Raw genomic sequence first — 139,322 nt, forward strand, 5'->3', positions numbered from 1 at the left:
GCTCAGTTTCAGTTACTACTTGTAGTAGAATGGGACTTTAAAACAACGAAGAAGAAGTCCGATCTGCAACTAACGACCACTTTCACTGTCAGTTCATCCATGAAATATCTTTTAGCTTTTTAGTACTTTATTCATCAATTTATAAAACACAAGAAGTTGCTCAGAAAGGCCGACTGAGATGTTCATTCCCCCATCAAAGTAAAGTCATTTGACACGTTCTTTCGAGGCGGACGTGTTCACTGCCTTGCTCAAAGACACTCCTCTTATTTTCATCTCGTCTCCTCTTTTCACTCCTCCTCCACTTCTTTTGTCTTTCCATCCATCACCTGTACCCTCGTCTCTGCTGCTCTTGTCTGTATCTACTTCATGCGACAGTCTGTTGGCCGCCTGCCACGTCTCTGACAAAAAGGAGGCATATGTTGTGACAGCCTGATGTGATTGTGCGTCACTCGTCGCACACTTTTATTCCATCCATGTTTTTGTGTGTGTTTACTTTTTCTCCACGGAGTCCCCACCCCTGTTTGATTGCATGCTTGCATATGTGTCATGAGTGTGTGTGTATATATGTGTGTGTGTGCTCTGGCCCCATAATTACATTCCATTACACTTCACCTTTCTCCTGAAACATTCCATACAATCTCTTTGCCTTCCAGGCTTCCTCCAAGGCCTTGTGCAGAGTGTGTGTGTGTGTTTTAATGTGCATAGCCTGCCTGTCACATCATGACATCCTATCAGACTGTCTTCTCTCCCGCTGTGTGAGATATCAAAAAAAAAAGTTCCCAAACACCACAGAGCAGAAAATGTGTTTACAGGCTGCTCGGTCAGTAAAAAACAACAACATGGACCTATTTTTGTGTCTTTGCTTGTGTATGTAACACACCAAACAGGGAACCTAGTGTCAGATTAATTCTAGCCAATTGAGCTGTTCAACTCAAACCCCTATTATTAGGTTGTTGTACAATTTTTAGCCACTGGTTTGTTGTTTGTTCCTGTCAGGAACCATTTCCTCTGACTCTCTATGTTTGAGCATGCATGTGTGTGTTGGCGATTAACACTGGGACCATAATGATAGCCTGTTGCAGAGTGAAAACTGTAACTGTGTGTGTGTGTGTGTGTGTGTGTGTGTGTGTGTGTGTGTGTGTTCACAGGAGAACAAGTGTCTGTGTGAGCCTCTCTGGACAAATTGGGCTGACAGTTAAGTGGTTAAGCATCTGTGTGTGAACTGGAAAAGAGGGGGCGAGTGTGTGTGTGTGTGTGTTTGCTTAACTAGGTCAGCCAATGGCTTGTGAAAGTCATCCAGGTGTCCTGAGCCACCGCCGCCCACAAAGCAGACAGACAGAAAGAGAGTGGAGTGAAGGAGAGAGGCAGAAAATAATCCTGCAGCAAAGATCTATCTATCGGATTTAGTAAAAAAAATAAATAAATCTATAGCTGATGAACATAATCAGGAAGAAAAAAAATCCAGAATATGATCAACTGTGGTCCTCTGAAGACACACTGAACTGTACGTAATGTATTAATCCTGTTTTATGGACATTCAGTTAAAAAAAAAAAACAATAACTGATAAATCCAGAACATCCGTAAATTCATTCATTCATTCATTTTCTGTCGCTACATAGGCCACGCTAACGTTAGCACCGACAGCTGTTTATACACAAATCTAGAAGGAAACTGCCAATAACACCAACGTTAACTCGTATAAATGAATCAATGGGATCATCCAAAGTGTCCAACTCTGTTATCGTGCAAGAAGTTTCATGAGAACTTTGAAGAAACCGCGAGGAAATTATTCTGCATTGAACTGTGATTCATCTGAATCGTTGTGTTTGTGAGTGTTTTAGAGATCTGGATACTTTTTCTTCGGTCTTTAGGGAGTCGAGCACTTTTGAGGAGCAGCATGTTTACTTGGATGATACCGTAAACACATTACGTCCATAAGTCATTAATTTTGTATCGCGATCGAAGCGAAGATGATCTTCACTTCTTTCTCACAGAATCTCAGAGAGTCCACCAGAAATATTTTCATCTCGTATTCTTAACACTCCTTAATTTGTTTTGGCATCTTTCTGGTATGCGAGTCCATCGTTGGATATAGTGTCATCTTACAGCCAAGCAAAGCAAAATCTGACACACAAACCTCAGTAATCTGCTTTTGATCTCCATAAAGAAACCACAGGAGTCTCCCTAAAAACAGCCAGACCGAATCCGTAATGACTTCCTGTGACGGCATTCATGAAAAGTTCATTAAATATCACATTCCTTCTCTTTTCTTGGATGATAATTAAAATTTATTTCGCAACCCAGTTAAATAATAACATATTCATCAAGTGTTGTGTTGCATAAGATGCAGATGCACTCCCATTTTGGAAAAGTAAAAAAAAAAAAACAAACAAAAAATTAAAATATCAAACATAAAACATTTGGTACTGATGTACTGGACTGAAAGAGAGTAAACGGGCGAGATACATAGAGTGAAAGAGAATGAGAGAGAGAGAGAGGATCATTTCCTGTCTTACGCTGCGAGCCACTGTGGTGTTTGTGGGCAAACAGACAAGGAGAGAGTGACAACAGCAGCAACAAACAACAATCACAACCTTCATTTCCTCTGCAGGAGGAAGTGAAACTGGAGCAGGAGCTGACTGGAGACGGAGAACTGAGATGTCACACATCATCTCTCTCTCTCTCTCTCTCTCCCTTTATTAACACTCTTTTCTAAGCCAACGTGTTATATTGTGTACGTACAGCAGTGAGTTTTTTCCTCTCCCTAAATAAGACTGATATTTGAATGCTACATGTTTTTCTTTTCTGACTTTACGAGTTAACTGGGTTCACTAGAAGGGATATTGAAAGCTGTACTGTGTTTTCAAACATGCTGGAAGTGTCATTTGAACTTTGGCAAATGAAGGATGCTTTACTCAGCAAACAACCAGAACTGGGACTCGGCTGTTAATTCATAAATGTTAAGTGTAATTAAATCCAAAGTGCTGTTTGCGTTCTTGGCAGACACTTATGGCGGTCCGTCTGTGTCCACAGGGTGATCCTCTCCCTTCGTCGCTGGTCGACCTGGTGAGGAACTCCCCCATCTCCTCTGTGGACGACCTGAAGCTGCTGCTGCAGCAGGAGACCGATGCAATAGGTATCAACAACTACCACACACACACACACACACACACACACACAAATAACACAGACACAGAGGAGGTGTGTATGTGTGTGTGTGTGTCTAGAGGCCTGAGGAGACAGGAATGCAGTAAGAGAGAGTATCAGCATAAATGCCAAGCACCATGTTAAGGCAATATTTACCCGAGACTGCCGCAAGACTGATGAACCAGCTTGATGTGTGTTTGTGTATGAGAGAGAGAGAGAGAGAGAGAGAGAGAGAGAGAGATAGATAGACAGAGAGTAGCTGTGACCTTGGTGTGTGTGTGTCTCACAGTGTGTCTGACACACACACACAAACAGAGTAAAACTTCCAGCACAAGGTCAGTGCATTGTTCTGCTGCTCTGGATTCCTCTCCAGGTTATGAAATATGGATGTGTGTGTGTTTGTGACAAAAACAGACCCCCCCCCCCCCAATCCCATCCCATCCCGTCCCCAACCCCCAAAAACAAACTCAGACATTTGCGCTTGTGGCTCGACGGGTAATTACAAAATTCATTATGATCTTATCCTCCTGAGAATCCAAGTCACACATACATATGTTAATAGATGATCCTCTGATCAGCATAACGCACAAATAACATGGTGACATAAGAGAGGCCAGATTCAGGAAGCAGCACGAGGAAATGACTCAAAGTTTATCATTTTTAAACTGAAGCCTGAGCTTTTGGGGCTTTTTACAGACTCAACACAACATTTTTTTTTTTTTTTTTCATGAAAATAATATCTGTGTTCAGACTTATTTTTTAACTTTATATTTTTAGACAGAGTAGCATTCTCCAACTGAAATGTCTCAGTAACTGCCGTGAACTTTGTTGAAGCTACTTAAGATGAAGAGGGGAAAAAAGCTTCCAAAATAAATATACATAAAAAATAGTCATTTAGTCAAACGACTGAATACCTGCACAGACAAATTATGTTTCCCATCTGGCTCGTAGTTGAACATGACCAGTGTTACACCTGGTTGGTATGTTAGCAGCGTTAGCACGTTAGCTTCCTCCGACTGGACAGGATTAGATCAACGAGCATCAATTCATAAAAGAGGAAGAACATTTAGATGCAGATAAGTTCACAATAAGGAAATCCTCTTTCTGCAGACAGATAATAAGAGTGAACACGCAGCTACATAACATCTTATACATCTGTGCATCACATGCACACACACAGTGACCAAAAGCAATCCACACCAGGGTTATTATTAGGACCAGGACGCTGCTAAGAGTATGAAATGACGACATTTGAAAACACACACACACACACACACACACACTCTCACAGATCCACACAGGAGTTATATTTAACAACTCATATCTCTCCTCAACATTATTCTTGACATCAGCAAGACGAATTGAGGCAGAAAATAGCCTAATTGTTTTAGTGGGAGGAGAGAAAAAATGGCTTCCTTTGTGCAGTGAACAATGAGCTCGGCTGAAAACTCCTCGAACAGCCTCGTATGTTTTACAGCTTTCTGTTGTCGCTCGTAAAAGTGCTGGTTCTATTTTTTTTTTTTCTGAAAAGCTGACTTTACGAAACGTCTAATTCTGGTTTCGTGACAAGCTCTCCCTTCATTTCTCCCCCCTGCTTCCCCATGTTTTTCTGTAGAAGAGGAAGAAGATGAGCATGATATTCCCACGAATCACAGCCACAGCCGATACTCCAGAAGTCTTGGTAGGTTTCCACATCTATTTGTGCCCATTCCGGTCTATTTGTGTCTTTTTCTTCCATCTGCCTTTCATCTCTCTCTCTCTCTCTCTCTTTTTTTTATTCCCTTCCTGCCAACAACCCAATCTTATCTGTCCTCCCTCTCCTCCTCCAACAGTGGAGGCACAACCTGCACAGCAGGCAGTCTGTAAAGTTCGCACGGAGGTGATGGAGGTGACGAGGTCCATGGTGGACCGCCGCAACGCCAACTTCATGCTGTGGCCGCCGTGTGTGGAGGTGCAGAGGTGTTCGGGCTGCTGCAACACGAGGTTCATGAAGTGTGTGCCCACCGTCACCTCCAGCAGATACCTGCAGGTACGCAGCACCGGCAGTTCATCACTTCCTCACCATCAGATTCTCCTGCCAACTACCAAATGGTGGCCAAAAAAAAAAAAAAGAGATGCTTTATTCATGATCTTCTGGGCAATAAAGAAATATTACGATATATTGACTTATATAATGATTTTATATAGTTCCTCTTTCCAAATAAAAGGATTACTCCACAAATGCACGTGTTTGCTTTCTTGCGAAGTGAGCACTTTCACATCACTAGAACGAGCAGCCAGTTAGCTTTAGCTTTAATCCCAAAACAAGGAGAATCAGCGAGCCCGGCTCCGTCCAAGACAACATTTCAAATCCACTTAACAGCAACTCTGATTATCAGGATATCTCATTTGTTAGCGCACCTGGCCGATAAAGCACAGCTCCCACTCCAAACTCGGAGATTGCTGTGTTGATTAAACAAACAAGATTTAAAAGTGCACAATTTTGAGCTTTTCAGGTGCTACGAACAAACTTACTGCACTCAAACTTTCTGCTTCAAGCGATGTGGTTTCTGTGGAAATTGAACTGCAGAATTCAATTCTATACATGACGTGACTGTGAGCAGGAACACCAACAGCAGTAAATTATCTGATATAGGCAGGTTTTGGCATAGACACCACATTTCACAGACTTATTAGCTTGTCTGGAAACGTCGACAGCCAATCCGATGTCTCCTCTGCCTGTTTCATAACGTGCCTCTCGCCTCACATAGACAGCCACAGTATTTGAAGTTTGAAAGTGTCCTGGAGTTGAGCTTCGCTCAGGTGCTGATGTTTTTTTGTTCTCTTCCTCCTTTCTAGTTGCTAAAGATCCAGTACATTAACAAGCAAGCCAGCTACGAAAACGCAATTATCTCAGTGGAGGATCACGTCAGCTGCCGGTGCCAGCCTGCCTCTTCCTCATCCCTTCCCCATCAGAGCAACCCCAACCCCCTTGCACCTCCACCACAGCAGCCTCCCCCATCCTCCCACCATCCTCTGCCCCTTCCCCGATCCGTTCACCCAGCTCCGCCCAAGACTCACGCCTCCAAGGCCGACCTCCATCGGCATGATGACCTGAAGCACAACCAGCAGCACTACAGCACGTCGGAGGAGCGTGAGCCCGTGGCGAGACAATGGCAGCAGGGCAGCTACACCCAGCTGGTGCACTGGACGCAGCCGAGGGTGCACCAGCCAATCATCGGCGTGCTGGGGTCCGTCAGCAACAGGCCGTCAGAGGCGAGGGCCGAGCACAGCGTATTGGGAGGTACGCATCAGGTCGGGCACGGGAGCGGGTCTGATGGGAGCAGGGAGGAAGGCGGCGTGCACCCAGCACACAGCAGCGGTGAAATGCATCATCCTGATCACGCACAAAGGCAGCACCACCACAGACAGCAGCATCCCCACCGTCACCAAGCACACCATCCACAGCAGTACAGCCACGGAGGGGCGGAAGACGAGGAGCTGAGGGCTCAGTATCGACTCAATGCCCCCCAGTCAGACAGCGCCTCCCCGCCCGCCAGCCCAACCCAGCCGTCCAAATCTGAGCAAAACCCCACCCCTCCTCCAACGACCAATCAGAAAGACTCAGTGACCAGACAGAAAATTACAGAGGTCACACGTCACAAACAGACTGAGACTGAAACTGTCAGTCAGAAAGAAGGAAACGAGAGGGAGGAAAGTGGCTTGGCCAACCACGGGAAGGAAAAAGACTCTAATCTGACCCGAGGAGACGGTCATTTAACGGAGGAGGGGAGGAGACAGAAACTCCTGGAGATGGTACAGGGGGAACCAGATAGAAAGAGCCACCTTCATCCTCATCATCCGCAGCAAAGACCAAAGCCGACAGCATTTAAAACAGGTACTGATCAACCCAAGAGCGGCGTCCAGAGGTTAATTAACTCTGGCGTCTGTCATGCATGCTAACAGCTAACTGCAGCCAGTCTTTTCACTTTCCGACAGTGACTCGTAGCCTCCAATGTGCCCTGAAGACGCAGATGTGCTCATTATATAACCACTTTTCTTGGAAACGTTACAATGGCTGAAGCTTTTCATTTCATTTCATTTCATTTGAACATTCAAAATAATTATCCTTTGTATTCATCTGAAAAGTCTTAACAGAAATGTGAGTAAAACAACCACAGACTAAAAAAGGCCAAAGGTATAGTTGTAGAAACTGGGCCTGTCTTTGTTCAGTACATATGCACTGACATTAGAGGAGCAGAATCTGCAGAAGCCAGAAGGAGGAGTTTGGAAAAATGTGGAAAATGTGGCGCATACTGATACAGGCTGGAGGACTTGTATTACAATTGCTGCCCTTGTTAGATGCAGTGTGGGACAGATTTATGGGGGGGGACCACTATTTCTAAAAACTACACTCCAGCAGTCATGTGTGTGTTTGTAATTTTAGCATTGAATTTATGACAGAAATCCGCATGAGAGCTTTCCAAGCCCGGAAGCAGCTCGCTGTACATGTATGACTAAACACGGAGGCCACATGTGTCCTGCTATTCTTCCTCAAACCCCTGAGAGCTCTGCAGCGATTCCCACCACTTCGTGTTCGACTCAAACCTGCAGGCGGTCACAGGCTTTTGTTACGCAGACTTCAAGGTTATCAGGTGCCCTTCAGAGCCACGACAGGAGCTCCACGCCCTGTTTGTTCTTCTCCGGGGCTGTTTGCCGCCACGACCAAGATGAAACCGTTAATGTTATTCGTCAGTTCCCTGTTTTGTTTGTTCAAAGTATTTGCTTCTTTTTTTTTGGGGGGGGGGGGTTGTTTTTAGCTGTTGGTCCTTCGGTCACAGTGCTGATTTGGTACAAAAACTTTGAAGCACTGACGTTAGCGGTTTTTCCTGATTTTAGCCAACAGAAAGCATCCTTGTGACTGTTACTGTTCACTTTTCATAGTTGTATAACACATCATGTCACACTATCCCGCTGTTGTTCTTAGCTGTTTGAACAGATGCCCTTTGCTGAGGCCAACTTCAACTTATTTATTCTTTTCAGTGAATGTCAATGAGGAAAGATGTGAGCTGTGTTAAAGACACACACATTTTGTGCTGATATATTCTCTACCATCTTTTTGTCTCTGCCAGCCGTCTTTACTGTGGCTCCCGTCTCAGCCTCCGCACGTCGGGCCCCCTTCCGTCCAGCCTCGCCTCGACGCAGGAGGAAACACCGCAAACGCATCAGCAAAGCAGCCATCAGAGCCATGATCATGTAGAGATGCAGGTAAAGGGGAAAGAGCGAGATCATCAAGTATTTGTGAGACTTTGGATCTCAATCAAGCTGCATATAGTGAAATAAAAATGAGGACACACCAACCCTTTTCCTGTTTGTCTTTCAGGTATTGGCAGAACAAACCAAAATACTTTTGGTCAGACACTTTGCTCCAGAGTGGGGAGGAGCAGAGGATTCTTGAATGAGTGAATGCTGAGGAATCAACGGAGGTGATGGAAACTGCTGCCGTTTTTTCGACAGACAGCGTCAAAGAGAGTTACCTTTCAGACTCCAGAGCTGCCGCAGAGCGTCCAGCTTCATGGATTTGACAGAAGTGCAATCTTACGAACTGCTAGGACTCGAAGACACTAACACTGGATTTCATTTGTGTGAACCACAAATCCCATTAACGTGGATGGACGGAAGCTCGTCAGATGCCTAAAGCTAGACTGGCGGTCTGGTTCTTACGGTTGGCGGCCATTGATTGGCTACTTTAACATTTTGGGCTTCTGGCTCAACTACTGATTGGTCACCCAGACTAAGACTTGGACTAAGAAGTTGCTGTTTTGGGGCCTAATGTGGAGCTCAAGTTGAAACTGGAGACGTGCAGAACTGGATTTCTACACTGGGATGTTAACTGGAAACTAGAGAGAGCAGCTCAGGCCTCAATGCCAAACATTACTGTTATTCTACCATGTCTGAATCTAACCTTATCTAACACTGGAGTAGCCAAACACTGATCATACCACACTGACTTTAGAGAAGTGCTCTGCCGTGTACTGTAGCTTGATGTACTGGAAAAATATCGATAACCTGCTCATTTTTGTACTTCTGCCAGATCAAAATGGAATAACAACCAAATGCCTGCCTAGATAACATGCTATGAATATCCACATTAAAGCAAGTCTTAATGACCTGGCTTCTAGAGATTGCTGTGAGCCAGTTATAGCCAACACTGTATGTATAAATGCTTTTAGAAAACGATATCTGGGGGGGGAAAGAAAAACTTTATTTCTTAACTTATTTAAAAAAAAAAAAAAAGGAGGGTATGAAATCCTCTAACTCAAGTGTAATTATTGTTGCAAACATGTTTCAGATTATTATTATTGGTTGTACAACTGTTACGGTTATGAATGTTATTTTTAATATAAAATAAAAATGTCCAACAAATTACAGGCCACTTTAAGTCGTCTCCTTTTCTGTTCCCCATTTTTGTGTTTCTGAGCGTGTGCATTTCAAAGACAACTGTGTGTTTGTCCGTGCACACGCACTCATACGGCGTATCAGTCTGCTAACATTTGGCCCCTACGACTGCAGGTCCTGCAGCTCTGTCACGCAAGGCAAGGTAGGGGTCACCAGAAACACCCGGTCGCTATAGCAACTCGCAGACGGACACGTCAACAGAGGAGTATCGTATGTTGAAAGAGAGACGGGGGGGGGGGGGCAGAAGGGGGAGGAGGGGGGGTGTCAGTCCAGGAATGGGCAGAAGATGAACGGCAGAGGGCCCGGTTAGAGGCCAAGTGAGATGAAACATCACAGCTCAGTGAGAAGAGCAGAAAGGCAGCAGGGACAGTAAAATGTTAAATAAAAAGGAATTTAGCTGCATAAAATGTATGAAGATAGAGAAAATAAGCAGAGAGCAAGACAGAGCTGTCATTATTATAAAAAAAAAGGGAGGGAGCCGGGGTTTCCCCTGCAGAGCTAATTCGGTCAGCAGATTCTTCTGTTTCAGAACGATGAGTCAGCGTGTACTTCACCAGGCCTCCAGGTATGTAAACACACATAAACACACAAATTAAACCTGTGTGATGGCACATTAAGGGAAGCCAGAGTTCAAATACGAATGGAGAAAAAAAAAGGAATCCTTTCCCCAGCTGTCATACCAACAGCAGCTCATCTGCTGCTGTCGGTGATCACGTCAAATATCTGTCGCACTAAAACGACTAAATGTCACTAAGTAAGGGATGCATTTTCCTCAAACAGGTCATTCTGCATCATGAGCACATTTCTACACTTTATTTTTTATTTATTTTTTTTTTTGGCTATGCTACACGCTAAAAGCAAACAACACAAGCTGTCAGAATACACCCAGCCAACGATGCAGCCATGTTCTCCGGGAAGACGCCGATTGGCGTTTCTCCTCCCGTCCTGAGATGCTCTTTGAATAGATTGAGAAAATTCTCCCAGCAAATTTTGCAGACTAAACACTTTTAACATCAACTGGACAGAATCAAAAAACACGCTGTCATCAAGATAAAAATGTGGGGTTTTTTTTTTCTTAGTTCCTCTAAAATGGACTGTTTTTTTAAGGTTTCCATCAAACTGAAGAATAACCTGATTCTTTATTCTTCTAATGTTCTTCTTGGGCTTACATCACGTCGTTCCTTCATTTTCTTTTCGCCCATCCTGTCTCACCTTTCTCTTCTCTTCTGCTGTAAGTCATGACCTGGTGGTTCGGTCCAGCAGCCAACAGCCATGTAGGTGTGAGTCTGTGTGGTGTAATCAACCAACGAGGGTGAGCCAAAGTTCAGCCGGGTCACAGGGGCCAGACAGACTTTGTGTGTTCGCGCTCACGGCGGTGGGCATGTGCACATGGCCGCCTGCCATACCTGCAGTGTCCCTCTGGCGAGTGTGTGCGACTTTATCCGTGTGTTGTGAAACAAATGGAGAGTGTGTCTCCTGGCACGGTGTCCCCGTGTGAGTGGCTTAATGAGCTGGTAGCTGGCAGCCAATCACGGGCCACCGGCAGCCTCCGAGGTCACACCGAGGTGTTGTGTGTAAACAGTGTGGCCGGCCCGCCTACATCTGACACACACCTGACAAGATGCGCACACACAGTCGGAGGCGAGGTCACGGCAGCGTTAGCAGATAAACACATACATGCATATATGCAGACAAGTTGCACACACAGACACACACCTTCCTGACTCACTGCTGGGTGTGCTTATATTTACATGTATGTGAGATCTCGTCCCTTTCCCCTGAAGACAGACATGACTGTATTCCTGAGAAAATGACCAGCTATGCTGACAGAAGCTGGTCGGCGAACATACGCTGCAAAACATGAACACACACACACACACACACACACTGTCGTTATTGCATTTTGCCAAACATCTGACACATCGCCGTAAAACACGAATAACGACCAGCAGCGGTTTGAACATTCGAGCGAAAACAATCGAGCAGAGCGAGACGTCTCATCATTGCTGCCGTGGTTTTCACACGAGAAAACCAGAGTGTGTGCAGTTTGCACGAAGAAAAGCCAATAAGACCATTACACCGAAAATGTCCTTCATATGTTGCCTAGATAAATTCTCCTCTGACATGAGTGATGAGCTCGGGAAATAAAGTCACAGTTTGGTGAATGTAGGAATCACGACCTGCCGGAAAGTCGTCAGAAATAAGCTGTGGGCGGCTTCTGGACACTGCTCTCCTACAATGTGTAAAGACAGGAAGGCCTCAGTTAGTGTTTAGTAACTGGTTTCTTCTCTATTCTCCAGTCGGCCCAGTCAGGGAACACTTAATCTCCTCCACATCAGCCGGACAGTCGCTTAAATACCTCCAAATATGAGCCGGTTTGTCCGACTGAACAGAGGAATAGGTGCTGGAAAAATATCTGATGCCTGTTTTTGTTCATTCGTTTCTGACATTTTGCGACTGAAAGAAAATCTCTGAACTCAGATTGAATTCATTTGTTGGACAGACTCGTCCTGCGGTTAGTGACTTTGGCTCAGTCTGCCTCTTATTGTGACAGACTGAGTCAATATTATCTGTCTGTCCCGATGGGGAAGTGAATCTCCCTCACTCCGTTTGTTTCACTCCCTGGAGGAAACCCAGATGACCACCCCACCCCGCCGACAACACACACACACAGTCTCCATCTTCCACAATAGTGTTGTCATGTGGTGAGAGTGTGTTTGTAAGGGCTGGGCTGGTAGTTTGGTCTCCCTCTTGTTTGCTGTGGGGGTGTTGTGGCTCCATGTGCGGCCTTCTCCACCCGCCCACGCTTTGTCCTCAATCCACCCTCTGTCTCAGGACGCAATTTATTCCAAACACTCATTCTCAAGTTTAACTTTCCAACGCCAAGATAATTAGAAAACACGCCCTGGAGCTGGAGGTGGAGGGGATCCCCCCCCCCTTAACTTTCATCTGGAGCATTTGCCTTCGACTTGTATTAGATGCACTTGCGACTTTTGAGCCAAATGAAAGATAAGTCTCAAGTCCTTTCAACAGATAGTCACATTTTCTCTCAATTTAGGTGTAAAGCTATGAAAGTGTTATCTCACACTGTCATATGCTGTTCTTTGAGTGTTGTGGGTCAGGCCGTAGACCCTCCAGGTATTCAGAGAATGAGGTCAAGTAAGTAAAGGCTCACTGAGGTCAAGTCAAATTCAATAGTCCAGTCCGTGGCTTTAAGGCTCAAGTCTTAATCTAACCATGTCCAACACAAACTCCTGACCAGCTCCTGACACTTGGTCTCTTTGTGAGCCGTCTTCGGCCCAGCCTACCTCATTATATACTGTAATGTCATGGAACGGCTTCAGCAAGACCTCGGATTGTGGCAATAAAGTCACACACCACTGGGGGTACAAAAAACAACAACAAAAAGCCTCATACGAAGCCAGAGGCCAATTTGATTATGCCTTAGAAATGATAAGAGTTCAAAGTCTTAGTTGGGACCTTTTGAACAAAGTCTGAACCCCGTCTCCCCTGGAGAAGTAAAGACCGCCCTCAGTTACCTCACTTTCCAAAAATGTCCAAACGTAAATGATCAGATCCTCCCAAAGATTGTATAAACGAGTACAAAAGCACACAAAGAACTTAATTCTCATGCTCCATATTTGTCATCATTCAGCTTCCACACACAATAGCTTGGTAGTCACATCTTCCTGCACAATTTCCTGTTATTATCTTACAGGGAGCTGAAGTCATAATTTCTGGATCGTATGTGTGTGTGTGAGAGAGACAAAAATCAATAGAGAGGAAGATCGTTTTTCTCCCACGTTCAACTGTCGCACTCGAAATCAATTTGGTCTCCCACAACGAGAACTTTCTCCGCACACCGTTAGTGACATCGAAAGCACTCAAGAGTTTTCTTTCATTGTGAAAGGTGTCCGTTTTTTTTTTTTTTTTGTTTTTTTTTTTGCCTCTGGGTGAATTAACTTTCCTGCACAGGGGAGCTCAGTTGACGGGTTGTTGACCACCTCCTCATGCTTTATCTGAAAATACCTGAAGAGTTTATTCCCCCTGGGACCCCTTAGTTATTCATTAACACAGATTTTTATGGTTTTTTTTTAGTCCCTGACTGAAACAAAGGAGTGTGGGCTGGAGCCAGCAGGTCCTCAGGACAGCGTGGAGTATTTTAAGAACAAGGTTTATTTGTCTCGGGGGCTCTTGGTTACGGTAACTAGGTATTATCTCATTTCCAGATATCCAGTGAGGTTTACAGAAGTGAAACAAGAAGTGTACGCTCATCCATTGAAAGTGCTCAGATCTGGTCCCCCCCCCCCCCCCCATCATCCCCTCCCCTCATATATTCCTGCAGTTTTTCATCACGCTGCTCTGCACTTGCCCTTCACATGAAAACAGAAGGGAATAGAAAGAGGAACGCTTCTTTCCTTATAACCAGGACTATATTTGTCTCTGGTTTCTGGGGGGATGTGGTGTAATGTGGTACCCGTGTTGCAACATTTTGCAAGTGATCATATCCCCAAAACACACACACACACACACACTTTCCTGAAGGTCTGCTGTCCGAAAATCTCACCGCTGACAACTCTTTGGTGGTGAAACTCCAAAAATAACCTCAAATCATGGTGATATCACCGTGGTGCCCAGTTTATATAGACCTTTGTTCTATTTTTACCAGATCGTATTTTCAATAATATCAAAATAAAACTGAGCAATGCCATCGACAAAGCACGAGTTCAATTCAATTTGATATATATAATATGATATATATATATATTCAATATGATATTTGTTTGGTTGAGTGGCGTCATCACATTGTCCATTAAATTTATTATTTTAAAAAAAATACTAATTCATATAAATTGTCAGTAAACACAACTGGACAGCTGAGACTGTATTCCTCTGCTGTGTTTTTTATGATATCTGTGAAATCTGTCAGTCAGTCCTGCGACAACAAACACCTGGAATCATCATATATCCACAATGTCTTTCATGCTTTCAGATATAAACTGCTCTGTTCCCGCTCTGACTGCAAACAATTGTCTTCTAGAAACGAGTGTGTTTTCAGCTTTGCACAGCAGTTTGAGGCTATTTCCTGTTTCGACACGAACAGGTTTATTGTGCACATTGTTTTTGTGTTTCTGATCTCATGGAGCAGACTGCACGGAGTTTTAAGACCTGCTTCAGTCCGGCACCGGTGCCGAGCCTTACAAGGTTCACGTCGGGCTGCTTTCTACTGCAGCACGCTGTATATATTCAACGCAACGTCATGGAAATGTAGTCAAACCCTTAAAGCAGTGTAGTTACTCCTCTCTCAAAGGCTGGACATGTTCTATATCCATATAATAATCAGCTCCTCCACCGTGTGAGCTGGAGCTGAATGGAAACAAAATATGGGGGAAATGTTCCTGAAAAAAAAAAAAAAAAAAACTGCGCTATTACAGCACAACAGCGGATTTGTGCCCATGGTCATAGAAGATGTTCGACAATTTTGTATGGGTGTAATGAGCACATGTCCACACACGTCATTACACATTACCTTCAACACTGCTTCATTTTCTTTCACCTCCTCATCGCTCACTCCTCAGTCTGTTTTCAGACCTGCCTACTGCTCAGCGCTCTCACTCTCTAATGACCCTGATCTCTCTCTCTCTCTCTCTCTCTGTCACTCTCTAATCCGCTGTTGTCCTCACTGGCCCAGTGGTTATTATGCTGTTGCCCTGTCATACCCTTCCCTTATAGGACGTGTGTGCGCATGTGGTGTCCTATTTTCTCCGTGTGCTTCCCGTTCGATTAAGGAGTGTTCACTGCTGACTCACATTTAGTCGGTTAAACAACTACGCAATTACACACCATGAAGCATATTGCACCAAACATCCAGAAAGACTCTGCAGCTTTAAATATAAACCAAACACGCTACATGTCACTGCAAACGTGTTGTGTTAAAAGTAGTAAACTGTATTTGATTATGTGTCTCTGTGCATGTTTGTGTCAATGTGTGTATCTGCTGCATGTTGTTTGTGGCCTGTGTACTGCATTTGCAAGTGTGTGCATGCTTGTGTTTGTGTGCATGTGTGTGTTTGTGTATGTGCGTGTGCCTGCATATCATCAACATGAAGTCAACGTGCTGGAAACTTTGACAGTGGGAGGTGTGTCGCAGCCTTGGAGGCCTGATGTGAGCAGCCAGGTGTATCTGTTAGTACACATGCCCAGTGCACGAACACACAACAGACACACACACTGGGACGAAGACTGGAATTTAGCTAATGAATGGTAAACCAGAAATGATCAACGAATCTCAATCAGAATATTTTATATATTCCATGTTACATGTTAAGGTACCGGATGACAGTCAGCACTCTGAGTCTGAGGCCACGGACCTCCACTGACTCAAGATGTCTGAAATGAGTCCCGAAGGTTATTACAGGGAGAGTAAGGTGTGTTGGAGGTGCTGGTTGAAGTGATTGAGGCATCTAGTTAGGAGAACAAAGTATTCTCGGCATGTCTGAATAGGAGGAGGGCTCAGAATTCACTGGACGGATTATATATCTTATCTTGCCTTAAAAAAAAAAAGCCTCTGGATCCCCGCGGAGGTGATAACGATGTTACGCTGTGCAGGCACATCTGGACTACTGGACTACTATACCTGAGCTGCCACAACCTCAACCTGACCTCACATAGGTGGCAAAAAAGGACATAAAGAGAAATGAATATAAATGTATTAAATAAAAAGGCAGATTGAATTTTCTGCACAGAGGCCAATTAAAAAAAAAAAAAAAAAAAAACCAAAACTAAATTCAGCATCAGTTGAATGGAGCCAGTTTCTGATCCTGACAAATGTCTCACTTCAAAACAGACGAGCAGCCATTCACCACTTCACTGGACTTATCAGCCCTTCTCTGTCTCTTCAGTCGTTATCGCTCCGTCTCACTCCGACGCTGACAGCTGAAAAATACGACGGCAAGCTTTCCACAAAGTCACAAGTCAACAATCAGCATCCTCTCTTTCTTCTCACCCCCTCCAGTAGTACCAACCCCCCCCCCCCCAGAACACCCCCCGTCTGTTTCTGTGCAAGCTGACAATGGCATTTTCTGTGAGCAAGTGACTAAGACTCAAAGAATGTGAGTCTGTGTGTGCCGCCCTCCGTACTGTCACAGGCTGTCAGGACCAGAGAGGCAGCGACGGAGGGATGAGTCTGACAAAGTGACAGCAGGACTGTATCTCTGTCTCCCATTGTGGCCCAGCTGGGGTCAAGAACCTGGTGTGACTGTCAGGAAGGAGAGACAGAGGGAGACAAAGAAAGCCTACTTTGAATACCCAAGTGTGTGTGTGTGTGTGTGTGTGTGTGTGTGTGTGTGAGCGAGAGCGAGCACAGCAACAAGGACACTTCAAGATATCAGGCACCCTGATTCTTTTCTTTTACAATAAGTAATCTTCCCAAGCGTGTGGCCTCCACTTTCCAAAGACATCATTTATATTTTCAATGTTGCTGCAGAATGGAAAAAGAAGCCGTCTGAATTAGTGTAAGTTCTCTCTGAGTTCCTCTGCAGACGACCGGCACGCTAACACTGGTGGTGCTCATCCTACGGAGAAAAATCAAAGCCCCTCACAGACTGTTGTCCTGTTGGACATCCAAAGAACACGACGCATTTTTCTGTCGACTAAATGAATATCAAACAGACAAGAACATTTTCTGAATGTTTTAGCTCTGTTATGGTCCCCACCCACCATATATACAGCAGATACATTTCTCTGCTGATCTTGTTTCCTTGTAGAAGGGGATGGATTTCTTCAAATTTATTTTCGGCAAGTGCGTGCTAATTGGACTTCACTGCCTCTTTGAGCGAATAGCTGCACATCTACAGTCTGTTTTCACAGAGTGGGCGCGTATTTCAGTCTGCACGGGCACACTTCGTTTCGCATCAGTGTTTTCCAGCTCCTGTGACAGGAAGTGCTACCTTAGCAACATGTGGAAAAACAGAGGAAGTACAAATTGCATGCCGTGAATTCCAACGTTTTCTTACAGCAGTGATGGAGCGAGAGCCCCGAGACAGAGAGCGAGAGAGAGAACAATGAGGAGCACACAGTTTGGCCAAAAAGACAGACAAACGCTCAAACTGGACGGCTGGAGTCACACAGATGGTTGGACATGCACAAAAGGTCAATTATGAAGCTGTGGAAAGAAAAGACAATTATGGTGGTTACGGGTGAATACACACATATCTCCAGAAACAGTTGCAGCAGGAATGCCATCGTGCTCATAAAACTGAGACAAAAATGTTTAAAACCTCAAACTGAGGAAAAAAAAAAAAAAAAAAAAAAAAAAAAAAAACTTTCCACTGGAATTTCGACATAATCACCATTTCTTGACGGCGTCTCTAAGCCCTTGGGCGAAAAAAGATAAATTTCATAGAAGACTGTCAGAGACGTTGATTAAGGACGTTCTCCACGCTGGTAGATTTGTAAGAAAAGTAAGGAATTTGCTTTGTCCTTCTGGGTGTAATAGATGTAACTTTTCATCCGCTGACAGGCTGCAGTAAGAGTCCAGGAACTTTGCCCGGCTGGTCAACTTGAGTGATGAGAGCACTTACGTTAAAGTCCTCCATTTGTCCCCGCTCCATTTGCTGTGGCAGACATAGCGTGCTCTTTGGCGTTAATGCTGCTACATACGCAGAGAAACGACCACGAATCATTGTTCATATTCTGCAAAAATCCAGAACATCTTTTTTCCAAATGACCTTTTTCCACAACGTCCATACAGCGAAGTGTGGTATCCCAACATGGTGCCACTTAAAACACTTAGCATATCCACCTCTGCTGCACTATGAATCTTTTTGCTTCGGACTTTGACAGAAAAAAATATATTTGCTTAGACAATCCAACATCTTTGTTCTCCTGGAGTCTGAAAGTGCGAAAGCCAAGACGTCCTAAAAATTCTCCGCTTCTAAAAGGTCCAGAAAGGTGTGACTCAGGGATCAGAAATGGGCACGCAGTGATACCGCCCCATCGCTTCGACCTCTAAGTGCCTCTGATTCAACTGATATAAGATCTGATGAAGTTATCTTATATACAGTGAATTCTCAGCGTGCATCAGAAGAGCATCATGGGAATAAGTAGCGAGCGTCGATTCAGATGCAAGAAGGATTTAAAAGTGTTAATTTACTTGTATTACAATGGCGGCCTCGGGCTAAAATAATCAACATTGTCAGTGTTTGAGAGCTGCCAAAGGTGATCAGAGCAAATCACCACATGGATTACTGACGCTGCGTCGGCCTTTAATCTCCCACGATCACCATATTTATGTTACAGAGTATTTAATCTCCACTTTCACTGGACGAGCTTCTTCCCTCCAGCCGTGAGAGTTTGGCTTTTCTCAGATCATTTCATTTTCAGCACAAGAAAAAGGTGCAGCCGTCGAAGTGCATTTATTTCGACGCACACAAACAAAGAGGGCGTGTTAAGGGATCTCATTTGTGTCGACACGCGCTGCTACATTTCTGACCACTCCTAAATGTCTTTGTTGCATTTTCACCTGCATTTTTAGCAGCCGGCAGTGATCAGATCCTTCAGGACAGATTTCAGCAGCAGGTCTGAACAGTGTTCAGTTCGCAGTTTAGCTGCTGACACATCTGCTCCACTTCTCCTCCCCTCTGTGCTCCTCCTCCTCCTGCGTCGCCTCCCACCTCTCCCTCCATCGCTCCTTCTCTCCTCGTCTCCGGATCACGTTGGTCCAGACACAGGCTGCTCTGCGGTCTTATCCTTCCTCTGCGTCCCTCTTTAACTTTCTCCTCTTTTCCTTCGTCCCCACCTGTTTTCTCCTTCCAGCTCTGATGACTCCATCTTTCTCCCTTGAGTTGCCTCTCCCTCCTTCTCCATCTCATCTCTCCTTGCATCTCCACCCTTTTCTGCACAGAACGGCCAAAACTGTGCAGACACTGAACCGATTGTTAAATTTCTAAAAACTAGAATGATGCACATTAGCACGTTAGATTAGACAAAAAAAAAAAATTGTTTTCTTGAAGTCCAATTTTAGATGGAAACATAATTTTATCTTTGAGGACTAGATGATGACGGACTGATAAGCTAAAGGGAAAACCAATTTTGATTTGGGTCATAACGTGCTGCCGAGATGCAGCTATGCTGACTGGCATTGATTGAAAATGTCTCTGAAATCAACCTGAGGGTGAAGATATTCCCCGGAAAAAAGATCAAAAATCTCCCCTGAGGTGAGATCTGGTGAACCGTGCCAACGTCCCCTTGTGGCGGACGGTGAACAACCTTGTGTTGATTTGTTGTGGCAGCTCCGTTTAAGAAAACAAGTGGACCAAAACCACGAGAGAACAGACTGTGTTGGGGAGGGGGGCTGAAAAAAAAAGGCACAAGCACTCTATTTGCTGACGTCTTCCCATAGATCTAAATTTCACCGATCATACTGAAACAGCCGAGTTCACCACTTCGGCCTTGCCACGGCTCACTGCTTCGACCATCCAGTGGTCTGCTGGGAGAGAAGCTGCATCTCTTATTTGGACCACTCATTTATTCAGTTTTGTTTTCTTCCTTGTGTCTCCACATCCACTGATGATGTTTCTTTGGTTTGTCCGAGGACTGGCCGAGGCGTCGGCAGACCTTTTCCCCTCTCTGACCTGCATTTCTCGGCCTTAACTTTCCTCTCTCTTTACCTCCGTCAGTATCTCCCTCCTTTTGTGCCATTTAATCCCTGTGACGTGCACCTTTCTGCTCGGCCTGCTCTCTGCACGAACGCCCCTCTCCGTCCTGACAGTGTGATCCATGGGGGCATTAGCTTTCCATTATCTGTCCATCCCATAATCGTTTCCCTCACCTCGCCCGGCGTCTCTGGAGAATATTAATCAGCTCACAGACAACTCTAATCACTGCTCTGGGGCTATAACGGGAGCTGCAGTCCATCAGGCACAAACCACGCACTCACACGTTTGCACACATGCAAGAGCAGTATTCCAATTATTCTGTAACTCTCTCTCAGCACATTATGTTTGCATAAATCATAAAATAAAACACTTTAGATACGGCTGTTTTAAAAACTGATATACAAAGGCATGTGCAATTTGTCAAGTAAACCTCCCACCTTCACACAAGACGCAGCCGGCCTGTGATGTGCAGCATAAATCACACAGACAAACATTTGTAGTGCCACCGTGTGACCTTTGAGATGCTGAAGAGAACTTAATGGGCACAGCAGCTATCAATTCCCAAACAGCTGTCGTCTCAGGCTCTCAACTCCGCTTTAAGGGTTTACTAAAGAGAAAAGCAAACATCTCTCAGCGACAAGTGGTGAGCATCCCTCTGAGCGATCGGTAGATTAGAGGAGGGGGCTGAGATTCATCTAAGAGGCGGCAGAGTGGGTGCTTTGCGTTTGTTCTAACCTGCTGAGTGGGAGAGTCGATGGTTGGGTCGGCATTTATGGATCCTTCTTAAACTTTTCTCTGCTTCTGAATGGAGGGAGTGTCACAAGCTGCACAGGTTGTAAAAGCCTTTCTGATGAATTGCTGATTTTAGGCTACGTCCAAAAAAAAAACTTGACTTGACTTGATGAAACAGCAAGTCAAGGGATGTTTATTCTCCATGTGACTCCAGGAGCATGGCATCACTGTTTTACTGCAGTTTTATGGCCTTTATTAGTTTGATTTTACCGTGCCAGGATCTCCACCCCACCGGGCAGCTCAGCTATGGGACGAGGCAAGGAGAGTCTGCAGATTCGGATGAGAGGTTTAATGGTATGAGGCGAGAACTGCGGACTGAAGTTTTATGGATTTGAAAAAAGACAAAAGGTGATAAAGAGGACAAAAGTTGTTGGTTGATCTGGGGGAACAGGAGGACTGTTAACGTGGCTATGTCAGCTATGTGACCCAGGAATCTACGCTCATCTGAAGGCTGAACCGGGAGCACAGAAATGCTCATCGATACGACAACTGCAGTGGCAGTTTTCCTCCCCTGCACGGGCCTCGCTCAAATAGTTATTTATTTATTTGAAACATTTCACACTAAATAGCTGAATCCAGATATGCTGTCAGTTTACCACAATTATTCCATGAAGACACGGAGCCAATTTTATCCCATAAATCCTTCTGCAGCACATTACTGAGGCACATTTTAATCCAAATGGCAGAAGGAGAAGAGGGCAAAAGATGAAAGAATAGAGTGTTTTTCCCCTCAACAGACTCCTTTTCTTTGCAGAATGATCTTGATTATGAATGGCTGCCCTGAGGAGGATAACAGGAGGAGGAGGAGGAGGAGAAAAGGGAGGGATGAAAGGAGGAGACGGGAGGAAGATCAGAGGCTGAGGAATGTTCGCCATGGGGGTGCACGAGGGCTAAACGAGAACGGAGCTATGAACGTCCACATGCATGAGCTTGCACATATGTAGCCATAAATGTACATAAAAGGGGGGTGATGAATTATAACACACGTGCATGCAACTGTGCAAACAACCAACATCCACAGATGTAAAAAAAAAAAAAAACAACAACAACACACAAACAGTCCAAAGTGCGACATGTGCAGAGAATTAATTGTCCTCTTGAAACAGGCTAAGAGAGGTGGAGGACGAGTTAGGGAGGAGGGGAGGGGGATGTTATGGAAAGATAAGGGATGAGGGGTTACATGAGGAAGTATGTGTGTGTGTGTGTGTGCGCAGATAGGCTATAAATCCCGTGGAGGACTGCAGCAGACACAGCTGTTTCACATCCGTCCAGATGTCAGCGGCGAAAGACAGACAGAGCAACATACAGAGGCAGAGCGACATGCACAGGCCTATACTGTACACATCAAAGACTGCCGAGCAACACCCCTGCTACACAAACCCACACAGACACACACCACAGATGGCGTTAGGACTCATCAGGAGCATCGGAAAACACTTTGAACTCAGCAAACGGGCTCTTCATCCTCACTGCAGTTAAATGTTAAAGACACAATCACAGGCTATAACATACAGTAACTGCTGACGGAGACTGCTGGATTCGTGCTCGTGCTGCAGCGTCACAAAAAAACACACGTCTGCAAGTCCAAATGGTGCTCATTCGGTTTTACACACTGAAGCTGACGCTGTCTTCATCGTCCTTTACGGGGACATTTGTCTGCAGCCTGGCTGCACCGAGACACACATCGTGCCAAGCATGAGCTGCAGGATGGGGGTGATGTGAGAGTTCGTTCATCAAAGTCAAAGTGCAAAAGTCAAGTCAGCAGTCTGTGTAAATAAATGAGCTCTTTAACAGCAGGAGCAAATAAGTTTTCTATCAGACACCTTAAACAGCGGCCCGGCCCGAGCTTGGCTTTTCCCCGTTACTAAGCACTTTCACTCCGACCTCTAACTGTATGGATTTTCTCTTACGTCACTTTTTTCCTGATAGTCATAATTACTAATGTCTTTAACTTTCGCATTAACTGACCCAATTACACTGATGTATTCCAAATTAAAAAAATAAAATCCAACCAATCAAGAAAAAGAAAAAAAAAAGGACTAAAGAAATCAAAGATGGCACCCACCTGATTTTTTTCCAGGCAGATCGTTCCGGAGCTGTCGGCCTCTTTCGTTTTCGGTCTCTGAAACAAAATAAATAAGAATCATTCGTCACAGTGGAACATTAAAGAAACTTCTTCAAAACTAAGCCGCCGTCAGTGGACATTAAAAGAGCGCACTTCCCGAAGAACAAAAGTTTCTTTGGCCTTTCTTTGTTCCAACAAATATCAGAACTACATCAGCACTGATACGGAGCTCTCTGGTTTATGCTTTGGAGTACATTTTCATTTAAATAAAATTTTCTTGGGCATTTTGTCTTTAATAATCAGCAGGGACTGCAAGTGTTCGGCATATTTAACAGGTTTCAACAACAGGAAACATCCGATAAACACCAGGTGTTTCACAAAAAACTACTTTACAGACGTTTTTTGGCAGTTTTTCTCAGTTAAACTTTTATGAGTGACTTTCATGGTCTGCTGATTCGGAAACAAAGCTCTGTTGTGTTTTATGATGGGTACTGGAACAAGCCCATCTGCTCCAAAGAAGCTTAACAGCTCTGTTTCCACTGATCCTCAACCATCTCTCATCTGCACTTCAGGGTGCATTTTGAAAGAGTTGATACCTTTGTGCCTACAGAAAATAAAATCCACAGCACTGATATTCACACGTAGAAATACGCCCTCATACTTATTACTTCTCATGTGTTGGCACGACGGCCTTGATGAGGATTATCTGCCTGAGCATTTGTCAACACAGCTTCATAAAGTCCCTCAGCAGGCAGGAATGTCTTAAGATGAAGTCAATCAGGCAAAGACGCAGCCAATTAAAATTGTAGGTAAGTCATCATGGAAGGAATTTACACAATATACATGCATCGTGCAAAGAGACTCGACGAAGCTCACAGCCTTCATGCGCAGCAGCTGACAGTTGGAGGCATCACAGCCGATGTCAAATCATCAGCTGCTCTGTGGGGGCAAAGCGTCACTATTATTTCCTCTGTAAAAACACCTGAGAGGTGTAGTGGAAAACATGCAGTTCAAAACTACAATTTTGACTTATCCCGGAAGTTTTCGCAGCTTCTGCATCCTTCTGCGGAAATAAACGTCGTTTGGATGCAGCGCTTTTATCCAGCTGTGTTGTTCGTGAGGCTGCAGTGAAGGAAAGCAGCAGGGGGAGTGATCGATTGGCCCATGAGCAGCTCTCGGCGGGAGGCGTCAGCAGCCTGGCTGCCTCGCCACCATTTCGTCTGGGTGCACCTGCAGAGAGTCGGCTTGAACAGGTCACATTGATTTTAGGAGGCATTTCTGTTTCACTGGTTTCCTGTTTCATATTTCTCCCGTAAACTCAAGTTCTGTGCTACGTTTCTTCGCAGCGGTAGGCCGAGTGGGCAGATCGAACACTCATGAAAAGGTTGAAAGATGTATTGATGTGATGAAAAGATTCAAGAATTCCTACGAATCAGTATCTGAGAAGCCTGTGTGTATGGAAAATGAAACCTGTACCTGCAGGACCTTCATGCCGCTGCTGGTGGAAGTGAAAGACGATCTTTCTGCCATAAAGTCAGGTTGTTGATAGGGGATGAATGCACTTTGGATAACTGCTATTCTTCACACAACCTCAGGGCATCGCGAAGGAGTTTCCCTCTTCAGGATGTTTTGAAAGTGAAAGCGGAGACTTTTTCTGTCTATAGGGGCTCACACACACATTAACATATCTGTCGCCTCTTAAAGTGGAAATTTAAAAGTTGGTGCCAACGCAGCTGCAGTCTGATGGTTGGAGGAAAAGACACAACACAAAACAAACAAAAGCAACAAGCGGAGAGTTTTCTCATTGAAACAGGTGACAGCTTAAAGAGCTTCTGCTTCTGTCAAAGACAGGAAACAGTCAAAACTCCGTATTGTCGAGTGCTCTAAGACACCCGGGGGGGCACTTCAGATACTGACAGCAATTTAGACTTCTGACTGCATTTTACCATCTTCAGACAACTATTAAAATACAACATTTGAAAGGAGAAGTCCCACAGATACGTCAGATCAACGTCTGGCTGTGTCCACTTCTGCAGTGTCAGAAATAAAGAACAAATAAAAAGGCATTTTTTAGAAATGGTGCACGGATTGAGAAGAAAGGTAACAACAAAAATATGTTGTTTGTCTGAGCCTTTTAGGAAAACCTGCTGTATGAGCACTCACTGATCTTGGCGTCCTTCATAGCTGTGACAGAGCTCTGTTGAAAAGCGCTTCGGTTTGGGCTTGGTCACATCACTGTCGGCCAAGAGAAAGCCCGATCTTTCCCAAAACTCTGCCAAAAAAACTTGGCAGAGTTTTGGGAAAGATCAGGATTCCTCACTTCACTAAGGTTAAGGAACATCTGTCTTTTCAGCAGACGCCACTTGTGTGACTGTGGACTATCAGACCGATCGCATCTCACTCCTTCCTCCAAAGTTCCCGATGAACAGGAGTCGGAAGTCCTTTGACCGTCGTACTGCTTTGTCACAGTTAAAGTAAGTCTGCGTAGGTTTGTGGATTTTCGGAGATGGATCCAAACCCCAAGCTTACAACAACAGATCCACAGTGCTGGGAAGAGCCTGCACATAACTTCTGACACCCAGTCTGGCAGTGAGCAGACAAACGGAGTGAAAGCACGCCAATGTGGCACCGAAGGCAAAAAACAACTGTTATCATGGAAACTGTAAAAGTAGCTCCATCACATTAATGCTGTAGAGTCAGAACATATGCTGACGATAAGATTATTTCCACCAACACGTTTTAATCTCCACTTGGCTGAAAGGTGACTTAGTTTTAGTTTGATTTTAACCATCAACAAGTTTCAAATCTAACAAACAAAGCTGATGGCAATAAGGAGACAAAAAAAATGATGCCGCCACGCTTGACTACAGGCAGAAACTGGCATAAAATATTTCTAGTTTCATGAACGCATGTTTACATCTAATATCTGAAAAAGTAACACAGCCTGCTCCATGGAGATTTTTTTTCTGTTCATTCATTCATTCATCTTCTGCCGGGTATCTGGTGGCCCATCCATCGCAGGGCCGATTCTTTTCTGTTTTGAAACATATTAAATAATAATAACAATAATTGTTTGCTGTTATTAGGTTTCTATTATGTGAAACTCAGCCGAGGAAGTGGCTGCATCAGATAAGTTCGCCGTATTACAGGATTAGTGTTGTCTACGGCCGTTTGCACACCAAAGAGCTCCATCATAACCTGATAAAAGAGGCTGTGGATTCAGCTGTGTCACTGCCAGCCAAACCACAGAAACCGACTCAAACACACCTCGGTCGGGGGGCGCAGATACTCAACCGCCCCCAAACAACACTGAAGGTGTGAGTCCCTCAGTAGTTTATCCACACAAGGCCCATCAAGGGCAGCAGCTCTTTGTACGGGCAAACCCTAATTACAGTTTGGACCGTCATGAAAAAGCTTCCGCTCTGACATTAAATACAAAGTCAGTGAAGTACAAAGGCTTTCATTTTTTCCCCCTTTGTTTCAGATGCCAGCACAGCAGAAGGAGCGGAGGACTCGAGGAGGAAACGGCGGAAAGATAACGGGATTTAGAAAGGGCCGGCTGAAAAAGAGAATCGGACGGAGACAATGGCGGAGACAAAAAGGGCACAACGAGACAAGAAGACAGACAAGAATAGACAAAGAAAAAAAAAAGAAAGAGAAAATAGAAGCGTGATAAGAATGATGGATTTAGAGAGAGAGAGCTCCACGTACACATCAGACAGGGTGGAAATGCCATTAAGTTTGGATGTGGACAAGGAGATGAAACAGATCGGAAAAATGAAACACAAAGTTAATCTGCAAACGTCCTCCCCACAGGAAAGGGCTCGTACGAGCGTGCCAATCTTTCCTGATTGTTTTCTCTTCTCTGTCACTTTAAGATAACAATGGCTGACATGCACACACCCATGTGTGTGTGAGTGTGTGTGATTTTTCTGGGGAGGTCAGTCCAATGACAGCGATGGTCCACGATGATGATAACAGGTTATTCTTATTCATGTGTCTGTTCCTGTTTGTCACGCTGGTGGTGAATGTGTTTGTGTGTCCTCCGCTACCTTTGCACTTAGCATCCAAACGTTTTGTCTCCAAAAGTGGACGTCAGAAGGATCTGATGTGTCTCATTGTTGAGCTTTAACTGACATTTTCCTTCCCATCTCTAATCAATAAATATGACTTGACTGAGTCAATGCCGCCGAATTACAGAAAACAAAAGTTCTTGCAGAGAAAATATTTACGACTAAATATTAGGTAACAAGTGATTGAGCGGCTGTTTTGTCATCTCCTTCAAAAACATCTCGATATTTAGTTTGATAAATATTAAATTCCAGTCTGATAACAGACGTTTTGGACAGATAACTGTCTCCTGGTCAGAGTTTGGCATCGTAGAAGAGTGCCAACATGGAAAAACATGGAAAAGCATTTATATTCACTTCATGTGATGACTTGATCAACTGATTTGAAGTTATTTCAGCCTCCTCATCACACACACACACTCTGTTTTTAACTCTTAACTTGCTCCAGGGCTTTATGGAGTCGGCACAGTTTTAGCATTAGCAGCTGCTTATCGGTTGTGCCAAAAGCTTCAGCTGCTCTGAGCAGCTTTACCTCTTCAGGAGTAAAGTCAAAGATGGTCTTTGTGGGTTTCTCTCCACAGCTGAAAATGAGAAGCTGTTCATGTGAACGGTGACCGATGTACAAATATCTCCCTTTCATAGCTTTAAGTTCTCCACCTCAGTCAAATTCTTACATTCACCAAAACAGATTGACAACAGCAGCCGTCAAATGAGTCCAAACAAACAAAAGTTGTGTTCATCTGATTCGAATTTCGATTCACTTTCATTCATGTTGTGAAAATTTGGCCTAAAATAACTCAACTGTCTTTTCAGCACAAAGAGCAAAATATTCTGCACAAACTCCAGTCAAGGTCAACGAAAGGTGGAAAACGTTCAACACCTCATCCAAATAAAAGCAGCTGACTTCAACGTCTTTGGTCAAAACGATGGGGAAAAGGCAGGAAACTGACAATATCAACTTCATTTTTTTGTTTATTAAAAACTTTAGCAGCAGAAGATTGGGAAAAGCTACACAATGATGGAAGTGGTTCAAGTATTTTTCCAGGATTTTCTCATCAGGAGTTGATCTTTGATCTTTTCATAAAAATCCCCAACACACACACACATTTGCAGAAAATAAACAATCTGCCGGTCCAACTATAATCCAGGAAAACACATTTGTTACTGTAAATCTCCTGACGTGGCCTCTTTTGGCTGCTGTCATGCACATCAAAAGTCCCTCTGTTGCTTTTTCAACCCTCGCACTATTTTATTTTTCTCCACCCACCTGTCTCAACCTCTTACCAACCTTTTATATCTAAGAGAGACCGAGATTTAAGATCCATGTAAATAAAAAAACCAACCACACACACACACACACCGCTGACACCGACACACATACGCAGGATCCTCACACCAACATCTCAGGCCAAGTTCTTGACAACAGACTCCCAGCAGTCTCTGCCTCCTCCACAGCTCCATAATTGACCTTCTGTGTGTGTCTGGCCATCTGTGTGACTCCAGTCGTCCCGTTTGAACATTTTCACTGCGAGTAGCTGCTCACTAGTCGGGCTCGACTTGTTTTCCTTGCACTCTCTTTCTCCTCCGCCCATCCATTCAAACCCTTCAGGCCTAAATGGATATGACAGTATCGATCAGTTTCTCCCTTTAAAAAAAAAAAAAAAAAAAATCTTTTCTCCTCCTCCCCATCTCGTCTGATGGAAATTTACACTGCAGTATCGTGTCAGTTTAAGCCGTCGAGCTCGTGTCACATTCATGTCACATCAGTCACATTTATTGTGGCATTCAAAAGTCAAAGAGGAAGAAGTGTGCGAAGAATTACTGTTACTTTGCTGCAGGCCCGACATTAGGAGCAGTAATGAAGCGTCCCAGAAACACAAATGAGGCAGCACAAAGAGCGGCGAGGGCTAATTTTGTTTTCTTTCCTTAGAATCTAATTTGCAGGATGCTGCTGCTGATGATGATGATGGTCCTGATGCTGATGACCTTGGTGATGATGAGTACGTCGCTGAAGGTGATGCACTGTGTCTCTGCAGCACACAATCATCTGACCTCTTCGAACACAGGCGGATCAACAGCTCCGCTCTGTGGCCGGAGAGAAAAGGATGCTGTGATTTTCATTAAAGCTAAAACCAGCTCATGTACAGACCGTCGGGGTCTGACATCATTTTAATAACTTCCAACAAGGTTTTGTTTAAATATGAGGAAAAAAAAAAAAAGGAGTTTTGTTTCTGGCACTTAGTCAATTTTATCAAATCCAGTTTGGGGCCCTTTCTTTTATCTTTTAGTTAAGTTAGTTTTAAATATATACATTTCTATTTATTTTGGCTTGTGTCTCTTTTCTCAGTGATTTTCATGATAGAAGTAAATCTCTGAGTCGTCTTCTTTTGGAGATGCAACAAAAAGAAAGCTGCCTTGATTTAAAAGCATTAATGACACTGATACTCTGAACCTGCCTTTGTTTCAATCAACTGCGTAACTTGACTGTCCCCCCGATTCTGATAAATTATTGATGTTCATAAAGAGATGATTAAATTTAAAATTAGTTGAGCTCGAGGCTGTTTTTAAATTTTCATCCTGAGCGGTGGTTTCAGATGGATTCATCTCAGCTCTGATCAGCTCATCCGTTTAAAGAAATCAATTAATTTGTATAATTTGAATAACTGAAGTGGGACATTCACTTATGGAAGAATAATTTGGTCTTTATGCTCCATCAGTTGATTCCAGTTAACCCCTTTTTTCACCCCTCTGATTGGTGGATTCATGATAATTGACTGTCTATAGGTCTGCTAGTTTTTTTGTTTTTTTTATTTCATGTAATTTAACGTTTTAAACATCAAATTAACAAAGATGTCAATATTGATGATGAGCACTGAGCAGCACGTTGTTTAAGGCAGACCGACAGCGCCTCCCTGTGTCATAAGATAGAAATGTCCCTGAGAGGAGGGGGGATCATGATTGCATGAGTTTATCTGTGAAAATAATCCAACAATTAGGATGGAAGAATAAAAAATAAATAGTCAGTGATGTGGCGGGTTTGTTATACTGGTCTGGTACTGTTGTAATATCACTTTGTGTGTGTGTGTCATCTGTATGACAGATAAATGAGGATGAGGAGGGTGAATGTCTGCTGACTGGAACAGACCCAGATGAAGATGGATTGAACTCATCACCAAAGACGAGGAGCAGACAGCCCGTTTCATCCGTCAACACAGCAGCATGTGTGTGTCTGTGTGTGTGTGTATGCGTGGTCCACACTGTACGTCTCCAAAACTGAAAACTGATAAACACACACACACACACACAACAACATCAGCGTATTTGTCTTTGTTTGTGTCAGTCATTCATCACTGTCGTCCACAAACACACAACAATCTGCCGCTCAGCTGCAACGTGTGAAGTCTGACTCAGGAAGGTCACTGCGGCAATTAACAGCTCAACAATTACAGTGATGACACAGCTGCACCCCGTGTAGGTCGGGGGGGGGCTGCAGTGATGACTGAGGCGCCTTCTTATTGAGGTGAAAGATAAAGCTCCCTTCTTCTCTCCATCAGGATCTTTGATACGTTCCAACATGAGAAGGTTAATCAGGAGGAGGCGTCTCGGCCTGCCTGTCGTTTTGGCCCCTCAGCCCTTTACCAGCCGCCCGGAGCCTCTGCAGGGAAGGTGAACTGAGTCTCCTCTGTTGTGCCGCTCTACCTGTTTACTGAGCTGCGACGGCCCACTCTGTCACCGAGCCGTCCTCAGGTCGAGGCCTCCGACATCGTCGGGGTTATTTTTCCTCAAAGCTCCTGAACGACAGAGGGCACGACACAATTTTATTCGGAGGGCGAGAGCTAACCTGTTTGTTTAATCCTTCATCTTGGCGACGGAGTTGCAAAGAGGAAATGATGTCGGAGTACACATTTATCAGGCTGAAACACTTCCTACTTATGTGTAAAAAGAAGTACAGTCCATAGCAGGTACGCGTCCTGCTACTGCCAACTGTCCCATAATGCAAAGCTTTGTGTTTTAGATTTAATATAAAGCAACGTTTTGACTATAGACTCAATTAGTGTCTGCATGTCAGGGCTAGTGAATGATGGTTAAAAGAATATATTATATAATACATAAACCAAAAAAAAAAAAGAAAAAAGGCACAAAAATATTTCCCTCTGGCACCATGATTTCTTTTTCTGAAACCATGTGCTACAGCAGGTTTGTCGCCATGTGAATAAAAGTGAAATCAAACTATGATACAGGGGAACAACGGCATCCATGAACACTGCACTGAAATTGGAGTGATTTCTCAAACATGTCCTTTAAGTAGCACAACAGATGGACAATCATCATCATATACACCTTTAAAAGCAAATATAAAAATGTTCAGCAAATGTTCTGCTCATCTTCTATGAAAAGGCAGAGAAAAATAAAAATAAAACTCCACAACTCAAAGTAACGGCGGGGTTTACCTTATCAGGAAACTTTAAATGGCTATCCTCCTCACTGCACAGCCCTTCCAAAAGCAATTTGGATCGTAGAATAATGTGATTTTGAAAAAGCAATCTCCCGAGACCAACTGCAATGAAAAACAGCCGCAGCCGGAGCAGTAACTTATCATGATGTGATTTAACTACCCCTCGTGCTATTCTGAGTGGCTTCCTACGGTTAATGGAAAACTGTTATACCAGCAAGTGAAGATTTAAAATAGGAGAGGAGGTGAAAGTCGGGGCAGGAGGAGGAGGAGGAGGGGAAAAAACAAATAACATCCAACCACATGTTGGTAAATTTAGTCCCTGAGCAGAACACTCAGGAAGAAATGCGACTGCCTGCGTGCTGTGAACAGCAGAATCTACAGCAGAAGCCCCTCTCGACTTATTCATGCAGCTCGGACTCTGAGAGAAGAGTGCAGGCACTCCAGAGCAGACGAACTTTGAAAGTCTAAGAGAGAAAAGTGGATGACAGCCGACAGACAGTGAAATAAAAACGACATTATCAGAGATCTGGTCTTTTTTTTTTTTCCTACACCGATGAGATGACGGCGGGCTCACATGTTCTCCTGTACGGCATGAGATGTGTGTGTGTGTGGGAACAATGATTTATCTCAAAATGCACGCGCTGCCAGACAACACCTGATGTATTATTGTGTAAACTCTCATTTGCAGAGCCTTTAAAACATGAGGTGTGTCTCTGTGCAGAGAAATGAGGCTGCTCACATCCTCCATCCTTTTTCCTGCTACTCTGACCTACAAAACTCACAATTCGGAGACATCAATGCATTAAACTGAACCTTCATGAAAAATGAAATTTAATGCCACTAAATCTGTGCTCCTTAAACATGCGCCTCAGCTTTCAGTGACTTAACGGTGCAGGGTCTGATTTCACCGGCCGGCGTGACTCCGGCCTTAATGGCATTAATTAGTTGTACAACAGGCAATCGTGGCAGCAGACAAATGTTGATAGTTACATTTGGAGCAAAGGTCGACCGGAGAACATGTTAGAGGTAAAGTCTCCCCACAGGAAGGTAATGAAGCATCGTCTCTTTGAATTCACCCATCAACAACAACACTTAAGAGTTTGTACTTCTTAGCTTGTGAAGAGGAGAGAACAGAAGGTGGGAAGTTGACAGGCAGCTTAATGTTTCTGTTGTTGTTACACACTTACAGCTGTAGCTCGGGGGGGGCAAAGGTACCGCTGGAGAACAGGGAAGGCTTTGGTCGATCCAGAAAGAGTCAGCAGAGAGATGGGCTGGTGTGGACAGGCGGGGGTCAGGGGTCAAGCCCAGTCAGACCAGAGGAGAGAGCTGGAGGAGCAGACTGACCTGGTGATGAGCTCCAGGTGAGCACAACAGGTGGGAATGATTGAGGCGTTCAGGGTGAGTGGGAAATTCCAAAACAGCAGCAGACTGTGACAATCACTAGAAACCAATTAGCTAATTACCTTAACTGGAAACTGCGAGTTGAGGTTTGACAAAACCGACTAACTCACCAATCTGTGCTTTTACCAAGGACTCTGTCCGCCGTGTCTAATTCAGAGTGGTGACCGATAATAACTGTGAGTTACACCAACAAAGCATCAGTTTGTGAGGTTTCACATGTTCATTGCTGATATGCAGTGAAAAAAAAAAAAAAAAATCATCTTATGACCTAATTCTTATAGTTTTGGCTTCATCATCATAAACAGTCGAAACAACATCTCACATTCCCCGAGGCAGTGAAAGTGTGTCACCCCACGCTGTCACAAAGACTCATGTAATCATGCAAGTTTGATTTAATTATGAGGAAAGAAACTGAGACGCTTTGTGTAAATGGCCCGGTCGTTCCCTGAGAAACACCAGAACAGCAGCTGATCTGAAGTCTCAGCAGGTCCAGGCCGGAGCAGCGACTGAAAGCAATCACAGGATTACGGCTGCAGTGTTTTTTTCACTCCAGCGCTGGCAACGTGAACGCAGACAAACAGAACCATCTCTGTTTTAAACCGTGAAAGAGCCGATAGATGTGATTGAAAACAGTTATCAGAAACAAACAAGGACACGTCCCCCTTCATCCATTTGATTCTCCCTGTACTGATGAGATTTACTCTTAGATAAAAAACAAAAAGTGTGTCCTTTATTTCTGTGTGTGGCGTCTGTGAATTACATTGGGGTTTAAAACATCAAGAGGCAGGGATGGTGCTAAACAAGATCAGATCTCAGGCAAAAAATAAATAAATAAATAGAGAAAGAATCCCATTAACACCAGCAGCTGTCCGGGGAGCACATCTGTAAATTAACTGTGTGGGAAAAATAACAGTTGCTTTGGACTCCGGTCTGATTTCTGCCTTTAAAAGGCAATAAAAATCTCTCTTCTCACTTTAAAGTGGCACGAAAAGATGCAAATTTACTTCCATATGCAATCCGTCACACAATCATCAGCCATAATTTCTCTCACAATGCTGACTCCAAGGTAAAAAACAAACACACAAACACCACAACACTCAAAAAGATGAGCGTGTTTACGCTTAAGTGTGGATGAGTATCAGTCACCACTGGTGCAATACGCAGCTTTTAGGGATGCTTTACTTCCCGTGTGCCTGGGAGAGGTTGTTAAAAAGGGAATGAGGGGAATAACTTTGCATTACAGATGAGGAAAAACCATCCTGCCAGCAGAGGCAATATCCGAATTTCCTGAGGCGAGTGTGAGTGAAATGCAAACACAACGGACGAAATGCGAATGAAAGGAGGATACGGTACACAAAAATGACATTTTCATAATCAGACACAGTCTGATTTCAAGGAAAGTTTCAGCTGTAGCTCCTATTTGTCGCAAAAACAACAACAAAAACAAACCAAAAAAAAAAACAAAAAAAAAAAACAAATAAATAATAAAACAGTAAGTGGAAATTTTGTTTCCAGTTCAGCCTTGTTATTTATAAGAAGGTGCTGAGAAAAATTCAGCAAGAAGCAGTTTGATTCTTGAAAAACATGTTGATAATGAGCTTCATATTTATAGAGATGGTGTGTGAGCGGAGAAACTCTCCTTAATTTGTGAATTCTCAACACTGTGAAAAAGTAAGAGCCACTCTCAACACCTCCAGAGTCCCCGAGGTTTTAACTGCAACCTCCTGCCTGTTTTCTCCATTTTAAGTTGTGACAGACCAGGAAAAATGAGAAATGTCCTTGAGCACCACTGAATCCCCGAAGGTGGTGTCTTCAAATTGCATGTTTTGTCAGAGCAACAGGCAGAAAAAGCTGCAAAGTCCTCACACTGGAGAGGAGACGGCCACAGCCGGCAGGTCTCGGTGCATTTTAATCACTGTTGCTGGATTATTTGTAATTGCGTGTTTACTGATGTTTCACTTGAGATGTGTAATTGTTGTGTTCACCTTCAGCTGAGGCTCCCACGCTAACGCCCGCCTGCTCCACTGTGCCACAGCAGCCGACTGAAACAACTTCCAGCAAGAAAGAAATGAGAGCACGTGAAAAGTGAAGGTGCGGTTAAATTAGTTTATTATTAAGTGAAAATGTGTGGACCTGTTCACCGACACGGCAGTGATGACAAGGAATGACACAAAAGAACTGGCTCCCTCAGGCCTCGGTGTTGTACACAGAGTAATCGGAGGCCATGGTCACGTGCAGCTCCCAGGGAAACTGATTGACGGGTCTCTTCACTTTGCCCTGCTGACCTCTGCTCTCCTTGATCATCAGCTGGATGTCCTCGTCATCCAGGATCCGAATGAGGTCGCCTTTGGGGTCGCGGTAGTTCAGGGCGATGTCGTCCTCCTTGAAGACGTTTCTAGGGGAGACAGACAGGGACGGAAAGCTTTTCACTTTTATTCCTCTGAAACTGCAGCGATCAGACTCAAATTTGAGCTAAAGCTAAATAAATTCATATAAAATAAAGTCTTTGTTTCCTTTGTGGGGAAACATTAATGTTCAATAATTATTATTCTATTACGACTCTGCGTGGTTCTTATGCTTCTGAAGAACAAACTTCTTTTTGCTCTTTAATGTTGAAACCAACAATAGAGGGAAGTCCTCCACCTCATCTCCAGTGAAGAAGAACGCCACCACGTCGCTTTTATTGATATATTACAATTTAATTAAAACATTTCCTGCGAGAATAATTACCAAGAAAAACATAAACTGGATGAAAGGAAATGGGTAATAATAATAAGCGCAGACGGGAAGTTTGACAACCGCACGCCTTTTATGTTTCACCGGAACAGTACTAACATTTAATACCGGTAATTAGTTAAAGAGGAAAAAACAAAAACTGAGTAAAGAGACTGCTCCAGTTTTTATGAGTTTTTCTATGGGCCTCCTGGAGGCACAACATGATTGAATTTTACATCTGATGAAGGACAAGCACTGAAGGATTCAGTCACTTCAGACAACAAACGAACATGTGCAGACTTCCACACACACAGATCTAAATGAACACATAAAGATGATATTTCAATGCAGACAGCTGTATAATGGGGATTTACTGACATGACAACAATATATGATAACACACAACACACACTCTGTTATAAGACTGTTTGTCAGGAAACATGGCAGAGTCTCTTTATCACAGCGAGTGTGATGAAACGTCAGAGCGTAATAATGTTAATGAGAAAATGTGTTGATGATAATGACAAGACACAAATTGAGTTGTAATCACTTTCTACCTGACAGTTTATCACATGAAGTGATTTTATTGTCTGCTCATTTATAGCTGAAATGTGTATTTTTTATTTATGATCTCCGGTTGAGCAGGTAGTTCAGAAGCGTCTGCAGCGGCTTCACCCTTTCCTCCTCTACCTCCCCCCCCCGGATCTCTTCTTACCCCCCACTATTAGCAGTGTGCTGCCATATTAAAACCCAGGACCAGGGCCTCATCCATCTTACTCTGGGGAACAATAGGCCTGAACGCAGAAAAACAATAATGAGCAGATAAGCGGCGGAAATGAAATGATAATGAATGGGGAGGGCTAATCATCACAGAGCTCATGATGCATAATGTGTAGGTGGTGCAGTGGGGGGGGGGGGGGGGGGGGGGGGGGGGGGGGAGGGGGGGGGGGGCGTCAGATGTCCCACAGGTGGTGATGACTGGTTCTGCACAGATATGCTGCCCCCTGCTGGCTTAGTGGGCCTCCGCTCATCCACACACAGAACACACGCTGGATGATTCCCGAACAGAAACCAAAACAGCACTGGACTGAAGAGCTTTCTGCCCCGTTCAGGAGCTGCTTCCTGTCTGCGTTCATCATGCAGTTGGCGGCAGCAGGATGCTATCCCTGCAGGCTAGCTTCACTTTCAGTCATTGCAGCGATCATTTTGTCTTTTTCAACAGTATTTCAAAAGTCTGAGCTGCAAAGCTGCGTTCTGTCTGATGACCATCAGGCGGCGGCGGCGGCTCTACTGGCTGTCTGCTGCACCTGATTGGGAAAATGACTTCTCATTCGATTGAGCTTCTCAGTAATGGGTTTATGGTCTCAGTCTGTTGAGAGTGCACATCAGGGCGGAGGTACTGTGTGACTGACAGGCAGAGACCAGAACAGCTCAGAGACACCTTCTCCTCCAAATGTACCAGAGGAGAAAAGCACATATGTTGACATTTACTTTTGAATCATTCTGTCTTTTGATACGAACACCTGTAGCAGCAAATGGGATGCTTGTAAATGTTCCCCGGAGGCAGTCAGGATCTTGGTAAAACCTCATTTTCTTTTTATACCCCTTCATTCTGACCCTCCCTACTGTAAATGTGTTTAAAGGTATTTTAAACTTGCAGCTGTTTAAATTAATGTTCACTCATTGTTTCATTGTTTTATGTACTGAACCTGTGTGTGCCGTCCTGGCCAGGACTCCCTGGAAGAAGTGATCTTGTATCTCAATGGGACACTTCCAGGATAAATAAAGGCTAAATAAATAGAATAAAAAATTTACTTTCTTGGTTGCTTGATGTGCGTTTTGGATATTTGTGGGATTTTTGTATTTCACAGTAGAAGAAAGAGCAGCGGACCAGAGTTAATGTTCTAACAGAACTTTGCGTGCTCTTTCGGTTTCTACATCTCTTCTGCACTTCCTCCTTAAATGCCATCTCAGCCAACGGCAGCGCAGGCATTTCTGAAAAGTGCATCATGTTTAGAGCATTACTGCTCCACGACGCTTTGAGTTGGAGACTTTCTTTAGTCATTGAGGTTTGAGTTTTTGTTGATAAAATGAGCAACATTTTGATGCTTACATTTTATTCTCTTGTTTTATGAGCCATGATCCTCTATTACACTGACACTGTCTTCATTTAAAAAAATAAAAATGGTGACATTTTTAAAAAGAAAAAACAAAAATGTATGAAAAAATTGAAAATAACGAGGCAAAGAACGGTCAAACAAACAAAAGCTTTGCAAAGCAGAGGTTAAAGGTCAACGGTCCACAATCGGCAGGGAAGTAGGGAACTGAGGCTTATATGAGATTTATAATGTGAAAATGGGAACATGCAAAATGTTCCACTGGCTTCACTCTGAACTCTCATCAAATATATCAGCTGCTTTCTATTATCGCCTTTTTTTGGAAGGAGTGGTAATTCATTCACAAGCGTGAGGTTGCGTACAATCATTTACCGGTCTACAACGGTCCAATCCTAACCCCGCAAAAAAAAAAAAAAAAAAATTAAATAAATAAATACTCTCACATTTCCCCACCTGAGTGTAACTGCAATACATGTTGATTTAAAATGTCCATCACCTTTGTTTCAGCTTGAGCAGTAAAACAGAAGTGAACAGAGCTGAGAAAAGCAGCCAGCTGTAACATTTATGACACAAAGATGGACCTACTTCATACGAGACAGCAAGTCTTTGTACGTCGGCTCAATGGTGAGGGCCTCTTGGACGCACACATCTCTGCGGGAAAAAAAGCATCATCACCAAATTGAAAATGTTTTGTCATTTGAAAGGCTGACAGACTGAAAGATTCACACTTAGGTACAGCTACCGGATATGTCAGAAGAGATTTAACTCTTACCGTCGATGAAAGGTTTGTTTTCATCACATTCAGAAAACAAACAAACAAACACCTGATTGAAACCTCTCAGAACTTTAAACTCGCTCTAAACACCATTCACAAAATCCCATTTCCACAGCCGAATGGAGGTGGAGTGATTTTATTAAGCTGCACATTAGCCCCGTTACCTTGGACTTCATTTTCTCCACGATCACAATGGAAGTGTCTTAATCCACAACTGAGCATTCACTCTGATGATGAACATCTTCTTGTATTATGAGGAAAGTTTGAAAATAGAGAGGCGGATGAACTCATTAGGAAAATGTTAACTGATCTTGTAAATCAAGTGAGAAGTCAGGCCATATTCCCATAAACTTCAACACAATCAGACTGATGCTCATGCAAGTTTTAGCCACTTTAGTATCAGTTTGACTTTTCAGACTCGGAGTAAACGGTTACACAGTCTATTGTTGGAATATCAAATTCCCTCACACACACACAGTTCCAGCCGCACAGACCTGGTGTCGACCCCAGAGGGGGTGAGGAAGTAGCAGCGCAGACAGCTGTAGGTGTGTCCTCCACCTTCACCTTCTGAGTCGCTCTCTGGGAGGGGCTTTATTATCTTCACAAAGGATTCTGGGAAAATGCCCGTCTGATTGTTCACTGTGCCCTGAAGGAAAGGCGAGAGAGGGGTGGAGCAGGATAAGTAGTTAGAGCCTCTGAGGGCGAAGCCGTTTGAAAGCGGCGCGGAGGTGCATTTTGAGATGAGCTTTCCTGACTAATTAGCCTATTCATAACACGCCACTGATGTTACAAGCACACGCTGCAACCATACAGAGGTTTTACTACACCCCAGGCGTCAGAGGGTGTTAAGTCTGCAAAAAACACACGCAGAGACGACTTTATAAAGCATCAGGCGCTCTCACACATTCACAGCAGAACCAGGCAGTCTTCTTCCTGAGCTGAAATGTATCATTTAGCTGACAGTACAATGACGAGAACATCCCTTTGGTCCTGAGATGTTGTATATTCATCAGTCAACTCAGTCAAGCGTTGCTTAATTTGTGTGAAATCATAAATTTCAAGCAGTTAAAGTACCACATCCGGCAACTCAAAGGCACCCGTTTAAAGATTAACGTGAAATATACTGCAAATAAACCGGCCGGAAACTACTTCTGATGAAGGTAGATTCATGGAATCCTTTTGTTTCAGGCCCACACTGTAGTACTGCTCATTTGGAGCAGAAGAACTGCATCAATAACTCTGTTCATATATATTTACAGTGGAAGTACCTCAACAGGTCAAAACAGGAAGTCCAAGTCAAAGTCAGTGGAAGAGGGGCCGGATCTGCATCGTTTCCCTTCATCCTCTCTCTTCACCGCCCAGTCGGTCAGAATCAGTGCCGGCAAACAGTAACACCAGATCCACCTGGGCCCAGGTGAGCTGAACCATACATTTCCAGTTTGTTTAACATCGCTGTGGTTTAGTAATGTTATGTCAAATCTTTATCTGTATTTCAACGTTGCTCACTTATTCTGGGAATCCCGAAGTCGCTCTTCCTCGGTTATAACAACCTTATGACAAGTTTTGAAGTGTTGCATTAACCTCAACCGAACCAGAAAAAGATGTTGAAAAAGTACTGGGGTGGACGAGATGAATTCAAAAGAACAACAACGAAGCCTTTGCAGTGTTGAATGAGAATAAATAGATTGTTAGCCTTCTCTGTTACGCTTTTTGGGATCTCTGCACGAAGCAGGGGGCAGGAGAAGTTCACCCTCCTCCTCCGTCAGCGTTGATCTCTCTCTCTCTCTCTCTAGCACCACATCAGCTCTCTCTCCCACTCACCCACTCACGGCTTCTCTCTCACACTCCATCTCGACACCTCGCACATTTCCTGACCTTTCTTTAAGTGCCCTGTGACAAAGCACAATTTCTATGACAACTAGTTGCGCCGTTGTTCCGCTGCTGCATTTCGTGTTGTGCAGCTAATTAAAACGACCCACATCCCCTTTTTGGCTGGCGGCGGCTCACATGTGACACTTGCAGTGTGCAATCAGGACATTTTGTTCATGAAGTAATTGTTCCTGTAAAGGAAACTGGAGCAGGGCGCCTCCAATCACAGCAGTTAAGGCAGTTTGTGGTCACTGTACTGTTCTGCTGCCACAATGTTTTTGTTGTTGTTTTTTTGTTTTTTTTAAGTTTGTACATTCTGTAATTAACTTTTTGGCTGCCGCAACTTGTGAAGGTACAGTTTGTGTATTGTCCTCTGCCAGTTTGGCATTTGGCAAGATGAAGACACATCATGAAAAAGATATATATATATTGATGTATTTAAATCAAGCTAACTGGAAGCATTCACTCCTTCAGGTATGTTTACACGACAACATCATCATCTGGCGTTTACATCTGCTTTTTAGCTGCAGGACATCGATGTTCCTGTCTCACCTCTGAGGCGGCAGACAGGGTCAAGGTCAGAGGCCTGCAGGCCGAACTCAGAAAATCATTTCCGTCACGCTAAAAATAGTGACTTTCACTGGTCTTGTTTTCAGGGTTTCGCCATCGACCGTGGGACTGAACTTTCCATGTTTCTGTTTGTGTTGTGCTCATTGTGACTAACCCTGTTTGGTTTAACAGGGAAGTTCTATTCTCCTATACACTGATGCAACCATTCAAGAGAGAACAAAGAAGCCTATAAGACTTCCAGAAGTCCGGATATGCAGGCGACATCTGAGAGCTGACCCACAGATGTGCACGTGGGATGCTACAGCAGGTGTGCACGGTCCCTGCGGTCTCTGGTGCTGAGGTTGTCCACATACAAATGGATGGAAGGTTCAAGTTCGGTCTGTTCTCTGCTTCCCTCCATCTTCTCATCTCTCTCCCTCTCCCTTTGCCTCTCCCTCCTTCGTGATCCATTTCTCCGTTTTGCCACTTCACTCTTTTCCTCCATCACTCTCCCCCCTCCCACCATCCCCACCTTCTCTCTTCCTCACTCCATTTTTTTAATCTCTTGTGTCTCACCCTCCTGCTCCACCACCTTTTCCTCCCATCCCTGCCTTTCCTCCCTCTCACTCCCAATCCATCTCTGATCTCTCTCTCTCCCTCCCTCTCCCACTCTCACTCTCTCTCTCACTCTCTCTCTCTCTCTCTCTCCGCTCTTACCTCCAGCCAGTCGGCGTTGACTCGTCGCAGCAGGAAGATCACCTCTCCCCTCTTCAGGTTCAGCTCCGCCTTGCTGTTGCCGCGAAAGTCAAACATCGCCTGGGACGCACAAAGGAAAAGCACACAGACAGAAGTGAGTGAGAGGAAAAAGGAAAGAGAGGAGAGAGACGGACAGACTCAACACAGAGACAGAAGAGACAGTGAGAGCACACAGGTAAGACTTAACACACGTTGTGGAATATGTAAGTGACGGAAATAAAGACCAAAAGAAGGGATGCTTGAAAGAACAAGAAAGAGGATAAAGATTTTGGAGCAAAGAGGACAATCGATTCAGGAGTCCAGTTTGGACTGTAAGGAGACGTTTGAGTGTGTGTGAGAGAACGAAAGGAAAGAAAGCAAGGAAATGGGGAAAGAAGGGATGGTAGAGAAGGATTATTTTGTATTTCACATAAAGTTCTGCAGCTGTTGTGTGTGCGATTGCGTAAAGGTGACACTTGGTGCATATGTAAATGCATCAAATTTGAATAATTAAACAGATTCTCTTTAGAAATGAATGAAAAAAGGGACATAAGTGAAGGTCAAAGGTCCAGGGCGTCTCTTTAATGGAGAAAAATGTCCTAAATATACTCAACCAACAGAGAACAGATTTGGAGCCAGATGATTTAAATGGTGGAAACAGTTGATCTAAATCAGTTGGATCATGTGTAAAACATATCGCATGCTGTGTGTGCTGGTGCTATCCTCAGCATTTGTGAATCTACTGTAAGTGTGTTCGTGTGTGGGTGAGTGTGTGTGGGATGAAGTAAAAATCATGTACAAGCCAGTTTGCAAAAGTGATACAGACCAAGGAGACGCCCCACTGCAATGCATGTGTGTGTGTGATGCCATCCTGGCTGGCATCTGTGTGTGTGTGTTTTTTTTTTTTTTTTTTTTAAAGCCAGAGTTGAATTTGAATTTTAGTTGGAGCTCAGTAGAGCCATTATCGATGTTTCAAACCTATTTCTGGTCCTCTAGAGAGATTCCTCAAACAGACAGATGATGAAGTAGCCTATTACAGACGCACACACACACACAAACGGGTGTTTTTGAAGGCACAATCACCTCCACACACACAGCTACACACAGCTACACACGAACAACAATAGTATTTTCATTGTGTTGTGCAGCGTCAATAAACCAAATCTGACTTGCACATGTGGTACCAAAAACAAACATATGCGCACACCCACTCACTCACACACACACACACACACACACACACACACACAAGTTTGTGTTATCAACACCTACTGGAGAGAAAAGAAGCACTAGCTTCATATCAAATTACAGCAAAAGACAGGAAAGTAAGAGATAGGAAGACTGAAAGAGGAACTGTGAAACCAAACAGAGATGGACGAGCGGTTAAAGCAGTGGGAGGGAGGTGAAGAAGAGGGGGAGGACGGGGGGGAGGAGGAGGAGGAGGAGGAGGAGGAGACAAGAGGAGTGAAAGTTAAACAGAGTCGCAGGAGTAAAGCAGGCTGATAGATCACCGCTGTCTTCACGTGGTAGTTTCACAGCGAGCAGCTCTTGTGTGATAATCCTCACAGGACAGTGAGTGAGCGCGATGGAGAAAAAGACTGAAATTTAAAGCAACAACTCTTAAAGCGGCACTCATGAATGATTTAGCTATTTTATGATGTGAGAGTGATGTGAAGTGTGAGTTTTTGTCTCAGCAGCATGAAACTTTGCTCAGACCTCCTTAGTCCACAGAGGATGAACCTGAGGATGAATTGTGCTACCATGAATATGAAGTCTGTGGTTTACGGAGGAAGCTACAACAGTTACTGGATTGACTGAGATAAAGAGCTTTAAATATCCCCTCAGATTTAAATGTCATCTCTTCAGTCATCGGCTGATCTTGCCTCTAGCTGCGCCGTCAGGTCAAAACTTTGGTTAATAATCTCAAACCTGCAAAATTAATCACTGTTCCAGGTCACATTTAGTGCTAATTATCCAATGTGCCCGTGCGCGACACGTACAAGGTGAGCATGCTAAACATTAAACCTGCTAAAACCTGTGCTAAATGCTAAATCTGTTTAGCATTAGCGTGTTAGCAGTGTGCAGTTAGCAGTCAAGAGTTTTTTCATATTGACCATGACCTTTGACCCTTGTGCACCAAAATGTCGTGCTCATTTGTCCTACTGAACACTTCAACCAATTAAAAAAAAAAAAAAAAAACACAAAAAACTAAACATGGAGTCTGACGCTGCCTCCAGACTGACCTCTGCTTCTGCACCTATCGACTAGAACTCATCATTTCGCCTTTTTATGCTCCTTCTCAGCCACTGCGATCCTCCGAGTGGTCTCATCTAGCACTGATAACCGTGCACGCAATGCAACAGTTCCCATCTGCAGAGGAACAAGTTTCTGGATGCAACCAAAGCAGGCACGTCCTTCTTTAGCTTCAAGAAACGCTTCAAAAATCATCTCTGCCACAAGCAACTCCTCTAACACACCAAACTAGCGCTTAGCATACACCATTTTTGATTTGATCTCCTTATTAAATAGATGTACTGTATTATTTTAGCCTCCAGCAGTTAAGCATCAGCGTTGTGCCTTCTCTTTGATTTCCTTATCTTTGGATAAAAGACAAATGTATAAATGCAAAATGTGCATCAATTCAATTGCTGTCACTGACATCAGAAATGTTGACAATGTTAAGGATTGTACCTTTAAAGTGTACGATGAAGCGTGAACGAGGAATCAATGACTGCATGTACAAGTGTGTGTGTGTGTCCAAAAATATGAGACAGAGGCTGATGACAGATTAATGAAGCTGGGGAGTGAGGGAGCTGGCTGGATTAACAATCCATTGAGATTACCCCGACCCAGAGGAAACGCACACACACACACACACACACACACTTTGACTTCAAGGCTGTTATTTCTTGTGCATTATTCCAGACGCTGTTTTGTTGTGGCGTTGACCTGCCACTGGCTGTAGTTTATAGATGATGTGAAAATGCGTTTGCGGGGGTGAACTTTTGTCTCTCATGACAAAGCATCCCCCCCCCCCCAGCCCTCCTTTCATCTCCCCTCCATCACTGTTCCACGTCTTTATCCCTTCTCTACTGTCTTCTTCCAATTTGTTCTTGTGTCCCCATAAATAATAACATTTTAAACACCTCACCTCTGGAGGCAATGCTCCGGCCGGCTGTATGAATCTATGAATCATTTAAAATCACAGGAAGTAAAACCGCCACCACTGATGAATTCATAGAAGTCCGTCATAAAAGACTTACTGTGAGACAAATGCCCCAAAATCAGTGAGGCTGAGTTTAATCGTTCATATCAGAGGTGCCTTTAAACAGGGTACATTTTCATTTTTGACATTGCTTCATCGTTAGTATCAGCAGATATTCTGCAGGCTGGAGCCTGAAGTAACACTCTACCAGAAGGTGACAACACAGTCCAACCGGGCCGCGGCTAGCTGGTTAGAAGGAAAACAAGTGATAAGGACTAAAGTCGGATACTGAACTCACCCAGTTTCCTCTTGACCTTTAAGGACGCAGCTTCTAATGCTGACATCATGCCGCAATAGAAAAACTTTGAAATAGTTTCTTTCAGACTCAAAGATTGAGGCTATTACAACGTGGCAGCCTCAGTGAGGTTTTTGTAATCTGAACAAACAGACTGTCTCCTCCATGCAGGATCCAGGGCAGGCCCTTGGGTGATCAGTGATTCGATGGTCTCTAAATGTAGCTGCACAGCCCTTGGGTTCATCCAGCCACAGGAGCAATCATCTGGCACAATTAGACCCCCCCCTCCCGACCCAACCCCGCCTTAATGAGCTGAGCTTGTTAAACCTTCAGCTCGTCAGTCTGGCGATGGGGAGGAGGAGATGAGAATTGAACTTTTTTTCCTCTCTCCCTGATGTTTAATAAAAGCGTATCTTTTTAAGTAGATGGCCCACTTCCTGAAAGGCCTGGAGTGAAGGATCATGGGAGAATATGGGTGTATATTTATAGAAGAATCAGCAGAGGTTGTGGGGATGTTTGGCCATTAGCGAATCCCACGTCCTTCATAAATTTAATTACTTGATTTCCAAACCTGCCTTCAGGTTGTTCATGGATGTTTTGCAGGTTATAACACTTGGATTACAACTGCATAATTAAAACCACGTAAATGTACGTTTTTTTTGGCATTTTTACTCATCCAGCATGTGTGGTGAAGCAGTATTTTCCGTTGCGTTTGGAAAAAGCCTGGCAGCCTGACAAAGTGCTCAGTTTTGTTCTCCAGCACTGTAACTCCTGCAGATAATATCTGCCTCTAATGCTGCTGGATGCTCCACTTCCTTTTCACTTTCCTGCTAAGTGTGTCTCTGTGCTGCTCAGTGATGGGCAGGTTTAATGGGTTCAAACTGAAAACACCTGTCTGCTGCTGCTGCTGCTGGAAAATGGACTGAAGACTGAACCTTATAACCAATGAGCTGTGAGACAAAATTAGATTCCAAAACTTATGAGTGAAAACTTGTTTAGCGTACCTTGTGGAGTTTGTTTAAATCCACTACTAAACTGAAAGAGCTACCTAGCTACATTATGTATTTCTTCACCTTAAGCTTCATGTTCATCATTCAAACTTTGTGTGGAAAGACATCTATGGATAAATTCTTCTGTATCGGCCCTCTTCAGTCTGCGATAATTTCGTCATCAGGGCTCACGTTCATTATACAGCGAACATCTGAATTGTATGATCATATTTGTTCCTTGTGAGAAGATGTACCTGCATATCCAGATAGAGCTTTATCAGAAACAGGATCTAATTTCTGCTTTAATGGCTCTCACTGGGAGAAGATGAGGAGCCGGGATTCAGCGGATCACAACCTTCTTGATTTTTAATTTTTGTAATTCTGTCGGTTTTTGTGGCGTCATCGCTTCATCTCTCTAACATCCTCTCTGCCTCTTTTCTCTCCTTGAGCTGTTTCCTGCTTCTTTAGTCTTTCTCTCCGCAGTTTTTCACGCCAGGCAAACTTGTGTATCATTAGGCTCATGTTAACCAGGAGCAGCCTGTTCAATTGACCTCGGTTGAAGCTCAAAGCGCCACAGCCGACAATTACTCAGAGCGCCGTGCGGGGCTAAGCCTGAGCTAATACTAAGTGGAGTGGAATCAAGTGTTATGGCGAAACGCTTGCACCAGCTCTACTGTGACAAATGCCTTGGCTCTCCTCTTATCCGTCAGGGTCAGAGCAGCCATTGATCATTGTTTGGACAGAGTTTAACAGCCACTTTGCTTGTGCTGGAGAAACACAGCGCAGGTCATACACAAACACGGACAAAATCACAGAGGAGAGGAGCGCTTTTTTTTTTTTGCCAGAGAGAAAGAGCTAAAATAAACGTTGAGTAGGCTGGCAGCTTCGTGAGTAGAGTACACCAATGTTTTACTTTTGTGTGGGAGAGAGGGGAGGCAGAGAAAGAGTAAAATGGACTCTGTCGATAAAAGACCACTGGAGTGTGCAGCAAGCGATACACCACGTTCGCTTGCAGCTTACTACCCTGTTTTGCAGTGCAAGGGTAGAAAAAACTAAACACTTTTGAGGGCAAATTGTTCAAGAGCTGCAGAAACACACACACACATCACCTGGAGACTTATGCTCACTTTACAGCCACTTAGGAACCTGTGCAAAGTCAAATCACACACACACACACACACACACAGACACACACAGCCATTTCTGCTAAACTGAATCCTGAACACCACACTTCCCTACAGAGTGGAAAAGAAAAGCTGCCAATACAGAATAAATTAGACTTCCATTTTAAATTAACTAGTTCTTTACTTTCTCAGTCTTTCTGAATATAACCAAACAAACACATCCCCTGACTTCCAGACTTTAGAAAAATGTGCTGACACATCGTTAAAACTGCAGCGAAAACTGAGAGATTTTGTGATTTCATTTTCACTGTTTCAGATTCTACATCCTTCCGTTTTTTCTTCACTTCCTGTTGTATTAATTGGTAAATCTAATTTCCTTTGTGTTATTATCCAGCCTGTCACTCACACGTGATGGTGCCATCAGAGGCTATTCAGTGGCATGAAAGCGAGAGGAACCGAGAATCAAACCTGCCACGTTCTGAGTCATGGACAATCCAATACTGACACAGAGCTGAAGAGTGAAAACACCTTTTCCTTCCTTGCTTGTTCTTTGCTCAGCCTACAATGAGGAAAACTCTGCAGCGCCACACAAAAAACTGTTTTTCTCTTGGTTACGAAGTGTGGTGTGTGAATGGAGTAGAGATGAGCGCAGATGTGAGGGAGCAGAAGGAGCGAGGGGAGAGAGGGATGAGAGATGGTCACAACCTTGAAAAGACAGAGTGGGAGGGGAGAGAAAAGGAAACAAGGACAAACTTAAGGGGTTGTTTCAGGGACAGAAAGGGAGGCAGATAAAGAAATTATAAAAGCGGGAACTTTTGATGAGGTCAATGGGCTCACCAGCAGGAGGGAGGAGAAAAAACATGGCACAAAATGTGATGCATGAAGCTGTCATAGTGGTTAGTGTATTTTATTTTTAATTTTGGGTGTTTTAGTGTGTGTGTGTGTTGTTTTTGTGAGACCAGCAAAGAAATGTTGCATTGTGGGTGATTCAGTGTAAAGATGTGTCAATGTGTGTCACAGGATTAGAGGGTATTTTCTGGTTGCTGTTGGTGGTGACCAGGACGTTGTTATCGTGTGGGTGTCGACAGCGACAATAACTAACAAATAATACACATACCTCTGCCCTGGGGGAGGAGAAAAGGTCCATCTTTGGCTTGACCGTTTTCCTACAAGACAAACAGGGACAGAGACAGTTCTTTAATGTCAGTGAAGCATGTGTGAGGGATTGATTAACACTTCAAGTAACACGAGTTGATTGAAAATGTAAACTTCTCATCTATAATTTTCTCCATAAATTATATCTCCTATCAGAGCTAATATAACAGCTATTATTTTACAGATACTTTACACATACTATTTATATAATATTATGAACTTTAATCATTTTAAAGAATAAAAACTATGCACATAAATAATTTTTAGAGCGCGTAGAAAACAAAACTAAATTACATCCAGGATTTCAAAGTCACATGGAAGCTCTTGTTTAAAAAAAGCTCATGATTGAAAAACCCAGTGTGGTTTAATGTAATATTGTGTCCTATGAGACACAACTGGTTTCTGAGAAAATCAGATATGTAGCAACATTTGAAAGAGGAAACAGGAAAGTTCCTTGTATGGTGCTGAATGCTTAAAAAAAAAAAGCTGTTCATATGTCCAGATAAAAAGGAAGTAATGAGATTGTACTTTTGCATCATTTCCTCTGAAGAGAGTCCCATTTTACTACATCTCCTGTAACTTAACCAAAAGGGCATGAACCAATCAGACGTCGTTGAGTCTGTTGTGAATGAGGAAGAAGCCATAAAAAGTCTCTGTTATTTTCACTTCCATAGCTTCCTCGCTCCTTAGCTCCATCCTGTCATGACGCGGCGGCGAGGTGTAAGGGGAAGACAGGAGCAGTCCAAGCAGAACCTTTTTGCCCAACTGGGGCTTCATAACTCGGGACAGCCTGACTTTGATTCGACATAAAATATATTTGTTTTCGCATCACCTGTCACTGGGCTAGAAGATAAATGAGTTGGGTTTTATCTCCTGGCCTTACCGTGACAAACACCTCTGATGTCCTGTCTGCACACGTGTCTCAAAGATCCATCCATCAATGCATGAGTGCATCAGCGGGGTAAAGACATGTATTACACTACATACAGAAGACATCAGCCAAATGTTCTCATTGATTTTGTTTAACTTGCATTACCTACTTGAAGAGTATTGGGTATAAAATATGGCATGGCAGGTTGGTTTTATTGAACTCTATCATCTTATTTAAATCTTATTTATCTATGCTTGGCAGGGGCATTCACTCAGGTCACATTATGAGCTGGCACCTTCATGCCAACGCAATTTGCTGCAGCAGGACCTTTCACCACTTTTTATGTTATTGCAGTTTGATGCTTTAGAAAATCTAATCCTCATAGATGCGTTTGATTCAGCTGATTAGCTCTCCGCTAGAATATTTATTCCCCCTCAAAGAGCAGAGCCTTTTCCAAACATAATCTGTTTGCTTTATTATCCCTGGCATTAAAATACTTGATTAAAGTGCCTCAGCAGTTACGTGCTACCAGCTCGCTGACCCATCAGAGGAGCAGTTAACTGCTTTAAAACCCTCTTATATATGATGGATGCTGATCAATGTCTTGGACGTGAGCTGCAGGGTGCAGGATGGGAGAATCTGGGTGAGTGGGAGCAAAATGGCACAGATAAACGTTCTTTCATTTGCCTCTTGGCTTGAGCTTAGGGTTCATGAATAACAGTTAGGAAGTTGTACAAAGACAGGCGACAGGGAGCTCATGAAAAACTAAAGCACATGTGTGTATTGATTACCTGTATTTTAATTCATTCATTCATTTTCCGGGTCACAGTGGGTGCTGGAGCAAATCCCAGCTCACAGTGAGCGAGGGGCGGGGTCACCCTGGACAGGTCACCTGTCCATCACAGGGCCAACACACAGAGACAGACAGAGACCAACAACCACTCACACTCACACTCAGACCTACAGACAACTTAGAGTCAGCAGTTAACCCAAACATGATGTCTTTGGACGGTGGGAGGAAACCCACACAGACACGAGGAGAACATGAAAACTCAACCCAGGCCGGGAACCGAACCCATGACCTTTAGTTAATTTGCCGCGGTGCTGCCGACTGTAATTTAAATAGCAATAAAAATCATAAATGAAATTTGGACACAATTTCACAAAGCAGCTAATATATTTGTGTTTTTTTTATTTCCCTTTGTGTGCTTATGGGCTATTTCAGTGTTCTCAGACTTGAATGGAGCTGGTTGTTTTCTAGATTTCGTTTCTGTATCTTTTTGGCCAAAATCTGTTCTTCTAAACAACAACGGAGGCAGTTTCCTCTCTTTCTGATGACAATGTGTCCGATTGGTCGCATACTGACGCCAGATTTCTAAGGTCTGTTGCTTTTTCTATGACCCTGCATGATTCTTTATTCTCAATGAAATTTATGCAAATCAATTTGTGCTTCAAACAATTCCCTTCTCCATTAATTCCACGTGCTTCAGCTTTGAACTGAATTCACCGTGACTGTCACCTTTGCACATTCAAATCCAATTTGTATAATTGGAGTGTTGTCTTGTGACAGCCAAAATATAACCAGTTCATCCTTGAGTCCAAGAAGATGTTTGTGTTAGATTTGAAGACATTCCCTGAAGATGTTACTGAGATATCGCATTCAGGAGGCCAACGCTGTGTTTTGTGGGGTCAATGTGATCTTCAGATTTTAACCATCAAAATCAAATTTGAATTTGAAGTCAGTTTGGTGGCTTTTTTTTTTTCTCAATGCAACTGCACACAGCTTCGGGATTCTTGTCACCTGACCTTGTGTTCAACTAAATTTACAACCAGTCAGTCTCTGTTTGGCGCTCGTTAGCAGGATGTGCTTACACTTTTCGGGTAGGTGGGCGGAGACGCCGGAGGGCTCTCGGTTGGTGCTCGCTGTCCTGGTCCGTCTGGTAGAAAAACATCCTGAGAGTCTCATCGAGGAGGAACCATATTGGCAGACCCAGCAACCTCTGGAAGAGCGAGAGGGACATGGAGAGGAAAAAGAAAGATCAGGTGGGGATGAGTAGAGAGGTAAGTGGAGATATGGAAAGGAAAGTGGGAGTTTAGTGGAGGAGGAGGAGAGGTAGGGTGGTGGGAGATTTGAGCAAGATGGGTGGAAGGAGCGGATAAAAAGAGAAGAGATGAAGCGAGAAAGATTAGAAGTGCAAGGCGAGCGAAGGCGAGGGAGTGTGGCAAAGTGAGAATCACGTAGGATGCAGCAAAAAAGAGTAGAGCAGAAAAAGAGAAGTGAGTGAGTGGGAGACAGAGAACCTGATCGTGTTTTTAGCGATGGAGCAACGCTGAAACATGTCAAAAGTCCCACAACTACAGTCAGTCAGACGTGATGTGGGCACAGGGCAGAGCAAAGAGAAGACAGCAGCAACGCCTACATGTTGAGCTCCATCTGCAAACTACTGCGGAAATATCCGAGTCAGTGCTTATCCACCTACAGCATCATTCAGCCCACCAAGCTGTAGGCTATTGAAAACTGCAGAAGATGCCAAAGCATGCCAACAACTCTTTCTTCTGTGCGCAAAATGAGGCGTGATTACCTTCATGTACGTGTTGAGCTCAGGGATTCTGCTTTCTGCGATATCCCGCTTGTTGCCGATGAAGATTTTTCCTGGCAAAGAAAAGAAGCGCAGGTCAGTCAAGCGTTTCAGATCAGGTGTAGAATCTAGGTGGCCATCATCGTTTGCGGTTTCCTCCTTGCGTCACAAATTTCTCACGCACAGATAAAGATAAATATTTATAGAAGAAAAACATAAATACCAAAGGCGCAAACTTGGTACATGCTCCACAGGAAAACAGACATTTCTTCAGAGCGAGGTCGTGTGATATGGTCAGTGGAAGCAGATAAATCGGACTCTTCTTGCGGCCAACACAAAAAAGATTTAAAGATATCTGTGAGTTTTTCTGTGTACGTGTATAAAGGCAACGTGCTAGTTAGATTGATGGCGGAATAAATGCACAATAGATCGCAGCAATCTACAGATTTATTATTGGCTTATTTTAACTGGATGTGACATTTATTTTATTTTTTTATTTATCTATTTTTTCATTATCTATACAAATACTTCTTTAGAAAAATTTACCCTTCTTTACCCTTCATCCTCAATATCACAAAAAGGGGAGTCAAAAACGATGAGGCGCAGCATAGACTATTACACGCTCTAAATAAGGGCCATCAACAATTCATCCCCGGCCATCCAACACTGTGGTTAAATCAAATTTAGTACAGTCTTAATGATCCTCAGCCACAATGCTCAGCCCTCTCTGTTCCCTCAATTTCTCTCACCTCATTCACTGTTGAGCACAATAAGTCACTCAATATCTCACAGACACAAATTCACTCTTACTGACGACTCATTCACTCGCCACGTGAATCTGCTGGGTCCTCAATGAAAAAAATGTTCTTTTGACCTTGATTCTATCATTCATATCATTCTAACACGCATCTATGATGGATTTAGCCCAAACAATATTCATGTGACGGAAAAAATAATGGTGAGATGGAAAGACAGAAAAGTGAAATAAACACTGTCATTCTGGTATTAAAATTCTCCATTATCTAGTTCCAATGAGCCAAAACTACTTAAATTTAAACCAAACAGACCTACATCTTTTTCAATTATTTCTTTTCTGTTCCTTCCCATCTCCCAACCTCCCCTTTGTCGTCCTCCCTCATCTTTCTTATTCCCTTTCCATCCTGATGAGATCTGGCATTGCAATTAAACCCATCAGATCTAATATTACCCAGCAGACTCCTCAGTGGCAGATGCTAAATCAGAGTTTGTTGGAAAGTAGAACTTTCTAAATATAGCCAGTGACAATGAGGGATACAGTCTTAAATCCGAAGAAGGATTCACAATAAGGCTTTACTGCTTAAGTGGTGTGTCTAAGATATTGTTGCTGAAATTATTATCAAGTGAAAACTGTGATGTTAGTGATACAGCGACTGGAAGATTTTAAGTAAATTAATTGGAAACTTTAAAATATGTGGTCACAAAATAGTTTTCTTCCGTGTCAGGAAGACAAAGTGCTCGCGGTGTGCTTTCTATACACTTTATATTTCACTTTGACCTTCACGTCACTCGACAAACCCATTTCTGTTGAAAGTGCCACAAAAACTCTTCACGACAAATTCCCACTCTGCCAGGTCTGTAAGCAGGTTGAAGCAAATGCCAAGAATAAAAGAATAATTCGTTCTTGTACCTGCTGTCTGGAACACGGCAAATACAGGAAACATCAAAGGGAGCAAGAGACACTTAGGACAAGAGATCAGAGAAAAGAAAAAGCCTCGTTTTAATGGATCAGATTCGGATTTGGCGGCGCTGCAGCCATAAGAAATACCACTGGTGCACGGTGACGATAAGGCAGATGAGGTTACCCTGCCTGAAAATGTAACGCCAGAACACAGAAGATCTGGTTCCGAATGTGGGATTAATGGATTTTTGTTGGTAATCTCTGACTATTCCTGCAAAGTTACCGGCAGAGCAGCGAGAAAAATAGGCACGATGGACCGAGCAACATTTTGGTGCAAACATCTTACTGTGTGTTGTGTGTGTATGCTAAAATGAGCATCTATCTGAAAGCATCACTGTGGCTGTTGACTCACATCACATGAGTGTGAAAATTTTATCTATATTTGTCCCCTAGCACATCCAATTTTCACAAAATAGACATATTTCATTGTGTAAATTAATGGAAGTTCAGAGTAAATTCATTTGAATTATAATTAATTACAGCACTTCTAATCCAAACGTGGTTATGAATGTGGCATTAAACATGAAACCAAATAAATGTTTCCTCTGTTTGCAAGGATGAGTGAAAACTCTGTCTGTGTGATTTCAGTGCAGCTTGATTCTCCATTTTAGGTTATCAACACACACCCAGCTACATCCCTGTCGTTCCCAAATCAATGCTCCAAGCCGCTCGGTCCATTTATTGGTGCAGATGTTAGCTTCCCGCCTTCCATAATCAATACAGACCTTGACGCCGGCTCCAAGACAGATGGACTTATGGGAAAACAAGGAGCTGCAGAATAAAACCGGAGCCAGCAAGCAGATGAGGACAAGAGGACACACACAGAGACACACAGCAGAAAGGCATTACGTCTGAAGAGCGAAAATCGTGCATTAACAGTGACCCGCATTCCGGACATTACTCTGTCTGCAGACTGAGAAGAAAACATGAAACAACAAAGGACAAAAGACAAAATAAATGTAAAGGTTTCAGGGAATATTATCTCCATCCAAAATCCACCACCAACCACAGATAATGGCCTGCAGCCACAGATCTAATGAGCTATCAAAGCCATCTTGTGTAAGTGTAGAAGAAGATGTTTGGAGAATAAACTGGAGCTGAGATTAGCTTTAATGGCAGAATAGTTGGATTTTATTCTTCGGGGGACTTTGGGATCAAGCTGAAGCAAATTTCATTCCTGACCAACAGAAAACAAATAAATTCACTAACGATGAGTCGACGTGAGCTCATGTGTTCAGCAGACTGCAGGCTGTTCTGGTCCTGAAGTGCTCCCAAAGACAACAAGCTCAGTAACATTGAGACTGGTAAGACCCAATAAAGGAGCGACTGTGGGTCAGCGTTTCCAAAGGTGTCCGTGTTCGTCCATCCAGATTCCAACAGCAGGTAGCTTTCGAACCAAAAGGAGCATTTCCAATGTGGTTTGGACGCCAACGACTTTTAAAACATATTCCTAACGCGCCCTCAAGAGGTAAAAGAGGCTGGATAATTGATCACAGAGTGGGAGGAGATCCAGCGGCCCGTCTACCCATCAGAAGGATCTGCTGTCACTGGTTACTGCATGCAAAACGAAAATGTGGGTTTTCTGTTCACTCCCTTCAAATCCTCATCCTTCAGCAGGATGTTTTTCCGACAGCTTCAGCGTGTTTTGCCTGCGGCAGTCATCTGTCCTTCCGTGCATCTGCTCTTCCCTGAGTATTCTCAATATATCTGGATTTTTCTCAGTTATTCCTGTTTTTCCACTAAACCTGTCAGGCGCATTCGTCACGACGAGGAGTTTTATTCTGACATGCTTACAGTTCTGAGTTTGAAAGTTTGTGTATGTGTGAGGGTGATAGAATTGCTCATTATACTTAGCAGGCGAATCTAAATAATTGTAATTCAATTGATTAAAGAATGAGATTTTACTCTTAAGAGGGCAAATATTTCTCTGGAGAAACAGGATTGTAATGCAGCATTTTCAGTGCTCAAGTGTCACATTATTATGCAGCAACACATCCGTAAAATGTGCCGTCACCGTGCCCTTGTGGCTTGAATAAAATTGGATTTATGGGTTGGGCTGCATGAGAAATTACATTATTAAACTTAAACTTCATGATTAAAAAATGTAAAGTTTTTTAATTACCAAGCAAATCCATCACGCCTCAATCCTCCTAATACTTTGGGACAAAAGTGTTTGGAGATACATCTCACACATGCAGTCGATTCAGATACTTTTAAAAACCTGTTCTGAGTTTTAGTTCTTCCAGGCAGAAGGGGAAGATTCTGCCAGCTGTCACCACAAACCCAGTCTGCTACTCTCCATATGCATGAAGCGGAGCAGAACGAGTTTCGCATCTGAAGGTGAAAGTTACAGAATGACAAGGCAGAAAATTATGCAGTCAAGTAGTTTTCCCTCTGTGTTCAATCAGCAGCAGAAGCCCAACACAACAAAATCAGTCATCCCGGTGAAACTCGACATTACAGTAGCTCTGCTTACTCTTCTCTACTCTCTTCGGACAAAACAACGGTGGCATGCATTGTTATTATAACAGCCTTTACATTAATGCCGTAGAACTGTAATTTGGTTTAAAATGGGTGTCGCTGAGAGAAAGTTGAGAGAAACACTTGAAAGTGCAGAACATCGCAGTGAACAAATCAGAGTCGGATGTCTGTATAAACACGTGTATTAGAAGCATTCAAAGTTTTAAATACTTATCAGCTCTCTCTCTCTCTCAACACTAAAAACTGATCTTACAAACTCTGACTGACTCACAACTTCTATGATTTAACAGAAACACAGGTTCAGCCTAAAAATGCCACTTGACCAAAGTGACGTAAGGGTTTGTGTTGTGTTGGCACATGTTCCAGTGAAAAACGTAACTAGAACAGGAATCTAATGGGGCAACATTTCCCCCTCTGACTCTCCCTTTAGGATGAAGAGATCAGTTTATAGTAAGCTCATATCAGATCCACCTAACTTCAGTATTCAGCTCCATCAATCCACATTTGGACTTTAAAGGAAGATATTTAATTCAGTGTTTTTTGTTTAACCCAGCATGGTAGCCTGTGGCAGACTTGGGTGTTCACATTTAGTTTCCTGTCAGATTAAATTCAGAGTTACACGGTGAACTGTCTGTGGAGCCGAGTGCCGTATTTGAACAATGTGAGATCTGACACCGTGTTAAATATTGTGAAGTGGTGTGACTGCGTTCATCGACGCTGCAGACGCACACTCACCTGGAAGTGTGGGCAGGATGCAGGTGTTACGGCCGGGCCTCTCTGGGTCTTCGGGGGAATATTTGGACTCCAGGTCCACGTGGAGGTTGAAAAATTCTCTGTACCTCCTGTAGATCAGGTACTTACATCCTCCTTTTGTCTTCACCTCAATCACAAACATCTAAAAGAGAAGCGAGAGAGACCAGAAACGGATGTGTACTCAAAATAAACTGACTAAACCAGGCGCGGAGAAAAGGCCTGTGCTTGATTTTGAACTTACAAAGTAGTCGATGAAGCCTTTCTTCTCCTCGATATCAGCGATGGTGGCGCTGATCGGGATATTGTGAGGCAGCTGATCAAAGTCGCTGAATTACACAAATATAAGATATTTATATTATCTCCTTCTTCCAAAAAAAATAAAAAAATAAATTATTTACATGTGAGACAAAATTATTCTGTTAACCACAATCGTGTTCAGAGTATGCTGAAAAGCCAAAAAGGCCACAAGCCAAATTCCTGTCAGACTCCTGCAACGATAACGTCAACATAAAAATATATATATATATATATATATTTATTTTTTTTTTTGTTTCAAAATGTTCTAATATTTGCATTGCAGAGCAGAAATAACAGCCAGCACCTGCCTCCAGTTTCATGACCCTGGTTTTGCTTTCAGGTGCACTGAGAAGTGAGATGTAACCTGATAACAACAGCTTCGGCGCGGCAGCGCGTCACTGACACAGCCGGACAAACGAACTCACCTTTCGTCTCGTAGCTGCTGCACCTGAGACATGTTGTCTCACACAGTCCTGGTGTCCGGACACGTCCAGAAGCCTTCAGACTCAGACTTCAGGCTCGGAGGCTCCGGAGCAGCCTGCAGGCTCGACGCTGCGGAAACACACAACAGGAAGCGAAAGTTCCGTAAAAGGGCGTTTATTAGGCGCTGCTGGTGAAGTAGACTCAACTCATGCATCAGATCATTAGATTACAAACACCTATCCACCTATTCTCTGAACACAACAGCCACCTGTGGAAGTTCAGCCAACAACAACAACATTTTTTTTTTTTTTTTTATTGTTGTAAATTGTGTTTGAAAATCAAAGATTTATTTAAAATCGATGAGCAGATTTCAGGGTGACGCACAATTTAAACTTCTGCCTGCTCTGACTGTCATTGGAAGGTCGGAGGTCAGAGGTAGAAGCCAGTTAGCTGCTGGTGCACGTGGCTTTCTTTTTTTTATTCATCAGACAGACGTGGATTTGTTAGAAATACCCCAGGCGGGTGTTTCAGGATTATTCTGCCGTGCATAGGGAAGGGAAGGCGAGAGCGTGAACAGTTACTTTTGCTCAGAATCTATTTCAAATATGTGTTTTTGTTTCTTTTCTCTTTCGTTTTTTGTTTTGTTGCGTTATCTTCCTGAACAAAAACCTAAAGTCAGATCATGACTCCAGCCTCCACCTCAGCCTGTGACAGAAAACGTTTGCTTGTTTGTTTTTTTTCACAGAGCTCCTGTTCGACTGATCAGTGTAAAGGCTTTTAGCATGTAGAAGTACTGGAGTACACTCCGGCGTAAGAGTTCACTGCAGCGTGACAACAAAAGTGAAACAGTAACAAAGGCATAAATAAACATACTGTGGAACTTCTTTCACAGAAAGAATACTTTCTAAACATCTTATAAGAAAACTAAACAGTAAAACAGTTTGTGAGTGAAAGCCGTGGCTGAATGGGATGAGACATCAACTATACAATATCGTACATTCAAAAATGTTCAAGCAGACCATTTTGCTTCCATTCTGTTCACATTCTGTCATGTTCTCCGACAGGCTGCGTTATTTATCTGCTGTTCTAATTTAGCGTTATAGCTTGAATGTGGAGTGGAGGAGTTTGACTGTAATGGAACAGGTTGTTGTCGCTGAGTTCAGATACAACTTGATGTTTACACCTCCTGTGAGGAGGTGTTAAAGCATTCCTTCATTAGTGATAGAATTTTATAAACATTTCTCAGCGTTGATACCGGCGGCACATCGTCTGTGACTCAGCCCATCCTTTACATTTATGATGACACGGATCCATACGTGCGGTTCAACTATCATTCAGCGCCGCTGTTATCACGAGGTCATAAAAAGGCCACGCTGTACACATTTACAGCTTGTGGACTTGTATGCAGTTATTCTGCGATTATTCGTGTTGGGTATTGTTTATTAACTATTAAGCTGTTGACTTCAGCAGAATTGTTTGTTAACTTAATGTCTTTATTGATTACTGAGTCAATAACAAAGGAAGACTCAATGGAACTTTTTACGCATATTTACTGACATATTTAATCTTTTAGAATAAATAACTCAATACAATCTGGACCAAATAAACATGATGCTCTGTGATGGATGACATCCTTTTAATTATCAATGACATGGACGTGCACACCTGATATAGTGCTGATGATTGAAGTAGTTGGGATTAGACTTGGGCACTGGTACAAAGTACAGCCTATTTCAATGGTAAATGATTAATGGTTGATATAATGATGGCAGTTCAGTTAGGCCGCAGTCTAATTAGAGATTTGGCAGCTAAACAAAGTGGTTAATTATCAAACAAGTTTTAATGTGGCAGATAATCAGTATCTCTTTTTTCTGCTTTTGAATATTTAAATTACTCGCTGCAGCTTTTTCTCTCTGCTTGGCACGGTCATGTCTGAGCGCAGTCCTGAAGAGAACAACAATATCTGGTTCATTATTCCAGACCTGAAATATACAGGCGGGAAATCAGGGTATAAAAAGCAGGCTGTGTTTCTCACCCACCCACTCTTTTTGCCTTAGTGTAGCTCAGTTACATCGAGAACCTGCCGTCAAGAGCACACTGTAACTGCAGTAATGGGGTCAGTCTAACCCCGCATTAAGGGATAAACACAACGAGTAAGTACATACTATAAAGTTGTTATTGCAAAAAGCTACCTGCTTACAGCTGTGTGATTTGACAGGAAACTGATAACAATACTAGAGCCTATTCTGCTTTGATTGTCACTCAACTTTGACAATCACTATGACTGCAAGACAATACATATTAATATGCTGGTGACTACACAGCTGATAACGCTAACAATGGCAGAGCAGCCATAGTCAAACCTACAAATTGCTCCTTTAGGCCACGTTCAGGAGATAATCTGTCTCCTCCACTTATTCAGTCAAAGTCAGCTCTTTTCTTGCAGCGCATGCACACACTCCTCCTCTCCTGTCTCGACGTTTATCTCACCTGAAGAGCAAAGAGCACATTCTTGAAATCAATAACACTGCACAGACACACACATGCCCTTTACACAATCATATAACTCAGTGTTGACCTCTCACCTTTCCTTTGTAGTTCATGTTCGTGAGTAAACACACTTGACTGGAAATGGCTGTAGAGATAAACGCAGCGGAACATAGTTGGGACAAGGTAGTAAAGCTGAAGTGATTAAATCTTGTAACACTAGATGTCAGCAAAGTTGTTGCAGTGTTGGAGGCGTATGTGGTGAACTGAGGAAGAGAGAGAGAGGAGATCGTCTGAGATGAAGCGAGATGTGCAGAGTATTTCACTGATGTATTTTAACATTTCTAATCAGTCGTGATCCATCTGATTTGTCACAGTCTACTTTTCACCACTTTAAGCTTCCGCGCTGCATGGCTGCCTGATGTTTGCTGTGAATCGCTGCACCAGTGGCTGCGTACACAGATTACGTCAGTTAGATGCTTCAGTAGGTCAGACAGGGTGAGTTCAGGGTTGTTTCGACAGGGTTATGTTTACCCTGACTTTGACTTGCTGTTTTCACGGAGGTAAAAAGCCTCTACCTAAATATTTCAGGGTTGTGATTTGTGATTGATTGGCGTAAACTAAAACTATTACTAAACATATAGGAATATAGAAGTATCCAAAAAAAAAAAAAAGATAGAGTGGAAAGAGACGGTGTACGAAGAATAAAACTGCGAAGGCGTGAAAAATATATTTGTTATATAAAGACGAGAAATAATGTGTCAGCGACTGTGTAAAAACTTCCAAACTGAGAGTCCAATAGACGTGTGTAGAGGAGAGTGTGTGAAGAACATATTGACTTCACATCTATTTTCATGCAGCTTCAGAATAATCTTTTGAAATGCTGCTCGAATTGAATAACGTGAATTACAGAAACATTTTTCCAGATTGTATTTATCTTCAAGGTCAGGCAAGTTGCTGGAGTTCCCAGTTGTGTGCGCTGTGTTTGTGTTTGCGTGTTGTGTGCGCGTAAGAGAGAGAATCTGTGGATTGTGAATGTGTATTTGTATGAAAGATGACGTGTCAAAACTGATGAAATATAATTAAAGAGTAATTAGACAGGTACATCCATAAGCACTGAAACACAAGGAGTGTTACACAAGCCTTGTGATCACCGTGTTGACAACTGGCTACCCTGGAGACGATGTAAGGAAATCAGAAAGGGGAAGAGGTGAAGCGAAGCAGAAGCCTCAGCTAAATGTCACGATACAATGGGGAAATACAATGTTGCTTGGTTAACACTTTGGGGAAAAATGAACTGCTTTTACACAAAATCGGACCATCTGCATGAGTCAAACATACTTGACTTTTGAAAGGTAAGAGAATAATGAAACAGAATGACGGTACATGCTGAGCAGACCCCAGATTATAACTGTTCAGATACTGTAGAGCAAAAACATGAAAACACGTGGTAGTTTTAGTAATTTAAGGCTGAAAGTGGCTTTAACTTGGTCAAAGTTTCTTCCGAGTTTTGGAGTCCACTGTATGTGACCTGATGTTTAATCAAGTTGATTTCATTAAACGGTATTCATCATTGTGAAATTAATTTGCTTTTGTCTATAAAACGTAACAACCAGACATAAAATGTGATACGGGCAGCTTGTCTGAAGCTCGAGGGATTTTTTATGTCATAGCTGAAAAACTTAATTAATATTTTAGGATAGAGGTTGTAGCCATAAATGAATCATATAAATGAATAAATGAATCTCATCCCACATTTATATACATTAAGGTCTAATTTTCTCATTGCAGGAATTGTGCCAATCACACCGCCACGCCGCTTACTAAACAAGCAGCACAACAAGAAGATTTGGTGTCTCGTTACTTAACAGTTTGGCTGCATGGCAGGCCAAACTCCCAACAACTTGGTGCATTCCTTTAAAACTCTCCCACACACTCCCACAGACACCAGCCATAAAATTAGCACCGAACATACCACCTTAACTACTGCCTGCAGTGGAGCGCTGTCCATGTGCCAAGCACAGGGGCTTCCTTCTCCCACTCTACTGTACATCATCAGGTTGGTGCGTGGTTTTGTGTTGAAGTCACCAAAATGAGCAACTAAACTTAGGAAGGTGATTTCCTGACTGTCCAAATCAAAGACTATTTGAAGAACAAATGTTGTTATTTGAGGCTCCCCATTAAATATTGGTCGGATTACTTCCCCAATTCTTCAACAGCTAAAGTAAATACTTAACAGAAATATGCACTGACATAATATGCGTCCATTCAAAACCTCCACACACAGACAACTTTCTGTATGAGATGGCATCACTTCAGCCGTCCAACGTGTGCTAACTAGATACACAACACTTCTCACGCTTGAGAGTCAAACTCTGACTGTCCTACTCCCAAAACCTCCAGCGTCTGTATCCTGGACCACTGTCCACTTAGCACAGACAGACAAAAGTGACTCATCAACGGACCACCAAACTCCTGAGGGAAACAGCCACCTCCTAAGATGTGGAAAAATACATGATATAGGTACAGATGTAGAAACAGAAAGATGCCCCCCCCCCGCTGTCAATACAGTCTCTGGGCTCCTCTGTGTTATTTTTACAGTTAATATCTACTAATCTTTGGGTGTGAAGACGAGATACCCCAGTGACATCGACACCCAAGCAGACACATACACACACGTGGCCTTGTTTGTTTCGCTGCTGTAATAAATGCACCATATGTTCCTGAATAGCAAGTTGGAGCAGGATGGTCAATACTAACCTTAATTTCCTATCATACTCTTTCTATCTCTGCCACGCTCTCCTCACTTTCTTTTCTCAAGTCAAAATTACAATTATAACCCACCTTTTTATTTGTCTTTTCACTGTCCGGTCTTTTTAATTTCATACGTTTGGTTGATAATGTTTGAACAGGCGCACTAAAAGATAAAATAAGTACTGTATAAGCAACAGCACATTTTCTTCTTCTCCCAGAGCCTGTCACTTGTTTATGCTGCTTTCTCTGTGTTAAAAACATTTTAACTCCTACATCAGCCCATTAGTGCCCTATTCCTTTCTTCAGTCTTGCCCTTGACTCGCCTCCACCCGCTTACTGCAGCATTTCATTTAAATTAAATCCATCCACGTTTCTGCATCTTTCTAACTTTCTCCTGTGGCCCTCTCTCCCCATTACAACGTGTCATCCTCATCACTTTGCCCTTTCCCTCTTTCATCCTTCTACAATGCTGCAAAGTGCTGATGGAGGGGTAATTCAAGAGAGGAGAGAAAGCTAAGACAGAGTCAAGACAGGGCACTGTGAGGACAGAGGGTAAGCACAGGACATGAACAGAGAGAGCACAAGCATTTCATTTGTCCTTCTTTTATGTTGGGTGCAGTTGAACAACACCCATTCAGACCCCTTGTCTCTGAAATGTAGTTTGCTTGTTATTCTTGGCTTCTAATGAGAAAGCATTATGTGTCAGCCTTACAATGCATACAGTGTTTTAAATGATTATTGATGGGCAGGCAAGGAAAAGACGCAGGTTGGATTTCAGGTTTACGTAACCGGAGCTTTGGTTAAGAAGGAAGTCATAATACTAATGACCTGAAGGAGTTGATATAGTTTTGGAGGCAGCGAGGACACCGCGGTTTTCCTAATGAATCCGAACAGTCATCATCGATTGGTTTGCAACCTAAACTTTGTCGTAAATGTAGTTTCAGATGCCTAAACTTAACTTAAATATAACTACAGAAAGCATGTATTGGCAGACAAACTGTCACTAAGAGGCCATTTCCAGTGGTTCCCATGATCATATTTTCAAAATAGTTTTACTTTTTATAAGTCTAAATGTTTGTAGTTGATGTTGCAGGCCGTTAGCTAAACATGTCCAAGGATTTCAAGAAAGTTTGGAGGTAAGTGGAATTAAAATGCAGATAAACTTTTGATGTTGATTAGCGGTGACTGAAGGTCTTGTGGTTAAAATATTAAAGAAGAATAAACAGCCAGTATTAATTTAAAGGTGTTAAGTAAGCCCATGCTCAAGCATGTCTGCTATGAATTATGGAAAAATAAAATAAAAGAGATGGTGACCTGTTGCCTTGTAACAGTTCAAGTGCTCTTTTTCTTTCTCTCTCTAATATGCACCTATCATAAATTTATGAAAAGTTTTAATCTCTGAGTTCCGACTAACTCTGTGAAAGATGAGTCACGACATCTCTTAACAAGATGAGCAAATAAAAGGCAGAGAAAAACTGAGGGAGGCATACAAGCAGTCAGGTCTTTATGAGATGGAGATTAATAGGTGACAGGAAAATGTGTTAGATTTGGAAAGGGGGAGTGTGGAGGGAGGAGATGTGAAGAGGAAATTAGGAAAAGGGTGAGATGAAAGGAGAGCCACTGCAGGAAAGGAAGTTACAAGCACAGGTTGTTTGAGGTAAAGGAGAGAGATGAGAACATTCAGGTTCACCAGACCTGAACCCATCCTGCAAGCTCAATATAAGTTTGGTGTGTGTGTGCGTGCGTGTGTTAAGATTTTGGCATGTGGGACCTTTCTGTCATCTTATTTCAGTGGTGGCCAGTGATAGATATGAGAGATAAAAGACAATTAGACAAGACAGAAAACACCTGCTGGTGTACTAAATCAAATCAGATATAAGGCCATTTTCCCATAGATTTCAGTTGAAACAGACTTATTTTCTAACAAGTTGAGTCACCCCCTGATGGTCATAAGATAAAGAGCAGGTTTAAGCATTGGCAGATCCATCTTTATGTACAGTATGTGTTTGAAGTCCTCATGTTGTTGTTGAGCCAATCAATAAAACAATAACTACAGCTTATAATTATCTGCTTGCAGCAAACGACCTTTGGGTTCGGGTTGGGGTTCGAACTTTATTGTCAAGTTTTTATGCCAAGTGTGTTAGCAGGTGTTCCACATTCAGCAACACAAAGCAACAGTCAGAGTCATAGAAATATTTACCTTTATCTGAGTACACTGTTCAGCACAGCATTTGTTTGTGAAACATGGACAAAGATGTTGTTAATGGAAACGAGCTGAAAAGAGTTAACTAAATCGGTAAACTGCAGCTCTGGCGAAAATAAGAAATTTCTGAAGGATTTTCTAAAGGGACGTCATGTCACTCTTTGTTAATAAGTTGGCAGGAAAGTTACAGTAACACTACAATACTGTCAAACTGTGGTTCGGCCTCACCTTAAATCACCCATCTCCAAACTTTCTGTGCGCCAGTGAGACGACGCAGGCTTTGTGGGGCTTACAGAATAAATCAAAGCAGATAAGAGTAAAAACACAAAAGAAACAGATGGCCAGGCAGGCAAAGAGGGAAGACCTGTGTGGAGATACGGACGGAGGGCACTCAGATGGAGTGCTATTATTAATAGGACTGTGTTTGATTTGTCAGTGCTGCAGAGAAAGTGATCACAAACACGGGCCAACGTTGTGTGTGTCACATCTTGATGCCCCCCACCCCATACCTACCTTTCTGAAAACAGAGAATATGGAGACGTGGGCTGGGAATACTGAGACGTGGGCTGGGAATACTGAGACGTGGGCTGGGAATACTGGGACGTGGGCTGGGAATACTGAGACGTGGGCTGGGAATACTGGGACATGGACTGGGAATACTGGGAATACTGAGACGTGGGCTGGGAATACTGAGACGTGGGCTGGGAATACTGAGACGGTGACTGGGAATACTGGGAATACTGAGACGTGGGCTGGGAATACTGAGACGTGGACTGGGAATACTGGGAATACTGAGACGTGGGCTGGGAATACTGAGACGGTGACTGGGAATACTGGGAATACTGAGACGTGGGCTGGGAATACTGAGACGTGGACTGGGAATACTGAGACGGTGACTGGGAATACTGGGAATACTGAGACGTGGGCTGGGAATACTGAGACGTGGACTGGGAATACTGGGACGTGGGCTGGGAATACTGAGACGTGGACTGGGAATACTGGGACGTGGGCTGGGAATACTGGGACGTGGACTGGGAATACTGAGACGTGGACTGGGAATACTGGGACGTGGACTGGGAATACTGGGACGTGGGCTGGGAATACTGGGACGTGGACTGGGAATACTGAGACGTGGGCTGGGAATACTGGGACGTGGACTGGGAATACTGAGACGTGGACTGGGAATACTGAGACGTGGACTGGGAATACTGAGACGTGGACTGGGAATACTGGGACGTGAGCCAAGGTATATGGGGTAACTGTGTTTTTAAGAGGCTATTAAAGTCTTATTGTATCCTCCCTCCCTGACTTACCTTCATCTCCAACCTGTCTCTCTCCGCTCCATTCTTTCTCCAACACCTTTCCTCCCGTGCTTTCTCTCTCTCCTCTCAGGTGCATCCACCCACTTCTTCATTCAGGTAAGACTGAAGAGGAAAACTAAATGTGGTAGCAGAGAATAGTCCTTTGAAAAGAAAAACTCACACAACACACAATGAATAAATGGTGCACTAAATATATTCAATACAATAACTTCACTCCTTTATTTTTAATAACCTATAAACCTAGTCTCAAAGAAATTTAAAAAAGAATCAACATCTATACGGTTGAATATGGCACTAAAACTAATGGAACCATTTTAGAAATAATCATCAGTGGAGGCTAAACACATTTCTGCTGTTTATTTGTTTCTCTGTTTGTGCGTTTTCCACATCTCCTGCCCGCTCTGATCGGTCGCATTGTTATCGGTTTCTGCACTGCAGTAGTCTATATTAGATAAAATAATCAGAGGAGGGCTCCTAATGGGTCGAACAGGCATTTCTAATCTGCTCCATGACTTTAACCGCAGTATTTATAGTAATACATGTTGTGTATGTTTTTCATTGTTGTTACTATTTGACTGGGCCTCTCTTCAAGACATGGGCCCAGATGCTTTATGAGACAACCTCGTTTAATAAAATACAAGTCTCCATAACCCCATTGCTGACTGCTGTTGCCAGAATTAAAATCTTAATCTATTTTTGCTATTATAGGGCATTATTTCACGGACATTGTTGACTTACTCTTCCAAGTATTACACTCCCGCCTGCTTCAAGAAAAAGTTTGACTGGGAGTGCAGAGCTGAAGCCACTTTGCTGAGGAAATAATATGCAACTTCTGGTGTTTATTTTTAGCACACTAACGGGCAAAAACTGACTTTCGGTCTCCTGGGTCTGTCAGCTGATGAATAGACAGGCTCTGGTGTTGAAACATACCCTCAGTTATCCATCACAGCAGCCTTCCTTCTGTCCGCATTGCTGTTTTGTTTAGTTTTTTACACTTCAGAATGTACCGAGAAAAGGGTTTCACTCATTGTGTCACGGATGTGACAGCATCTGTTATTTGCATTAGGCTGAGGGCTGTAAAGAGTATCTGGCCAGTGATGACTGAGATGTGTATGTCATGCTGTCTGAGTAACAACACGGACAGGATATCAAGACTCAGAATAATGTGCCACAGCGGCTTATTGTGAAGATTAAATTATGTATGGTGGCCTTAGGTGTGACATATGGGGACTAATTTTAATTACTTTTTAAGCTTTCACCACAGAAAGTCAACGATTGGACAGAGAGGAATTAGATGGTAATCTCTCTTACTCTGTCCTTAAGTCTGGGAGGGCAGATAATTTTTGAGGTCAAGTCAATACAACCTGCAGGGAGACCAATGCAACTACTACAGAGAAAGGGGGTCCTCACACTCAGCACTATGACACACTGGAAACACAAACACAGGCAGAGGCACACTTAAAAAGATGTCAGACACACGGGAGCTCAGATCTCTTACACACAAGCTTCAAACATCTTCAAACATCTGTCTGACGGCTTGACATTTGTTCCCAGAACTGTTCAACAAGCAGCCTAAGAGCCGAGAGCTCCCAGTGACACCTAGTGCCGCATAGAGCCTGCTGCATTGTGCCGCAACCAAGGAGACAAATACACATCTTTAACCTTTGGGCAAACAGGAGAATGAGTACAACAATGACGTAGTTTGAGCTAAAGCTGTCGCTACATTTCAGTTCGTGTTTGTGTGTCTGTGTCTTAAGATTGCAGTGTGTTATACTGGCACACTGTTAGATTTACATATGTTTTGTATCCATGCACGAATAAGACACAATATTTATCAGAAGCTATTCAAGGCAGCCAAAAGTAAACCTCCAACAGACGGGGTCACTAATATCTGATAATTTTTAGGGGGCTACTGCATTTTGTCATATTCTGTGGATGTATGTGGAATTGTATGTATCCAGACATGTCAAAGTTTAATTTTATGGTTCTTAAACACATCCTCCGCACCAAAAGCCACTGAGGTCATCCTTAAAAAAAAAAACAAAAAACAAAAAAATACATTTCTCATTCCACCAGGTCCATCTGGGTCAAAAAACTTCTACGACTACGCCTCCTCCAATAAACAGACTGACTTAAAATTTCTTCTAATTTATCTCTTAAACATCACAAGGCCAGAACATAATGGCAGCAGTTTAAAGTTTTTCAGCTAAATCCTTGACTCTTGGGCTCCCACCCCTGCACTCAATTCCCTGAAATGATGTTCTTTCAATTCTTACTTCGTACTTTGTGTGTCCACTCTGTCCCCCTCTGTCTCTCTCTCTCCAGCTGACAAAATGCCGATGACAGATCTGTTGAAAGCTGAGGAGATCAAGAAAGCTCTTGATGCCTTTGCAGGTGTGTAACCTCTGTGGAGCTGACGTGGTATTCTCAGCAGAAACAGACATACAGAGTTCCAGAAGTTAGTTACAGATAATTAGTCAGTAAATGCACAGACATTTCTATCTTTTTAATCCAGATACACGGCGTTACTGAGAAAACAACCTGACTTCTGTTTGTGCAATCCTGATTGAATCTACAGCTGAGCCCTTGGTCTTATCATTCAGCTTTAATAATGAAGGCAGAAGCTGGAGCAGTGTAGTGACTCTCTGATTTTTGTGCTTTTACCTTTTGAAGCGGAAACATTCGATCCTAAAAAGTTCTTTGAAATGGTGGGGATGAAGGCCATGTCAGCCGAGAACGTCAAGAAGGTCTTCCAGGTCCTGGATGTGGATGGCAGTGGATTCATAGAGGAGGAAGAACTCAAGTGAGGCTCAGACACACAAAAACAAAGAGGACAGCCAAGTCCACTGGACTGTAAAAAGCATACATCCTGTTTGTTCATTTAACACCATCCCACAGTGACGATTTCTGTGGTTTCCTCAGGTTTGTCCTGAAGGGCTTCTCCCAGGAAGGCAGGGATCTGACTGACGCTGAGACAAAAGCATTCCTCCATGCAGCAGACAAAGATGGAGACGGCAAGATCGGCATTGACGGTAAGAGGAAGCATATGATAGTTTTTAATATTATAAAAAGAAGAGAAAGTAAATAAGGTTGACAGTAACTTCCAGGGAGATTACTGTAAGCCATGTATGAAACTTTTCAAAAGATTATTTCAATTTGGTAAAGAGGATGTTGCTGTTGCTGCGGCAAAACAGCTAGTTTCAGTAAATCGAAAGTAACAAGTTTTTAAGAATTTAAATCAGTTAAAACAAGTCAATTTCAACATAAATACTCTGATAAATTTTACAAAACCCGAAACTGTATTATTTGATCATTTGGATCAAAGCACTAATTTAAACTAAAAAATTGAATAAATCCTGAACATGTTATGTTATACATCTCCCGGTGTAATATAGACGTTGAAATGAGGTAAAGAGTTACACTGGAGACATTATTCTGAAGTTGTCAAGAAAAAAGTGAAATTAATGCATCTCTGAATACTAAAATATGAAAACTTCCAAGACTGAGCTCTGTGGCAGAGGGAATTAGCTCTATTAAAACTGTAGTTACACAGACGATATTTCTTATGACGACCAAAGACCTGTTTGTAGATTTATGTGTCACATCATCTGTGATTTCTTTTTTTTTTTTTTTTAAATCACTTTCACGTTTCTTTTCCAGAATTTGAGGCAATGGTGCATGAGTAGGGGTTGGCTGAACACCCCTCTCCCTTTTCTTCTTCTTCCTCCTCCTCGTCCCTGCATTCATATTTTGTAACCGCCGCCTCCAAACTCCTCTCACCTCCTTCTGGACACCAAGCATGGAGTCAGACCAGGCCTGCTCTCTACGAAACATGGCCAGAGAGAGTCCAACTGGGAGCTCCCACGAGGAGAAACACAACAGGCATAATAGGCACCAGTTTCATTTAAGTTTTCATTTTTTTTTTTTTTTTTATAAATATTTAATCACTCACGCTGTATGAGTTTCAGAATCATTCTTGATGATTTCATGAGGATAGCTTGTGGTCTCAAATCAGGTGGAACTAGTGCTGTAGATGGTGTAGATGTAATGAAGACTTATTAAATTTTAATTTCCTTCCTCTGTGTATTTCAAGTTGTGCATTTTGTCTGATTACTTTAACATGTAGATGTTCACAAATCACCTTCCTCCCACTCTTCCTCATCCACCTTCCCTCACCTCACCTCTATCCCTCCTCTTCCTCCTCACTCCCTGCCTCCGATCTGATGATGTAGTAAATAAAATGATATGTAAGAAGCTGTGAAGAGAGAAAAGAGCTCAGTAAGAAATGATAATAAAAAAATGTTGAGTAATAACTGTCTCTTTACTTTTTGTTACTCACAACGTACACAAAACGTTAAATATATTAGTATAGTATATTTAGTATAGTGTATAGAGTATAGAGCATCGAACAATCAAAATGTCACAATAACAGAACAGCTAATATGGGATTAATTAGGGTTAATTAGAAGGACATCTATTACCATCACATTGGAGATGGGATCATTGATATAGAGGATTGGAATAGATTACATTTTTATACTTATTTCTTTTATATTGCATTTTTACTATCGGTGAAAAGAATTTGTTCAACATATGGGAAGTGTGGTTATCTACTAAACTTGTCTATTTAGATAAGAAACTTGCCCCAGCAATTTTGTCTATGAGCTGAATATGTCACAGAAGCCAGCAGCCAAATATCTAAGCTTAGCATAAAGATTAGAAAATATGCGGAGGTAAGAAAATGTGAACACCGCTGGTGGGAGGATTTCTTACCACCAGACAGCTTTTCCTCTTGTTTTCAGTCTTTATGCTAAGCTGACCAAAGGCCACATGTATCTACATATTTAACAGAGAGTCTTCTAAGTGATATCAATCTTCTCATTTATCTCTCAGCCAAAGAGCAAATATGCATATTTCCCAAAATGTCCTTACTTTACATACTTTATTAATCACTTCAGCTAAAACTTAAATGCTGTACAGAGTGTTGGTAAAATACGTATTTTTAAAAGTTCATACTTTGATATTTAATTATTTAGATGTAACGCATTTATACTTTTGGTCCACTGTACAAAAAAACAAACAAACAAACAAAAAAAAAAAAACAAAACTTTCCTCTGCCCTTCTGGCTCAAACACTTCACATTTCAAATATGTCATGACATTTTCGAGAAACAAAAATGCATATCCTGCCTCCACAACCCAATCTGGCTGGGTCGGTTACAAACCCAGCCTGCATGAGTGCTGATGGATCAGTGGATCTGAGGAGCGGATCTGTCGTTGGTTGTCGTGGGCCGAAGCTTAACAGTGGCAAATGGGTTTGTGCCTCTGAAATGACAGCATGATGGAAAATGTTACACAATACCTCATAGTCAACTGCTTCCTGTCAACACAAATAAAGCGTATACACACACACACAAATGAACAGACTATTTTTTGGGAAACTAACACCACTAAGACCAGAAGCCAGTGAAATGATTTTAATGTTTGACTGTAGCTAGTGAGCATGCTTCAACGGTCCAGCATTTTTTAAATGAACTCGAATTTGTTGGAGGGCTCATGTTGGAACGGTGGGAAACTTAAACAATACGTAGATTAATCTAGCCAAAATAATTAAATTCTGACTTTACATTTGTGTTAATTATTCATTATTTAAGAGTGAAGCTTATTATTTTGAGCTGTCTTCATTGTTGTACCACCCCCTTCAAAAAACTCAAAATGTAAAAAACAAAATGTAGTTGGCAAATTTCTTTATACTGAAACAGCACAGTTCAAGTGTTCACTTAATCCCAGACAACTGCTAGGATTACACCTCACTCGCTCTTCAGATTCCTCATCAGTGATTCATGGACACTGGTTTGGAATCAGGCCGGATACAACACTGATCGCCCAATAGATAATGTTTCAGAATATAAAGGTACTGGATTTCAACATTGAATCCAGGGGGAAAAAAACATTTTTCTTCATATTTGTTGAAAATTACCTGGGAAACAGGGGGTTTTCTGGTGGCCCGTGGGGTGATAATACCTAAAAAAGAGGTTTGCGAATGGGTACAACCAAACATAGTTAGATAGGATCAGTGCACCAAAGTGACTTTATATAAAGCAGGAAAAAATACCATCCTTTGCAAGTTAATTCTCTTGTGTTAAAAGTGTTAAATCTTTGGTACCTGGACATCAGATGCTGATTCGCCCTTCTTGTCAGGGAGGGGAGAGATCGATCTGAAATCTTCAGAGCCCCTTCTGAGATTCTGACCAGCCGAAGGAGGCAGCGGTGGTGGAGGAGGTGGAGGTGGGTGTTCATTGTAAGTCTTAGTTTGACTCAACTTTATCTCTGCCAATGCTTCAGCCTTCTTCTCCGGATGTGGAGAGATTGGCCGGATGTCCAAAGAAGCTCTGCGGTCGGGCGTGGCTGGAGGCGGGATATCTCCATAATTCTTGCTCTCCAATTGGTCAGTGTGGGTGTCAGTGGGGTCCAGCAGGTTGTTCATACTGTGGCTTCTTAGTGAACTACCGCTGACAGTCAAAGGAGCAGATACTGACAGTGAGAGATTGATCATCCATTCCCATTTATGGGCTTCTTAAATATTAATACAGCATTGTGCCCCTGTTATATATTGAGTTTCTTGCTTGAGGACACTTCAACAGATCAAATGCTGGCCAAAATCTGGAGTCTACAGTAAATCCAATGTCAGCCTGTCACATGTTTGTTGCAACAGGCCGCTTTACCACCAAGATGAATTGTTTCCAAAATACAAAATATTCTGTTCTTACATGTACTGTACCTATCAGCAAACTGTATATAAAGATGGACGACCTCTGACATTCAGAGGATGGGGTTTGGGTCCAATACAGCAGCCAGCCACTTCAGGTGAGCCGTCATGTCATCAATCTTTATATACAGTCACCCATTCAGACTGACAGTAATTCGTACCTTGTGGCTAAAGTGTTGATGAATTCTTCAATAGGTGCCACATAAGCAGCAGGGAACCAGCCCTGACTGGAGGAGATAAAGCAGATGCTGAAGAGGCAATAGAACAACTCATTCTCAATAAAGCCTCTGTCCTTGTAGCAAGAACAGGTTTTAGAATTACTATACAAATTTTACTTCTCCGAATGGTCGAAATAGTATTTATTCTGTTGTATTTATTAAATATTATATTTTTTTTGTAGGAAAGTATTAGAATTTCAATTTCTGTAGGAATTTGACGGCTATGTCTCATAGTTAGTTTATGTCTCGGGAGATTGCTTCACGGTCAGATTCTTATTCTTCTTGTTGCTGATGTATTCACGGATAATTCACTGCAAATGTAGAAACTGGTGAAAACCCATAAGTCTTTCGTTTCTGCACCTGCATTCATACAAATAAGTCTTTTACTCTTTTACCTACCGCAGGCTGCTGTCAGTGCGTCCGTAAAGCCAACCATTGCGTGGTTCCTGGACCAGCACAGTGACAGTCTCTCCCCTGTTAAAGGGTAGGAGCTTTGGGTTGGATGATGATGGGTGAGACACTATGGCTCTCATGGCTCTCCCTCCTCCTAGGCCCAGAGATTCCCCCACCGAGCTGGAGCGAGAGCGGCTGGGGATAGGAGATGGCGCTGGAGGCGCCAAAAATATCAGAGAATGAGCAAAAGAAGTGTAATGGAACATAGAAATAAAACTCAATTCACTTAATTTAGTTTGCCATATAACTAGTATGGAATTGAAAAATAAAATCAGAGGAATTTGTGATTAGTACTGTCTACCTCCCACCTCTGGAGGGCACTCTGCCCAGTGCCTGTTGCTCCCTCCTGGCCCAGGACATGTCTTCATCCCTGGCTACCGTCTGCAGCAGGGAGCTCACTGATCCTCGCAGCTGGTACAAGACAACATACAGGTAGAAAAACTGCTGTGAAAACTAGCACAACAAGGTTTGCTGCTTTTAGTGGAGAGCTGAATGTCAACTGCAACAGATACATGACAAAGAAGTTGGAATTGGAGTCACAGAGACTGCTGAAACTGCACACCATTTGCTATCCATTTACACTTAATGTGTGCAAAGCATAGCTTACCATTTACTAACTAAATTATTAATATTTTACAGTAAAAAAATTGTGAAAAAAAAAAAAAAGTGACTATTAAATAGTCACTCAGCCACAGAAATAATTAGGACTTGTGAAAGCATTGGCAGAAAGCAGGAGCAACAGGAAGTATTCATTTTACAATGATATTATAATCAGAGCTTGAATGGTTGTTTGTCTCTGTGTGTTAGCTCTGTGATGGACTAGTGACCTGTCCTTGGTGTACCCCTCCCTCGTCGGAAGTCAGCTGGCATTGGCTTAAGCCCCCTTCTAAGCCTATAAGGATAAGTGGTGTTAATAATGAATGGCTGTCTCAAATAATATATTTTTTTTGTTAAAGTCCTGTTCCCGTTTCTGAAGATAATAAAAAGGCCCTTTTGCCTTTTTGAGGATTTACAGTACTTTGAACATAACAGGGTGAGCAGTTTCCCATAAATCATATCACTGAGCCTCAGTTCAGACACTACTGCAGTAAAGCCGAGCTGAAACTTCTTCACAGTCTGGCAGTGTACAGAATGGTAATTGAACAAGGCAGTGTGTTTCCATTGGATAAAAATATTTGACTAAAGCAGGGAAAGTGTTGATACCTGTGCCTCTTGGTCCAAATGAGTGGGAGTTCGAGGTCTGGACCCTCTAGTCTCATTGACTTTCTCCTTCCATCCATCAGCTTTTTGCTGAAGAGAAGTTCCGGTCTGAAAGCAGATTGGAGGTTAGCACTTTAACTCTCAACCTGACCCGGCAGAAACAAAATGTATAGAAACTCTTCAGTAGATGTGACTCTAAGATATTTGAGTATCTAAGTGATTTCACATTGCTGGAGTAAAAATGTTAGAGAGCCCAACACCTTGGTCATGAATGGGGGCTGTGTTGGTGAGATCGAGTGTGAAGTGTGTGTGCACCTTGTTGATTAGAAAGAGGAGTGACTGAGTGAGGCCACAGTGTTTCTCTGCCAAGAAGCGATACCTCCTCTCCTCCTCTTTGAGGATCTCTTGCTGGCTCTGCCTCAGGTACAGCATGTACTCACTGTTCTCCTACAAACACACAGTGGACCATACTCACATACACAATGATACAGAAATACAACAAGCATTTATGTCTATGTACATCATAAGTATAGGATTTATATGTATGCATGTGTATTTTGTGTACCAATGAGTCTCTGTAGGATCGTCGTCTGAGCTGTTTTTCCAAAGCCTCTGCCTGATTCCTCACCTCCAGCTCATACACTCTGCGACTCCCCTGCAGCACAGGACACACAAATACATTTTCCAAATCTTGTTGACAATTTATTTCCATGGGCAGGTGAGGTGAAAGTCAAGGATTTGGTCTTGATTGGTTTGCCAAGCTGCTCAAAATAGCATACACAGCACATTTGAGGTCCAGATCAGAGTTGGCCAATCACAACTTGAGGATTCATTTGTCTGTTTTACCAGAGTGAGTGAGTGAGTTATGAAGAAGTGGTTATAAAGTTACAAGACATTCAGAACTCAACATTTACATATACACTTGAAGCACTTTTAGTGGTTCCTGTTGTTGAGCCAAACAAATCAGTCAAAACAAAACAAAAATAGTGGTAACACTATATTTGACCCAATAGTTACCATACATTACAAAATCTGGTGCTGAGAATGAAAGAGAAGATATAGGACACATTTTTCCCCGTCTGAAAACTCACATCAATGTATTCCTCATCCAACTTGACATTCTTCTCCATGGCTTGCAGAACCTCGATCTGGAACCACCGGAACTGAGGAAGGAAGAAAAACAATGTCCCTGTGATGTAGCAGTATGTCAGTATGGAAACTGTCTCCTTGTTCAAACTTCAGCATACACTATTAGGCTGAATGTTTTCCCTGCCTAAATATTTATGCAAATATGCCTTGTCCTCAGGCCAACATCTTGTTTATTCACATCAGCAAAGCCGCTGCAATCAAGGGAAATGGTTCAAATGGCACAATGAATTTTAAACAGGCAGTGAGTGGAAGCAGGAGCTGCTCTTCCAAAGGTTATTCTGTTCAGCTTATCTTTGATGAACTGGCTTGTATCACATCAGAAGTGATCATGTCCACATTTGAGCTTTTGTATTTTATTGAATATTCCAATTTCAAATGTTTTGGGTTATTTGTTAAATATTATAGTTATATTTACGTTTCACACAATTGCAGTGCAATTTATCACAGATAGTACAACAATATGTGCTTTATGTCAATGCTGTATATTTCTGGTAAAGGTGAAAATATAATCTGTTATCTGTTATCTAATATCTGTTTTAGCAAAATGACCCTTGGAAAATAACTTATTGTGCATTTCATTTATTCAAGTGTAACTCAGCAAGTACGATTATAAACCATTTAAAATCATCCTTATGAAAACATTTAAGCTGTAATATTTAGCATTGCTAAGACTGTTCTGGTCCTGTGTCCTCGTTTCAGTAACATTCAGTATTGACTTAAGACGTGTGCTGACCACTCCTTCCATCTCAGCAGTGAGTCTCCTCTGTGTGTCTGATATCTGGATCAGGACATCCCCTGTTCAAAACAAAAGTTGAGAGTTGATGAGAGACTCGACAGACAAGCTGTGGACCAGAACAGTGCACACATCAAAAACCCACAGCCACAGTTTTATATTAAATTGGATTTTGTTTCCTGAAGATGTTATCAAGTGGGATGGACAATAACTTTTCCACTTGCAGAAACAATTTATTAAATAAAAAAAAAATTAAATCTCTGGAAAATAAAGATTTTAAGTCTATAACTCACTTTACTTGCATTCATGTCTATTACAAAAAAACAAACAACTATTTCGAAACATTTGAATGGGAGCGTCAGTAATTTGACCGGTAACTTCAACACAATATAACACCACTCGGGTCATCTATATATTCTTTTGATCCAACATATTTGGACTGCTACCATCGTGGAAAGTTAGCCAAGCTCTTTTTCTTTTGGGTGCCTCCGGCCTTGGCTAATGCCTTAGGCTGTGGTTGAACTAATGAATTGAGTGCAGCTGAAAGACTGTCCCATCTATAATTCAGGGGCCGTCACTCAATAGGGCCCCCGGTCATGCTGTGGCTCCCTGACCTTCTCAGTTAGCCAACTTAGCAGAACCATGTGATCTGCTGTGTGCTAGCACTGAGCTACGAGTCTGCACAAAGTCAATGGGGAAGCGTTAGCACACTGCTAATGACAACGAACAATGCTTTCGCACGTCCCCTGGGTCAGAGTGAAAGTGAGCCTGGTGGAAAAAAAGCAGTCATGCATGCACTCGGGACTGTGCACACACAGACACATGCACAGGAAAACAAGGGAATGAGGAAGAAAGGGTGTAATTTTAAGGTTACTGAGTGTGTGTAGCATTTTACAATCTCATGTGTGGCAGCATGATTGAGTTTGACATGAACTTGATAGACCATATGGTCTCTAGAAGGCAATTTCGTTTCTATAATGAAGGCAATACATTAAGGGTAAACCTGTAACGGAGAAGCTGAGTAATCAATTACACATACAAGCACACACTCACCAAGAGAGCGAGATGAAAGTGTATGAAGAGCCTGGTCACCCATCTTAGCCACAGCGCTGAAATAGGCCTCGCTGCAAACAGCTAAAGCTGTGGTACACACACAGGCATTAACAAATATAGGAATTATACCACAAACCTTAGACTAAAAATTATAACCCGATTTGCTTTAGAGTAACGTCACAGATAAACTACTCCTTAATTGTGTCAATCAATTCTGCTTTCATTCACTTCACTCAGGCATGCCTGTGTGCCAGTGGGTATACTTTTACCACACAGCCTTGTTGCCCTGTGAATGGCAGACTGTTCTTGGTTTATCATGCAGAGAAGTGCATTAATGATACATGCTGCTCACTCAATTACCAATGTAACACACATGATAAAGATTTGAGTGACATAGACAGGAAGGATTAGTGAGGTCAGACATACTAATGGGGTGCTGCTTTAAACGTTGGTGCCCGACACTTTAAATAAAACAGCTTTGAATTCTGCTTCCGGCTGTCATCAATAGTGAAATCTAAACTTAATTTTTATTGAAATATTTTCTTTTTATCTTTATGCAATGAGATGGATAATTTTGACCTGTGTGACCTCTGAAATCTTTCAATGCTACGAAGAAGTAGAGAACACTGTAGATTTAGTTACAGCAGAATTATTACTTTCTTTCTTTTGTAAAACTCATGTCTAATTAAACAGTATTAATTCACCACTCCTCATCTTCGATTGCACCAATATCAACTGGGATGATATAGTGCCTCAACATTGTCTTTTAAGGAACTGACTGTACCCCTTTTACACATTTACTTTGCCATGCCCAACATCAAGATGCTGCTAATTGTTGAAAATTCAAAAAGAAAAATGGGCATCTTCTCATAAAACAAGCACAGACAAAAAGTAGCTCTAGGCAAACGTCTATGTTTGTCTATTTCAAATAAACGTTCTTCAATTACCGACACGTGTGCCCACCCTGTTGCTGAAAAAGCCCACTCACCTTGGAAAGCTTTCACATAGCTGTTTCCTAGGGCAACAAGCTTCTGCAGGCCTGGATTGAATTGCTCCATTAGGTTCTATAATGTCACACACAGACAGAGGCAAACACACACATATGCACAAAAACAGACCAACATGCCGAAAGAAGAAAACATTACAGCTAATTCTGATAAACGCTACAGTGGTAACCACCACATTTTAACATCCTTCCATTTATAATGATGTATAACAATGTACGTGTACACAACATGTTAAACATGGAGCTGCTGTAAACTCACCGAATAGACAGTTAAAGTTGATCTGTGCAGCTGCTCACTGCTGGCTCCAGACATAGTGATCAATTATAAGGGAAAAATGAACTTCAAACAGAAAAAGTCTTGAAGAATAAATGTCAGAAGCAGAGCACACTTCTATACAGAGTCTGTATTTCCAGCCAAACCTCAGCCCCTTTTTTTAGACAGTGTCATCAGCTGTTTTCATGGAAAGAGCAAGTGAGTAGGGGGAAGAGAAAAGGGAGTAGGTGCCATTGATATGAGCTAGTAAATTATTGATCAAGGAGGAGGACAGCCAGCTGCCCAACTAGCTGTGACGTATACTCACACCTAAGGTAGTACCTGGGCTGTGGAAAACCGACTGAAGCCTTAAAAAGGTACATGTGAGGTAATCATGTGGAATTAAATACAATTTTTTTTCCAGTGCTTCAAACTCTACGTGGAAAATGTCAATGACCTGTAACAGATTCATCTTTTTCTCGTGCAGTACATACTGCACCCCTGTAACACAGCAAGACCATGAAAAGAATATAACACTCACCCTCTCTGTCCATCAAATACACCATGATACTGAATCCACATGAAAGGGATGATCTCTAACTAGTTGTTAGTCACAAAGAGGAGAGGCAAGGTGAAGACAGAGTTTCATAAAACAACCCATAGTGCGATTCAAAATTTAGAAGTTGCCTCTGATGTTTTCTATCTTATTCCACACAGGGCTCCACTGAACCTGCTTAACTTTAAGATCTTTTTCATTATTTTCCATGGAGAAGAAATATAATTATATGAATTTGAATTATAACACATTTTCTCAAGGTTCCAAAATATCTAAAAAATAAATGTAAGCATCCTAAATGTTTGATTTTTTAACTAAACAATAGTGATTCAAATAATAGAAAATAACCAATTGTTTTACCAGCATTTTCAATCAACCTTTATCAAGCTGTTTGTGCTCAATAACAACGAAACAGGGCCGGTATTTCAAATATGGAAAAAGCAATGAATAGACAAATTAAGAGGTTATTTAATTGTAATTTTGGAAAACATTTACAACAGCTGCATATCGAGTCATAATGGTGATGAAAGTATGCATACAAGACCAATTTTGTGTTTACCACATGTACACTTTGCGGTTATCACATCAGCTTTTCAATTAAATGGAAAGAGTCACTTCAAAAGGTTTTTATAGTTTTAATATTTCTTACTGCTGTTCTCATTTGTAACTAAACATCAGCCTAAACTTCCAACAACTCCTTCCATAAAGACAGTGACATAATAACTTCAATGACAAGCTAATATAGATTGGTAACTTTTTGGAGGTGACATGAGATTCTAGAAAGAACAATTGTCTGTGGGGCAATACAGACATGTAGTAGTAGTAGCTGTGAACATTTTTTAGCACTTCCGCCATGTTTAATCCTTTTTATATATCGTTATGCTCTATTGTAACAGGATATGACCCCATTTAAGTCCTTGTGTCTCACTTACCAACATTAATGTAACTGTTGTCACTGTTTTGCGAATGCAAGTGGAACCATGAACATTAATATCTTATGATAGAGGTGTGAGGAAGCTTTACCCAGCAGGAGTGAAGATGTCCTTCAACCGGGCAAGGTCATCAAAGATGACTTCATCACCCCCACCATCTTTGCTCTGATGCTTTTGGCAACGACTTACAGTCTCCAGCACAGTTTTCAATCGCCGATCAAGAGCAGTGAGGTGGGGCTCCGACAGCAGTGGAGCCACGCGGTGAAGGGGATCGTGGGAGAGCGAGGCACGCATAACATCACTGAGACGATACTGAGGCGAAGACAGAAGTTGTAGGCGAAGCCAAGTGGAGAGACGGATTCTAGAGAGAGATCAAAGTAAAAGAAATGCAGGAAAGAGAGGGGAGAGAAAACGGCTTCACTGGAAATGTACAGGTAGGCCATCATGGCATCAGCAAACCTTTCCAGTTCTGAACTACACAAATTCCATTTTTTAAAATGAATACAACTACAGAAATGTATTACTGTGGAGTGAATAGGAAAACAGGGGCAGTGATGTTTATACTTTGAGTTCACATTTTACCTGCAGCACTGCTCTAAAGGAGCCAAGATAGATGGTTCATCTTTGGAGTGACGCCCAAATCTGCAGCAAGAAGAGGCCCAGAGTCAGTAAGGTCACAACTGCAGCGATCAAACCAAACATTAGACTACTATGAAGATTACATAACACTGAAAGTAATAAAAATACTCACGATCTCCCGTTGTCAAGATGCAGTAGGAAAGTGTTGTTGTTAAACTTCTCAAAAGTCTCATAGTGGTGCCTGTCCATGTTGCCTATGGTATGAAAAGGAAATATTCAGTCAGCAACACGAAGTAGTCATTGATACATCAAACCACAAAATTACTGTCATTTGTGTTATTGTTTTCTAGTTTTGCAAAAGAGTTTTTCAGGAAACAGCTTTGAGGATGTTTCGTGTATTTGTGTTTGTGTGGAAACTAAAACACATATTTATATTTCCTTTCAATCTGCACTTATGTGAGATTTCAAAAACCCTCCAACAGATTGCATCCCATTTTGCTCAAATGAGAACTTCAGCTAAATTGGACAAAATGCTGCCTTTGTTACAATGTTTTACAGTTTTAATGAAAAACCACACTCAGAGCAATACAAAACATAATATAGAACCAAAAATAGTACAAGTACAGTTTCTCACAAATTCAGCATTAGTGTTAATGATATGTATCTGTATAAGAAGATCATGTTCTGCTGCATCGGTGTATTTGCATCATGACGGATAAATCCAGGCTGGTTGAGTCAGAGCATGCTCACCAGCCTCACCCTTCTCAAACTACACAGCACAGGATTGAGTCTGGCATGAAGGGGGATCTTAGTAATAACATTGACATCAGCCAGCCCCCAGTTTCCTGTTTCCTGCTCTTCCACTAGATAGAGTGGACAGTGGTAGATTGCTAACTGAGAAGCATCACTGTCCAATAAAGTCAAACTTTCATAACGGGAGCTATCTTTGGCAGTGTTTGTGCCCTTGACTTGAGCCTTGACACAAACAAGAGGCAGTGAGCATGGCTCCAAAGAGACTGTGTCCTGCAGGGCTCCATGCTGTGTATCCCATGATGCACCTCTAAGCTCCAGGCCACACAAATACACAGCATCTGAGGGAAGTGTAGCTGGGCATGTGCTATCAGTCAGAATCTGTAGGAACAAGACAACTATAAGTATGTATCCTGCAGGAGCCAGAGATGATTAGAGTAATTATCAGCCATGGGGTGAACAGTCATTTTACCAAGATTACTTGATTTACCTGAAAATGCAGTTTTACATCACTGATATATTTGCGATTCACTTTAGCTGCCTCCCTCATCATGGCCACCAGAAATCCTCTGGCATTTCTGAAAGCAGACAGTCTGTATCCCTCAGGCCGGTCTGATGATCTGCAGCACCATAGATAAGTACTGAGCAACTCTGCCCTCTTCTCTAAGCGAGACAAGCCAGTAAGATTGAGAAGGGAAGCAAAGGTTGGCGTGCTGTATTGAACGGGCTGTTGAAGCTGTGAGAGGAGTGAGGACACCAGACCAATGAGATCATCCCACTCATCCCGGATGAAGTCACATAGGAAACTGCGAGAAACAGCTTCTGCATTTGTAACTTTGCTGCCATTCTTGCTCGTGAGGTAACTCTTCAGAGCCTGAAGTCTGGCCCTGGCCTGGCTGTATGATGGCATAATGGAGAGCTGGTTTAACTGAGTGTAGACACTCCTCACTATCCCCTGTGGAGTTTGGGAGGCCCTCAGTAGTTTGATCAAATTGCGGCTATTGATCGTCATCATCTCAGCTGTGATATCCTTTCCAAAACCCAAAACAAGAGAGTCATTCGTCGTCTGTGAATCCTGAAGACCCTGCTTCAAAGTCTGCAGTAGTCCTGACAAATCTGGGGACAAAACAGGAAGCATGGCCGAAATCAATCCATGTATAACTGACAAACTGAAACACCTACTGACTCTAATTCATGTCTGCGTTCCCTGTTACTTTTTTTTTTATGATGATTTAGACAGCTAGACTCGTGGAAGCTGTTCTACATAAAATAGTTAAATGTTTAAAATGTAAAAGTGATAGAAACAATTCCTTGATTGATGCAGCTTCTTCCAGTTCACACTGAGCAGTTAGCCTGTAAGATGTAGGCTACACAATGCAAACTACAGAGCGATGGGAAAGTCATTTATTACCAAATTGGCCAGGGCCGGTGATGATAGTTGAGAGGATGTGTGGCCTACTGCCCCACAGAGGTGACATTTTGCTGAGGCAGGTCTTGGCCACGCTTTCCACCACCTCCAAATCTGCAGAGTCCAGCACATGGCCACCATGCACTAGATTGACTATGAATGAAAGTACAACATGGTTCACACATAAAGCAACCAAGCTCAAGAGACAGATTCACATATTAATGCTGTCTCACCTGCTATGTACTGTAAAGCTTTAATCTTGTCATGGCAGAGACTGGCAATGCAATTGTGCGCATCCACCAAAGCCAGTAGGTCTTCTTGATTCCTTTGAAATAGAAACAAGCAACATGCACAAGCATAGACTCTTAATCCATCATGCACACAGTAAACGGTACATGGGCTGATCTACTCACCAGTTGTAGATCCTCCCCTGGCCAAGGTATTTATAGGCCTGCCTCTGGAGTAAGACAGAGTGGAAGATGGCACAGCGAAGGATGAAGTCCACATTATCCGCTGTCACACCAGACAGTGACTGACATTGTATGTTGGACGCCAGCTGTTGCAAGGAGCAACTCAGCTCCTCGTTCAGATCCCAGGAAGAGTCGCAGACCAGAGAAAGGGCACTCATTCGCACTGCCGCTGTTTTACAATTACAGTAATAATAATAATGATGATGATGATGATGATTGGCATTATGATCAACAATATATTCAGACCAAAAGTAAAATGCACAGACATTATTTGAATTTACAAATGGACAAAATTTCATTTCAGTGTCTAGAGAAAAAAGGCAGCGAGAAAAACATAAATGTACTTTAAGCTTTGACTGAAAAACAATTTTGAGTAATTTGTTCATAAAATGTAAATAATTACACTAGTGGTCTACATTAAAAAATATGTCAAACTTAATGCAAGAGGGGAGTGGGAAAAAGGAAAAGTTAAGGTGTTTGACTTTGGAGGGAAAACCTGCCCAGAGCATTCACAGCAAGAAAATAGATGTACCTGGTATTTGGCATAAGGCACATTCTTGAGTTATAAACCACAACCGGAAGCACGGGTGAATTTGGCACTGGTCCTCTGTGCAACAGGCATTCAGCAGGCAGAAAGATGTATCAACAGTAACACTGGGTCATAACTGTGAATTATTGTGAATGCCAGAAATTCAATATAGCTATACTCTTTAAAGTGCACTAACTTTTGACAGAGGACGTCAGCTGACTGAGGTGTGCTTCTACTTTATCATCCCATCGTTCCAACAGGTGACAGTTGTTAAAAACAAACCAGTTGCCATCATTAACAGCCTTCTCCAGTGTGGAGATGATGACCCTCCTGTCACACAGAGCCTCAAAAGAGCTGACTTTCACCTGTAACTAAAACAGATGTTTTTAAGCAGCTATCAAGCACCATACTGATGTACTAAGGTTAAAGCCATGAGCTTTAGATAAAGCAGTTTTTATTACCTTGTTTGTTTCTGCTACACACTCTGCCAATTTGTTTATCAAGCAAAGAGGCTGAATACTTGTCCCAGTATCTCCTCTCGGACTCGGCAATACAAGAATGATGGGCCTCTCATGTTTGAAAAGGTATATTGAGAGGGAGTCTGGGTTCCCAGTGTGAGGGGCCTCGGATCCCACTGTCTGTCCAGGCAAGCACAGGTTATAGGCAGCTATTACATCAGCTAGTTCCTCAAGGCAGTCCGGGTGCATAGTTTTCCAGAGGAGAGCTCGCTGTAGCAGAGACAGATGGGCGTGAGAGCGGCAGGGAACACGGCCTACCACAGTGGAGGCAGGCAGCTGCAGGTACTCCTGCCAGTGCATGGGGGAATTCAAAAGTGAGGAAATGAGGCCTCTAAAGGTTGGGATCCTCTCCAAGCAGAAGAGCTCAGGATGGATATCAGGGGGGATCCAGCTGGGCAGAGAAGTTGTTGACTGTGAGGAAATCTGAGTGGTGCAGAGTTTCGCTTTTTTTCCAGGATGTTCGGTGTCTTGTAGACCCCTGAGGAAGGCTGACCTCTCACCCTCAGAACAGAGCTGGTTGTGTTGGAGCAGAGCCACAGAAACCAGCACCTTCAGGACAGCAGCATGGCTTTTGAAGAGACAAGGTCTGTAATAGGACAGCAGCTTGGCAGCCATTTTGTTTGTAATCTCTGGTACTATACCCTCTGGCACTTTCCCGGAGGCGTACGACACTAATGGCCTGCCCTTCACAATGAAGACCTCTTTCATAACAGCAATGAAGCCATGTAGGGAAAAGTGGTAGGCGGGTGAAAGGCGGGACACTTCCTGCAGAGTCTGGTAGAGGGCAGCAGCCAACTTCACTAACTGACAGAGGGGGGCAACAAGAGCCTCGTGGTACTCCAGCTCCTCGCTCAGCTGCTGGGTCTCACTCTGTAGTTTCTCCATTGCTTCATTATGAACTGTGATGTGGGTTTGAAAATCGCTGTTTTGGAGTAGTGAGCAGTCGGACTGCAGGATGTAGTCCATTAAAGTATCCTAAAACAAGATTATATACAGTGTGATGATGAAAACCAGCTAAAAAATAGCACAAAAATAATTACATTATACTCTGTCAAGTCAGATTTTGCCCAATCCTTTCGTGATGTTTTACGTAACGGTACAATAGCCACAATCACAGTGGCAGCTTAATTTAAAGATGCATAAATCACTCAAAGGCCCAGTCTATGTGTATCGTTGCCAAAACAACCACAGTATGTTGGAGTCCACATGGCCTTCATATTCTCACATTCTGTAGATAAAGATAGAGTGCATTTTAAGATTCAAGTCTGTAAAATGATTACGTTATCATTTGCCCTGACAGTTATCAGGAAAATCGATGGGAGACCACAGGGACTATTTAGATGACACAGTATTGTATATGATAGTAAATGACTGTCTAATCACCTCTTGTGTGACCAGTTTCGCCTGCAGCAACTGCTTGTTATTCTGAAACTGTCTGTGTTGAATCAGCAGCTCTCTGCACTCAGATTGCAGCAGCTGTGTCAGCATCATCTCCTGGATCTCTTCTGAGCTAAGAGAGAGGTTGACAACCTGTACCTGAGCCAAGATGGATGGATGGATTGCTGAGGAATATGAGAACGACCACATTGTCACTGCTTTCAGAGAAATCTATTGTGTCAGGTTCATTACTCTTTTATGTATCCAATGCTCACAATAGTGCAACACGTTCATAGGTATTTCTTGTATTTACACTACATGGGGAAGTATCCTATGTGGAAAGTTTAGCTGATTGTAAAAACTACCTCAGGCAATCACTCAAAAAAATCTGAGCTCAGCTGAGTAATCAATATCAAAATGAAAGAAAAAATTATCAGCAACAAAATTAGGTTAAGTGAAAGCATATTTGATTTGGTAAGAAGTATTCATAAGGTAGCTTAACAGCATAAAGTTTGTATCAAAATGACTGCATATATGAATTCTACAAGAAAGCTAAATCTCCATGAGTGATCCAGAGAGAGCTGAACATATAAAATGTCTGGCTCCAATGGTTGATGTACCTCCAATACAGTAGTCAAAATGAATCTCTACAACATAAAATGTTGTCTGTAAACAACAGTACCATCACAAAAGTAAGGATTGGATTTTGAAAAGGTAAAATGCAACAAAAGCCTTGTTAAATATTTGTTACAAAGGCAGCATATTCATTAATTCATCTTGGACACATCAATCACATATTTTGCAGTGAAATATAATAGAATTTGACAACTGTAACTGTCTGACCCTGTTTATACTGAATCCACACATCAGTCTTACCACTGCTAAGCAACTGGACAGGCAGTTGAGTGCTGAGGAAAAGACGAAACTCAGGGTGGGTTGGGTAAGTGTGCTGCTTTAACCAAGGAAGGCATGATCCAGAATATGAAGCCAGTCTGTCCAGAAACTGAGGACTGGGGTTTGCATGTTCCACATCTGTTACGAGGACTCTCAAACCTAAAGAGCAGGTTAGACCATACGCCCACGCAAAATTAACTGCCACATGATTTAACAGGATATAATTAAATTATATTATTTTTGCAAAATGGCCCAATTCACCTTCCTCAGAAGCCTGGTCCAGCTTGTTCAGCAGGTCTGAGTCATTGGCACAAACCACCATCTCACAGTCCGTATCAAGACTGATAGTTTCACCTTCAGAGAAGAAACTTAGAATGAACTGGTTTGAAGTTCTTCAGTATACTTCAACTATTCAGATCCTATTCTATGTCTACATCTGGAGATGACCAAAAACTGCTAAATGGACACAGGACGTGAGAAAACAAATTCCCACACAGGAATCTAAGATATAATGATATACTTGTGATGAGCCAGCTTGGAGAGCTTCTCTCTCGATGTTGCTGGATGTCTGCTAGTAGAGGCCAGCGCTGACTCAAGACACTCCTGTAGCCCCACAGCAGCAGCTCAACCACCAGTCTGGAGGACACAGTGTTTTGGAGCTGCCAAGCCTTTAAACCTAAAACTCGACCCAGAGGCAGCTGCAGCCTCTCAGACACAGGGACAGGAAAACCGAGAGCATGTGGAGTAGGTGCAGGAGTGGACTGTGTAAACAGGGAGGTTCTTGGGTCATTTGGATTTATGTTGATGCTTCCTGTCTGACATAGCTCTCTCCACTTGCTCAGTAGTTCTGTGCGAATATCAGGTGCAAATGGGCCCAAATAAGTAATGGTTGCAGCCAGGATGAGGGCATCTCCTGGTAAGTTTTGCTGATGTAACTCTGCCTCCTTAAAGTAAGACAAAGATATAATCTTTACTAAAAACTGAAATTCCACCAAAATAATTAATAAAATGGGATGTGTCAGTGATGTGTCCAGCATATCTGTAGAGTTTGTTACCTGAGCAGAAGTCCTCCAGTTCTTCACATGCACCTCTAACTGCTTTGAGGCTCTAGCAGCTTCTCTCTCTGTGCTCTTAGCTTGGTGCAGCTCCAGTAGTTGCTTCTCTAGGTCCTTCTGCACATGCTGAAGCTGAATTTTAACATCCTCTACACGACGGTATGCATCTTCCTTGTGCTGATTGGCCAGGTGCAGGTGACCTTGCACCTGTTCAGCCTGGACCTCCAATTGCTGCTTGACCAACAGCTCGTGTTGCAAGCAGCAGCATTCGTATACAGCCTGGACCCATCGACACAGGGACTCGCAGGCCTTGCTCACCTCTCGTACAGCCTCTGGCACAAACTGGGGGCTGCGAACTATCAGGCCGAGCTGCTGCAGCTGTTCAGTCGTCAGACTGTGCCGGTCAAAAAATTCCAGCTCCTGGTGAATACATTAACAAAAGGGCAACAACAAAACATGCACTTTATTCACAATGATTTCAAGTGAGTATACTACATGAACTTTCAAAGAAACAGGAAATTTCTTTGAAAGTGGTAACCTGTAAAGAATCAAAAAAGTTTGCTCCAAAATATGGCAATAATAATAAACGAAATCAGAAAAATTACCCATATACCTGGAAAAAGTTGGATTGTCCAAGAAGCTGTTTAGCACTCTCCCACCCAGGCGGACAATTAAACAGCAAACAAATAGCATCCATGATTTTCACCACACCGTCAGGTGGATCTCTGTAATGTCGCACCTCGTCCAGGTCAGATGGATTCAGACTCTCCAGAATTTTGAGGGCCAACAGGAAGACCGGCCTCACCTGGAAAAAAAGGATTAAAATAATTAATCTCATCTTCTGTGCCATTTTAAATTGACTGATTTGAAGACCCAATATCACAACAAGCAGAATAAAAAAAATAAGATAATCTCTATTTGTAAATGTCATATATTCATATGATTCTGGTTGGATACATCAATAAAACAGGAAATGTGTTTGTACCTGTCTCTGAGTGTGACTAATCTGCTCCTCCAGGTGATACAGTTTGTTTTCCTCTTCCACACATTTGTCCTGAGCCTCTGCAAGTATTTTCTTCTGATCATCCAAAGCTCCAAGGAGCACTCTCTCACGCTGCAGGATAAAGAGGGAGAGGACACAGCATTAAGTAAGACAGAATTATTTTTCTATTTCTAAAATATTGTGTGATGAAGTAATTAGTAATTATTATTAATAAAATATGAATGTACAGGGTTAATTATTACAATCTCTTCCTTTCAAATGAAAACTGATACTGTTCTGAGTCTGTGAGTTTGAAATGACAAATAATACTCCCTCTGTTGCGGCGTATGTTCTTCAACACACAAAAGCCTTTAAATTACACTGAATATGTTGTGTAGAAGGTTGCTGGAATAATTTTCACTGCAATGACAAATAACCTTGTAGCTTTGAAATTCTGGCAACCAACAGTACTGCAAATACAATATTCTGCTTATACAGAATATTGATCACACTTGAATCACATGCTGAGTTCCTCAACAATACCTGCTGCGTCTCAGCAACCTTCTCTTTCAAACTTTTTAAGTGCTGCTCATATTGCTCTATTGTGTTGTGGAAGACCTCTAAATGAGACAGAACTGAGCCAACTCTGTGAAAAAAGGGAAAAAAAGTTGTTTCATTTTAAAAGTGGCAGAATAGGAATATCCACACCTATAACTTCTATTGCAATTGAATGAAACAGGCTTACTGCAAATACAACTTCACTGAAGGTCATTGTGCTTAATTGTTGTTGTAACTGTGTCAAAAATTATACAGCGTGTAATTTGCAGAGCTGCTGTGAAGGACTACATGGTAATTTACTGTGCTTGTGATATCTATTCATGCGTGCAGACTCATTGTTACTGTGGTCAGATAAAGGTGATTAACACTAGTATCAGCATAAATGTACCAATTAGCACAGCAATATATCAAGTTCTGGAGCCACATGGAGAAAAATAAAGAGAGGACATTACCTGTTGCCTTGGACCTGCAAATGTTTGTGCATGTGGTTGCAGATATAAGCAAAATGGGAGATGAACTCCACATAAGTCTGAGGGCTGAAAAGCTGGGCTCTCAGAAGGACAGACGCATACTGACATGCAGATTGATGAATTCCAGCCATAGCCACAGAAAGGGCTCTTGTTCCTTCTCTCTTCACTGAGTTACAACAGAAAGAAAACTTTCATGCCTTGGTATACCACTGCCAGTCAAAGTGGCAAAAGTGGTAAATATTAAATCAGCATAGACATAGTATTGTGTTTTGACTCACTTTTGTAGGGAATGGCTTGGAGATGTTGAGAAGCAACTTCCACTAAAGCTTCACGAGACCACAGCTGGTACACCTCAACACAGCAGCTGAGGCTCAGGGCCTTGGTCATTTGTGCCTAGATCATAAAGGATAAAACATTATCCCCTTAGGATTTCATCAGATGACAGAGCAACCTGCATATACTCAACAAGGATAACAATCAAAAACAAGCACAAAGTCATGTGAGATTTTGTGCATAGATGGTCCAGGTGATTTTCCCATGACTGATTTTGATTATTTCCTACTTGCTGGTTTTGATTTGAAGTTTAGTTTTTCATGGCCTGGCTTGCAAATATTTTTTTTAAATGAAGTGTAACAAGGAGGTTCACCTTGAAGAAGTTAAACAAAAAAAAGTTTGTTTTTTATCATTGTGGTTTGAAAAGTATAGTTTCTGGTTTGTTCTGCAATATAAGGAAAATGTCAACAAAACAAAGTACTTGCATTATTACAACAGGTTCCATCGCGGGAAGCCCCACTTGTGTCTGACTTGGGCAAGGACATCAGAAGGAATACATGGACATTTTTGTGGACTTGGCTTAAGTACCTTTGTTATAAAGAACACACTGGATATGATTCACAATGGACACACATCCTTTCCAAATATTTATATGGTTGTACCATTTTCCTCTATAGTCATTCTGGTGAAGTTTAAATCAATGTTTGATGGGGCTGTACGGTAATAGCTGCCAGTTCAAGCATTAGAATGAAAATCTCTAAATAAGTAGGTATTTTGTCTTACTTATCAAACATCCAGCTGTCCATTAGGTATCTTCTTGAGTTCCTCACAGTTGTCACTCTGGAAACCAGCTTCCTCAGCTCCTCCTCTGTGTAGCGTGCTGGGTAGGTTCTGTGTGCCATCGCCACTAACAGTTCTTCTCTGGCAGTCTGGCTGATTACTTCGTGGACCAGTAAGATAACATTCACTCCGTCCACTTTGGTTCTATTTCCAGCCTCCTTAAGGATTTCATGCAACTTATTCTCATTATCCAAATGTACCTCCATCAAGTGGTAGCCTGTAAGATAGGCAGCTAAACGCACATTGGTTCTACGACCTGTGCCTCTGTCTGAGCTAATTAGTACTCCGTGACCTCCAGGTATGAGCAAAGCCCTGAGTATATGTAAGAGCTGACTCACTCTCTGTCTGTGCACAATGTATCTAGATGTAAAGGTGACATCATTATCAATTTCCTGCAGTCTGTCAACTTTTCTGTCCATGAGAGAGGACAGATTCTGCAGTAGTGCATCAAGGTCTTGATCCTTGTAACACAAGCTAAATTTAAAATTGTGCAGCTGCTCCATCAGATTCGAGGCCTTTGGAAGCTCAGGACCATAAACAAGCTGAGGAATTACACTCTCCATGTGATGAAGGATTGGGGGCTGCAGACGGTGAGGTTTTAGGCTCGCCTGACTGTCTTCAGACAAAAGGGAAGATGCATCATCTTTCTTCAGAGGTGGTTGGTCAGCTGGCTCTGGTTTTCGTGGCAGACTTAAGCTATCTGAACTCTGACCCATTTCTTTCCAGCTTCCTGCTGTGTACTCAGGTAATGAATGAAGAGCAAGACCAACGGATGGGACATCTTTAGTGTCAGGGTGAGGCTCATCAACCAATCTAATTCCATAGTGTGTAGCTGCAATTTTGGCTATCATTGACAAAAGGGTTTTGCTTTCTTCCTCTGAGCCTAATCTATCACAAAAAATTCGCGTGCACTCATGCATCCAGAGATGTGCTATGTTTAGAACGGATGATGCCATCCATGGCAGGGATGGAGAAAAGCCTCGGAGTGCAGTGTCCTTTTCATGCAACATCTCTGTGTTCAGGTTGTTAGGCTGCCAGAGATACATCCCTTGAAACACTTTCTGCAAGTCATGATGAGAGAACATGACATAGGGCCTTTGCAAAGTCGGAAGGAAATGCTCACATACAGCATCATAGAGATTTTTGGTTGCAGTGATGATACAACACGCCATTTCCTCACTGGTCTTCTGAAGCTGCATCTCTTTAACCCAGACTTGTAAACTTTGAGAATGGATAGACAATATAACATCTATTGACAGGCTGGGAAGCACAAAGACAGAAAACAGACGAGAGAGCCGGGCGGATATCACATTCCTGTGTTGATTGCCCAATCCTGTAACACAACAGGTAGCTAGGTAGCTGATGGCTCCAGAACTCACTGATTTAAAGTGGTGCGCATCAAATGTTGGAACATCTCCCTTTGAAATACTCTGCCGTAACAATTCTAAAGCAGTTGATGTTTTTCCAAAGGCGTCTATCGACAGGAACAAAAAAATATATTAATCTGAGAAATATTAAGATTAGGTTTTATGTTGTATTATGTTTTTTGAGCTAGGTGTGGATACTCACCACAAGGGGCTTCATGCAAATCATCCACAAACAGAAGCAGCCTCTGCTGTTTATTGCCAAAGCCCATGGTATCTTTGCTGCTTTTCTGGAAACTTATGGTATTCAGTATAGTTCGAATGTCTCTGGAGCTCAATAGTGGACTGGCTGGAAGCCTGATGTGTGGCTTGTCAAAACTCAGCAAACTTTGGCACAGGCTGGTTTTTCCAGAACCGGGTTCTCCTGCAAGCAACACCGGCTGGTTGTTCTCCAACATGAGGTTCATGAGAAAGGTGTATTTCCTGTACTATGTACATAGGTGTCAGACACTTGTAAGTTGAAATATCCAAATGTTGTCAGCTTTTATGTGTTTTGCTAAAATTTATAGTGTTCCAAACAAACCTTGGGAGAAATGGAGTTTGTCATCACCAGTGAATTCTTGGAGAACATCTTACTATCAATGCCTAAGAAGTGCTCAAACACACTCTCTTCATCAGGTACCACAATCATGTACTGGCAACTCAACAGCACTTGGCGGACTACCAAGTCGAACTGTGGCCAATGACTGCAGTAAAACCAAAAACATGTGAATAACATTAGCTGCTGATTCATTATGGTGACTTTCTTTGACAGTTACGATGACATCTATATCTGACAATGGTGAGTACATATAGCTTGAATATTTGTTATACTTATTCAGCATACAAAAGTATAAATGCAGAAAAAAAAACATTCACCTAGGATGTAGGTGTCCACCAAATCCCCAAACATAGGCCACCAGAAAAAGGTTTCTGGCAAGCAGCTCTTGTTTACTCCGAACACTTTTGCTTGATGTGTCTGTGTCATCTAAGGGTTTATCTGGTGGGAGAGTAAGTGAGCGTTTTAATAAAAATAATACCAGCACACTACTATAATAACCTTATAAATTAATAAATACCTATTTTCCCAGTCTGGGGTATCAAGTCTGTGATTTCTAGCTCCATCCTAAAATGTTGTAAAAGTGCACATAGGATACGTACAAATGACATGATTTCTTGCAGTCCGTACACAGTGTTTTTAAAAGATTCTCCTTTACTACCGATTGCAGAGGTTGATTCGGTTTGTCTAAGCAAACTGAGAGTGCTAGAGAAAAGGTCCTCAGCAAGTCGAGTCCACATTTTTATGGTCCCTTCATCCAGTCTGAATTCAGAATGGAGAGCGTCCATTTCATGCTTCCACACAGCCTTCCACAGGTCAGGTCCTGTGAGATGAACGAAGCTACAGCGGGTCACTGCGGAGGGGCTTGCACCACTTAGATCTGTGGTCTCCATGAGTAGCTTTAGGTTTGACTGGCAAGGCACAAGTGTTTCCCCTGATGAAAGGAAGAGAAACGGGCTCTCAGGATCGTACAGTGTGGTTAAGGAATCTAACCACCCAGGCTGCCCCACAGGCTCCCCATCCATAACCAGCCATTTCACCACTGGTGTTCGATCACTTGTCTTATTGTTGCTGCATGCTGTAGAAGCTGTGTGTTCCCATCGTTGTGAAACTCTCAGCACTTTTGTAACAGCTCCATCTTGCCATCCTCTTTTTCCACAGAAGCCTCCAAACAACTCATCATAGGACATGGTATTGGGAAACAAAACCACGGTGTCAACATGGCACCACTGTGAAGTAGAGATCTGTGGATCTGTCCGTGGGGGCTGACTTTCAATGATATTGTCATTTTCAAATATATATCCCTCCATCTTGGCAGCCAGTCTATTGAGCGCCCCAGCCAGAACACAGTAACAGGTTGTCTTTCCACTACCTGGGGGGCCTAAAATCAGAACTGCCTGGGAGCATTTCATGGTCTGGTGTAGTGTAAGAGTGCTGCAAATCATTTCTGCTTCAGAGTGAAACTGTTTCCATTGTAGTTCTTCTGTAATTGTGTCTTTAAGTAGTTTTTTTTCTTCTTCCTCAAGATATTGTTGGAAAAGAGGAAATTGGTGTGCTATAGGGAAAGCATCCCTGAAAATGATGCAGAACTTTGAGGCTTTCATCTGGTCTTTAAAAAGAGGTAATACCACAGAAATAATTGCTTTAACAATAGCTACCTCCTCCATTAAGCCCAGTACAACTGAAAAATGAGGACTGCAGAACCTGGATTGTTCACATTCTTTTCCATCCTCCTCAACAAATCTGGCATCTGACATTACATTGTTTTTTTCTGTAGGTGTAATTTCAGCCTCTTCTGAAATTTCTTTTTGCCTTCTACTTTGTTTTAAATGTGTTTCAGAGGCACTGATTATCCTTTGCAGCAGAACAAGATAGCAAATGTGGTCATCAGTGATGAAATCAGGCAGACAGAAGGAATCCTTTGCCAGGCTGATTAGAGACACCAAATGTTGACTTAAAGACAAGGCGTCTGAGAAACCAATGGAAGCCAGCAAAACTTCTGCAATGATCCTGTAATGTGGACGGGTTAGCGAAACTGGTCTTGTTGCTAATTGCAGGCTCTCTGGTACCTTGGATGGATACCCCTTTGATGAGATGAGAACACACCCATAGTTGGGATTAGCAGAAATGCTTTTCCCTGCAAGTATCATATGGCAGTCTGAATTAACAACAGTAGAAGTCCTGTTTTCCGGCTCACCATTCACGCTTTGATTACCAATTCCTCTTAACCCACATAAGGACTGCTGGATGTCAACTAGGTGCTGTCCCAGTGATGACAAAACGCCTTGTGTTAGAAAGTCCACAGAGTCCAGCAGAAGCCATGCTCCAGTTTGGAGTGCACCAAACAGCATCTGCTGAACAACACCAGGTCTCATGTTTGGACAACAATGCAGAATGACAACCGGGCGTCCCAGTGCTTTTCCTAGCTGGATTACAGTTCTTTTCTTCCCAGACATGCAAGGTCCATTAACAAATCCACATTTGTAGCTTGTTAGAGCGAGGAGAATCCCAAGGATTGCCCGATCTGTGGACGGAGTATGCACCATCACCCATTCTTCTGGACCAAAATACTCATAGCCATAAAAGAAGCGATGCCCAAAAACATCCACGTAACATGCTGGATCACTGCTGCTGTTCTCTGACTCATCTAAGTCTATATGATACTTCAATAAACTTAGCCATTCGAAAGATGACCACAGCTCACATTGTACCTCCATGAGATGAGACAGCTGCTGTGCATGATGCATTGTAAGCTGCACTAAAGCACGCAGACAGATCATTGTGTACTTAGAAACTGGAGTTACACTTTTTCCTCCTGTGATTCCTTCCCGTATTGCACAGCCAAGGCTTTTCAATCTTGCAGAGTTGTATGCTTTTACGTTGCTCAGCTTTAATGGGGTTGATGGTTGGAAAGCCTGTAGAACAATGTTGCACCATGCTGCCTCTTCAGCCACCAATAGACACTGAAGAGGGTATTCTGACAGGAGATCTAATGCAGGTTGTATGATTTTCCTCCTTCTAGCAATGTCGGACAAGATCCCTCCAACTCCGTTATCATATGTCAAATAATGACTTGATGGTTGAAGCTGGTTTTGCATAACAGCACATTGTTTCATGAGGTGTACCATGGTCAAGTTTAATTGTTTCTCAAAGACACTTAGCCAAACCAATGGATTGAAATTTGGTGCTAAAGGAGAAAGAAAGGTAAGCTGCTCATGGAGACGAGAGAAAACCCCCAGCACTTTCATCTGTCTTTGGCTTCCAGATGTAGCCCCACGGCTCTTCACATCTCCAGTGTCACATGGTATTTCACAATGCACGTCAAGACAGTGTACACCTTTAAAGCACTTGCATACAAACGGTTGCAGCGCAAGAGGTGTTGACTGAAAGGAGAGTAATTGTATCACTTCTCTGTCACTCATGAACCAGAGTCTTGGAAACTGTTCACGCAGGGAATCAAGGAGATCCACCATCTGGTTGGAAATAGTCTCCATCGTAGACAGACCTTCAATGAGAATCTGGCAAAGGCTATTACCACGCAATAGGTCATTATTCTTCTCCAAATTAACAAAGTTCAACACGTGAGGATCAGCTATTACAGTGCGCATAATTTCCTTAAATGTTTCATCAACCGGTCGGAACTGCTTCAACTGTGAAAATACACAAAAGACAAAATTACAAAAATTATCTGAAAGGTATAATTTTTAAAGCATTGCAAAAATGTTGACATTTGACTTGTGATGGCACAAGGACATACCAGATCCACTCTTTCAACAGGACAGAATGTTCCATTAAACATCTTTGTCAGGAATGCCCATATCTGCTGGTATCTTTCAAAGAAATTAAGCAGCTTCTCTATTAATATTAAAAGAAAACGGAAAAATATGCAATGAATTCTGCTTTTGCACTCGGTAAACATCTTTCTTAATTTAATTTCTGAATACCTGACTTACCAAGGGCGTGCAGCACCTCAACCCAATCTTCCATTTTCTGCCTGAACTCAAAACTGTATGGAGACTTCAACATGGTGGACAGAGTCATCAAATCGCCCTCTATCTCAGCCAAGAGTACTCCCACATCTGAATGAGAAAAAACAAATGCTTAATTCCAACAATTTGTCAACAGAATATTGCCGTTGCTCATTTCCTCTTAACAGTGGCATAGCAGTAGTAATGCAATAAGCATTTTTACAATGACTAAAACAACTACACCTGTACTGTTAATTTGCCAATGTAGTTTGTCTCACCGATGACGATGAATCTTGTATCATTAAAGCACTGTTGACTTGCAGAAAGATTTATAACAGTCCCTTCCGTTATTCCATGTCGTAGCGCACAATGCTGCCGAGCAGGACGAGTAAATTTATCCAGCTGAAACAATCTGACCTTCCATTCCTGTTGAAGCTTTAGAAAGATTTGCTCGATGTTACACTCTGCTCTTGCATTCTTGCATACCTGACAGGGGAAAGGGTAAAAGCATAAACAAAATGTATCAAGTGCGCTGCCATAATTATTATCCAAACTCTCTCCTGACCTTACCTTGGCAATTAGTTCTTGGTGTACTTCAAGTCGTTGAGACATGAGCTCAGCGACTGTCACCGTCTTCTCTGGAAAATACAGCAGGCCAAAACCTGTCAGATGGAAAGTATTTTTTATGGTTTGGATATGCTAAGGTCACAAATTATGCTTTTGTAAGAATATGAGCGATGTGGTCTGACCTTCAAATATAGCCTTCCAGTGTTTATGTCTGAGTTTTGAGCTTTGTAGTTTGGCCATTATTGCAAACTGATCTGTTAACCTTTCCAGCATCAGTTTAGTCTCCAGCAGCACCGAATCTTGGGCAGGTATGACACTTGTTAGAGAGAGAGCTTGCCCCTTCCAATTTTCAATTTTCTCCTGAGCTTGTGACACCACAACCTGAAAGAAAATACCCAAATATTTATTGGTTTAATTGACATGGACAAAAAATGGGTTCACATTATACGTCAGGATGTTTTAAATTTGCACAGCAGACATAAAAGTAATTACAGCAAAGGTTGTGCCAGCCAAATATAACAAAGAAAATTCAATTTCAAGTAAATTTTGAATGAAAAACTATTGTTCTATCCCAATGCAAAAACAATCAACTAAATGCCAAACATAATTCCTAATCTCAAAAGCATAAAGCATAAAGAGATTCATCTGACAATTTACCTCACTAAAAAGCAAATGTTTCCATTCCTCCAGCCATGTTTTGCACGTAGCTATCAGCACCCACAGTTCTTTTCGTGCTTTTACCTTCTCAATTTCCAACGTTAAAATTGACAAATCCATTGTATGTTCTGACAAAACATAGAATATGGATTAGATTAGGATAATGTGATCAAGGCTACCTAACTAAGGTAGCTAACCCTAACCCAGGGAAATAATTTATATTCATAATTTCTACCTTGGAGGTTTTCACTGTTCCTACTTAGTTGTTCCAACTTTGTACTGAGAGTGTGCAAATATGCAAAAATATTACTCAGTCTGGATACCATCTCTTTGGCATTCTGGCTTGGGTCAAGGAAGGGTCCAGATGTAGCTTTACAAACTATATTTTTGAGCTCATAAACCATAAATGAGAACATTGTGTCCAGTGCATTAGCTGCTGAAGGAAGACGGTCGCGGACAATGCTGTCTGCTTCTTTCAAAGAAGATATAAAGCAATCCCACAAGCCAAGCATCTATATATCCAACACAAATAGAGACATATTTGTTACTGCAGTGTAGGAAAAAAAAGCCACAAGTGAGATGTTATCAAATGTGGTTACTAATGACATCATTGCCAATGCTGCAGACCTTTTTTTCCAAACTCAATTCTTCCTCATTCATCGTTCGGAAAATACTGCAAACAGTGTTTTGGAGGGAATGAATATAGTCCAACTGTTTTTGCATGTCTGCCAACCTTTTCACAGACTCCCTAACCTGTTGACAAAAGCAAACCAGTTAAATTTTTATAAATTTTACATTTTTATAAGTATACATTGTAGGCACAGAGCTTGTTAAGTTTGATGTCATTTTAGTGAGGTACAGTGATTAAATAAAGAATGAAATACAACCAAACTATTAACCCTAACTCTGACTAAAACTACATTCTGAGAGTTTTTAACAACTCATCAGCACAAAAGTTAACTGGAGTACTTACTCATCTAAATTGCAAAAGTATACATGAGTGTGTCAAATAAAAGTACTGAAGACTTTAATGCACTATGCACCACCTGATCATTCTTGGATAATGGAATCTAAATCCAGAACACATTTGCTCTGAAAAGGGAGGGCCGCCGGGATGAATAATTCAATTAAAGTGAATGTGTGACAAAAGAGAAGTCTCTGAGGATCTGGATTTTCCATTACCATCCTTGTTAAGATAAGAGATAGAAGTGGGACCCATCTTTTTATGATATTTCTATCACATTTTGGGATCTGGATCTTATTTGCATAACTGGCTAAGCATTTTTTGAATATCATCTGCTTTTGCTTCTGTTTCGTGCAAGTGTGTAAAGTTTAAAAAAATGTTTGTACCATTAGAGAATAATTTGAGAGGTCATGTAAGTCTTGTGCTTCTGTCTTGAGTTTGGCTGTAGCTCTCTCCAAGTCTAATATAAGGCTCTCCGAGTGCAGCTTTATCTGCTCAACTAGCTGCTCAAGCAATTCATCTTCAATCGACCACAGCTGTCGCCCTGAAGAAACAAAAGAGTACAAAAACAATTACTATAAAGACAAAGAAGAAAGTCTATAATCAAGGTATTGCAAACCCATGAACTGACCAAAAAAAGTAATTTGCAATTTTACAATAACCAGGAACAATAACAACAACTACATTATTAAATATGGAACTACGAGATTAGATAGGCAACTATGGATTCTTCTCTCTGATCAAGTCACATATGCAAAGGAGACAAAGTTCAGACACACCTAGGAACTCCTTTGTTTGGGTGAAGTGAATTACGAACAGTAGGTTGGAGGTAGAGACTGATGAGGGAACCATGTTGATTCTTTCAGCCCAGAGGTGCATCTTCTTAATGAGCTCTTCATACTGTAAAGCAGCCTGTCCTTTCATGGACTCCAAAGAGGCGCGAGTCCATTGATTAATGAACAAATTAATGTCCACCAACCATTTGTAGTCCTCACACAGCTGCTGGATTTCTAGTTCAGCTCCCTGTCCAGAGAACAGTGAGAATTACTACAAATCCATGAGCTGCTGTGCTGTGATTACTCATTATGTAGCAAGATTGGCCAATTAAAATTGAGTCTTACCTGCATGCTCTCAGCTTGCTCTGTGTCAGCTTGTTTTGAAAAGTCATTAATGCTGATGTGCCACTCCAGCTGTGTCCTGGAGAGAGGATAGTAGCAGCCAAGCACCATGTTGCCCCGCACCATTATCAGAGTTTGCTTTGGCAGCATCAGCCAGTGAGCTGACAGGTCTCTGAGCAATTGCCAGCAACAAAACTTTTTGCAACTGGTCATTCTGTGACTGTTCTCTCTCTGTCCTGTCAATTTAAACACTACACTGTCACCCAGGTGTTTATAAAATCATTTCATATGTATACAGCCACTTTGGGCCAGCAGGAACTAATATTACTTGAAATCAGATAAGCAAAATGATGAGCAACAACTCTGGGCAAAACATCCATACCTGTAATAGCAGGAGGTTCAATAAAACTGAGATCAGAAGTTAAATCTTGAGCAAACTCAGAGTTTAAGATGCTGTTGCTGATCTCCAAGAAAAATCCACAATCGTCACACATCTAAAGTAGAAGAGAGGTTTAATGAGACAACTGAAGTCGTAATGAGGCAGCAGATATACATAAATAATTGAATGATCAAATGTAATAAAAATCCAATATAATTTTATCATCAATCCCAAACAATAAACTACTCAACTTCTAATCTTGTCAAAAATTCATATATTCATCATTTTTGTACATTTCAATGTGTTCCACTAACGCAGTCAAACCATTTTCTAGAGATCGTCAAAAATGTGACATTTTAACGTAAACCTTAAACTACCCTGTACCCACAACATTATGCATTATAACTGCAACTGTGGAAATTTGAAAATAACCTGAACAATGGAGTTGCCAACAGTCAGAATTGCTTCGCTCACTGCCTCTTGGAAGCGATGTACTGGTGGGTCCACAGCGAGCTGATTAATAGTGCTGAAGCACAGCTCAGTGTGGAATAGGCTGCACTGCTGAGATTTGTCTCTCTAACCACAAAAAACAGAGCAGTCACTTAATCATCAAATAATGAGATTCTGTCCGGATTTGTTTTCCCTAATCCTTCTTCTATTATTTTGTGTGACAGTAGAGTTTGGCAATAATTCAAGGTTTTCTCCAGGTTATAGCTCAGCAGTAGGATGCAACACTGCATTAACTGAAAGGAATGTGATTTAAAGACAAAAAGGACAAAGCTATTATGTTTGTAGCATTATTTTTGTTGCACAGAAAAGTGTGTTCTTGTAGTGTTACACAACAATATTATGTGTATCTCAAAGACAAACTTTTCACCTTCATGACATTGGTGTGAAAAGAGCTGATATCTTGTTTGATGATGGTGACAAGACTCTGCACAATCATTTGGTTAATAAGAGCAGCAAAGTTTCCTAATTTGTGCAAGACACTTTCAGACTGAGCCAACTCTTTCTTCAGCTCCTCCTGGTGAGCCAGGTGGAGGTGAAGGGGTTCGAAGCGTTTATTTGGCTTTTTTGCATATTGCATGTGCAAATGCAGTTCCTGGTGTGCCTTGCAACTGTTCTCTTTCACCTGGAAATGAAAGAGCATTATTGGAAATGATTCCAGAAATGGAAAGGCTTCATTTTTTCTCACGAAAAACAACACTCCCAAATGCTCAATTATTAATGCTCTTCTTTATGCTTGACACAGATTTGCTTTTGGTACAGTTTTGTTTGATTTTAAGGTACCGCATTTAGGATGGCATTGCGATACTGTGATAACTTCTCCAGAATCCGCAGACACTCCTGATTCTTGGTTTTCAGCACATTCCTGAATTCCAGCCATGTGTAGGTTTGTGATGCCTCCTGAGGAAGCTGATGTGTCTCCTTAACATCTTCAATTAAACTGTAAAAGATAATATGGCTAATCTGGTCATCTAATATTAAAGCTAAGCCTCAGTCCCACACTATCTCATTTTAGTCAAAACATCAGATTCCATGGCTAGTGAACAACTGGGTAAAATTCTCATGGTTTACATCAAAACTAGCCATTCTAAAAATATTACATTAACAGGATCGCCTGCATGTTGAGAGCCCCTGTCCTGATTTTATTAATGTTGTAGCTGTGATTAATGACTGAGGTTCATTCTAACTTACTTGCTGAGGAGATGAAGGGCTCCTCTGAATTGAGGTACAGCTATAAGCAGCACATCCTGCAGATTCTTACATCTTCGTTGAAAAGATATCCTGCGCACATTTCTATGCCACCTGGCATAAAAATATCAAATAAATCAAAAGATGAATGAAGTAAGATGTGAAACAGATATAAAATCACACCTGATGTGTACTCACCAGGTGAAAGCTTTGCGCAGTCTGAAGTCCCTGAAAAAGAAGATTTCCTGCAAAGCTGTCCACAATACATACTCTCTGTACCACTCTGCCAGACTAACGAGTCCTCCGTAACCCCTCTCTGTCACATGGAGGACAGAATTAGTGGAGAAAATGTAGTGTTCAGAACCAGCGTCACTGGAAGGGACCACTTGTAGATCATAAGGCCTAAAGAGGTCAATGTTTATTCACAGGTGAACTGTAGTTCCAGCTGAAATTCAGCAATAATAAATATCTTTAGTCAGTTGTACCTGTAAGAATCTCCATCCACTTCTTTTAGGTAATACAGCTCCAATTCTTCCAGGTGTCTTTTCTGCGAAAGGGTTTGAATGACTTCTGTGCCAGTGAGAGGGTTTTGTTGTTTTGCCACTTTTCCATGTTTTACAATCTTTTTATTCTCACAAGTTGTGCTTTTTTTTGATTCATCCATGTCTGTAGGACTGAAACAGTAAAACAGCAGAGGAATCAATGCTGAGCTCAAATAAGCAAATCATGAAATTGGAGAAAATAACCATGTATCTATAATCTTGTATGTCAAAGACATCACAAGGCCTTTTATATCCCATTGTCATCATTTGATGATTTTCATCATGCTCATTTAAATTCCCACAACCTGAATTATTCCATTTACCTTTGTGCTGTCAACTTAGCAGCAGTTTTGGCCGGGATGTCATTCCCCGGCACTGAGGCCATTAGTCCAGGTCCTTGTGTCCATTTTGAGTCACTTATGGCTTTCCCAGGTCCTACTCTGGCTTTTAGATGAGGAAGTTCCAGCACTGATTTGTCAAGGGGGGGGATTTGAAGGTTGGAGATATGGCTGAAAAGCGGCGGCCTTGCCACAGAGGTTGCAGACAGAGAAGGTGGCCTCGGACATAGCGGTGGCAAAGTCACCTCAGGAGAGCGGGCCTTTTTCTTGACCTGAGATGAAGATCTTGTAAAGTGTTTACCACCGGTCTGAGAAGCTACTCTACTGGATCTTTCTTCCAAAGTGGCAGCAAGCATGCTGCTAATCTCACTGTGAATAACATCATTAGAATTGCATGACACAAACTTTATCTTTGCAATCAACAGTAGAATACAAAAAGGTTAATTCAGCTCAACTCACCAGCATTTCCAGCATTATCAGTTCACTGTACAACAAAAACAAGATCCAGTTTTATAACATTAGATGGATAACTGTTAGATATTAATACTATTTAGAAGAAATAAAAAAAAACATCGGGCTGAAGGCATAAAAAATTTACATTATGTCCTCAGTGACTTTCTATCTAAATGCATTGTCATATTTTTACTGTATAACAAGAACATTTTAAACTAGTATTTTGAAAACGCTAAAATTCTGAGTGAAAAACGTTTATAATACATTTCACGAAACGTGAGCCCAAAGTAAATACCAATCAAACTTATATAAACTTTTAAAGTCTTTTTCTAAGTCAAACTGATCAAATTTCCTAGCTAACCCCCGTTAGCGAGTAAACTAGCTAGTTAATCAACATTACAGGTTAAGTCCGTAGACAACAAATCAAAGACGAGACACTCGACGCAGTTAAGTCGCTTTAGTTATTACCGACAAAGTTAAGAGAGAAAAAGAAGTAGCTGGCAGCAGATGTCGTTCGTAATGAACGAATAAATAAATAAATATATATACATTTTTTTTTTTTTAAAGAAAGAAAAGCGAACTAACTTTCTTACCTGACCTGGGAAGAAGTTGTCCGAGTAACCACGGCGACGGCCGGTTGCCCCGGTAACGTCATAGTAACTCCGGGTTGCTAAGGGTCAAAGTCAACTTAAAAAAAAACTTCCGACATTTTCGGTTAAAACCACCGGGAAAAAAAATGGCGATTTATAGTCTCAATTTTCAACAAGAGAAGCTGTTTGTCTTTGTTTGTTTGTTTTAATGTGTCTTTCCGTTGAGAAGTCGACGGTTGGTCTCATTTTGGAGGTAAATATATTTGCAGTAAATGCTTTGAACCTGTTCTGTCAGGTCCTAATAATGTGTGAACACAATAAACTGTTGTTGTTGTTGATTTCTGCAGCTGAGCACCTTTTTTTTAAAGGACATTTTAACTTTCCAGAGTCAGGAAGGTGTCATGTCCAAGAAATCATGTTAAATTGTGATGAGTTCTGTCTTGTGTTAATATTGTATTGTTTTATTTTCACCTAACGCTCCTCTCATTTTTCAGGTAACTTGTCTCTTCCTCTCATGTTTGCCCCATCCTGACTGTTTCCCCTCTGTTCTGGTTGTTTGCCCCACCCTGACTGTTTCCCCACTGGTCTGATTGTTTGCCCCACCCTGACTGTTTCCCCTCTGGTCTGATTGTTTGCCCCACCCTGACTGTTTCCCCTCTGGTCTGGTTGTTTGCCCCACCCTGACTGTTTCCCCACTGGTCTGATTGTTTGCCCCATCCTGACTGTTTCCCCTCTGGTCTGACTGTTTGCCCCACCCTGACTGTTTCCCCTCTGGTCTGACTGTTTGCCCCATCCTGACTGTTTCCCCTCTGGTCTGGTTGTTTGCCCCATCCTGACTGTTTCCCCTCTGGTCTGGTTGTTTGCCCCATCCTGACTGTTTCCCCTCTGGTCTGGTTGTTTGCCCCATCCTGACTGTTTCCCCTCTGGCCTGACTGTTTCCCCTCTGGTCTGGTTGTTTGCCCCATCCTGACTGTTTCCCCTCTGGTCTGACTGTTTGCCCCATCCTGACTGTTTCCCCTCTGGTCTGATTGTTTGCCCCACCCTGACTGTTTCCCCTCTGGTCTGGTTGTTTGCCCCACCCTGACTGTTTCCCCACTGGTCTGGTTGTTTGCCCCATCCTGACTGTTTCCCCTCTGGTCTGGTTGTTTGCCCCACCCTGACTGTTTCCCCTCTGGTCTGGTTGTTTGCCCCATCCTGACTGTTTCCCCTCTGGTCTGACTGTTTGCCCCATCCTGACTGTTTCCCCTCTGGCCTGACTGTTTCCCCTCTGGTCTGGTTGTTTGCCCCACCCTGACTGTTTCCCCACTGGTCTGATTGTTTGCCCCACCCTGACTGTTTCCCCTCTGGTCTGGTGGTTTGCCCCACCCTGACTGTTTCCCCTCTGGTCTGGTTGTTTGCCCCATCCTGACTGTTTCCCCTCTGGTCTGACTGTTTCCCCTCTGGTCTGATTGTTTGCCCCATCCTGACTGTTTCCCCTCTGGTCTGACTGTTTCCCCTCTGGTCTGGTTGTTTGCCCCACCCTGACTGTTTCCCCTCTGGTCTGGTTGTTTGCCCCACCCTGACTGTTTCCCCTCTGGTCTGGTTGTTTGCCCCACCCTGACTGTTTCCCCTCTGGTCTGGTTGTTTGCCCCATCCTGACTGTTTCCCCTCTGGTCTGACTGTTTCCCCTCTGGTCTGGTTGTTTGCCCCACCCTGACTGTTTCCCCTCTGGTCTGGTTGTTTGCCCCACCCTGACTGTTTCCCCTCTGGTCTGATTGTTTGCCCCACCCTGACTGTTTCCCCTCTGGTCTGATTGTTTGCCCCACCCTGACTGTTTCCCCTCTGGTCTGGTTGTTTGCCCCACCCTGGTTGTCTCTCACCTGTTTCCCATCACCTGTGTTTCCTTTTGTCTGGTGCCAGTTCGTCTTGCCAGAGAACCCAAACCACTTTCATGCTCCATTTCTTGTCAAGCCAGGTTTTGTATTTCTTTGGATTCATAGTCAAGTTCTATGTTGTTTTTATCCTTTCTATTTTTTCCTTTTATACAGTCATAGTCATTTTTCCTCAAAAGAGTGATTTATTTTTTTATTTTTTTTTTGTTCCATTGTGTTTAGTAGTTTTTCTTCTGTATGAGTGATTTTCCTTTGATACTTCATCATCAAAAGATTGGTTATTTGAACTTTGTCTCTGGTATCATGCTTTTGGGTTCAAGTCCTAGCTCGATTTTGACAGAGGGGCCACGTGTGCTGCATATAGATAACCTATATATATTCATTTCAGTTTTCCCTCCCTTTTATTTTTACAGCTGCCCCTTTTGTACTTTATGTACTCTGTGCTGCAGCAACAAGTGCACTTTCCCTCACCTTGGGATGAATAAGACAATTTGAATGTGAAATTAAGAAAAGTAATAATCACAATGCAGCCATCTGTTGTGTAAAAAAGAACTGCAGTGAAATATTGAAAATAATTCTCTGGTTGAGCTGTGTGCAAAGCTGACAAAGTGGGGTTTCATTCATCCATTAGTTCCTCCATAGCACAGTGTATACATGGAACCTACTCATCAAGAAGTCCAGTATGACCATATCCATGAAGTCCACCAGCCTCGTGCCTTTGTTGTATGGCGAGGTCTTTTTCACCGTCGAACAGTAGTCTGCTTCTGTCTCCCACCTGAAACAGACGGGCATCAATCACATCTCGGCACAAATATTTATGATATGACTTTTGTTTTTCGAAGCTGAGACTACATTTTTAGCATTTCCTCCTTTACTTGCAAAAAAAATGACCCCTGACTCCAAAGCGTTTTCTCTTTAATTTTTCTGAAAAACAACAGGCATAGCTTTAACTGACTCCACCGGGTCTGTTCAACTTGAGCACTTGCCATGACGCAATGCAGCAACATGGTGTCCGTGAAAACTACCAATTTTACTAGCTTGTATTATTTATCATGTATTGATCCAACCCTGTAGCTTTAACCTCCAGAGTAATTCCTAACTAGAGACTCAGAGAATTCATGGATCTGTTTTGTATTGTAGTCACTCAAAGGAAGAAATATTGGAGGCTGTTGTCTGCAGGATATCTTGGTTCCTGTCTGATTAAAAACCATATACCCATTATATACACCCACTAACTTTGCCAATTTGCTCCGGCTGTAGGAACGTCTCCAGGGGGACCTCCAGGACCTACGGGTGGCCAGGGAGAGGTCTGGGAGCATGACAGCCAATGAGGCCTCCAGGTTCCTGGGACGCCCACAGACAGCGTGCTCCGTGGAGCAGTAGTAAGAGCACTGGCCATAGAAGCACACGTTTCCCACTGGGGGGAGCCAGAGGAGCACAGAGGGGCAGAGTGGAGACGAAGGAGAGGAGAGAAAATGTCAGAAAGAGAAAATATTATGATAAAAGAGCTGGTGGGTTGTTGTTACTTGTGAGAATTAGAAGAAAGAAAGTACATCCATAGAGACTCTTAATTAACTGACATACCAAGATATTTTTAGCAGAGGAAATAAACTAAGCAGTACCAGGGGAGTTAAAAAATGTACGGGCCAGCTTGCGATCAGTGGTGACGTCTTTGATCTCCTTGACCACGTCCACCAGCCTCCCAACCACGGGAGGGACTCTCCTGTAACCCAAAATCCTGTAGCGCCAGAGCAAGCAAGAGGAAGTGTGATGTGAAGGCAAAGCCCAATGTTGAACGCCGAACCAGGGACGACCAGAGTGGGAAGGGAGGAGAAAGAAAATTCAATACGGAGTTATATAACGTGAGTTCATTATTTGGCCATTTCATTCACCACTGTGCTCACCATGGCTGTGTTATGCTGTGGCTTCTCAGAAACAGACATTATACCTGTCCAGGTGAAAAGCTGCAATTTCTGCATTGTGTCTCTCAAAGTCAGAGAAGTAGTAGAGGTTGTAATTGGTTTCATCATCTCTCTCCTGCCTGTTAGGAAGAAGCCAAGCAAAAACAACAGTGCGTCAGATGAGCTTTAATTACTTTTGAGTAAAACTTCTTTTCATAACCCAGTTTCATTAAAAAATATATAATAACCCTCATGCAGACATTCCAGTTGATCAATTATTAGCCACTTCCTTTCTAATAATTTCAGTACTGAGTTGTCTGAAGAGTTTTGCTTTATCCGCAGTGTTCACTCACCCCTCACAATTTATTGGATTAATTTCAAAGGGGATTTGAGTATTCACTTTCGAACAGTCTGAAATATGAGTCGCATGTTGGCTTTGCCACGTGTGACTCACCTCATGGGTTTGACCATAGCTCGTCCATAGTTGGGGAATGACATCACCAGCTTCAGTTGCGTCCCTCCAGACTTCTGCACTAAAGAGACAGCGCATAGAGCGTTACCATAGCAACAAAGCGCACGGCACACAGAGACACAAGTACACAACAATGCCATGCTGTGACCGAACACACTGGCTGTTACAGGAGGGCACACACATTCACACACACACACACACACACACACACACACACACACGATGCGCACTATGAAGAAGTATGTGCGTCATCACCTAGCTACAACACAGCTCAGTGGGTTTGTAGACACACAAAATTGTTTCCATCTCTGTTTCTTTCTGCTGTAATTGGCTTTGCTTTCATTCCTGCTACTGCTGCCAAAGCGCACAATTGTACGTGGCACATGACACTATATTAACAGAAGCATTACGAACAATAAGATGGTAGGATTTAAAGCCACTGTTATTTTCTGTGATTTAAATGATTCCCAATTGAATTCATTATTTTATTTTTCATTTTTGTTTGACCTCCTTCTGTACCTCAGGAGCTACAGCCTTGAATAGCATGGGCTTTTCTGTGAACTGATGAATTGATAAAATACAAAATCTTAAAGCCATAAGATTGTGGTCACAACCTTGGTTTTGTAAAAGGTATCACTTTCAATCTTAATCTCAAAGAGTGCAGATGCTGAATAAGCATTAAAGAGACAAATCCATGATTTAAAAAAAGAAGAAAAAACATTTCTCATCTATTTTTCTATTTCTTCATATTTCTTTTTTTGCTTTGTACCCATTGCTGTTATAAAACAACCAGCTGCTGCCACAGTGATACTGGGATTTCAAAAAGCAAATTATAAAAAGAGAATGTAAGGCCTTGTGCTGTGGACTTATTTATAGTTTGTCAAAGGTGAGCAAAGGTTGATCAAAAAAACAGAAACATAAACTCCTCCCAGCAAAGTCTTGTTACTTCTGAAAGATGAAACAACATATTTTCTAAATTAGCTCAGTAAAACGACATAATGAGACATAATTTAACTGATGTTTCTTATTTGTTTGGGTACTATTGTGATACCGATTTCTCATTTAAATACCATTCTACCATACTGCAGCAGCATTGTTTTGTGATAATAAGTATGAATAAAACATGATTAGATGTCTGTGTAGTTCACACTAATGAGCAAGTTCGCTGACTTCAGACTCTCCCCTCCTTCCATCTTCCACTGTTTAGTGTTTATTATGATTTGGTCTGATAGTTATTCGTCAATAATCATGTTTCACTTAGTAAATTTTTCTAACCACTAAAACTTAAGCTCCTATAGTGTGTAACGTAATAGTTCCATGTCTTCTTTGATTAAAAGCACATCTACATTCGTATTAATACTGTGCAAGTATCCGCGTCCTCAGTCCACAGAGAGATTAACACAGCCTGTGTTAAAACAAGCCATCCGCACTTCTGTAACTTTGTGATGTCATAACAAAGCAGTCATCGCCATCACTAAGCGCAGCCTTGCCCAGCTTTATAGAAACAAAATATTACCCACGGTTGTGTTCATTTGAAAACTCAGTCAGTGAGAAAGAGGCGCAGAGCCTCTAACCTGTTGTGACTACAGCTGAGACACAGGCATCTAGCTTTTGGCACCTAAAACCATAAATATATCTTCTTATGATATAAAAACTTAAAGTGAAACACTTAAAAAGCACATATATATAAATATATAAGCATACTAGTATAAATTCCAGCCAAAAAGTCTTGCCAAAATATCCCCAGAGCAACATTACTGTCAGATGTTCTTTCCTCACGACTTAAACTAAACAGAGTACACAGTGAAAAAGTCAAACTGTAAAGAAGCATGCATGATTGACTGGGACTGAGATGTTTACTACATGCACGGCAGTGGCTCATGTATTCCCGTCCATCCTCTGCTGAGCCTCCAAGGCTCCTCAAAGCTTCACAGTAGCTTTCATGTCAGACGAACTTCAAAGTGAATCTGCATTTGAAAGTCTAACCCGAGACCTGAGATGTCACACAATCACAACAACTCTCCCCTTCATCCTGCCTTCACCTGCCCTGAAACCCACCCACCTTTACTCCCCCAGGTTTGTTACTGAGGAGGAAAATTAGCTTTGGTCGTGTTAGATCTGATTCTTTTCAAGTCGTGGTGTAATTTTTGTGCAGATTGCAGTCCGAGGCGAGCCTTGAATGTACTAATTTATTCAAGAGGTTCTCTGAGTCATCCATTTGACTGGCTCTGATCCTCCTGTCATCTGCTTAAAAAACATCTTGGCTTTGTTTGTCTGACACCTCAGCTGTCATGCATGATCAGCGAGCACTGTTGTACGACAGTGTCAGTTTCTGTACTCTGCTCTGACCACACGGTGCTAGCTGTTGAGAACAAATAAAAAAGGGAAACATTGCAACCAACACAGATCGCCCAGGTTGAAAACGCAAACTGTGCTTGGGCTGTGGAGGTCAAACCTGCGCTGACGATGCGGTGCATGGCCAGCTGCTGTGTCAGGGCCTCCATGTTGGGGTCGTGGTGGGGGTATAGCTGCCAGCGGGAGATGCCGAGGTGGAAACGCAGCCAGGGAGGGTGACTGTCGGTGCTGCGGTTCCACTGGATGTCCTCGTAGCCGTCCTGCCTGGAACTCACCCTGCAGAGAGACAGAGAGAGGAGGGCATGATCATGGTTTTAATCATTAATGCGTGTTTTTGCTGGTTTCAATTTCATTATCATATGATCAAAAACTGAATCTGCTGGGTTTTAAACAGTTGGTCATTTGAAGAAGCTATCTCAGACTCGTGACAGTTGTGAAGGGAATTTTGTAAAATTTTCTGGACAAAAAGTGAAATCAACTGAAAAAAGTGTTAGTTATATTGGCATGTGTTAGTTGCCCCCTAAAAGCTAAAAGTGTAGGTAAATCATGAAAAATGAAATGAAAAGTCATGAAATATCTATGATAGAGCAGTCACACGTCCTGTATGATGGCCTGCAGAGGTTGCGTATGTTCCCTGTTTAAATTTTTGAAGAGAAGGAGGTCGATTCGACCAACAACATGCAGCTTCTGTACACATCTGCGAAGACACCAGCGAACTGTACTGCAGCAGCATTTTAACAACTCTGAACATGGCTTTGACGACAGGAGATCAAATCTGCTCCCTGCAGTCTGACCCATCTGGTGAAAACCTTGTAGCTACCAGGTGAAGAGCTGCATTTGTCCTTCGGATTGCATACAGCAAGAGAAAGATGTTGCAACCAGTTAAAAAGCCTATATTTCACCGTGTTTGCTTTGAGGTGTTGATATCGATGATACAAAAATACTGACTTTATATAATGTGGGACTTCTAAATAAAGCATGTACAAAAATTTTAGATCAAAAAGGAATTCTGACTGTGAGAACGATGAGAGGTGATTTCAGAGACTGACCAGATCTGAGAGCTCATCTCGCTCGCCTCGATCTTTGGCTTCACCTTCAGCAGCCAGTCGTCTTCGGGGACAGGAGGGCTGGGCACGTTGTAAAGAGGATGGTCAAACAGCGCCTCTAATTTAGACAAATCAGACTCCAGAGATTCTGCTCTTTTGGCATCAAGGGGGGGCCACACTGAAGGATGACCTTCAGGATCCTTCTTGGCATTTCCCGCTGGTGGCTCAGCGACATCCCTGATCCCCACAGCGGTGTGGTTGGTGCGTGCCAGGTCTCTCACGAAGGTCGTCTTGGGCGGCAGCGAGTGGTCACAGGGCTGGTGGTAAGTGGAAAGAGAGACAAGTGCCAAGAAAAGGTGGAGGAAAATAGTGATGAAGGCCAAGGACAAACAGATTGTCCTGGAGCGACGGCGCATCCACCACATCATCCTACGGAGAGGAGAGCATGAGGGAGGGCCAGGAGAGGTGAAAGGAAGGAGAAAGAAGGATTTAAAGAAAAAATAAATAAATCAAAGAAAATGAGAGAAAGTGTTCCGGTTGAGTGTGATTAAAAAGCAAAACAAAACAGATTGAGGTAAAAGCACTGAGCAATCAATAGCTGACATGAAGAAGAACATGGCCTGGGTAAATCCATTAAGGAAGCTTTAACAACTTTTATTTAAAAGTCGATGTTAGTCTAATTACAGTTCACAATCTCATGTCATTCTGCAATACATTTACTGCCCCCAATGGGGTCACTGAGGAAACACAAGAAGAGGCAACGTAGGAGGCTTACTTACTGCTTGCTTCCTTTTTAAAATGCTTTCACTCCTCTCCTGCTGTGGCTTCCCACTGGAATGGACAGGACTCCATCCAGTTTCAGGCTTTACTCTGAACTTTTCTCCACTTCTACCACCGGCCTCAGGTCAGGAGAGGTGCCAGGTTGAGGTGATCTGGACACGGATCAATGTGTTTTCTCATCTCTTTGAAACCTGGTGCCCTTGTGTGTCAGGTCGGCATCCGTCTGGTCAGTCAGAAACGGTCAGAAACTGAAATTTACCAAATAAATGTGAACGAGCATTTGAGGTTAAACAAGCAGATTATAGATTGTGTTTTGCCCTCCTTTAATAGTTCTTTCGCCTTCATTGGCATTCAGTCTGCAGGTTGTGAGAAGCACTATACATCATTAGTGATCACATCACACTGCATGATACTTTCATCTCTTGTCTTACTGAATACAGAGACCCAAACCAGTTAATTATCTCCAGTCTGGAGGTTCTGACGGAGCAGCCTGTGGGGGACACAGATGTTTCATATTCTGAGCGTATGTTTGCAATGGGACTTTGATTTGGTGACCTCAGACCTCCTGGAGAGTCCCTCAGGATACACTCCTCTGTGAAGTAAGGCTCATTAAAGCCCCTATTTGTCTGTGCATGTATGTGACACAGAGGAAGCCATGACAAACATCTGAGCCTTCAATAAAAGCGTGTGCTGTATCCATGTGACTATTTGGAGAAGGATCACCTTTCTTTAAAAAGAAAATATGACTCATCTCTCTCTGCTGAATAGAAAAGAGCAGAGCTAGTGAGAGCGTTCAGGTGGTCATGACCATTAATTACTCATCAGCACTTATCAAACATGGATGTTTTGGAAAGCACATGCAAATAGAGCCAAAGTAATGTGGTTTTAATGAACACAATGAAAACCACGGTGCGACTGGAAGTTGTGAGAGATGGGCCTGAACTGGATGATACGACCAAACAAACCAAACTACAAACCAAAAGAAAGAAGAAGGATATTATAAATAATATGAATCCTCTGAGAGATCCTGTTCACCAGGTTCGGACCTGGCTGTCGCTGGCACAGGAGCTTAATTATGTTTACACCCGAGTGGCTGAGGGTGAAGTAATCATGATGGGACTGCACGGTGTTATGAAGGCAGACAGGTCAACAGAACATCAGGTTAAAGTGGGAGACGGCTGTTCATTTCCTGTTTCCACCCTCCAGGCAGTGGTGTTGGTCAAATCAATCCAAACCCTGCTATTGTCCGACTTCAAATTATAAATTTTGCAAGTGAGGACAAACACTCCCGAGGATCACAGCGAGGTGATGAGACAAATAAGTCACCAATAAACGCATACAAATAACAAGCTGACTGCCATCTCCGTCTCTTTCCCTCCAATCTTTTGATTTGTTTTCTTACTTTCGCTCAGCTACACGTCCTCTGGGATTTTTCACATGTTGCTAAGTGTCTCACTTTTTGTGTAATGCACTCTTTCTGTCTCTGCCCCTCACTGATGTATTATAAACAAGCTATCTCAGTCTCAATCCATACACAACACTTATCTTTTATCTTCTCTGCCGCTCTCTTCACGCTTCGTTTCCCCACCCTCCTCCATTTTCCCAAAACTTATAGTCCCCTTTTTATTTCAGTCTTGAGACGAGCTAATGAAACACACTGTCACAGCTACTGAGGGTCAAAATGAGAGCTGCCTCACACACACACACACATTAATATTGGATTGTGTTTCTCATTTCTCAATAAAAAAAAGTCCACGAGCCATGTTCAGATGAAAAATGTATCCCTGTACTTCAGTCCTCTGTCACCCTTCGTTTCTAACTGCCTGCTGCCCGTTACACCCTTTCCCTCTCTCTTGCCTTCTCTAACTCTTCGTGCCCTCAAGCAGCAGTTGAAATCTGAGGACCTTTTACTTTCTAAACTCTCAAAAAACCCACTTTCTCTCTGACACTGAGCCTCTTTTTTTCCGTACCGGCAAGTGTATTCTGTGAATTGTCAGTCAGCGCGTTTTCAACCCGGCTGCAGGTTCTTTCCCTTTCTCGTCTCCTGTGTCTCCGGCAAACACACACACGCGCTCGCTCACAAACACTGGGGGATGCTTTAACCTTCCACCCGTCACCGGAGGTGGCAAGGAAGTTGCTAAGATACAGCACTGAGCTTTTCCAACGCAGACAGATCCTTCGACTGAGAGCACAGCACGAGCACAAAACTGTGTTTGAACTCCAATGTCAAGTGTTATTGCACTGATCTGTGTAAATAAACACTGATGTGTTTTCCTCTAACAAATCTGACTCTATCATCCCTCTAGAAATCACTGCTCAGTTAACGCTTCCATTATAATTTCAGCTTTTTGTAATAAATAAAAACTAAATTATTCCGTGTCCCAGTTTTTCCAGCAGGATGGTAAAAGGACAGATGGATTATATAAGAGGTTTATTTTTGAGTGATTCTAATTATTCATTTCTTCTCTTTGGGCTGGAAATTTTGAATTCAGTAAGATTTTGTAGAAGCCCTTCATTTTTTTTTTTTTTACCTTTGATCTTAAAAAATACACAAACTTGCAAAGCCCTGTTTTTCTAATGCACAAAGAGTCAACAACAGGTGTGTTATCAGCCAGCTCAGTGTTTTAGATTCATAGTCCACAGCTAAATATTGTTGGATGACTCTCAACATCATTTCCACCAGAAGAGGCATCTTTATTCAGCAAAATCAACAAAAGAAGCTCTAATAAATGTCACGTGCTCCATCATCACCTGAGGGAAAGCCCACAACATCAGTGCTGGTGGTGGTTATCAGTCGGATATTTCCCTGAAGAGTAAGTGGAGAGCAAGATGGTACTAAAAGAAGAGTGAATATCAGATTTCATCCAGGTGACAGGAATATTACTATAAAAAGTCGGTGTTGACGTTGATCCCAGCCTGCTGGATGTGCAGAAGCAACACAGTCTCACAAACGTTATGAGGTGATCTGTCAAAGTTCTGTTTACGGCATCTGCAAGGCAACGGATAAATAAATAAATAATACACATTTGCCATCAAAAGCGACCAGAGTGGAACAGAAAGGAAATGCTACAAGTCATCAACGCAAACACTTTATGCCATTTTGCAGTTGCGCTCAAATGAGCAGCAGAGCAGTAAAAAGCAGCAGGGTACACTGTGGTGTTGTAGCTCAGCATACGATGGACCGCTGGGGAAGAATTTATTGATAAATTTCCAATTCTGCCAAATGTAAAAGCCTATTAATCAGCGACAGGAACAAATCCGCTGATTTCTTTTCTGTCACAGTGACGTCTAGAAGTCAGTTGCGCCTGCTGTAAAAGACCCATTGTGATGATTTCTTGAGAGTGTAGCCTCTTAACTGATGCTGACACAAATCCCGTGTGGTATGATGGAGACACGGACTTGACACTCAGTATTTTTACGCAGTCATTTTCAGTGCAGGCTCTGAGGAGTCTGCCTCAGACCTCAACGCCCAGTGGCTCTTCCTGTGACTGCCGCTGACTCACTGGAGTGTCGGAGTCAGAGCGGCCAGATCTCATCTCATCACTGAAATCAAACCGCCCACAAATACCCAGCTGACACCACCCCACCATCATCTCCTCATCATCTCGGCCGACGTCTATCAAAACCGTCCACATCATCCTCAATAAATGGTTGCCCTCCACTGGGTTCAACAGTTCACAGGCCCCAGTTTGCAGCAGGATAAGTAGACTTCCCAGGCTTCCTGCACTCTGGGGCGAGCATCTCAGAGCCTTTACTGTGACTGTGGCTCTTTGTATGAATTTTTAACAACACTGAAGAGACACAGTGAGAGGGAGGAGACATACAAAGAGCTGTTTGAGGTGAATAATGAATGAGATGCATCACAGGGTGGAACTATGTTTACTGACACAAGAGCCACCGGCTTCATCACGAGTGCGCAGGCTTCCTCACATGAAAAAAGACAACGATGGGGGGATGAGAGTGAAAGCTATCGCTGTATTACAGTGGCAACAAACCCATGTCAAATCCATCCCAGCCATTACAGTTTGTGGGACGGACTCTCAGACCTCGGCTTTCCTCAATATCAAAAATGCTGTGAATGTATTTGTGCTGTTGTGAATAAAGACGCTGTTGCCTTTTGACAGACTGTCTGGCAGCATCACAAAGATGGAGATAAGTGCTGCAGACTTCACGTGGACTTTTCAGACGATACAAACTTTGCTGAGAAACGACACAAAGTTATTTTCATCACATTTTGGAGGATGCTCTAAAATAAAGACACTTTACACTTCCATCCGTCACATCACACCCATCCTGCAGCAGATTTTACTGATCACCTTCAAGGCTGTTCACAGCCGCACCTTTCTGACCTCCTCCACACTGTCACAGCCGCTCACACACACTCAGATCCTCTTCACATCTGTCAGTCTGTTCAAATCCAAACTCATCTGTTCAGACTCGCCCACGCCATCTGATTCAATCCACTATTTTAATATATTTGTATGCTGTGTTTTATATGATGCATGTTGTTTTGTCGTATTTTCTTTTTGCCACAAGGTGACCTTGAAAGGCATCCTAACAAATAAAATGTATTATTATTATGCATTCATTTCCTTTTGGAACCATGACCTTTTCTTTTGGTTTGTTTTCATACCTCAGACTTGGGACCAGCACTTTTGCCTTGAAAGTTTGTTGTAAAACTAAAACACGTATTAATCAACAGCCGTGGAGGTTCTCTGATGTTGTGTGAATTGAATATCTACACTCACAATCAGAACTGTCTTTATTTCCAGGTGAGAAAGTTTCATTTCTGGCTTTGCCAAGCAGTGAAACAGGCAGTCTATTTTTTGCACAAACTAACACAGCGACTGGCGTGAACAGACAGAAAGTGTGTTAGTGAGGCCGGAGTGCAGGCTGGCCTGGATTTGGGATTGCTGATTATTCAGATTGGAGTTGTCAGATTTTGTAACTCCGTCAACTGCTGGGTCAAAATGCCCTCTCTGCACTGTCAGGGTGCAAAAGGGCCACTTTACTTACACAACATGTTATCTTTATCTTTTATTTAGTCTGTCATTATCCTGTTTTTTCATCGTCGTTGTGCGAGTGCAGCTGAATTATTTATGTTCTATAGCTTCTCTGTCCATGAGTTCGCCCTTATCAGCGCACAAAGCAGCGCTAGGAGGCCACACAGTAGGACACGCTAATTAGGGAAAACTATCAATAACCTTGAACCTCGAGGACGCGTTCTTTTATCACATTTCATTGTTGTGAGTATTACACATTGTCATAAGTTTTTATTTGTCCAAACATAAAATGCCTGCTTGGACAAGAGCTCATTCTGAGTTTGTGTTCATCTCTTGCCTACATGCCGGCTCACCACCACAGTTTTCACTAAGCCTTATCTTAACGGGTGCTTTTAAAATAGATGACATGAACTGGAGCATTTCTCACTGAAACCACAGAACAGAGTAAACCGACTGAAACTGTGTCCCTTGGTGAGAATAAGGAGTTTTACAAAGAACATTTAAGAAAAACTGGCAGTTTGAGCAACTTCTTCCACAAAATATTTCAATTGCCTTCAGAGGGATATAACACTCAAATTGTAAAGCTGCATCTTCTCAACGCAACCTATCTCCAGTTTCTGAGGGAAAACCTGCCTCAGCCACTCAGTCCCTCACACTTGCGTCATTTCTTTTTTCCTTATGAAGTTTCTTGTCGGGTATTTTTGGAAGCGCCTTTTTTAGTCTCCTCCTCAGTGTATTTCTTGGGTATAAAAGCCTTTGGAAAATCGGCTTCTGGCATGTTACTTCTCTGTGTGGGGCACATACTTTTTACACTTTTCCAACAGTCAAGACAAGACCTTTCAGTCATGGCAGTGCGGGTGCAGTCAATGATTTCAGCAAATACATACTGTATAGACATACAAGTAACAGAAGGGCTGTTTTTTTCAATAGCTATTGATCTGTCGATCGATATGTATAAAACAATCCCTTCTAACCCGTTCTTATCTGCCCTCAGCCTATGAGAAACCCTCCAGTGGCTATTACTTACTCCTTACAGGACACATAGATACCATTTGCTTACAATAAATTTGACCTTAAGTATCTGAGTATGATTTTAATTGTAGCGTAATATTCAATAAATACAGTGAAGAACACAGTCTAAAATCCTATTTCATCACATTTCAGAGTTTATTTTACAATCAGATCAGTTCACACTTAATGGTCCATTGCACCGGATCATTAAAACTGGCTTCACCATGAAAACAATCACATTGCTAATATCACCCCGCAGGAAGATATTATTAGGGATTATTACAAACACCTTTACAGGGAGAAAAGGTGAATCGGGTTTAGTGTTGCTTAGCTCAGGAGACTCTGAGCCTTCAATTCTAAGAAGATGACACTTGTCTTTAAAAAGAAGTTTTTTCAAGTCGCATCAAAATATGTACACATAAAAAATATTACAAATTTTATTAAAAGACTAGTGCGGCTTGAGAGAGAAAGACACATGTGAAATGTTAGACGGTGTGGACAGCTTACTGTAGCAGAAACCGCTGAGGGAGGTGACACTGAAATGTTATTTCAAAAAAATGTGTGTGTCCAGCACACACAAACATATAAACTCACTCACACACACGCTCCCTGAAGAGGAATGAGGATAAAGGACTTTGGAAACCCTGGCTGGCTACATTGTTTGTAAAAGTTAAAGTTACTTGCACATGCACACTCACAAATGTTTAGGACCACGGATACAGTTTCAAAGAAAAAAGAGAGAAAAGTGACAAATGAGGCAGGCAAGATATTTTTATGCCAAAGTGACCGCTGTTCTCTAAATTTCCAGTCGAGTGTCTTCACTGCCAACTACACGTTGAACTCGACGCTATCTCCAAATGATGGTTTGGAATTTGACACATTGGCTGGTGGTGTGGACAAATCTGACCTGCCGCAACACAAATGTAACCAGCGTCCGGCTGGTAGCTGGTGCTTGTTGCCAGCCCGGTGACCACATTAGAGGGGGGGTGTGGGTAGGGAGGGGGGCAGCAAGGACGTGCTACGAGCACTTCCACACACACACGGCCAGACTCCCTCCAAAGAACATGTAGAGCAGGTTCTTCACCTCGTGCGTGACCTCAAAGCCGAAGCCTTCACCGATCACTACGTGCCACGAGCTGCCAAATTTCTTGTCCATAGACTCTTTGATCATCTTTGCTGCACTCTGAGGGAAAGGGTGAGGAACAAGAACACACAAAAAATAAAACACAAGACAAAGAATATTCATATTCAACAAAAACATAAGATTATGAGAAACTTACCAGGGTTAATAAAATAAAATGAAATGGCTGACAGCAAAATACACATTCCTGACCGAGTGACCAATATGAGAAACTGACACACACTTACCTCATTGTTAGTGGCAAACTTTTCACAGGCTGTAACACACAGCTCCATGGTCTCAACCCTCATTTCCTCTGGCATGTCTGTGTGCTGAGAAAAAACACAGTGTAAGGGTTCAGAACTTCTGTCAGAACCAGACTGTTGTATTACTGTCAAGTTTTATGAGAAAGGTATAGAAGAAGCTGAAATGAAAACAGAGTACACACATAATTTACTGCGTGCTGAAAAACAGCAGTGAGGTGCAACACACTTAACACAAACTCCATTGCATCACTTAATCCCTGTCATACACACTGAGTGCATCACACAGGCACTGTACATTGGTCGCACAATTTTATCTTTTTCTTTTTGTGTGAATGACCAAGCACAAAACTAAAGTCTTTTGATGGGATCCTGTTTGAAGATAGTGTTTTCTGAAAACAGTGTCACTTTGGATTCTTGACACAGTCAGACAACACTGGCTAGAAAACTGTCAGTCCCACGATACAGTCACGATATAAATTGTGTATAATCTGCACGCTTTGACCAAACGCATGTTCGACTACAGACACAAAAACGCAAAGAGCAACAAATGTGTGCAATCACAGGCAGCAAAGCGCGCAATGCTGATCTGTTCATCTTTTAGTGCACACAATCCAGGCTAGATATTTTTCTCTGCCTTTCTCAGCTTCCATGCCAAGTAATCAGGTGATTGTATGACAACTATGCGTGGTGACACATTGTCTATGATTAACAGTTGATTAACAGACATATTCTCTCATGGATTGAAGGTGCAGCTCAGTCATGACTGCAGTCAAGCTTTTTGGAGACTTGGCTCTCAAAGTAACAGCTTTTGTCGCTGGGAACACACAGTTATGTGCAGTTTATCAAGCAGTCATGGGCTCGGTTTTGATTCAGTGTAAATTCATGCACACCTCACCTCACTTTGAGGTTTACACAATGAAAATGACATCTTTAACGGTGTCATTGCAGGAAAGGCTGCTGGGCTGTTGTGACCTGTAACCAGAGGAACTGTCCCAGTTTCCTCTTACCCTGATGAGAGGGAAGCTGTGCAGTCTCTTATAGTCGGCCTCTTCTTTCTTCCCCTCGCCTGTCCCGGCCATCCCGACTCCTACATAAAAAAAAGACATTTTCAACATGTGAACAAAAAAATAACCTAAATGTTTAGAAGCTCTATGGAGTGCATGTTTCGTGAGGACGGTCCAGTTTTGCAGAGAGGGATCACACTTGAAGCTAACAACAGTCTGTAACAAGATCCGGTTAGCTAACATGACTTAGCCGTTGCTAACCAGTTACGACTACAGCATGGTTATTTACACCAGGACGGACTTTCTGCTCTGCACAGTACACACACATCACACTCAGACTTGTTAACTAACTTAACCAGCCTGCTGTTTGTTTGTAGCCTCAGTTAGCTTCACTGGCTAACACTGGCTAGCTAATTAGCCTAGCTCGATCGACAGCAAACAGCTGATGCTACCGGCTGATGCTTTCTCGCCCCGATTTCGACTTGTTTTGACCCGCAGGGGTGTCATTGGCGGTGACGGTGTGCCGTCGGAGGGCTGTAAGTGGGAGATACTACAGAAAGTGGCAACTTACGAGGCGTTTTTCCAACGAAAACTTCTGCTGTTGGACTGCCGGCTCGGTCGTTAAGGAGACATTTTAAACAACAGACGTCCGCACGGAGACGCCCCGCCCACCGCCGAGCTTCGTTCCTATTGGTCCAGACGCCGTCAATCAACTGACGTACGACTTAGCTGTAACCCGCCCTCTTCCGCCCCACAGCGAATTGTTGTTGTTGTTGTTGTTTTTATAGGTATTAAATGAAAGTTGTGTAATGCCCCGGTGGAGGGGGCAAACCAGGGCAAAACGGAAAAAGGTGGCTTCCTTTTTTTCTGCTGCTGCAGTCTGAAAATGTGCTTTTATTTATAAAGGCTGAACAATTGACTATGGAGTCAGGGAGGGCACAGCAAACATGACAAACACAAACCAAATCAGGTTTGAAATCCAATCTGAAAAAAAAGAGGGAAAAATAAAGACAACAAACTTACATCCCAAACACAAACACCCCCGACTCAGCGTGGACTCCACCCTGTGAACAAGGAGCTCACCAGGCCTTCCCCGGACGCAGCAGATCTGGTGATCACAGTGATGGGCGTGCTGCAACAGGAGCTGGTACATATAGTATGATTTCAAACATCCTTTTTATATTATATATTATTATATATTATTATATTTACATATATTTATATATTGTTATAAAATTCAAGGTGTAGGTCCCATAAAGTCAACTCACAACAGAAATCTTCTTAAAGCTCGTTCTGAATACAGCTGAACATGAGAAAGAATCACCATTCAGCGATTATAATTAAAGTGTCAGCAGTGAATGGATTTGCCAAACTTCCTTTTGAAAAACTATCTGGCAGCATTGCAAGGATGCTAAATTTTTCAGACTGTACAAACCTCACTGAGAAACAACGCAAGCAAATTATTTTCATCCCATTTTGGAGGATGCTCCAAAATAAAGATACTTTGCCCTTCTGCATTCATTTCCTTTTGGAACCATGATCTTTTCTTTTTGGTTTGTTTTCATACCTCAGACTTGGGACCAGCACTTTTGCCTTGAAAGTTTGTTGTAAAACTAAAACAGACACAAACATGTATTAATCAACAGCCGTGGAGGTTCTCTGATGTTATGTGAATTGAATATCTACACTCACAATCAGAACTGTCTTTATTTCCAGGTGAGAAAGTTTCATTTCTGACTTTGCCAAGCAGTGAAACAGGCAGTCTATTTTTTGCACAAACTAACACAGCGACTGGCGTGAACAGACAGAAAGTGTGTTAGTGAGGCCGGAGTGCAGGCTGGCCTGGATTTGCGATTGCTGATTATTCAGATTGGAGTTGTCAGATTTTGTAACTCCGTCAACTGCTGGGTCAAAATGCCCTCTCTGCACTGTCAGGGTGCAAAAGGGCCACTTTACTTACACAACATGTTATCTTTATCTTTTATTTAGTCTGTGGGGGTGCTATTGAAAACTGAACAGACTATTATCCTGTTAATACTCTCGGATCATATTTTTTTTCTGCTCATGTAAGTGTAGTTGAATTATTAATGTTCTACACCATCTCTTTCCACGAGTTCGCCCATATCAGCGCACAAAGCAGCGCTAATAGGAGGCCATACAGTACAGCAGCAGACACTAATAAGGACAAGTTTCAGCAGCATCAGCACAACAACAGTAGTCTTTATGTCGACTGCGGGGCTACAAGCAGTACAAGCAAAAATGATCGCTGGAACAGTCGTGGTTATTCATGAAATCTAAAGATATGAAATGTACCTTCTCACTGACTGTAATTTAAAGACATTTAGTCTTTCTCTAACCCTAACCCTAAAATCATAGCTGCACTTGTGTGCAAAGAGAATTTATTTCAGGCCTGAGAACAAGACAATATTTAGGAGCTTGATGTGATCTGCTTAAAGAGTGGGGGAGAATTCCTGGTACAAGAAGAGAAAGATTTGTCGCTTGCATTGAAAGTCGTAAAGTCGTAAAGTCCTGTAACAGTAAATCAGCGCACTAAAAAAATCTGCATTCAGAATTTTACTTCAAAGAACACATGATGATGATGCACATTGATCCCTTTCGGTGTTGCATCATTATGGGGCCTAATTATGTTTTAAAGATGAATGTTTCTGATCATGCATCAGGGCAGTAACTTTAAAGGCAAGTGATGCCATAATATTCAGATAAAAGTACTTGGAGTCAGCAACAAAAGCATTCCTACTTGAATATTCAGCGTTTTATCATTAAATAAAAATGTTGCATGCAAAGTGGTGCTTATGCTTCATGGTGTTTGGAGCTCATTTTATATATACCTTACTGTAAAGAAAAATACAGCATGTGCTGACTATACAATATTTTATATGTTTGTATAATTTAGAAAGTGCTAAATGTCTTTAACGTAAGGTTGTCAATAAATGCAAAAGGTACTATATTCATATAGCACAATTCAAATACAAAAGTGCATCACACTAAAACTCTACAGTGAAAGTACTTTCAGAGTATGTGCTATCCATTTCAATCTTATTTTCTTTCTTGAAGCAGATAAATCCCAAAGAGATGAATCTGTATTTCAACAACAACAAGTTTTAGAGTTGAAAATTAAGACCACAGAACTCTGGACCCAAAAACAATCCGGATAACCAGGAAATAATACATAAAGGTCAAAATGAGATATTTACAAAACTATTATCAAAATTAAGAAACCTAAACAAAGATTAAAAACAAAAGGGAGAGAAACCTTATGATTTGGCTGATGATTATTGATAATCAAATGTTGAATATAATGAGGTGCTCAGGAGTTCACAGCCCAATGATCGGAGTTTGAATCGGTGAAAAAGTCACGATACACTATGATGAATGTTTTCTCATGCTGCCAGAAAAAGTCACAGTCATGCAAAAGCCATGGCTGGTTAAATACACACATTTTCCAACAGCGTCGAACTGCAGCATCTGTCTGCTGGTTCTATAATTACACCGCTTTCTGACAGACTGTGTGCAAGTGAAACCGGTTTCAATCCATCCTAATCAGCCCTCTCACCGACTCTGACCCACATTCAGATGGAAACATCTGGGTGGAATCCCCAGGTGGAGAGCTGTGGCCCAGAATTATGAGTCTGCTGCACACACACAGAAATCCACAAAGCTTTCAAAGTGTGATAGTCCCAGATTGTCAGTCTGTTTGGTTGGGTTGTGCTTTTTATGTTTCTCTCCCGGTGATGAAAGCAAAAACATCTGGATCACTCTGCTCTCTGAAACAACGGGTCTGTCCTGGATTAGGATTATCAATCAATCCCTGCAGAGGCAGAGATCACGTGATGCTCTGCCTCTCCTTTCACCTGTTTGGCTGCAGTTTACCAACCATGAATTCAAGGATGCGGATGTGAGGATGTGATTCCAGATAAATACAGTTTGACCAACTTAGTGCCCAGTTAATCTCATCAGCGTTTACAGAGAGCAGGAGAAGACCTTAGAATTAAAGTATCAGCGATAACAGCAACTACATTGATACAAGTAGTACAAGTAGATACTGTAGATATCAGATGGGTGAATATAAATACAGACTTGTGCAAATTAACTTTTTATTATTGTGTAGGCGTATTTGCAACAAATAATCTAATAATCTAATTTCAATAAATTCAGTGACTTTCTCTGATTCCTGCTTATCCAGTGTGAGTTTTACTACGTGCCAATTTTATTTAATATCTTATTTTTTCTTGCTGTGTGCAGCTGCAACTTTGGAATTTCCCCACAAATAAAGAAATCGACAGTTTTTTTAATGGGACGATGCAGTTGGTTTTTTTTTGGTAGTCTATTAATATTAAAAAAACATTAAATGAATAAACAGGTTATGTTTGTGTGCATTGTTGGATCAAGTGGGAAGCATTTTAAAAGAAAATAAGAGGGGGAGGTGGAAACTCCCCGGTGAGAAACTCATAAAGAAAAGTGCCAGGAGGTTGGAAGGTGAGCTGAAATAAGGATGTCAAAACAAAAAGAGAAAGTGAGGTGGGGGTGTTTCTAACACAAACTCAAAAAACAACCCCCCCCCCTAAAAAAAAAACAAAAAAAACACAGTGAGGGACGTAGCAGAGAAGCAGCAGAGGAAGAAGCAATGCTACAGAGACTTTCAGGAAAAAAATCATCATGAGGAGAAAATAATTGGAGCTGAAGCTTGAAGTCTTGAGCACAAAGAAAAGAAACTCTGTTTTTCTTGATGGTGGAGCAAGTTGTGAGGACAGTTTGCATAATGAATGAGAAGCCGAGCAGTTCAAGGTGCCGCACCAATCAACGATGAAATTACAGAGAAATGTGGAGGCTGTTGAAGAATTGGAGAACAAGAGAGGAAGCAGTTCTTCTCCTCCGCAGTGAGAAGAGCGTTCATTTGTAATCTGTGTCTGCAGTCATGAGCGTGAAGACTAATTAAACATAAATTAATAACAAATAAGCACCACGGCAAGTTGAGTTGACAGAGATGACTGACAGGAACAAACAGACACAAAAAAAATAAAAAACTCAGTGGAATGAGAACTGAAACGTGATCAGGAGCTAAAGCAAAATGAACAGCTCCACTGGAGCATGGCAACTTTACACAAGTGAAACAAGAAAGGAAAAAACAAGAAGAAAAGCCCATAATGGACACACAAAGGGAATAAAAGAAGCAATAATAATAGTGAGATGATGACTGTGGAGCGTCTTCATGTAATGAAAGTGATTAAGAGCTTCCCGGCTGTGACAGAGTGTGTCAGCGCTGGGTCACATAAGGATTTACATAATATCCACCTGCCAGAGGAGAGAGAGAGGTAATTAAGGTGTATCTATAATTTAACAGCAGAGGAAGCAGATTGCTGCGGAGGTTGGGGGGGGGGGGGGGCCCGTGTGAGTCCTCCAAGAAGCTGTGATAGAGGCGAGATCAACAAAATTAAGCAAGAAAAAACAGTGGCTGAATGATTATCCAACGGAGTGACGGCTTGATGACTCACTGACTGACTCACTAACTCTCACTGATTGATTGTTTGATTTGATAATTGATCCTCGGGAACTGGCAGTCCAGCTGGGAATGAATCATTTTAACGGTGGGCATTTTTTGTGCATTGATCTCATTTTGCTGCATCGCAGTGTAATGGGAGCTGAATGACCGCGGTCGTTGGGAAGCGAGAAGAGTCTGCAGAGATGCTAAGCGGCCCAGTTTGGCCTGTTTTGTTTACGACGTTCAGCTTTTAGCGTCTTAGTTTGCTACTTGGCATCAAACCAAAGCTGGAGCAGGTGGGAATGTCAATATATATTTTAAGCTCTGATATTTTACTTCTCCGACTGTTTTATTTGAGGACAAAATAGAGGATGTAAATGTGGCTTTACATCTGATCTGCCAAAGTTCTTCTCAGGAGTGACGAAATGAGAGCGAGAAAATCAGAAGAGAGATCGGCAGCCTTCTTAGTGACCGAATAATATTTAGCAGATTTCAGGTAAACACACAAATCCTGTATGTTTGAAAGAGCGTTGTTGTGACATCACAAAGTCACAGACATCTTTATGGCTCCGTTTCAACATGCGGAAATCTCACTTTATTCAATAGCAGAACTTTAAATGTGCGAAGAAGTTCTGTTCAGCCGATGGGGGATATGAATTCCTGCTGAAAATGTTACAGTAAAACTTTTAATAGGTATTGAAATTATTGAAATTTAACTGAGAAACGAAAGCGGCAACCTCGTGGTGAGTTAAGACTTAAATTATCATCAAGTTAAGTAAGATTTCTCCTCTGAGGACCATGAACATCACGACATCTTACTGTTTGAGCGTTTTATTGGTGACAGCTGTGGGCTATGAACAAATTCATCCTGATTCAGATAAATCAGGATGCCGTACAAAAGACTAAATATTGAGCGTCCCTTAAAATGTGACTGAGCTCAACAGTCAGACTCATCTGTGCAATCTGTTCAGGCACTCGTTCAGAAAAGACACCCACACGGAGCAGATGGGAGCTGTGACCAGGTGTGAAACCAGAAGCATAAGGAGAACCAGGAGACACTTTTATTAATGAGTGTAGAAATGTAATTCAAAGTGCTGCTTCTGATGGTTTCAGTTTGACGGGAAATATCAGGACCGGAGTTCTGATCATAAATCTTTAGGGTTTAGGAAAAGAAAGCCCAAACGAGACAAATCAAACGTGGCTGTGTTTCAGCGGGAGGTTAAACATCAGATGACAGTTGTGTGGGCAGATCGGCACCGTCACGAAGTCACACTGTCTCAGTTAAATCTGTGAGTAATCTATTATCCCTCCACAAAAGATCAGATTCTCCGATGAATGATCACCTCACTGTCTTCACATGAACACACAGACGCCTGTCAAATTCACTCGGCAGCGAGTCTGACTGCACACCTTTGTGTGTGTAATCCAGATGAGCCGAGAGGTGTGAAGAGATTTGTCACAATAATCTGAGCTCACAACACACACACACGCACACACACTTTGATGGTATTTTTGAGCTACGACTCTGGAGGTGTTGTCATAACCATTTTATTGTTTTTATCCACCAATTTCACAACATCAGAGAAGATCCATGAAGATGCAAACAAGGACAAGTGCAACACTGCCACAGCCTTCAACGATCAAAAGCAAGAGAGAGAAAGAAAGTGACAGAGAAGAAGGAAGAGGAGACGAAGAAGAAAACATTAAAACATTAGACTGTTTGTGTGTTTTTTTATTTTGGGCTCAGGAGCCCAGGCAGGCACTTTACAGCTGTCAGATCGTTGTTGGGGCTGATGTGTTGAGGTAAACAGTGAAGAGAAGCACTGAGGGCATTATATCCAGTTCCCTTCACCGCGGCGGTGACAGGATACGTGTTTAGTGTAGCTGCCCACGAGGGGAGGGGGGGGGATCTATCCCTAACTAATTCTATAACATCCATTTTGAACTCCAGAGTCCCAAGAAAGGATCAAATCCAATGTTATTATTATGTTATACAGAGCCCACTGAAAACACGAGACAACCTGAGCTCAAGGTTAAATGCTTCAGAGGTTAAAGCTGCCTCAGCCTGGAGCTAAAAATCAATCATTTGTTTTAGTGGCTGCCCAAAAGAATGCTGATCAACTCTAATTTGATTATACGAGCCGTCCTTCGGTCTCCACCAGGCAGTCACTATGTGCGTAAGCCGGGAGAAAGCCTGCGTCAGTAATTTCTTTTTGTCTTTCTCCTGATGAAGGCGACATTAATTCAGACAACTGAGAGATGGAATAACTATTTTTAAACGCACATTAACACCAAGTATAAGGAAGTATTCAAATTATTCAAAAGCTCCAGTAGAATGGATTGTGTGGGAACTAAGTCAGCCCACCATGTTTGATTTTCAAGGTAACTGCATAACCAGATAAATGTCACTTTCACCGTGGAAACTTATTTTTCTTCCAGCTCTCGCGTTGTGAAAAAAGTCTTTCTATTGCTGACTATAGAAATACTTCCCATTGCTACTCTATAATCTGCAAAAGCAGACGGCATTAGAATTAGGTTTAAAACATTTCTTCAGTTGTGATGAAGGTATAAGAGAATACGATGCTCTTCCCCAATGTGGGACAAATAAAGGAATTTGAAACGCATGGCGTGTTTGAAATTAATTTATTTCGAGCTTTAGTCATTCTTTCGTTGGCTAACAGAAGCAGCAGCTTGTCGAGCTGGGTCTTTTTCTTATGGATCTGGATCATCAGACTCAAAGGTAAAGTAATAAATGATCATAGGACATCATAGGAATACACTTCATAAACATTACTGTCTGCTCTGTGAGGCTCTTGTTTACCACAGAGACATCTGTGTGTGCTTCAGGCTGTCGGCCCGTTTTGGGGACACAAACTTTATAATACACACATTTGACTTTGTTTCTTCAGTGATGGGAAGTGTGACCTTAGTCATGCAAATATACCTAAACAATCCGTTTGCTTTACATTCAAAGACACAACATAGTTTTTAATCAAACTCACTCAGGCTGGTCACGAGCTCAGTGTTTGATTGGTGCTTTAGTTCCACGTCAAGTGCTTATTTCAGAGGTCGGTGGAGAGTGCTGCTTTGTTTGCGAGGCAAACAAAGGCGCTGCAACTTGACCTTGTGGGTCTGTGAGGTGCGTTAGAGGCTACAGCAGGAGGGGGAGCAGACTGGCACAGAGCAACATTAGCAGAGATACATTACACAATATACATTTATAAGACCACCGTTTTACTAAAAACATGGAATGCAATATATAAAACTCAAAAGTACACAGACGTCACTCAACAGGGTCGTACACAGAAGTAAGAAGTGAACAAAACTCATTTTGTTTCCCATTGAGTGCTGCATTCAGTGTTAGCATGATGGCATCTCTTAAATCATTTTTTCGCTTGAAGCTGGACACAAGATGAGGAAAGACAGAACTTTGTGTCGCTTTAATGTAAAATGAAGGAACCCTTCAATATGACATCAGTAAAGGTTCATTCATAACTGCAAATCAAAGCCTTTGGCCTGAACAACCGTGTGTGTGGTTAACTGGCCCAGCAGATTATCGCCCACAACAGAGCCAATGGATAAACTATGACAGATACTTCTATGATAGTCCTGGTCATCCCAGCCTTTACTGATTCTGTGACTAAACTCTGCATCTCACTGCAGAAGTAAACACATGAGTGGACACCGACACAAAAATCAAAAGAGATACACCACTCTTAACAACTGAACAGCTCCACCTTTTAGTCCGTAGAAGCTCCCGTCCCTCCACAACAACAATACGCCTGTAAACTCCCGAACCGACCTATCAAACACGACCACCCGCGGCCGACTTCTCCCGGTCGCCCCTCACTGTTTGGGGCTGGAGGGGTTGGATCTCTGGGTGGCGTGGCAGGGGTCCAGGGACTCCTTGGTGGCTCCCCCGTACACGTCCACGTCGTGGTCGGTCCAGGGGGCGATGTTGCCGAGCGCCGAGGAGCTGCACTCGGCCAGGGCGGCCACCTCTGCGGGCTTCAGCACCCGATCCCACAGGTTGAACTGGGAGAGTTCCCCGACCAGAGCCTGGGAGGCATCAAACCGACCCCCCAGCGTATCCTGAGAAGGAACGAAGCAAAGCAAACTAAGTGCTAAAGCGAAAAAGTGAGGAGACCAAACTCATTTACTGTTCGACTTTTTCACCTTCCTGTTGCACTGATGTTGTAAGTCATAACCTCTTAAGTGCCGGTGACGTTAACTTGGAGCCGTGATGGACAGAACGACTCAGATTAGTTGTGCTTTGCTCAAAAACACTTTATATTACAGATTCATAATAAATAACGTTGAATAACAATTTGGACGTCGAAGCCCTAGAAGAGAGAAGTTTGGTCTCATGAAAGCACCTCCAGTTGTTCAGATCCTCAAACAATCCTCACAAACCATTTGGAGCATTTATCCCATTTGTGGGGCTAAATCAGACTAATGTAGAGGAAGGGAAGGTATCTAAAGAGCTCGGAAGGTAATATATCAGACCCTGTTTAATTTTTGATGCCTGTTTTCTGCCTTGTAGCTTTCACTCCATTGAAGTGACAAAGAAATATAACAGACCAACGAGTACCAGCAGTTCATCTTGGAAGCAATGAAGGCTGTTGCTGTAACACATGCTTATCTATTCCGATACTATATTTGTGTAATAATAGTATCTCTGAGACAAGGTTGTTGTAAATACTTTGTTGATTTCCTGCTTCAATGAAAGTGAAAATACTTTTTTTTTTTTTTAAATACTCGGCTTCGATGATCCTCCCCTTCAGTCGGATTAAAAAAAACATTTATCTTCCTTTAGAGCACCCATGTGTAGTTGATGTCCCGGGATTTTCCCCAGTAAAATCTGATCAACCCAGACAGCAGCGATTCATCATTCATCCCCAATACAGATTAATAATGCAGTTTCTCTCTCTCTCTCTGAAAAATATCCATTAAATCAAGTCTTCTTGCATCATTGCGGCATCTTGCAGAATTGGACTCAGCTTTCTGCTTTTTATCCTTCATGCAAGGACGATGAGCTTTGGGTTGTTCTTTTGACACCAGTGGGGGGTGATGTCAGATTTCATAATGATTATGTAACATGGGGGTCTCGCTAATGAAGCGGCTCAGTGTGAAGATAAACACCATCAGGTTTCAGTCTATTGGTGTTCTCTCTCCACCCAGCTGTGTAGACATCCATCCATTGACCATTAACCCATTCATCCATTCATCCATCCATTTATTGAGCCGTGAATTCTTCCACCCATCCATCCACAAATCCTGGTCCATCTGTCCTTCCATTCATGGATTCATTCCTCCATCAACCTGCTGCAACAGCTAGTTCATCCATCCCTCATGTATTCACCTATTTCTCCAGCTATTCAACTGCCCATTCATCCATCCATCCATTCTTCTTGATTGGTCTGTCAGTCCATCCATCTCATGTTTTCCTGGTCCATCAATCATTCATCCATTCATCAGATTGTTCATCCTTCCATCTCACCTGTTCCTGTCCCAGTATGAGGACTCCTCCTGGTTTGATGGGATGCCAGGCAGCCAGACCTTCCCCCCTTCCCTTCATCTTCCCCCCCTGGTAGGCCTTCCAGACGCCGTCCCTCAGGGTCCAGCTGACGCAGATGTGCTGCCACTCGTCCTGCGGTAGAGACAGAGGCAGCTGCGCCACCTACAGGACGGACAGCGCAGCGGTCACATCTGTCCTCACACAATGATTGAGTGATTTCAAGTCCACTAAGCTCCAACACATCAAGCTGTTACGGCTCGATATTGGACAAGTGTGGGCAGTGATCAGGACAAAGTGTTGACTTTGACAAACCCACAGTACCCCCTCCACTCTGCCAGAGGAAGTCAAGGCCCCATCACTATAAAAACTTCAGTATTAGCAGACAACATAAAAAAGCAGCTGCACAAAGATTGCCCTGGAGCTGTCTCTCCTCAGTTACATACATTTTTTCTGATGGTGCACCACAAATCCAACAAAATAACCAACTTATGTGAGTTTGTGTTGGATCTGCTTGTATCCAAGAGTGACTCGGGATGAAAAACATTCCACCCAAAGTCGTATTCCCACATGTCGATGTGTTTATTCAGGGTAATGGGCGATGCTTTTCTTTCTTCTGGTTTTAAAATTTTTATGTTGTCCAAGAGCATCCTCTGTTTCACTTTTTCCTTTCAATAGCAGGCAGATATTTTTATTTATTTTTTTTTAAACCAGTGATGCATTAAATGTGTGGTGAAGCTTCGAGGGCGCTCAACGCGCCTCAGGCCGTGACAGACCCAACCCCAAAACCCAAAGCAAACTCTAATCCGCATCGTGTCCGCTGAAACAATAAATTGGATGTGGTGACATTTTAAGTTTGTTATCTTCATCCCATGGCATGAAAAAGTCGGCCAGCCGCAAGAACAAACACGTCTCCATTGCTGGTTTGATCTTTGAATTACAACAAGCTGCTGAGCAGTTTGCTCAGAGCTGTACTGGGGCTACAACAGTATAATAAGCTAATAATGATTTCCACGGCAGGCTCTTTTGCTCAACTAATTAAGAGGAAACCTGCAGGGTACAAAATGTTCATTCTTTTTACCTGAAGCCATTTATTTATAACGGATAATATATACATCTGCAATTACTTTATTCTACTTTTATAACTGCGTCAAATGTCAAATTTATCTTTTAAGCCCTTGAGGGAGGATCCGGGTCGCTGTACCTTGTCGTTGATGAGCAGCTCCACGGGGTTGTGGACGCCCTGTAGCAGCACCAGCTCGTTGGGCTGACCCGGCACGGAGTACGAGAAGGGGGTCCCGATGCCGCCTTCTTTGGCCTTTAACCAGACGCAGGCGGTGAAGGCGTACATCTCCGTTATCTCTTTCCTCACCAGGCCGTACATGTAGTTAGTCCGCATGGGGAAGGAGAGGACGAAGCCATCGGGGAACGACGGCTCTGTCAGCGCTTTGGAGATGCAGATGAAGGAGATAAAGAGAAAACGGGGGGGCAGAAAAGAAAAGAGGGGATGCTTTAATGGCCTTTCTTTGTGTACACACAGAGCAAAGAAACTGCACCAGCTGAGAACTGAAGTGCTTCAGATTAGGATCAGTCTGTAAGTCGAGCTTCTTGAAGCAGAGATGCGTGCAGACACAGCCGGAGAGGTTGAGAGAATGACAGAGAGAATAAAGAAGAGCTTTTTCTTTCCTTTTTAACCTTCTTCCCAAACCCCTCAATCCCCACTGCTTCCACTTCTCATGTTCCGAGCTCCTTTTTCGGTAGTTTCCGCCAACAGTTACCACATATGCCACAAAAAAACAACCGATGAAAACCTTTAAAAACTATTTTAACATTTCTAAGCTGTGCTACTGTTAATTAAAAATCAAGCAAAACAAGCAACCTTCATATAACTAAGAGGCTGTGCGAAGCGGAGGGCAGAAAATGATTAAGTATTTTTGCTTTATTCGTCGAGACCTCGTTGACATTTTCCAACCTTTCGAAGTCATTAATCACTGCGTGTTAATCTACAGCTCATTCTCTGCTGCTGTGATGAAACAGTTTGCCCTCAGTGCTCATTAAAGTTCGATTTTAGCCTTCCTGTGCAACTCTTCCATCTGAGTCAGCTTGGCGATGTTGTTGTTTACCTCACTCTGTCCATCCAAATATCTGTCCCCTCATTTCTTTATCCACCCCACCCTGGACTCACTGTGTTCCAGCTCGGTAACGCGGTGGTTGACGGTGTCGATGCCCTGATTGATCTTCTCGTGTTGGCCCTGGGTTTCTTTCCTCATGGCCTGACGCTCCTTTTCCAACATCTTTATCTTCCTCTCCAGCTCCCCCTCCAGGTCCTCCACCCTCCAGGTGCCCTTTCCACGTCCGGGGGAACCCTTGGTTGGGGGCTTAGGGCCGGGGGAGGCTGGGGAGGCGGGACGGCGGCCGCCTGGTGCTGACGCTGCAGGCGGAGAGGAAGCACCGCCGGCGGGTGGGGCAGGAGGCCTGCCGGCGTTCCCAGCCGGGGTGCTGCTGCTGCTTGGGCCCACAGATGTGTCTGTGAGGTTCAGGGCAGCAGGGCCAATCTCCGCCTGGAGGAGGGAAGAAAAGCATGTAAATGATGGAAAAACACCTCATTAACAGTCGTCGATTTCCAGCTTCAGATTTCATCTTCAAATGTGGAACATGCTCAGTAAACGGCTCGTAGTGTCACATATTAAATCTGGGCTTGTTGCAAGTCGAAGCTGAAAGTGTATTTCTGTAGCTTCGACACAAATAGGCACAAAGCTGTTTGTTTGGGGTTTTTTTGCAAATAGTTCTTTGAAACGTTCTTGCAGGCTTCCATTATTCAATCAATTATTTTAAAGACACTCACTACAGAAACCTAAAGTGCACTAAAGGCAAAAAATCAGCAGCACTTCCTTCACCTCCATTACGTTTGATACATAGTTCAGTTATTCGATTTCCTGATTCCTCCTTTTGCTGATCTATCCAGTTCGAATTTTTAAAATTTCCCTTCCCATATGCTCTCACATCAAAAAACATCCATTGTCTTTTGTCATCCAAAGAATTCCAGGCATTTCCTTTCATAATTTTGCATTTCAATTGAATCTTTTCACTGCACTCAATCATCCAGGCCACTTAGACATGGAGCTTTCTCTAATGTGTTCTCCAATATCATGATTATATTGCCCATCTCCTCTGTTTGACCTGATTGAGCTGAGGTCAATTTACAGTAATCTTTGAAGGGGCACATCTGCTGCAGATCACTGAAAAGGGGAAAAACGTCCATTTGTTCATGGTCACAAAACGTTTTGGGTTTTTTTTTTCTGAGTATCTTCATTGTAGTTGCACAAATGGCCCACAGCCTTTTTTTTTTTTTGGTAACTATTTGTGACAGCTATAGTTGTTATCAGCTGAAATGATGCCGCAGGAACACGATGAAGCAGCAGCAGCACAGAAAGATGTGTGATATTGATCATAGTAGTAGCTCAGCAGTGGCAGTATCAGTATTCATAGCAGAAGCTGAAAAAAAAAAAAAGAAGGTGTTGGTGTAGCAGCAGTAACGAGAGAGAGAGAGAGAGAGAGAGAGAGAGAGAGAGAGAGAGAGAGAGAGAGAGAGAGAGAGAGGCTGCTGTTTGGGAGGATAAGACGTCTGTGAGGGCGATATATAAAATCAAGAGCGCTGCTGAGGCAGGTCTGGATCTGGACGCTCGGGATATAAATTCACACCGACGGAGACATCCTTGCTCGAGGAGGCCTGACAGTGATGCAGTGTGTGTGTGTGTGTGGGGGGGGGGGGGGGCCTTCATATTTCAATCTCAGAGTACACACACACACAAACAAACACACAAACACAGCCGGGTTGGAAAAACTGACTCCCCCACCACCTCCACCTCCACCTCCACCCTGCTTCCTGTCCAGCCAGTCTCATCTTTTATTTATTCCTCTATCCTGCTGTTGGATGCGGAAGGTAGAGGAGAGAGGAGGCTGACAGGATGGGGGGGGGGGGGGGGGATGTGAGGGATGTGAGGGCCAGCAGGTGGAGAGATTTCCCTTGAGGGGTGTTTGTGGGACGCCTGCGCAAGACATAAGGAACGTCTGTGTCATGGGGGACTTGTCAGAAGAGAGGTGAGGTGGGGGGGGGGGAGAAGGTTAAAGAGGGGGAGGGAGGATGGGAGAGATAAGATGGTGATCATTATTTAAAGCCTTTCAACCTTCACACTGAGTATTTCAGCCAACAGTCACCGTGGCTGCAGCACGGAGACACTTTTCATGTTGGTAAATTCAAATTTCTGCACTTTTACCAAAGAGGTTCTTAAAGTTCACTTCACTTCACTGTGAATAAAAAAAAAAAGAAAGAAAAACAGGACAGCTGGCTGATTAATGGAGCTGACTGAATATTTAGAGCCTAAACGTCAGCTGGAACAACAGGTTTGTTGTTTGTTTTGTTTTTTTTTTTAGCCAAAGTTGGGTCAGCCCTGATCTCAGTGTTACCTCCAGTTTCTCAATGCGGTCCTTGAGGTCCATGATGGCCCGGGCCAGCTCCTCCACAGCCCGGGCCGTCTGCAGCTGCGCCGCGGCCGAAGAGCTGACATCATCCCCGGCCATGACGCGGCGGTTGCCGCTCCAGACGCCGATGCTCCGCTCCGGGACGGTCCTCTCCTCCTCCAGGCCGCTCTCGCACTCGCTCAGCTTCCCCGTCAGCTCCCGGATGGTCCTCTGGTCCATGAGGATCTGGTCGTTCTGCTGCAGGACCGTCTGCCGGAGCTCCTCGGCGGTGGTCCGGAGATAAGTCCAGTCCTCGTCGCCGGCTCCGTAGAGCGGCTCGTCCGCCTGCTGCTGCTGCTGCTCCCGGCGCTGCCTCAGGTCTTTGGTCTTGCACTCTCCGACGGGAACCGGCGTGCAGATCAGCCGGCTGAAGCTGAAGTGCTTGGCGGAGCCTCCTCCGGTCTCCTCGCCGAGGTTGAGCTCGTTCAGAGTGGGGACTTCCAGCCCGATGCCTCCGAGCCCGTTCCCCCCGTCGTAGGACTCGGCTCCGTGCAGCGCGCCCAGCGGCCCGGCGTGCGCCACGGATCCGGGCTCCAGGGGCTGGAGCAGCGTCGGCGGCGTCAGGGTGCCGTTGTCGCCGACGGGGGCTGCCCGTTTCCGGGGATAGACGCTGGCGATGATGCAGATGACGGCGCCGAGGAAGGCCAGGGTGCCCGCTCCCACAAGCACCACCACGAACTTCATTCCGACTGCGGAGCCCGACGGAGGAGATTAGTGTGCCTCAGCACCGCGTCACACCGGCACAAAGCGGAGCGGCGCTGCCGATTTCCGTGCGTAAAACCGGCGGCACCGCGCTGTCTGGACCGGAGATGCTCCGACTCCGACTCCGTGTTGCTAAGCTGCTCTCCTCCGCTCCGTTACCATGGGGACCGCGGGAGAGGAGGAGCGAGGCTGTGGGCATGCGTCAGTCAGAGCAGAGGTGAGCAGCCGAGGCGGTGATGGAGCCGTGCGTGTGCGTGTGCGCGGCAAAGAACAGAGAAGGTCACCGAGAGGCTAGAAACAGGACTGCGCCCTGTAGATGGGGGGTTGTACGGTGGCCCGAGAGTTCAATCCACTGCAAAAAAAAAACAAAAAAAACATGAAAATGGACAAAAAATAAACTCAGAAAACATCAACCAAACAACAACAACACAATGAAACTGTTTCCAGTAGAAACTAAAAAGTGATGAACCCAACAGTGGACGTGCAGAGGACATTGAAGTTGACCTTTGACCTTTTGATAAAACAGCCATTTTTTTTTTTTTTTTTGCTTCATTTCCCTTTTCACGGGGCCAACAGTGTATTTATACTGCCAGTCATGGCGTTCACAATAATCTGAGCTCAGCATGACATCACAATAAGAAGGTTGTGGGTTCGGTTCCCAGCCTGTTGCCTTTCTGTGTAGGTTTCCTCCCACCGTCCAAAGACGTCATGTTTGGGTTAACAGCTGACTCCAAAGTGTCCGTAGGTCTGAGTGTGAGTGTGAGTGGTTGTTGGTCTCTGTCTGTCTCAGTGTGTTGGCTCTGTGATGGACAGGTGACCTGTCCAGGGTGACCCCACCCCCCCGTCACCCAGAGTGAGCTGGGATTGGACAAGAAGATGTAAAAGATGATTAAATGTCATTTCAGAAATAAAAAGGGACAAAATTGAAATAAAAGTTAAAACAAAGAGTAACAACAGGCCTTGTGTTGTGCAGAACGCGTCATCACTCATGCACCTTCACATATGCACACACACACACACATCTGAAATTACACAATCAGGCAACTTGTTACTGACAGTACTGAGAGCGTCGCACAATATGTGAAGTCTGCTTGCATTCACAGACGTGACAACACATTTGATGTTGCACAGCTAATCTACAGTGAGCAGAGCGGAAGGAAAACAAGAGGCTGCAGAAGAGGAAGACAGATAAAAACAAAGACTGTGATTTCTTGGACTGAGGGGGAGGACAAGGAGAAAGTGCTTTTCTTCCCCAAGAGGCCGAAACAGACTAAAATTCACCACCGCTGCCAACAGTGATGATCTGATCCTGACAGCAAACAAATAATCTCTTCAAAAGTTTTTCTTCTCAGGGCGGGTGAACTACTTTCAGACAGTTTGCTCCTGACATCGGTCCAGCTGAAATCAAACTCTCCGGTTCGCTGCAGCAGTGGGAACCCGTTTCCTGCCAGTCAGGGAGCAGAAATCAGCCAATTAGCACAACATGAAAGGAAAACTCTAACCTCAGACACACGACCTTAGAAATCAGCCCGTGGTTCTGTGAGGCCAGCAGTTG

The 139,322-nt window shown here is 42.7% G+C and overlaps 7 protein-coding genes and 1 long non-coding RNA gene across 8 annotated transcripts in view; 2 read left to right on the forward strand and 6 right to left on the reverse strand.

Annotated features, from left to right (window-relative positions):
• Nucleotides 1–9,450, forward strand: part of pdgfba (platelet-derived growth factor beta polypeptide a) — a 12,730-nt gene extending 3,280 nt beyond the window's left edge. The window contains exons 2-7 of the mRNA XM_029512840.1: nt 3,035–3,137; nt 4,764–4,829; nt 4,981–5,177; nt 5,987–7,025; nt 8,260–8,395; nt 8,511–9,450. Of these exons, the coding sequence (XP_029368700.1) occupies nt 3,035–3,137; nt 4,764–4,829; nt 4,981–5,177; nt 5,987–7,025; nt 8,260–8,387 (1,533 nt within the window). The 3' untranslated portion in view covers nt 8,388–8,395; nt 8,511–9,450. The remainder of the gene's footprint in view (nt 1–3,034; nt 3,138–4,763; nt 4,830–4,980; nt 5,178–5,986; nt 7,026–8,259; nt 8,396–8,510) is intronic.
• A 25,670-nt stretch (nt 9,451–35,120) lies between these two features.
• ncf4 (neutrophil cytosolic factor 4) lies at nt 35,121–57,815 on the reverse strand. Its single transcript, XM_029510831.1, has 10 exons — nt 57,680–57,815; nt 57,199–57,283; nt 56,940–57,099; nt 52,010–52,080; nt 51,300–51,427; nt 48,519–48,567; nt 41,771–41,869; nt 39,130–39,281; nt 38,446–38,511; nt 35,121–35,423 (listed from the first exon to the last, which is right to left on the reverse strand). Exons 1-10 carry the CDS (start codon nt 57,709–57,711, stop codon nt 35,216–35,218), a joined length of 1,050 nt encoding a protein of 349 aa, XP_029366691.1. The 5' UTR covers nt 57,712–57,815; the 3' UTR covers nt 35,121–35,215.
• A 10,961-nt stretch (nt 57,816–68,776) lies between these two features.
• pvalb7 (parvalbumin 7) lies at nt 68,777–70,129 on the forward strand. The gene is made up of 4 exons (XM_029497387.1): nt 68,777–68,837; nt 69,117–69,246; nt 69,366–69,475; nt 70,104–70,129. Exons 1-4 carry the CDS (start codon nt 68,777–68,779, stop codon nt 70,127–70,129), a joined length of 327 nt encoding a protein of 108 aa, XP_029353247.1.
• A 1,543-nt stretch (nt 70,130–71,672) lies between these two features.
• baiap2l2b (BAR/IMD domain containing adaptor protein 2 like 2b) lies at nt 71,673–79,408 on the reverse strand. The gene is made up of 15 exons (XM_029497385.1): nt 79,283–79,408; nt 79,006–79,081; nt 78,018–78,104; nt 76,965–77,026; nt 76,174–76,245; nt 75,648–75,737; nt 75,398–75,529; nt 75,245–75,294; nt 75,086–75,203; nt 74,191–74,293; nt 73,829–74,036; nt 73,373–73,438; nt 72,609–72,954; nt 72,423–72,466; nt 71,673–71,767 (listed from the first exon to the last, which is right to left on the reverse strand). Exons 1-15 carry the CDS (start codon nt 79,334–79,336, stop codon nt 71,692–71,694), a joined length of 1,584 nt encoding a protein of 527 aa, XP_029353245.1. The 5' UTR covers nt 79,337–79,408; the 3' UTR covers nt 71,673–71,691.
• A 1,443-nt stretch (nt 79,409–80,851) lies between these two features.
• On the reverse strand, nt 80,852–112,773 carry fam20cl (family with sequence similarity 20 member C, like). Its single transcript, XM_029503615.1, has 10 exons — nt 112,349–112,773; nt 111,400–111,575; nt 108,927–109,005; nt 108,520–108,612; nt 108,194–108,309; nt 107,808–107,988; nt 107,237–107,346; nt 81,516–81,597; nt 81,347–81,406; nt 80,852–81,125 (listed from the first exon to the last, which is right to left on the reverse strand). Exons 1-10 carry the CDS (start codon nt 112,771–112,773, stop codon nt 80,852–80,854), a joined length of 1,596 nt encoding a protein of 531 aa, XP_029359475.1.
• LOC115044540 (uncharacterized) lies at nt 89,333–90,747 on the reverse strand. The gene is made up of 3 exons (XR_003840836.1): nt 90,633–90,747; nt 89,870–89,972; nt 89,333–89,458 (listed from the first exon to the last, which is right to left on the reverse strand). It is a non-coding gene; the product is annotated as an uncharacterized LOC115044540 (long non-coding RNA).
• A 6,508-nt stretch (nt 112,774–119,281) lies between the features above and the next one.
• Nucleotides 119,282–122,161, reverse strand: LOC115047947 (dynein light chain 4, axonemal). Its single transcript, XM_029509204.1, has 4 exons — nt 122,101–122,161; nt 121,533–121,612; nt 120,508–120,591; nt 119,282–120,322 (listed from the first exon to the last, which is right to left on the reverse strand). Exons 2-4 carry the CDS (start codon nt 121,602–121,604, stop codon nt 120,158–120,160), a joined length of 321 nt encoding a protein of 106 aa, XP_029365064.1. The 5' UTR covers nt 121,605–121,612; nt 122,101–122,161; the 3' UTR covers nt 119,282–120,157.
• A 6,482-nt stretch (nt 122,162–128,643) lies between these two features.
• Nucleotides 128,644–138,496, reverse strand: nptxrb (neuronal pentraxin receptor b). The gene is made up of 5 exons (XM_029503709.1): nt 137,012–138,496; nt 134,730–135,105; nt 133,749–133,990; nt 132,530–132,709; nt 128,644–131,121 (listed from the first exon to the last, which is right to left on the reverse strand). Exons 1-5 carry the CDS (start codon nt 137,747–137,749, stop codon nt 130,876–130,878), a joined length of 1,782 nt encoding a protein of 593 aa, XP_029359569.1. The 5' UTR covers nt 137,750–138,496; the 3' UTR covers nt 128,644–130,875.
• Nucleotides 138,497–139,322: the final 826 nt, after the last annotated feature.

This window comes from Echeneis naucrates, chromosome 1 (assembly GCF_900963305.1).
Source record: "Echeneis naucrates chromosome 1, fEcheNa1.1, whole genome shotgun sequence".
NCBI classification, from domain to species: domain Eukaryota; kingdom Metazoa; phylum Chordata; class Actinopteri; order Carangiformes; family Echeneidae; genus Echeneis; species Echeneis naucrates.

Excerpts from the sequence above, each read along its gene's own strand:
- ncf4 (XM_029510831.1), bottom strand. The coding sequence starts at position 57,711 with ATGTCTCAGGTGCAGCAGCTACGAGACGAAAG. Across the intron at positions 52,081-56,939 it reads CATCCTGCCCACACTTCCAG|GAAAAATCTTCATCGGCAAC; the intron begins GTGAGTGTGCGT and ends TTTCTTTGCCAG. Across the intron at positions 48,568-51,299 it reads CGCCCACCTACCCGAAAAGT|GAAAACGGTCAAGCCAAAGA; the intron begins GTAAGCACATCC and ends TTTGTCTTGTAG.
- pvalb7 (XM_029497387.1), top strand. The coding sequence starts at position 68,777 with ATGCCGATGACAGATCTGTTGAAAGCTGAGGAGATCAAGAAAGCTCTT. Across the intron at positions 68,838-69,116 it reads AGCTCTTGATGCCTTTGCAG|CGGAAACATTCGATCCTAAA; the intron begins GTGTGTAACCTC and ends TACCTTTTGAAG. Across the intron at positions 69,247-69,365 it reads ATAGAGGAGGAAGAACTCAA|GTTTGTCCTGAAGGGCTTCT; the intron begins GTGAGGCTCAGA and ends TGGTTTCCTCAG.
- baiap2l2b (XM_029497385.1), bottom strand. The coding sequence starts at position 79,336 with ATGTCTGGAGCCAGCAGTGAGCAGCTGCACAGATCAACTTTAACTGTC. Across the intron at positions 78,105-79,005 it reads CTATGTGAAAGCTTTCCAAG|CTTTAGCTGTTTGCAGCGAG; the intron begins GTGAGTGGGCTT and ends TGTGTACCACAG. Across the intron at positions 72,955-73,372 it reads ATCAACACTTTAGCCACAAG|CGGTAGTTCACTAAGAAGCC; the intron begins GTACGAATTACT and ends TTTGACTGTCAG.
- fam20cl (XM_029503615.1), bottom strand. The coding sequence starts at position 112,773 with ATGATGTGGTGGATGCGCCGTCGCTCCAGGACAATCTGTTTGTCCTTG. Across the intron at positions 108,310-108,519 it reads GCAGCTTTTCACCTGGACAG|GATTTTGGGTTACAGGAGAG; the intron begins GTATAATGTCTG and ends CTGGCGCTACAG. Across the intron at positions 81,407-81,515 it reads CATCTTGACAACGGGAGATC|ATTTGGGCGTCACTCCAAAG; the intron begins GTGAGTATTTTT and ends TTCTTGCTGCAG.
- LOC115047947 (XM_029509204.1), bottom strand. The coding sequence starts at position 121,604 with ATGGCCGGGACAGGCGAGGGGAAGAAAGAAGAGGCCGACTATAAGAGA. Across the intron at positions 120,592-121,532 it reads ACAGCTTCCCTCTCATCAGG|CACACAGACATGCCAGAGGA; the intron begins GTAAGAGGAAAC and ends GTTTTTTCTCAG. Across the intron at positions 120,323-120,507 it reads AGTTTGCCACTAACAATGAG|AGTGCAGCAAAGATGATCAA; the intron begins GTAAGTGTGTGT and ends CCTTTCCCTCAG.
- nptxrb (XM_029503709.1), bottom strand. The coding sequence starts at position 137,749 with ATGAAGTTCGTGGTGGTGCTTGTGGGAGCGGGCACCCTGGCCTTCCTC. Across the intron at positions 132,710-133,748 it reads AGCTGCTCATCAACGACAAG|GTGGCGCAGCTGCCTCTGTC; the intron begins GTACAGCGACCC and ends TCCGTCCTGTAG. Across the intron at positions 131,122-132,529 it reads TCATACTGGGACAGGAACAG|GATACGCTGGGGGGTCGGTT; the intron begins GTGAGATGGAAG and ends GTTCCTTCTCAG.